Consider the following 122,369-nt stretch of genomic DNA (forward strand, 5'->3'; position numbering starts at 1 on the left):
AAAACATGTCTGATAATGATTCAAATATTCATATTTATTTTAAGATGACGAATAAAGTATGATATCACATTAGAAAAGGACAAACATCATAAAATATTATAATGATCGAACATGAAGAGGATTGTTACACGTTTGTACCCGTATTACATGACAGTTATGTCAACGACGATTTTCAAAATAAACAATTTGAAGCAACTGAATGCATTAACTTTTCAACACGGTAAATAACATTAGTTAATTCTTTAGAAATTTTGTGTGTCTAAGCGTTTTTAAGGAGTTACCATCATCAGGAACGCTTAAATTCCAAAATTATAAAATTCAAAAGCATTTACACATCCCTGCTTTGAAATTTTTGAATTTTGAGTCCAGTAGTCCGCACTGGTGTTGACATGATACATCATTGTAATGGTAATTTTATGTAAATTTTTCTGTTTAAAAATTTTTGTATCATTAGGTTTTTCTACTCCAGGCATACATGGCCTTAACCGTATTTGGCAAAACTTTTCTGGAATTTTTTGTTTGCAATGCTCAACGTGTTTGATATGACATTTTTTTATCCGCGCGCCACTGATGAATCTTATGTGGACGAAACGCTTGTCTGGCGAAACAAAATATAAGTATGGTGTCTATGATTATTTTGTTTCATCATTAATTGTTATAAATAACTGTCTTTCAAGCAATACACAAATGCTCTTATTAATCCGACATCAAAGATTGACAGAGGGTCAGCAATATGAATTCATTGAATTTAAATGTTTATCCGTAAAATATATGCTTACATAAAAATATATGGAATATTTTTCATTATGAATTCCAAGCTGGCAGACTTTTTGTTTTTTATCTATTTCTTTTTCTTTGACTAATTATTGTCTGCACTTTCTTTAATCCATCACATGCATTTGTACGAAGCAGCTGGCCAAAACCTTGCGTTGAGTGTTTTGAAAACTATATGACCTGCTAGCCCCATGTCTGAAGTAGTGCTTTAAGGTCATTACAACATTCGCATATAATGGTTTTCAATATATATTACAGCAGATCAAAAGGCGATTGGGATAAAGTAATAAATTAAATGTCTTCAAATTTTATTTATTTGTTTTTAAAGTCATGTTTTAACGAAACTCTTTCTGGTTTTTTGTTTGTTTGTTACACATTATATTGAGGCTAACATGAAAATATAGATACTTTAAACGGAAATTTGCAGTGATGGTAACATTATTGAAAACGAAGGATCATGGCCTTTATATCAGATTTAATCTTTCATCTCAAGTTGTCTCTGCTTTGTAATCTTGTTAGTTTCAGCGTTTCAATGTTTGCGTAAGGTTTTGGAATCCCAAATAGTTTAACCCCAAAAATAACTGAAGAAACGTGTTTTTCCAAATGCACATATAGTGCATTACAATTGGAATTGTTAAATGTCATAGAGATTTCTACTTCATCATAATCAATGTTGGTGAACTGTTTAACAATAAACACATAGCTACCAAGGCCAAAATTTCTCCACGCCAGACGCACGTTTTGTCTACAGCAGACTCATCAGTGACGTTCGAATCAAAAACGTAAAAAGACCAAATAAAGTAAGAAGAGGACCCAATTTTCCGAGAGGACATCAAACCAGTAGATCAGTACTTTTCTGACTTGCAATATACTTAATTTACGTGAGAAGAAATTGATGATGTTTAACAAGGACGTATAACTAACATCTAATATACGTCCTTGTGTTTAATTAGTATTTTTTTCGTTTAATGCCCAATGTCTTTAAAGTGACATCGTGTATGTAGATCTGTCATTTCCGAAGATGTTATGTTAATATAAATGCGAAGATAAACTGTTCTGTTTTGAATTGACGAACATATTATTATCTTGGGACCTTTATAGCTTACTATTTAGTATGAGATTTGCCTAGAACTAAATTGAAAAGGATAAATTACTTCTAGTGTTACACGATATCACTACTTTTTATCCGTATAGAAAATGGTTGATATATAATTGTTTCATTTGCTGCACTAGATTAGATCTAAAATTCGTATATTCCTCTAAAATTACATAAATAAGAAATTGTAATAGTAAAACCCCGTTTTTCATTAAGCTGAATTATAATTTAACGCCTTCTTACTTTGAAAAAAAACAACATAAGGGTACATGTGCATACCGTTACAATAGAATAGGCCACGTCAGTTGTATGTTGAACGACGTAAGAGATCAAAACATGAATGTGAGTGTTGCTATAAAATTCAACAAAAAATGCAAAAAGTAGTCGACTCTTGTTCACTTTTGATCGTAAAAGCATTCGACATTTAAGAATGTTTTGCTTCATCAGTCTAAATGACGGCTTTCTCGACGATTCTCATAGAACCGCTTCGAGCGCATACAGTTATAATTGATTCATATTAGATTCGATATAGCTGATTCATGTCATGCTCTTTGTTCATTTAAACATCAGAGGCTTTATTTTTATCAATATTTTACACTTCCCTAAAGCTCGCTAGCTATAATGACACTGCAAACAATAATGCCTTACTATGTTAACTGCAAGCATTGTGCATCATGACATGAACGAATTATTTCTTTATCAATATCAAATATGGGTGCACTAATAAGTTAAATTAAAAAAAAGCTTCTTGTGACACTTCAATACTTCGTGTGTCTAAACCTTTAAACTCTTTTCCCCCGGCCGAGAAAAAGTCGTGAATAAATTGACCAAATTAAAGTAAGAAACTACAAAAGATCACCAAATTTACCAATATTTACATATTTTGAAAATTTTGCGATAGGACAATTCATATTTATTGTAACGGTAAAAGGTGTTTTTAAACAGACGTTTTTTATTGTGCTTTTTGCCTAACGTTTAGTGCCAAAAATAGTATGAATACCGATAAAAATGTAACTACATGAAATACATGTAAAAAGGTTCTACAAAGTGTTTGGATCAGGATGACGACATGAAATTTGGGACTATCATTTGAAATAGAAGGTACTCCTAAATTAGGTGATTATCTTTATCATCCCCATTCCAATCGCACTTGGCTGCTTAATTATATACCCCGGACATCCAAACGGACATCCCACAACATGCATGGTTTTGACTGCTGGACTGGTAAAGTTCATGTGTTTATATTCCTATACACAGTTAACCCTTGCAGTTAAAACGTTTTGAAGAAAAATACTGTATTATAAATATTATTCATTCCGTAAATGTTATTTACCTCAGTGGCACAATAAATGACAGCTTGACCCTGACCAATGTTACCAACTAAACTGCCCATGTTTATTATACTTCCTTCAATTAATCGTAAATGAGGGAGCGCATACGGAAATGAGTTATGTACACAACTGTTGTTGAATAGTGTCAATTGCTAAAAATAAATATACATGCACATGTAATACGAAAAACAAAATGGAATTCCCATAGGAAAAAGAAAACAGCTAACAGCATTCAGGTCAATAAGTTTTCTAAAATCTTCTGCCGGAATCTCGTCAATAGAGGGAGCATTAGGAGCATCACAAATGGAAAAATCAAATAATCTATAGTTTCATTGATTAGAGAAAACGTAATGGTTTCACATTATCTAATGATAATAGGATAATAGGATGTCTTAAGACAACTGTGCGGACACCATCACGAATTGGTTGACGGCCGTAAACACAATCCCTCCTCTCATTTCGAATGTGACACCCTCAACCACGCGACTTGTCACCGAACTTGTACTTACATAAGCAACACGATGGGTGCCACATTTAGCGCAAGATCTGGTAGCCTTTCGGGGCACCTGAGATCGTCCACGTTTTTTGGTGGGGTTCGTGTGACTCAGTCTTCAGTTTTCTATGTTGATTTTTGTAGAATGTATAGTCTGTCTTTTCTTCGTATTTCGTTTTTTTGTCATGGCATTATTAGTTTGACTTCAACTTATGAGTATAAATATCCCTTTGGTATCTTCCGATTGTCTTTTATAGTAGAAAGCAAAACTTTACGACAAAAGAGATGATTTCAGCTTCCCAATTGTGAACTTTCCGTTTCTATGTAGCAACATTCATTTCAACAGCGCATGCATACGGAGTATATATCTCCCAGTTGATAAGATATTCCAGGGCTTGTATTTCCTACCATGATTTCCTTGATAGAGGGTTGTTGCTCACAAGGAAGCTATTAAACCAAGAGTTCCAAGTGATGAAGTTGAAATCATCCCTTCGTAAATTTTACGGACGCCATCACGAGTTGCTTGACCGTTATGGTATGTCTGTTTCACAGATGACAACGGATATGTTTCAATTGTCGTAACTACAATGCCGTTCCCTTTTCCCCGAATTTGACCTGCCGAATTGGACTTGTCACCGGGTGTGTACTAACATGAGCTACACAATGGATGCCACTTGTGGAGCAGGATCTGCTAACCCTTCCGGAGCACCTGGGATCACCCCCAGGTTTTGGTGGGGTTCGTGTTGCTTAGTCTTTAGATTTCTATGTTGTGTTTTGTGTACTGTTGTTTGTCTGTTGGTTTTTTTTTTCTTTTTTAGCCATGGCGTTGTCAGTTTATTTTTTACTTATGAGTTCGAATGTCCCTTTGTTATCTTTCGTCTCTCTTTTATAGTAAAGATAATATGCAGTATTCAAACGTTTCTAAACGGGCACTAACACTTTGAAAAGGAAAAGGACATTCACTCCGGTTAAACGTTCTGCTCATCGATAAATCTGCCATGTGACGTGGTGTAAGGGCCACAATTTATTCCAATAGAAGGTTATCAAAGCTCTTTTTTTGTCACAAAGCATTTATATACATATAGTCTCCTACCAAAAGTATGTTTAATGGCGATCTGAAATCCAAGATGTTTGAAATAAGTTTAAAATATAATAAGTTTATGTAATAAACATGTATATGTTACAGGCATTTTCCTAATTCAGGCATTTTGTAAAATGCCTGAAAACTTAGGGCGTTGTCTAAAATGCCTGTAAGAATTTTCTCTATCCTACATACCTTCTTGTCAAGCGGCAGTCAAAATTCTTGCCCTTTATCTGATCAATCATTTGCAGAAAGTACCCTTTTTAGTCATTATCAATTTGTTCTCGTTGTAACTAAGCATGAAGAATTTGCTACTAAATGAAAACAAACAACAATTAGTCAATCAAACAACATCCTTCTTTTTCTCTGCTTCATATTTCACACTTTTGTTTTCAATATAGATTTTCTAAAAATTCGTTTGTAAATTTTGTTTAATTGTAAGTACAATTTGTCCTTCTGTCATTAAGACAAGAATATCGTAATATCGTAATATAACTATCTGAAATACAAAGTAAGTACAAACTTTTACTAAAAAGAATCTATCATAGACATATCAGCTTTCTCAGCTGGTATTTGAAAAATAAGCTTAATTTTACTGTACCATAAGGCATTTTCTTTGAAAGATGTTGTGTTTTGGTCATATCTCAATGATATTCTTTTTTTACAAATTACCTGAAACTGAACAGGCAATTTGTTGAATTTATTTTAAAATTCCATAATTTTACAAAATGCCTAGATATTCTTAGTCATTTTGTATAATAGCTTTTATCAATTGCTTGAAAATTCAGTCATTTTACAAAATGCCTGTAACATATACAGATAGACAAATTTGACCTAGAATAGGTTTCATTGACTGTATGAGGGGATCACTCTATAAAATTTATATATATATATATGTGTACGACTGAAATATATACGTAAACAAAACAAATTGAGTATAATCGTTTATGAAAGTGTGAAACAAATCAAACGGTAATAGGTCGATTTGGAACAATACAAGAAACCGTTCGTGCATGTTTATATCAGCGAGCAGTGGTGCGGAACTTAGATGCGGCAACAAAATCAGGAAACAGCAAAGCGTTTAAGCATGTCTTAACTTTTATATTTTGAAACTAGAGGCTCTAAAGAGCCTGTGTCACTTACCTTGGTCTATGTGCATATTCAACAAACACTGTAGACGAGAATAGAATTCAAGACAAAAATCTCTATTTTGTTGATCTCGTATTGCTGATCATTTAGTCTGTTTAGTTTTTCTCTATCTTCTTTAGTTTTTGCTCAAAACGCAAAAGAGGGTAAAATAAAATCCTCATTTAAGGACAATAACTCCTATAAAGAGTAACAGTCTACTAACTATATCGTCAAAATTTGACTTGTTAGTAGATTTTGCCTTGCTGATAATTTTTGTAATTTCAAGTGTCTATTTATCTATTATATTTTTTATCATATACGGCAGAACGCCAAAAAAATGGTCAAAATCGTCATTAAAGGGCAGTAACTCCAATAAGGAGTCGTCAGACGATTTTCTCCATGTTGTCTGAATTGTAGATTTTGTCTTGCTGATCAGTTTTGCTTCTTCAAGTTTCTATCTAGTATCTATTATAATTTTTATGTGATATAAGGCAGAAATGGGTGCTATAAACAGTTTCGTATAAAAAACTAGGGGTTATTCCCCGACTAAAAATTACCATGGAGGGAAACCCCTGTTCATTTACTCAATTGGTGAAAAAGTATCATGTTTTTTGTATTTGATTGTAAAAATTAGTTAATTAGCTTTCAATTAAAACAGGTTGAATAATTGAAATAATTTTAAAAATTATATTAACTTTACATGTTTTGAGGGGAGACAACACTGTAAACATCCTATTTTTTTGGCAGTGAAAATTGAAAACTTATTTGCAGCCACTGTAGCTCTTTTCGGAGCAGGAAACCGTACCCTGAAACAAGATTTTTTTGAAAGGCCAGGTAAAAACCTACAAATTTCATACAGTTTTGATTATTTAAAATGTGCATGGATCATGTCTTCGTGGGTGTGCACATGACCTGGTTTCAAGTTTTTTATGTTCAAATTAGACCTTTTTTCCCCCCATGTTCATTGGATGGAATATTTTTAATATATTAAAAGTACACATTATTTTTATTTCATTATAAACTAGAGAACATTCTGATTCCAGTGATATCTAGTTTTATACAAGTATCTTTATTAATCAGTCCACCACTAAGGGTCACTTATGCATGGTCCCTCAAAATGTGACGTCATAGAAAAAAAACTGTTGATTGCACCCAATGCAAAAAATTGGCAAAAATTATCATTAAAGGGCAATAACTCTAATAAGTCTACTGACGATTTCGACCATACCAACTTTATATTTCTAGAACTTGTCTTGCTGATCATTTTTGCTAATTCAGGTTTCTAACTATCTATTATAATTTTTAAGATATAAGGCAAAAACTGGTAAAAATCTTCATCAAAGTGCAATAACTCTAATAAGGAGTCGACTGATGATTTCGACCATTTGACTTGTTTGTAGAACTTGTCTTGCTGATCATTTTTGCAATTCTAAGTTTCTCTCTATCTATTACAGTTTTCAAGATAATAGGCAAAAATAAAAAAAAGGTAAAATTTGTCATTTAAGGGCAATAACTCCTATAAGGAGTCATCTGACAGTTTTGACGTATAGGGACAATTGAACATTCTGAACATTTCTGCTGTTGTCAGCTTTTCTCTATTTATAACGGTTTTCAAAATAATAGACAAAACTTGCATTTAACCACTATGTTCTATTTTTAGCCGTGTCGGCCATCTTGGTTGGCAGGCGGGGCCATCGGACACATTTTTAAACTAGATAACACCAATACTGATTGTGGCCAAGTTAAATTTGGCCCAGTAGTTTCAGAGGAGAAGATATTTGTAAAAGCAAGTTAACGGACGACGACGACGGACGACGACGACGGACGACGGACGCCAAGTGATAAGAAAAGCTCACTTGGCCCATTGGGCCAGGTGAGCAAATAATAAAACAAAAATGCAATCGCAAGAAAATGTGACCGAAGAAGGATCGAAGAAGCAACATTAAAATGTAATTGTAAGATGTGTGTCTATTCACATGCATTTGACATTCTGAATCTAGCTTGTGAAATAAAACACACAATAATTCTTCCAATGCTATCTACACTGTTGCAATTGTTATTAAAAGCCATTTGACTCATATATTCCATCTTCACTCTATATTTTACACTCCTACACTAAATTATTTCGTGCTATTGCCTTTGTTGCATGTTTTCATTTAGCTTTAAAATGAAATGCATTTTTTCATTTAGCTTAAAAATAAAATGCATGTTTTCATTTAGCTTAAAAATAATATGCATGTTTTCATTTAACTTAAAATAAAATGCATGTTTTCATTTAACTTAAAATAAAATGCGTTTTCATTTAGCTTAAGAATAAAATGCATCATTTCATTTAGCTTAAAAATAATAAGCAAACTTTTCTCATGTCTTTACTCTGTAGACCATTTATAATTGTATTCCTTTTTCTTTTGTCGTTTTTTTAGGGGGGTAGGGAGGGGTATATTCTTATGAAACTGGAAGTTTTGTTAGTCATTTAAAATTCATACAATCAACAATTGATGAACATTTCTAATATTGTCGTAACCAAAGATTTCATGATAATTTTGAAATTCATGAAGCATTTTAAAAATAAATTCTCCTTGCTTTACGTTCAGACTCTTTCCTAACGCTAAAATATGCGAGGCATCAAAAGTGCGGCCACCAATGGGTCTTCAACACAGCGGGAAAATCTCGCACCCGGAGGCGAGCTTCAACTTGCCCCTAAACAAAATGTTTACTAGTTCAATGAAAATTGACGTCACACTAAACTCCATAAAATATAATTGAACTAAAATTAAAAAAACATACAAGACTAACAAAGCCAGACGCTCCTGACTTGGGACAGGCGCAAAAATGCTCGGGGTTAAACATGTTTTGTGAGATCTCAACCCTCCCCATTACCTCTAGCCAATATAGAATAAACAAACACACAGTAATACACACAGTAAAACTCAGTTTAAAAGAAGTCACTCGGATGTCAGAATAGGTAACTAAAGAAACTAAGCAAAATGACAATGATACATAAATTAACAAGGGACTATCAGCAGTTACTCCCATGCCAGCTCCAGACCTCTGGTTAAACTGATTGACAGATTATGTCTTTTAGTTGAATTTATGCTTATGCATCTTAAAGATCCAGAATATTTGTACCTACCGAAATCGGCTGTTTTGTTAAATGTGTCTTTAATTAAAATATTTACAAATATCTCGTAGCTTCATACTATCAATTGAGTATAAACAAGTATATAAGGCGCAAAAAATCTTAAATTATACACCTACATTTAACTTTTAAAGGCCATAAAAAACAGTTTTAAACAATCTAAATATACAAAACTAGGTTTAATTTCAACTGGTTATCAACCTGTTTCGCTCTAAGCTCACCTGGATCGAGGGGGCGTGTGAGCCATTGACTTGGCGTCTGTAATTAAAACAAAATCTTCTCTGAAATTACTTGACCAAATGTTACCAAATGAATTTTCCTGAATGAATCTAGGAAAAACAATATTCATCAACATGACCACTGTTTGTTAAAATAAATTCGAGTTGTAGAACTGCAGTTTTTGGTTTATATCGCAAAAGTTCAAGCAGTTAGAGCAAAACTTATCGAGTGAAAAATATTCAACAGGCCAATGTCTATCTACCTTGCACTTTTTAGAAAATTCAGATCAGATACCGAAACTTGGTCCAGCAACAGTAATCAGCAATACAAGATTTTGACCCACACAGTTTCCATTCAACACAAATATTCTTGTTGCAAAGAAATCATTTTAAATGCAAAAATACCAGCTGCAACCTTTAGTTTGTTTATTTATATATGTATTTGAATATATGAAGGGTAGCAGGGTGTGAAATCCATGTCATCTGATTGATTGATTGATTATCTTTATTTCCTCTATATATATGAAGATTTTACAATTTATATTATACGAACAGCATCAAAAACATTACACAAACATATTTACATATTCTAAACAACATCTAAGTATACCACCAATCAAAAAAGGATATATATAGTTACATTATTATAGGAAATACAATAGGGGAAAAAGTCTATTCTTCACCAATTTTCATACAAGAACAACATTAGTTTAGATCAAATATGTGACTACAAAGATCATATTTGAATGATGCTATGCATAGATCTAGAAATAGACAGATACTTGTGACATTTAAACAAAAAATTACTCTCTGTATTCGAAGTTTTTTTTGCAGTTTTGTTTTGTTTAAACAAATTGAAACACCAAAATGAATATATTATTGTGGAATTTTTTAACTTAAAATGTTCGATACATTGGTAACACCGGTTACTAGAATAATAATCCTGTCAAGTATGAATTGGGTAAAATATTTCAGAAAAGAAGATGGGAATGTGAAAGTTTACGGGCGGTAGGTGCAACAGGATACCGACAGCTCACATGGCTCGTCAGGGTGGAAGCTAAAAAGTTGATTAAAGTCCATGAAAATTTGATTTTTTAAACCTTAAAGTTTATTCATTCCAACAAAGTTATTGAGATTTTGTTAACTTAAGGAATTTACCACTTACGGCAACAAGAAAACTTTTAGAATTTAATGCAAAGAAGGTTTAAAGTCTTTCGCCAAAAAATACTATCATTTTCTTCTTATCCTATGTTTACCTTCATGCAATCTCCATCCCTTTATGACCAATAAATTGAACTGTAAAATACTACTTGGTATTGTGAACGGACTGATCTAACATTCAAGTAAAAGTAACGTTTTCCGGATACCTTTTTACTTAATGCTAGCGCAGCCACGAAATACCAAATAAACCCAGGTTCTTTACATAAACAATGAAGACCAGTTCTGCCCTGGACACCTTGTCACACTAGGGGACAAGTGTCTACAACAACCGACATAACGGACAATTCTCTGGGAGGACAAAGCTAATACTTGACCGGATAATGATTTGGGCAAGTATAAGCCAGCATTCTAGGAAAAGAAGTCTTAAAGAAATAATACCTCAATAATCATATTTATTTCATACCAAAATACACAATAAATATTCTAATATTATGGCAGTTAGTTGTACAACAATACAGAAGTTAAATAAAGTGGGGGAAATGTCTTACTTTAAGTAGAGATTTTAAACTGTATCATTTAAACCATTTTATACCCAAGTCCTAAATTTTAAACCCAAAATGAAGCCAAAACATTTAAGAGACGAATTGGTCCAGAACAGTAATAGTAAACAGCATGGCTGTAATGAATACTGATAGTTACCTTCGAGGAAAGTATGAATTCTGGACACTGTATAAAATGTGAATTCAGTATATAATTAATAACTAAATGACTTAACAAATGGTACTTTCTTGAAATAAGATTTGCAATTTAACCAACACAATCTTACCTTTAACTATTAATAACCGGTTTAGAAAAGGAGTAAAGTTATTGTGTACATAAACACAGGTGAAAGTTTTCATGTAAACAATAGTAATTATATAAAATGTAAATATGCTTAAACTTAAAAGGGAGCTAATAAATAACTCTTAATTCCAATATTGCCACATTCCTCCCCACTTAAAGATCAAATGTCATCATTTTATCTAACAAAAATATATGAAGCAATCTGTAAACGTAATAGTACATGTATATAAAAAAATATATCAAAATGTTCAATAAATATGTATACAAAAGTTCAATAAATATGTATCAAAATATTAAAAAAAATATGCATCAAAATATCCATCAATATATAAACGGAATATAAACAAAAATTGTTCACCTAATGTCAATGTTTTTTCGCTTTTATTATTGTCCTTGTCAGAGTATTCTTCGCAAAATTAAACTTCAAATGTTCGTCCCTCGAATTATAGTATTTGTCCTCTAATTTTGGTTTTTTCCCCTTCTCAACATATTGTTTACGGGTTTCTTGAGCCTCTTCCTTGGCTTTTCGCTTCCTTTCCTCAACTTTCTCCCTCAATTGTTTTGCTTCTTCCCTTTCCTTTACGTCTCCCACTCGATAAGGCAAAACATCCTTCGGGTCAATGAAATTTTTATTGGCAACTTCTATACATCTATATCTATCTTCAGAGCATTTATGGTCCTTAACGAGATGTTTCTTCAGTACCTGTAATTTCCTTCTTGACAAATCACATATCTGGCAGGTATATAAGGTCAACTTTTCTTTATGTACACCTCCAAAGTGTGACTTGTACTCGTTAAATGAGCGGAAGAATTGGTTTTTTCCACATTCTTCTATGTTACAATATGCTCCCACAGCTGGCCATAAATCTCTCAAGTGATCATTTTGAAAACTTTTATACTCATTATCACATACATGTAATTGTAACTCCATTCTGAAAATACATAATTAATAAACATATAAATTTGTCTATTATCAATAAATCTTTTCACAGTAATATATATATCAATCTGCAAAAATCTACAGTAAAGAAAAAATATTCATTATTCCTGTATATATTATATACAAACACAAATATTATGTATATATGCATACCTTCTAACAATACCATTTATGATGCCGTGTGGGCCCTTTCACAACATCACAAACAGTAATGTAGACAAGTACTAAAAGTAAATGAGCGAAACAATAAAACAAAATTATAGAGTAAATATTTGTCTTGGTTTAATAACACGACCAAAGCGAGTTGTCACTGGTGGAGTTAACGTTTGTACATTTTCGTGTGGTGTAACGATATGCTCTTTTCTTTATGAGATCTAAAGTTTTGTCTCTTCCAAAATGAGCTGAATATTTTGTACAATGTAACTGTTGAAAAATGAAATTTCGTATCTGTTCCGGTGCTACAAATTGATAAACCAGCCCCTGATTTTCTTTTTCAAAAAATTTACATAACAGGTTATTCTGAATGATCAAGGATTCCCATAACCCATAAAGAATTTTTGTTTCTTTTGATTTGTTTTGAATTTCGGACTTTTTGGGTTTTTCGTCAGATTGTAACAAATTGTTCAATATAAAACTTATATTTTGGTCATTCTCTTGCATTTCTCTTAATTGCGAATTCGACCAATAACTGAGCCAGTTTGATGTTATGTCAAAACTAAGTTCTTCTGTATTGACATTGACCGGTCTGATAGCTAAATGGGTCGCAAGACAACCTCTGACGCTATCAGTGTCGCCGTCAGTTTCCGTATCATTGATAACTGATTGAATACTTAAGCAGGAGGCATGGCCATCCTTGACGGTATTCAGGTCATCAATACAATCCGTAGTTTTGACATTTTCAAAATATTCTATATCTGTTTTCATTTCGGTACATTCTGGACAATTGATTCGTTTACATTTCCGTTTTGGTGTGCGCGATAAACCATCTGCGTTTGTATGCAATGAACCCTTGCGGTGTTGAATTTCCATGTCGTATGTGTCTATGATAGAAATCCATCTCGCGATCATACCTTCCGGGTTTTTGAAATTTTTTAGCCATTTGAGCGACGCATGATCTGTACGTAAAGTAAATTTCTGGCCATATAAATAATGTCTGAATTGGCACAAGAAAATAATGACCGCTAGCAGTTCACGTTTTGTGGTACAATACTGTTTTTGCGCTCTGTTTAAAGTTCGACTGGAATATGCAATGACATGTTCCTCACCATTCTGGATTTGCGAAAGAACAGCTCCGACTCCTGTTTGACTAGCATCTGTATCTAGTATGTAAGCGCCATCTTCACTTGGAAATGATAATGTCGGTGCAGTTGTTAAGCATTCTTTTAACGTCTCAAACGCGATTTTACATTTATCATCCCAAATAAATGATTTATTCTTTTGAGTTAACTGTGTCAGAGGATGAGCGATAGTTGCAAAATCTGGTATGAAACGGCGGTAATAACCCGCGAAGCCTAAAAAACTTCGTAACTCTTTGACATTTGATGGTGTATGCCAATTCTGAACCGATTGAATTTTTTCTGAATCGCATTTAATGCCTTCTGCAGAGACAATGTGTCCCAAAAATTTGACTTCTGTTTGAAAAAACGAGCATTTACTCGGTTTCAGTTTAAGATTTGCTTCTCTAAAACACTGAAATACGGTTTTCAAATTATCAAAAGCTGTTTCAAAGTCTTTTCCATAAATTATGACGTCATCCAGATAGCAAAGACAACGATGCCATTGTAAACCACCCAAAACCTGATTCATGAGCCGGCTAAATGTCGCGGGAGAGTTGCATAAACCCATCGGCATTACAAGAAACTGATATAAGCCTTTATGTGTCGAAAAGGCAGTTTTGTATTTGTCTTCTTCGGCAACCTCTACCTGAAAATATCCACTGGCTAAATCAACGCATGAAAACCACTTTCCGCCGCTCAAGGTATCAAGAGTGTCATCAATACGCGGTAAAGGGTAGGCGTCTTTTACTGTTCTTTCATTTAATTTTCTAAAGTCCACACAGAATCGAATAGACCCATCCCTTTTCTTTACAAGGCACACTGGTGCTGCCCATGGACTACAACTGGGTTCAATTAAATTTTTGTCAATCATTTTTTTCAATTCTTCTTCAAGAACATCCCTCTGTTTCAAAGCTACTCTTCGTGGAGATATCTTTACAGGTTTTGCATCACCAGTATCTATGTAGTGTTTTACTCTATCAGTTCGCCCAAGAGAACCATCAGGACCAACGAATATATCTTTATACTCGTGTATAAGTGAAGACAGTTTTTGCTTCTCTTCATCTTTTAAGTCTGATGATACTTTATCTAACATAGATTTTAAATGCTCGGGCATGTCAACATCTTTTACAGTATTAACTTGTTCTGATATGTCATTATATTTTGAATCTGTTTGTGACTCAACATTATCCTCATCAAAAACTTGTTCAATTGTCATCAAGTGTGCAATCTGTTCACCTTGTTTAAGTTTAACGGATTTTGAATTCAAGTTCATGATAGCTAGGTAAATTGTATTTTCTGTATCAACTAGGCTTTTTGCCACTAAAAGACCTTTACTTTTCACCCATTCTAATGGTTCAATAATGCCAATACCATCTACAAATGAATCTCTTTTAGAAGCTTCAATAATCATTTCACTATTTGCAGGAATTGAAACTTGCCTAGCTATCTGAATTCTTGAACACTGGGAACTATTTTCTTTAAAAAGAGGAATACTCTGACCATTGATACTTAAGCATTGGCTTTTAATTTGAATATCAATTTCATTTTGTTCAAAGAAATTCATTCCTAAGATCCCAGATGACCCTTTTATATCAGCTACAATAACTTCTTGTTTAACTAATAAAGGACCTATTGCTATATTCAAAATACATTTGCCTTTAACACTTAAAGCATTGCCATTGGCAGTTGTTAAAATACTATCTAGGCTAATCAACTGGGAACTCAGTTTTAATTTCTCAAAAGTATCAAAAGAAATCAGAGAAACTGGTGATCCAGTATCAACAAGAAATTTAACATCAATTTCATCAATTTTACAAAAAGCAAAAAGACAATTTTGATCCACTAAATTTATTTGAACTCTCTTAATTGGATCTGATATCAAACTTTCAATTTTGGTTTGTGGCCTTTCTAAATTTTTAACAGCTGAGGTATTGGCCTCTAAATCAGCTTTTAATCGTTTCCCTGATTGTTCAATGGACAATAGTACTGAATGTGTCCTATCTCATTACATTTATAGCAGACTCTGTCAGTCGTGCTGTTTTGATTCCTATAATACCTTCCTCTGCCCCTATTATTAAACCTAGGAGGCCTATTTTGATAATATCCGTTCCTATTTTCGGTTTCTGTATTAACATGTTTAAGTTGACTTAATTTTTCATCAATTAGTTTAGCAACTTGATCAAGAGTTAATAACTCTGTACTTTCCTTTTTATTATACTTAATTGCTTGAATGGGGACTTCATTGCTAGTTAGCATTGGCTTTCTCATATTATTTTGAGGATTGATAAATGCTTCATATTCAATTGCGTATGAAATTGCAGAATCCAACGTGTTTGCACGTTGAAACTGGACATGCTTTTGTAAATCCAAGTTATTTAATCCTCTAATGAATTTATTTATAAGAACTTTTTCCATCATTTCAGAATCTTGTTTTTCATTTGGAAAAGCCAAGTAACCTAACCTTCTTAAAGCTTGACCATACTCAGAAACAGTTTCGTCTTTAGAATGTCTTCTTGCTTCAAATTCGCAAACATATGCGGCTTCTCTTTCTCTAGGATTAAATCTATTATTTAAACTTTCTTTAATTTTATTATAATTTCCAAGGTCTTGTTTACTTAAAGTACTCAAAATTTTCTGAGCAGGACCTCTTAGACTCATAACAATTTGTTTAGCTCTTTCTAAATCATTCCATTCATTCCATTCTGCAACTTGTTCAAAATGAACCAAATAGTCTTGCCAGTCAATAGTTTTGCCATCAAATGATTGAGGCTCTTTTTCTCTTCTTACTATACGTTTTTCATGTAAGGTAACAGGTTTTGGCCAGTTATCAAGAGAAGATGTGTGCTTAACCCCTTCATGCCTATTTAAATCATAACTGGGGTATTTGTCAGTTGAATACCTATTTAAGGATTGATAGTCCTCTGAAAATGTATCCTTATCAACATATCTCTTGTTTGGGGGATAATCTGATCCTTTTGGAGTAAATTTTCTATCTACTTTATAATCTGGATGTTTCAATATAGATTTATCCCTTACAGAATCATCATAGGTTTCAGATAAAGTAACAAATGATTTTAATGGAGTACTGAAATTGAAATCTTTTTCATGTCTATACTTAACTTTATCTTTATCTGAAAATCTATCAGAATGCTCAATTTTTGCTTTATCATGCTGGCTTATACCGCTTGCATAATCTATTGAATATGCCATTTTACAAAATAACAGAAATGTTAAGGGCAATTTGTATGGTCATGGCACCAAAATGTGAACGGACTGATCTAACATTCAAGTAAAAGTAACGTTTTCCGGATACCTTTTTACTTAATGCTAGCGCAGCCACGAAATACCAAATAAACCCAGGTTCTTTACATAAACAATGAAGACCAGTTCTGCCCTGGACACCTTGTCACACTAGGGGACAAGTGTCTACAACAACCGACATAACGGACAATTCTCTGGGAGGACAAAGCTAATACTTGACCGGATAATGATTTGGGCAAGTATAAGCCAGCATTCTAGGAAAAGAAGTCTTAAAGAAATAATACCTCAATAATCATATTTATTTCATACCAAAATACACAATAAATATTCTAATATTATGGCAGTTAGTTGTACAACAATACAGAAGTTAAATAAAGTGGGGGAAATGTCTTACTTTAAGTAGAGATTTTAAACTGTATCATTTAAACCATTTTATACCCAAGTCCTAAATTTTAAACCCAAAATGAAGCCAAAACATTTAAGAGACGAATTGGTCCAGAACAGTAATAGTAAACAGCATGGCTGTAATGAATACTGATAGTTACCTTCGAGGAAAGTATGAATTCTGGACACTGTATAAAATGTGAATTCAGTATATAATTAATAACTAAATGACTTAACAAATGGTACTTTCTTGAAATAAGATTTGCAATTTAACCAACACAATCTTACCTTTAACTATTAATAACCGGTTTAGAAAAGGAGTAAAGTTATTGTGTACATAAACACAGGTGAAAGTTTTCATGTAAACAATAGTAATTATATAAAATGTAAATATGCTTAAACTTAAAAGGGAGCTAATAAATAACTCTTAATTCCAATATTGCCACAGTATCTTCCACATGACTTTATAATGTCTGATGTATACATATTTATGACAATAACTGATTTTGATCTCAGAGAACATGGTTTATCTATTAGCTGAAATTGCGGCTTTGAACTAGCTTTCAGTAGCTGATGGTACTCGTGTTTCAATAATATGTGTCTCTATGTTATTATTTTGTGTGCAAAGTGTTGTGTTGTTACACCACTGTACAATCTCATTAAAATCCGATGTTCTGATACGCTACCCTCCACTAATCTCATTAAAATCCGATGTTCTAATACGCTACCCTCCACTATTAGTGGATAGTGGAGGGGTAGCGTATCAGAAAATTAGTGGAGGGTAGCGTATCAGAACATCGGATTTTAATGAGATTGACCACTGTACCAATGAAGGGGGAAAGGAGGGGGGATTGGGTGGGTGGAGGCGGGGAGGTGGTGTGGAGCGCAAACACACATGTTAAGCCCTGTCACGAGTGCCCAAAACCAGTGGTTGTCGCTGGTTGCTACCTGTCATATTTGTTTTTTTGTTCAAATTTGTTTTTTAAATCAGGCCGAAGGTCTTCATTTTCTAATCGTTTAAATTTTTATAGCTAGTATTCGTTATGGTTTTTGCTCGTTGCTGAAGGTCATACTTGAATTGCAATAAATGTTCACATCTTGTTCCATTCTAGTAAGTTTTTATCAGTCATGTATGAAAAACAAGTTTAGGTCGGGTTTTTTTTATCCAGTCGAAATGTATTGGAGACAATGTATATAATATTGTCGTTATAAATGTCGCTTTACCTTTAGCACCTTTAGAACTGTTTTAGTTGGCATATTATTTTGAGAATCATCAATTTAAGTGCATTTAATATCTTATATAAGACTGTTCTAATTAGATATATTTTCATCTGATATTGGACGGAAGATGTTGCCCTTTTATGTTATATAAGTAACGATTATTTGAAAACGCTTATATAACAGTCAAATGGATGCACAAAAGTACAAATAGGAGTCACAAATCCGATTGAATACAATTCTCTGCCTAATTTTATTGATTCTGTAACCTTTGTTTCAAATAGGACACACTTTTTACCAAAATAAAAGATTAAAACATCTCAACTGTTTCCTTCCGTTTTTTATTCGAGAAAACATCAAAAATCATCATTTTGTGAAAAACCTGTGCAATTTATTAAAAATTTTCGTCAGTGTTTACATATTTTCAATGATCACCAGCACCAGTCAGGGCCAAATCACCAGCACAGAACGTTCTCTGAGTCTCGCAGGACAACCTTACCCACCGTGGTTTAATCAATAGCAATTATTATTTTCAATATTTATTCTAGCTGAATATAAATGATATTCTGTATTGATTTCGAGAGGAAAGTAAATTGAAAAAAAATAGTGCTATGGTTCCAATAATGTTTACTTAAGTATACAATGCAGACTGGTTATAGAGTTTTTTTTCTCTCCATTAAATAGTAAATGTAACACATAGTTCAACTGTTGTACTGCTTCTTCTTAATTATTAAAGTTACCAACTTAATTTATAGGGATGACTTTTACCATTTTAGTGTATTTCGCTACCTACACAGGTATAGTACATTTTTATAAATTAAATACAGTCGAGAATTTAAATTACTTGTGAAAGTATATTATGTAGAAAATAAGAAAAGATACCAACGAAGGGACAAAAAAAAATTTGTATATATGAAAAAAAAACGGAAATTCCCATGCCCAAAATAAAAATACAAATAGATACAGTGCACAAAACATTACACAAAACAACACGAACTCTACCTAAACCCAGAATGAACGATATAGTTAAAACAGTGCTTCTCTTTAAATTGTTTGAATATGTAAGTAACGTGTTCATAGTGAAGAAATTTTAAAACTGTTGTGAAATATCACCGACTGCCATTTTTGCATGAATACTTTTAAAGATGAACATGTCCAGACATACACCGACCTCAAAACTGTTTACATTCAAATCGTTTCTAACCAGTTAAATTATTTTTGTTGAACCACATGCTCAGTGATTTCTTATGCCTCTTTTTTTTCCCTTCTGAATCGTACAATTTTAGTATTGTTTATAGTGTAACACGCACACATATATTATGTGTACTATCCAAAATATTAAAAAACCTAGAAATGAACGTGGCGACTAGAGAATGTGTCGACAACTGTGTCAGAGACAATATAACTATCGAGACTGTAATGGTGATAGTGGCTTGATGACGAAACGTCCACCAACAGTTGAATCGACCCACTGGTTATAAATTATCACTTTATTTGTCATTTTAGTTTTGAATTATCTTTTAGCATTTAATATATTTGTTGAATATTTGGTTGATGTATAAAAGTAAGGTATGAAAATAAAATATTGTTACAAATATATCTTTTTTTAACCAAATATAAACTACATGGAGCAAACCGTGTCATGAACGTTATTTGACACAACACGAAATGCCTGAAAGAAGATCCAATCAAGTCGAGCGAGAACCTTAAAGGCGCATTAGCTGTCAGATTCATGTTTTTCGATTTGACTCAAATACTCATATTTGATTAATAATATACTAAAACGTATATCCAAATTACAAAAAGTGTAAAACAATCAATTAAGAGTGCATAAACTCGATAATATTTCGTGTGTATTTTTGTCTAGACGTCATCTAATTAACCATCGAAATGCTCTCCGAAGACTGCCGACGGTCACTTAACCCGATATAAACATAAATATAAATAGATAGCGACCACGTGCAATTGGATTTTTCTTAGTCTGTTAGATTTCATGTTGTAGGTTAAAAGAATATTTATTATCGTTTTTACCTGTATAAGAATGATTTTTTTGTGGATCGAATCAGTCAACCAAATGGTTCATCTTTGTTTCACTTTCAATGTTGACATTATTTTCCTTTTAATAGCTGAATACATGCGTAACCCATCTCCAGCGAAGGGGTTAAATTGAAGATCACACGAATACAGATTCAATGAGGTCGAATGATTCACTTGCAAGTGAATAATTCATCAGAAATGTTTCGTAGGTTGTTTTGACAAAAATGAACCAAACTGGCTGCTAGAAAGGAATTGTTGTTTCACTATTTCACTTTTATTAATGATTGAACAAAAAACAATCATATTTTATTTTGTATTATATCTCGTAGCTAATGCTTTTAACAAAATCTAAACCTTCACGGTACAAAACTCAACACAGCAATGACAATCATAAACTCCTGAAAATAACGTAAAAAATCCCAATACTGTCATTTCGTGAATTTTCTGTTTTGTTTTTAAAATCGACTATTTCTAATACAGGATTTCCGTGAATTTACATTGTAGTCAATGGTGTCTTTAATTATTGTATAGTTAACTTCTAACGCCTTTAGTGTTTACATTTTTGCACATCAAATGTTTTTAATGTTAAAAGTGCTTTATGTGGTTGACATCAAAAGAAATAATATAAACAATCATGGGCCAAATGATGGAAACGCGGTCCTGGGTCATTTCACTTATATGTGACAAACTGTTACGTATGTAGTTTATGAATGATACTTGAATCAATAATTAACAGGAACATTTTGTTAACAGCATTTGTTCGAAGTAGTACATATCAACTAATTAAGACTGGTGGCGAAACCTGGGATCCATCACGACAACTCTGTATAGATATTGGAATGGACCTGGCGATGATCAAGGACAATGCTGAATTAGATGTGGTGAAAACTAACATTGCTAGTGTTGGTGGGTAGGTAGTAAAATCTTACAATGTTAGTATTAATAGGTAAGTGATATTGCTAGTATTGGTGGGTAAGTGATATTGCTAGTAGATAAGTGGTGAAAACTTACATGTCTAGTATTGATTGGTAAGTGATATTGCTAGTATTGAGGGATTAGTGGATAGTATTATTATTACCGTTAAAACAAAAACAATTATATTTCTACGTTAATTATTTCCTACCGTTTTAGTAAGGTTTTATAAGTAATTGGGTTTTTTTTGTATTGTAATATAATATATACATAAAAAGGCAAGTAAGATAAATTAATTAAATATTTAAATTTCAAACGGTCGTGAATAAAAATAATTGTGTGCTTTCAATTCACAAAGATTTTAAAATCCTTGCAGCTCACAAAAAACATGTAATAATAATTTAAAATAATCATATCAACAAAATTTAATTAAGTACTATCATAATGTTATTTTTTTTGGTACTGTTTAAGTATGGATTTTTAAGTCTTTGCTTATATTTTGTATAGTAATCTATTCATGTAGTGGAATGGTAGAATTTAAAATTAGATTTATTTGATAAATAAAATGTCCGTCCGTAAGTACTTGACGTTTATGTTTATTGATACTACATGTATAAATATTCAAAGTTTTCGAAAAAAAATACTAAAAGGAACGTAATATGTTTTTTATAAAATGTCAATTCTATTTTTGTTTGTTTGTTTTAATAGTTGAACCTTATGACATTTACATATATGTGTACTATGGTACGGTTTTATAATTGTATTCACTGTGTTGCCCAGCTATCCTACACGTCTTGATTCATTCACAATATAGATCTCATTTCAAATGCACACTATCGGTTTGCGTTCTAAAAAAATCCAATAATACTAATTTCACTCGTGAATGTGCATTTTTGTTTTTCTTATCTAAATTTAGGACATGGCTGTAAGAGATTGACATTTGACTTTCATGCACGGTCATCATTACTTACGGTATCCTGACCTCTAGCTGTTTCTCTTTTGTTTCTTATTTGAGTCACTGTCCTATAATAAACTTTGACCTTTTCGAAAAGCAAAGGATTGTCTACCTAAGGAATAAATTCCTTAACTTTGTAATTTATTTGGCCTTTTAACTTTTTTCATTCGAGTGTCACTGATGTTTTTTTGTATATTGGCGTCTGGTGAACATCATTTTAATTCTGGTATCTTTTTATATCTACATACCTTTTTATATAAATTGGTTATTTTGAGGGTATATGTACAGGTATTCATAAAATTTCTGAATTAAGATATTCTTCTGCAAAACCAAGTTTCCCTGTAGAATATTTGAATTGATTTAAGTAAAATCAGGAAATCCTTAAAATTATAAGATGTCCCAATCAGTTGCATGCCACAGGTTTCATTGCACATGGAAAATAAACTTTAGATTTATCTAAGCAATTAAATCTACCATGAGTACAGACAGCTTCAATATCGAGTTGAGAACATGAAGGTCCATGCAGGAAATAAAATATAAAGATATGTTAGATAAAATAAATACATGCAGAATTCCAGATTATAAAGCAAAATGAGTGCATAAATCTATATTGCGATTGGTTTGTTCAATTTGCATGAGTCATTCGGTTTGGAGAATTTGGAATTTGCAAAAGGGTTATTGGGAAAATTAATGTACATTCCAAAGTACTAAATAAAATAGTCTAGCTTTAAAATGTAAAAATATTTGAAGAGTAGGTGTAAATGCACACTTTCAACTGACTTCTTCTAAACAAAGTAAATTATTTCAATTCAAAAGCAAACACAAATTCAGCAACAATCTTTTGGTGACCCAGCAGTCAGCAGTCTTAGGTTCATGTATTGCTTTTCTTTTTCTTTTTTTTAAAGAAAGCAACTTCTTTTTTCTTCCTCCACTTTTATTTCTTGCGAGAAGATTGTTATTTCGCAAGATGTCACTTAGATATTTGGTATATATGATATCGAACAGTTAATACGCTTTTCAAGCTGACACCGTTTAACTAAACACTTTCTTTGTATGAGTTACGTCATCTATTCTGCTTAGTACCGAACGTGACCTATTCCCGAATATGACTGTTCTGTCGAGTGTGAATTCGCATTGCTATACGATGTGTCTTGGTATTTATATATCCAACATTCATGTATTTAGTTATGATGTTTCGTTTGTAAGTCCGGTTGGATATTTTGTTATGTCTTATGTTCGCTGTCGGAGACGACGTGGTTCAGTATTTATATATCCCGCTTTCGGACATTTTCATTTTACTTTCTTATACGTGTGGGTCCGGTTGGTCATTCTGTGCTGAGTTGTTGTCTGTTTATTTCGTTTGTGGTTTGAATTCTGTATTTTCGGTACATTTCACATATGTCTTATTTGTCGGTATAGTCGAGTTAATCGTGGTTCGTCTACAGGGTTTTTGTTTTATGTTGTTTGTTTTCATGTGTGTTTACTGTTTGGTCTTACATGATCTTGTCTTATATTACAGTTATTTTATTTTCATTTTTTTTCTATATTTATGTAAAGTTAAGATAAAAAATTCAGCTACTTCATTTATAGGATTTTAAGTTTAATGCAACTATATGCAGAGGATTTTTTTTGTTTTTACACAGTTTTCATTTAGAAGAAAAACCGACATGGTTAGAAAATACAAATAATAACACCATTAAAACACAATTCCATTTTAATATTCTTGTCATGGTAAGAAAATACATAAAATAACACCATTACAAACTCAATTCCAATTCAATATTCTTGTATGTGTCTGTAAATAAAACAAGTCTACTTTATTTTTAGAAATTTACCTGTGATAATATAAACGTCACAAAAAATACGTCACTTTTTCTGACGTAAATTCATTCATGTGACGCGCAGTTTATATTTCGTTTGTGGTGTTCTGGTGTGTTGTCATAAATTCATGGGAGGTGTCCGTTGTTATTCTGCGGTTTACATGTTGTAATGCACATATTTATTCATGTATTTCTCTGTGCTGAGTGTTCTTGCGTTTATTTGTACTGTATTCCTGTCACGTAGTATTGTCTTTTCAGCGGGATTTTTAATATTGACATATAAGCGGGAGGTTTGGCTAACCATAAAACCAGGTTCAAGCCACAATTTTTTCCTTAAATGTCCTGTACCTAAGTCAGGAATATGGCAGTTGTTATCTACAGTCCGTTTCTATGTGTGTTTACGTTTGTTTTTGTTGTAGTTCAGTGTTTCTGTTTTTCCGTTGTTTCCTCTTATAGTTGATGTGTTTCCTTCGGTTTTAGTTTGTTACCCGGATTTGGTTTTGCTTAATCAAGCTTAATCAAATTATGACGATTGAACAGCGGTATACTACTGTTGACTTTATTTATCTCCCCAAACACAGTTTTTCTTGAGATCGCTACTCCTTCGCAACCGTAAAAGAAACCGACAAATTTATTTTTCCAAATTGCTTGTTATATTCTCAGGTTGTCAAAAAAAAAATTGACTGAAGCGATTAGGAGACTCCATATGAAAGTTATTTCCCCTTATGTATTTGATACAACTGAAATGTATTTTAAACTGGTAAACCATAAGGAATAGACACCTAGGTTCTTTTGATTTGAGGCCCAGAGTCCACCAAAACGAAAATGAGGTCAAGATCAAAGGTCAAAGTCATGTTCTGGATTTTGATTTTTGCTTATTATAGCATCAAGATATGTCGCAACACATATACTTTGGTTGAAAGGGTACGTTGACATTAAATAAGATTTTTCTACCCTCTTATATTTAAAATTAGCTGTTTGGTGAAGTAACTAATTTTACATATATAGGAGAGATCTATACGGTCTTTTGGTATGAGGTCCTTGCTTTATGACCTTGAAATTTAGTTCAAGGTTAAAGGTAAATTTGACGCTCTAGATTTTGACCTTAGTTATACATTCATATTTATACAAATCAAATCAAATCAAATATATCTTATTGCTGATCAAAGCGCCCACAAGGAGCAGAACAATCAATATTAATTACATACAAATGATTACAAGTGATTCAATATGATGAAGACACAATGTTATAAAAAAATATGCATGATAAAGCTATGGGGTCTTTTGCATTAGGTTGGTAGATATATGAGCTTGAAAAGGTTAGCCGAAAGTGACCTTTTGTAAACCGGAAGGAGCCATTTCCTGCACTGATTTCATTTAAAAGTACCTAGAACCATATATTTTTGGAATCAGTGTGAAGTAACCTATCAAATGGTACCGAAACTGATTTTTTTAAATCGGAAGTTGCAATTTATCTTCCCTATTTCAAGCAAAAATATATAGAAACCATATATTTTTGGAATTAGTGTAAGTAAAGCTATCATATGAGACCGTAAGTCACATTTTCTAAACCGGAAGAGGCAAATTATCTAGTAAGTAAGTAAGTAAGTAAGTAAATTTTATTTAGAGTCGGCAATATATACATAATAACAGAGAAAACATGAGCTCTCGTGAGCTCTTTAACCGACTATCACATTAAAAAACATGCAGCATCATGCAAATACTACCAAAAAATCTCCCTTATTTCAGACAAAATTATATAGAAACCATATATTTTTTGAATCAGTATGAAGAAACATATGATTGGACGCCAATAATAACTTCGAGTTAACCGGAAGTAGCTTAATCATTAATCATTTAGTAATTTAACGTGGAAAGCCGTTCAATTGTTCTCTGAACAATTTTCTTATTATTGTTTGTCTTTTCTTTTTTTTTGCCATGGTGTTGTCTATTTTTATTGTACTGATGATTTACGATTGCCTCCGTGGTATCTTCCAACTCTTTTATTCCATGTGATATCGCCGTTACAAAATCTGTAATTTATTATCAGGCCCGGCGAAGAAATGTGGATCGGTATGGTTTGGGACACAGCAAACCAGGTTCATAAATGGCTGGATGGTGAAGTAGTATCTTGGGCTCCATGGTCAGGTGAAGCGCAAGAGCCTAACTGTATGAGTCCGTCAGCATGGGATTGCCTATATAAAGACGAAAACTACGTCCGTATGACAACTTCATATGAGTTTCGGTCTCATGTAAAGTCAAGGTTATATGATGTACTTTGTGAAGGTAATCAAAATTGTCAAAAGTCTGGATAAAATCACTCGTATTTTGTTCATTGTTGAAGGCCGCTCTGTGACATACACAGTTACTAAAATACGATTTTGGAAAAAGTGAGGGTTATTATACAACTGTCTTCCAATTTTACGCACTAAGTATTGGCTCAAAATACCATTTGATTACATTGAATTATTTCGGTATAAATAATAAGAAGTTTCGAATACATGTGAATGAGACAAGCCAACAACACAACGACACAAAAAACTTAGGTAAACAAAGTCTTCAACAATAGACAAATATCTATACAATATGTCAAGCTCTTAATCTCCATGAGTCTATATATGGCACGCATGTTAAAATCAAAAAGAAAACTTTCAGATTATGCAAAGTCATCGGCTTAAGCTGCATGAATGAAGACCGTTGTAAGCATTTTAATGCATGCATTTTATGAGAGAAAAATTAAATTATGGGATCTTATGAAGGAAGAAACGTTGCTTTTTCGATTTTTCATTGTTATTAATTTGATAAAAAATTGGAACCTTTACCCAATTTCTAACAGTGTCCATCATCAATAGTACACCAATGTGAACATCCACAACAATAATTATCGTATAATTGTCGTATAATAAGCTATAAAGGTATTCAGTGGGACAAAATATAAAACAAGTAAATAAAGAAAACCATCGATATGAATTATACTTAACTACTGTACAAAAAACAAATATAACAGTTAGTAACCAAAGACCACAATAACAGTTATAGAGACAAATTCATCGAAAAATGCGATTAGGATTGACATATGATAATTATATAGATAAAAGAAAATATGGTATGAGTGCCAATAAGACAACTCTAGATCGCCATCCATGTCACAATTTGTAAAAGCCTTTAATGGTTAAAGTACGGTCTTCAATATGGAGCCTAAGCTCACACCGAACTAGAAAGCTATAAAGGACTATTTGTAAAAGCCTTTAATGGTTAAAGTACGGTCTTCAACATGGAGCCTTAGCTCACACCGAACAAGCAAGCTATAAAGGACTCCAAAAATGACTAGTGAAAACCCGTTCAAACGGGAAAACCAAACCAATGTTTGCGAGCACTCAACCATAACCCCAACTAGGGACATTGGTGTTACAACACAACAGAACTTGAGAAGAACTAACTAAGAAGTCTTTTTTAAAGTGGATTTACTCGTTAGATCGTTACTAAGCACAAATAATACGTAACAAAGATAACAAAATACCAGTCTGAGGGTGCTTGCCTTTACCAGAGACATATAAAATAATGTATTATATGTTTTTGCCTTTACTTGCAGCCTTCTTTCAATCGTTTTCAGCTAAAATGTGTATAAGTAAACATGACATTGTAAAATGCCAAAGAATAAGAATCGGCATTGTTATAAAACAAATACGTTCATACATGAACAGTAATTCATATTTTGTTATCAATAAACTATTTGAAATAAAATCGATGTTACTATTGCCGATAAAGACAATGTTCATAGAACCTAATAACTAAAATACGGTGCTTAATTGTCTTTGATAAATTTTATGCATGAATGTATTTAAATGAATAATCAGAGTATATTGACCGTATTTTAACTAACGAGCTCTATTGATAATATCATCATAAAATTGCTATTATAAAAAATATTTGTTACGGGATTTCTATAGCCAAATTTCCAACTAAATCTGTGCGTATATGAAGGAATTTAGTAGAAGTTTTAAGTATTTTGTTGTAAATTAACTCATCATAGATACCAGGATTAAATTTAATATTAACGCCAGACGCGCGTTTCGTCTACAACAGACTCATCAGTGACGCTCGAATCCAAAAAAGTTAAAAAGGCCAAATAAAGTACGTAACTAAATCCTTTATATATCAGATATACACAGAAAACATTTTATCAGATTTATAGATAAGGTTTGTTCAACTATCAAACACCAGTATGTGCAAACACCAGCATAACGAACGAGTTGGGAAATATACACACTCAAAGAAATGGCACAAGAAATTACAGCATTTGTATATGTATTTTACAGGTCCTGCAGTGACTACCACAGCGCATATTGTTCAGGTATTTACATAATTTATGTGTATTGTATAATTAAAGTTACGTATTGTATTAGGAACATACGTATTGAAATAAGAGCATGCATAATAAAGAGGGCCTAATAAAGATACTGTTCCTCAGTAAAAAATATTATGATCTTAAATTTGATGGAAAAAATATTCTGGTCAAGCAGATGACAAATAAAAATATTCTAAATGTAGTTTTCCCCATACCTTATAGTCACTGTCTTAAATTTTGAGAAAAAAAATCTTGATTGGTTGCGTCGAAAAACTAAATAAATTTGTTTGCGCTGTGCGCGAAAACAATTTTTACCCAGAAAAAAAACCTTTTAAAGTTCGAGATTGCCATGGCTCCCTTACTTATCATGAAATTTATATTTATATTTGAAGGAATCTGACAGCAAACTATCCTTGATTGTCATCATTGGGTTGTCTGCTGGTTTCGGAGGCTTTTTCATGTTGTGTTGCATGTGCTGCTTTTTGTGGAAGTTTCTATGCGGAAGTAAAGATGACAACAAGATCGAGCACACACCGGAAGTAAATGAGGTTACTGTGGATACAACTGAGCAAATGAAACTTGACAATCCATGGATGAAACAGGAGGAAATAAGCTTCTGTTTACGTCAGAATTACGTCTTTGATTTGCCTAATGAGATTGTTGGTAAAAGACACAAATACATCAAATAAAAATGATAGAAATATTTTATTAATATATAAAATAAATCTTAGAAATCTGTTCTTAGACTAGATTGATATGGATAGCTGTTTAGTGTGGCAGATTTAAATCATATTTTATAGCTAGTCCGATATGAACATGAACCCTTCTTAGTACTGAACCAACTTCTTCTTTTTGGTGAAAAGTCCAGTGGAAAATTATAAATAGACAGGAATTTTCACCGCATGAACTGGTGAAAATCGCCATATAATTTGTTTTCACCACCGCTGCTGGTAGAAGATGATTATGCCAGGGAATGTGATTATGTTATTGAATGTCATTTGCCTTGAAGGACGTGATTGTCTAGGTTTAGCGCTATAAAACCAGGTTCAATCCCCCATTTTCTACATTAGAAAATGCCTTTACCAAGTCAGGAATAAGACAGTTGTTGTCCATTCGTTTGATGTGTTTTATCATTTGATTAGGGACTTTCCGTTTTGAATTTTCCTCGAAGTTCAGTATTTTTGTGTGTTTACTTTTTTTTAGCATACTTCAAATAAAAAAATGTATTTTGAAGAATTATGTAATAGTGTTACAGCTAAGGTTGAAACTCCCTAAGACAAAGTTGAACTTCGACGGTTTTGACTGATCAAATTATGTCATTTTGGTTGTGTGCGCTCCGACGTTTTATATTTTTGTTTTTTTCAAACTTTCGGTCTCGGGGGTACCTATTCTAAAACACGTGTTTTACGCATGGCAAACATATTATACGTTCTAATTATCTTTAAAAAGGTTTAAGTGTTATTTTTGAATATTATACAAAAATGATCGATAAAATCGCATCAGTTTTGTCATCAAGTTAGGATCTAATAAGATATAGTATTTTGATAGGTGTCAGGGAATTATAAACCACTTCTTCTTAGGTAGTCGTACTTTACATTGATTTATTTTCAACAATAGAGAACTCAATTGAATGGGCTTTGCTCATGGTTGAAGACCGTACGATGACCTATAGTTGTTAATATCTGTGTCATTTGGTCTCTTGTGAAGATTTGTCTAATTGGCATTCATACCGGATCTTTTTTATATCAACCGTCGAAAATTTTAAACGACCAAAGTGTCGATTTAAACCTTAAATTTAACAATATTATTTTACAATATTCTGATTTAAAGTCTATTTTACTTCAGAACATTTAAAAACGACGAGGCGGTGTCGAGACCTTTTAATTTTTTTTAACTGTCATTGACAGGCACAAAAAAAAAACACATCACAACCACGAGCGTTTTTTAAAGTTGTTTGTGTATTTGCTTGTATTCTCTTCGTGTCTGGACTCTTTATATGAGTACAAAACAAAGCCAACTTACTTAAACACCTCATACCGAATAGTAAGATATAAAAATACTAACATAACAAAATATTTAACCATTCACACAAGAAAAGCAACGGCCTGATTTGTGACAAAACAATCAACATATATATATATATCAGACAGCAAGCATGCATCAACTTCACTGACTTAGAGACAGGCTCCTGTCTTATAAATGGAACATACGCAACGTGGCGGGGGATAAATAATATATGTGTGTCAGAGCGCTCACCCCTCCCCTTTAACCCGGGAGAGTGCCTGTGATGTAAACATCAATAACAATAAAAAGAAGAACAGACTGTAAAGATGAAAAGTTAAAAATGAATTGACTTATCAGATTTGCTGTTCAAAAAGAAATAACATAAATTATCGGTCGTCCAACTGTCTATATCAATCTGCTCAGCTCTTAATAAAACTCCATATCACGGCTTTGTGACGTCAAATAAGTTGACCTGGCCTTAATAACTTTGACCCGGACATATCAACGACGTCATAATGTTTGAACCGACGTTGATAAGTTTGACCCGAACTTATCAAGTCAACTTCCGGTTGCTGGTGAAACTAAGACAATACTTCCAAAAGACGCAAATACAGCCCGATAAATCGATTATCAGGTTATCGGCATAATAATATTGTAAAATATCAGCTGCTCGACATAATATGAAGGCTTTTTGATCTCGTTCGCTGCGCTTACTCGACAAAAAGCTTCACATTATGTCTCGCAGCTGATATTTTACGATATCAACATGCAGACAACCTGATAATCGGTACGCAAAGCATCACAAACCTCACAAGATGTATGCTCCATATGATGGGACGATGGATAGTTGCTAATATTAAGTTCGCAAAAGGAAAGCTGAAATCCTCTCTAGTGTCGTACGTTTTTGTTCTCAACCAACCTTCATTTTGATGTCATTTTCTAGATCTGAGGCAAACTTAATTAAATCTGTGATATCCTTTATTTCAAGTTGATTCGATGTTAAATGCGTTGAACATAGTCATACATCAGTTTGCTGTTCAGTGTGCAGTAGGTAATAGTTTAGTCTAAATTTTGTCTACATTTATTTTTATATGGTTTAATGTTAACTGTAATGCTCAGGCGACATCCAGTACATTGTAATATTCTATTAAGTTCATTGTGTTAATTTAACTCTTTTGTTTTGCATTTTCATTTTAAAAGCTGTTTTGCATGTATTGAAAGTATATTTGCGATGATGTTTTTGCTTAATTCCAACTTGAGGAAGTTTAAATAAGGTGTAAGTTACCTAAGAGAGAAAGATAGAGAGAAAGATGGTAAAAAATATGATTAACAGAGGAAACTGTTATAAAAGTACAAAATAGAGAATGATATATAGACTTAGAAATGAAGACCACCTCCAAAATCCGGTTAGTAACAGTATTAAAATCTGAACATTTTATAAACGGCCCATTATAAGCATACAACCAAGAGAAAAGACGGATTCGCTCAATCTTAAAGTTACATATTCCTTCACAGAAAATACCCAAATACAGATATAAAGAGAGATAACTCTAACTTGGTTTAATATCTTCAAAATGTAGTTATTGTACATACTGTTAAATTAAAATAAAACTTGAGCATCCATGCAATAACACTATCTGACATAAACTCCAAGGGTGACACGGGAATAGAAGTATGGTCACTATTGGTCTTCCTCCGACCGGTAGTAAACCCTTACTTCCTTTGTTTTCTTATGGAAAATTGTCCATTGACAACAAACATACCACAGCATCTACTTTATATAAGTATTGTATAAATTACAACGTATTTTGGTGATCTTGCAAAATGATCGTTATCCCGAAAATCGTAAACATATTTTCATATCTTAAAAGGGGACAAGAAGGGCTCCATTAACAGGCCAATAAATAAGATTACAGTTAATTTAAAAAATAAATAAAAAAGGGGTATTTTTTCTCTCATAATAACAGTAAACAGATTCACAACAATGTCAATTTCAAGAAAGCAGACAACAGTTAATTAGTCACTAACAGTACAGCATCAATGATCTTGAATATATGCCACTTTTAACTAAAATATAAAGGCACAGAACCAGGACATAGGAGCACAGAACCAGGACCGTTTTTCTAGTATCACCAGCACAGCGTCAGGACAATTCCGTTTAACGAACTTGCACGACTTTTGCAATATAATATTGTTGTAAATATATACTTTGCATGGTACTTATGACGCATCAGAGAAAAATTAAGCAACAAAACAGTCGTTTTATTGCCGTTCTGATACAATGTAAACAAACCCACCAGCACAGAATCAGGACCCACCAGCACCTGACAGGACCAAATCACCAGCACAGAACGTTCTCTCGCAGGACAACCATACCCACCGTGAGATTTGACTTTTTAATTCAGTGTTTAAGTGAATTTTCAAGAACACACCAATACAATAGCATTTGATTGGTTTTATCAGAGACATATCATACAAAGTATCATATATGTCTCGAATATTACCATTCTGTACTAGTATAGAAAGTCCCTGTTCGGGTTCATTTATTTTAAATTGTACCCGGCGTTTTAAAATATTCTTTTGTGACCCCCTAAGCCTGAATAATGTATAAACAGTTTATATATAGGTATAAATCACACGCATTTGTCTCTGAAAAAAACCTATATACCTTTTAAAATATATTACTGATTAATGTAACACTATATTTAAGTATAGAGATTTAGAGATAACGATTTAGATAAATTAATTAAAACTTTAGAAGAAGAAAGTAAAATTTTGATAAACTGGTTCTCAATAAATAAAATGAAAGCAAATCCAGAAAAATTTCAGGCAATAGCTGTAGGTAAAAAAACTAAAGACAAAAACCTAAAATTTAAATTAGAAGGTAATGAAATAGAGTGTGAAGATAACGTTAAACTGCTAGGTGTAACAATAGATTTTAAACTAAATTTCAATGAACATGTCTCTATAATATGTAAAAAAGCATCCAAACAATTAAATGTATTAAAAAGAATAGGTAAACACCTGACTAAACTCGGAAAATTAACAATTTATTATTCTTTCATAATGTCCAACTTTAATTACTGCCCACTAGTTTGGCACTTTTGTGGGGAGGTAAATACAAAAAAGATAGAGAAAATCCAAGAGAGAGCACTAAGGTTTATCTACGAAGACCATTCAGCAAGTTATGAAGATCTACTCTGCAAATCAAAATTACCATCTTTAAAAGTAAGAAGAATGCGATCTTTGGCGATTGAAGTTTTCAAAATTATAAATAAAGATTGTCCTGTTTATCTCCATGATTTGATTCACTTAAAGGAAAACACTTACTCTTTCAGATACCAGAATACAGCAGATCTACCACATGTAAGAACAACTGCATATGGCCTACAATCTTTCAGGTATGCAGGTGCTAGGCTTTGGAATGAGCTGCCATATGAGCTTCGTAAGCAATCATCTTTAAATCAATTCAAGAACTTGATAAATTCTTGGTCTGGCAGCTCATGCCAATGCTTTGCCTGCAAAACCAGTTAATCTCTGCTTATTATTTTTTTGTTTTGTTGCTTTATTTTCAGCATGGCAAATTTATTCTAATATCTTTACTATAGTGCTTCTGCTGCTTTTGTGCTAATTTTAGAAACTTAATGTGCTTTTATTCTTTTTATGTGCAAACCATTTCATTTGTGCTTTTGTGTTTTTATCTCATAATTGCATGTACCAGTATGTGTTAAACTTGTAAGATGCTTAAAGAACTTTTGTGCTGCATGTTTATATACTGATTGAACTCTTGCTTTATATGTTTAATGTTGTGTGCATGACTCGATATGTATGTTTTGTTTTATTTGTTGTTATGTCGGTTTTAAAAGCTCTTCAGAGCTTATGTTTGTAATTGCTTGCTTATACCGACTCTAAATAAAGCTTTATGTCTTATATGTCTTATGTCTAGAGATTTTTTTCAGAGACAAGTGCTTGTGGACTTTATATAATATATATAGAGAGAGAGAGCAGAATGAACTTCTGATAAAAAACGGTTTTAATCTTAATAATGTTTTAAATAATTCTTTATTACTTTAACACTCTGAAATACAGTTTTCTTATCTTTAGTCATCCTATCTATATTTGTTACGCGATACAATTTTCCTTTTGCATCCTCACTATTTTTATCTCATAAAAGTAAGTGGGAGGTCACCGGAACAGCCAAAAGGTATTTTCCCAACTTTTCAAACATGGCGGCTGATCTACTTCGGGAGCGACTCCCTGCACACCTGAGCATAGGTGTCACAAGAGACGGAAGAGTTTTCTTTGTTGAGTAAGTTTTCTGTAAAGAAGGTCCATGTTAATCGTTTCAATCTGACATTTTATTCAATATTGGCGTCACTTGATCGTTTACACTACCTTCCTTAAAGTTTTCACACCTGTTTGTTTTGTTTATGTTGACAGTGACCGAATTCAGACCACATCATGGCTTCATCCGAGAACGGGACAGCCAGTCAAAACGGGTCATAGACAAATTGAAGGTAAATATGCAAATAAAATAAACAAAATTTAATACCTAACATGCACATTTTTGTAGAGAAATGGCGGGAGATTCCCATTAGTAATGATTCACATGTATACATTGTATATACATGTAATAGTCATCGTTTGGACGTTCACTCATCAACTTGTCAAACCAAGAATGTGCATGCTTGCACATCTTAAAACATGACACATTACCATATATAATGATATAGGTAGTCTAGCCTTCAATGATTATTATAATGGTTGATTTTAATGCTCTAAAAAATACCATTCATAAATCAAATGTATTGAAAAATATATTCGGTTCTACCATGTAGTTGCTTTAAAAGTAAAGAGTTCTCTTTCATTGACTAGAAAATAGAACTATTTGGATATCATGATCAGCAGGTACCACAGTTTGTGAAGAAATAACATTCTGGTTATTTAAAGGATCTAGTGATTCCCAATTTTGTTAATTGAAGTAAAAGTAATTTAAAAAAAGGGACCGTCCCCTCCAATCAAGACAACTTTTATAATTAGGAGTGGGACTTCAGAAAATCTATGCTCTAACCATATTTATATGTAGCTCTATTTTGTTTATACAATCCAGGATGAACTAACAATATTTTGATTGTAGTCTAATTTTAATAATAATCTATGTAAAAATATGTTATATTTTGAAAATATTTTTATTTTGAATATTACTCAGCTTTGAATTCATTCCAAATGCAACAAGTGTCTAAGATATAGCAATTTTGAAAAAATCTGATCCCTAACCCCCCTTCCCCCTCTCAAAACAAATAACTGTATACATTATGACTCATTGATTGATAAATTGTTGTCAAAGTAAAATTACTGTAAGTCATCAATTTTAGTTTACTTAACATTTTTTTAACACCCAAATCTTCCTACAAAATAAGATTGTGTTATTTCCTAGTTGATCTGTATTTAGACATCAATCTATTGTCATGATTCTGCCTCAGCAAAATGATAGGTTTTAACTATGAGCCACTACCCCTGTCTTCATCATTCTTCATTTTCATAATTCAATTATACATGTACAAGTATATATGATTTTATCAGAATGACATAGAATAACAAAACACTATCCAACCCATAAAAAAGGAAATACCAAATCTGTAATAAGGAGATACAAACTAAAATGTCTGTTCAAAAAATTTAAGATTTGAATTCTTACTTTATTAGCCAAAGACCAATTAACCATAAGAAGATAGAGGCAAATTCCTTTATTAATACTACATTTTTGTACATGTACATGTATTTAAAATTCCTCAATCTGGACTTGAATTGATGCACCTTGAAGGCTCCAGAGGTCATACTGACTTGTAATGATTTCATATTATTATAGGTGATGTGCTTAGAATGTAAATATGCCATTTAAATATGTTAGAAATAAAATATTTTAAATTGTAAATATTTTTTATTAGGTTATTTAACAAATAACAACACAAATACCAGCTGTACATACCATTTAGGTAATTTGACCTACAATATGACAAATTAAGCCTTTTATCAAGAAAATTATACCCAGGTGATTGATTGTGGTGATACATCATATTTTTTGCAATCATTACCTTCCAGATCAATTAGATTTTATTAATCTATAAGGTATTTCTTTTTACTGAAAGTATATATACGTCCTTTGAGCTTTATGGACCAGCAATAGGTTGTAATTTAGGTTGGATTGGTCGATCCGACATATCTGCTTGATCAGGATTCGTTACTATCCGAGCTCCCCTACCACCACGCCCTCGTGTTCTAGTATGATGGCATGACTGTATTGTTTCGCAGTGAGAACGTGATGATCCTAGAAAGATCTTGATAAGTGTAGTGAGGTCGCAGAATAAGCGCAGTGAGAATGTGGTATAATCGTAGCGGGATCGTTGTAGTAACTAATGAGGACGCAGTAGCATCGTGAAAGCAACGAACATTTTACATTTTCATACCGCGACCTCACCACGTTCTGAATTTATTTTAGATCGTGGTGTGATCGTGGTCTAGTGGGACTGGGGCTTTAGCTGTATCAGATATTTTGTCAGTAGGGTTCTGATCTGAGACACTAAGGAATTTTGAGTGTGAGTCCAAGGAATTGTCAACTTTTGCCTGGCTAGTCCAATAGTGAAATGAAACAAATAAGATTGCTACATAATTTGATTATCAAAAGCAAACCATTAAAGGTCAAAGTTTGGCGCTCTGACAACACAGAGTCTTGGCTCAAGAAACTCCAAGCTGTAAAGGGCCCAAAAATGACTTAGTGTCAGTTAGTTTAAATTTTGTAGATTGTGACTATACATGTATCTATATTTGCCACATTGAAACTAAATTAAACTGATATTGATGCTTTAATTGAAGATGTGCAGATAAAGTACATACATGTAGATGCACATTAAAAACAAACTTTATTAGTTTCTAGACTGACATCAGCTTAATTTTCAATGAAGGCTAGCGCTATATACAATGATATACATGATTGTATATATAATATATCTAAATAATAAGTATGAACACAGATTGATTCATATATAATTGGATTACAATAAAAGAGGATTGAATTTATGTATATATGACCTATTTTGACATTTCAAGTGTTTTTATAACAGTTTATGGATTTGCCCTACCCTGATCAGAATTTAATCCTTAGATAAAAATTTATTGTGATTACAGTTAAAATAGCCTTTATAACTTTCTAAAAATCAATAGATATATCTATGTAGGAATGTTGTTAGGAAATTTGATTTTTGAGTGTAAAGAATACACAAAATGCATTCAAAACACTAGTGTTACTGGCTTTGTAGCTACATGTGTATGTTCAGGCCTCATTTCACCTTAGGGAACAGAAACAAAATAGCACAGTAAGGCGAAGGCTCTAAAGATCCTATTTACATGTATGTTCATGATTAAGAAATATATTATGATATATACTCAGATATTTATGCCCCTGCCACTAATGCTCCGTATCAAGATATTGAAAAATATAATGCCTACCCATGTTAAAATGAGCATACAGCATGGCATGAAAGAATTATTACCTGCTCTCGTCTCAAAGCCATGCCATCCGGCATGAGTATTAGGGAGAGACTGTCATAAAGATGATTGACGGAGGGAAGGAGGATTATTTGGTTTATCAAAGGGTTTTGTTTTTATTTTGCCCTAGTCTTGCAAAACTCTCTTGGTACAATGTATCTTTTTATGCATTGAATTTACCCTAGTCTTGCAAAACTCTCTTGGTACAATGTATCTTTTTATGCATTGAATTTGTCCAAGTCTACAATTGGTATATATTCATGACAGCTTAAGTCCATATTTTTATAAAGCCATTTAACAATTTTTGTCACATCAAAATTAAATCATACATTTGAATGTACAGGTTACTGATGTTTAAATTGTATTTGTGAAGAATTTAGACACAAAAACTTTAATATTTAAAAAATGTTGAACTTAGTAGGTCTCCATAAAAATAACTGTAATAATTTTTGTCAATTAACCATTGAATAGGAGAGTAAACCAATATTACTGACTATTGTACAAGTCTCTCCTTTTCAGAAGAAAAGTTTTGTTAGTAATTTTAAACAAGTATCAGTATATTTGAGTAGTTGATTACTTAGGACCATTCAGAAGTAAATTTACAGGGTGATAATTGATTAAGAATGTTGATGATTATCTGAACATTTTTACAAGCCTAATGTACATTATGAAAGTGTAGATCTCTGATCTTGATCTTCCATCAGATAAAAATAACTTTGTTAAACCTATAATGCTAGTAGATAATTTTTTTGGATTTTTACAGTTACATGTACAAGCAACAATGATAGATTTTAGCTGCCAATGTATGTGGACATACATTGGCAGCTAATGTATGTCCACATACATACATAATAATTTCTATTGCAGTATAAAAAAAAATCTTCATCCCTGAAATACTATTCTGATTACATTTGTGGTTTGAATTTAGAAAAATATTAATGTGAAATAGCAATACTATAGTATTCTGATTACATGTGGTTTAACTTTAGAAAAATATATGTTGTGAAATTGCAAAATGTTTCAGTTAAGTTAGGTTGAACTGTACATGTAGTCACTGTCTGATCTCATGGAACTATAATTAAATTATAAATTTGGTTAACCTACAGCCCAGACACATGAAAGTAAACCAAGTAATTTGCTACATTATACTAGTAATTAATATCAGCATGGCATACATATTAAATGCCTTAAATTACATAATAATTTAGTTTTCTCTTTAGAATTTCTATTGCAGTATAATGTGGTCTATATGTATAAAATAAAACAAGACATCACAGTAAGTGGCAGATCAGATCCAGGCCTTTCAAAAAGGGGGATGTCAAAACAAAAAGTAGTAGGCAATATTGGAAGCAAAAATAAACCACTCTTTTTGGCTTTAAAGAGGCCTGGTCTGTTGGTACATCAAAAAACATTTTTCAAAACCAGACAAAGCATGTTTATTATGTTTATTATAGGATTGAAATATAAAACTCCTAAATGTAATCGTTATTAATTTGTAACATTAGTAGTCAGTAGAAATCGATTTCTAAATAACATGCCAAATAATTAAATGCATTAATATATATCACAACTAATGAAATTCAGTTCTCATTGAAAAGCCCATTTCATTTCATCTCTTTTAAATGATTTTTTTTTAACACATAAATAAAAGGAAATGTTGATATATATACTTGTCTAGAAGATATGGTATAGCAGGTTATTTTCTTGCGGTGTAAATTTGTGCGGAAGGAACAAAATCACCAAAATAAATTCCGCCAATTTAAAAGTATGCATGCAATGGTATAGATTAAATCATTGAATAAATAATAGCTGCCAAAATATTCAATGAAAATCGCCAAATTTAACACTCACGAAAAATGACCTATGGTATGAGGTAATTTAAAACATCAATAAGACAGAAACCAAACAATAAAATAGGTGTACATCAATGAAACAGCAACCAAACAAGAAAATATGAGGTGTACATCAATGAGACAGCAACCAAACAGGAAAATATGAGGGTGTACACCAATGAGACAGCAACTAAACAAGAAAATATGAGGTGTACATCAATGAGACGGCAACCAAACAGGAAAATATGAGGTGAATACCAATGAGACAGCAACCAAACAAGAAAATATGAGGTGTACACCAATGAGACAGCAACTAAACAAGAAAATATGAGGTGTACACCAATGAGACAGCAACCAAACAAGAAAATATGAGGTGTACACCAATGAGACAGCAACCAAACAAGATATGAGGTGTACACCAATGAGACAGCAACTAAACAAGAAAATATGAGGTGTACATCAATGAGACGGCAACCAAACAAGAAAATATGAGGTGTACACCAATGAGACAGCAACCAAACAAGAAGATATGAGGTGTACACCAATGAGACAGCAACCAAATATCAGCTAAATCACCACTTACTAAGTTAGTCTAGTTGGATTTTTTTTAACAGAAAATATGAAAGACCTACCATCAATACTGAAATCCTTGTTTATAAGACAAACATACATGTAGTGAAAAATACACTCAGAGATAAGACCAAAGACATAAGAACCATAATCAAAATTCTTCACTTGGAAGTTGAATTAGACAGAAATCACTAAATAGTTTTTATTGCTAGCAGGTTTTGACTCTAACCATCTGAAATCATACATAAATTATTATTGTCGGTAAATCTTCAGGAAGTTTTTGGTTGTTTCCATGCATTAAGTACTTGTAAATTTGATATATATGACGTTCTTTGTCAACTTTACCTTAAAGTAAATTCTTCCTATGAGTTGTTTTTTATCATCATTAGATAATGCAGGTCACCACCACTTGTTGATGCACAGATTATGTAGATACATGTACAAATATAAAGATAGTCTTTAAAGTGTTATTACCACCTGTGTTTCCTTCCATAGGGCAGAGGGTTCAGTTTGAAGGAAATAAGAAATTTATTAAAAAAATTTTTTAGGCTTCATTGTATTTATTTAGTTGCTGATTATACTCTTATTACAATGTATATAATTATTTCACTAGACCCTTGATTTGCACAAACTTGGTTGTTATACCTCAAACCTGATATCAAGAGTGCTACCCTGGACTGTCCATCCTTTAGTTAGTCTTTCCTTCCCATTTTGGATTCCGCACCTTAACTTAAGTTTGCCTCATGCAAATTTTATGAAAATCTTACACAATGTTGAGAATCAAACTGGCAGACATAGTTTGAATTTGGGCAGTGATCAGAGTCACTCATTGTTCTTGTTATGCTAACTTGAAAAACTTGCAAATGTTCTGGTTTGACACACTTGACTTTAACATAAATTTATTCGTCAAAATTTTGTAAAACTCATACACATTGTGAAGAACTAAAACGCGCAGACAGAGTCCCAAATTAGGCGGTAAGTCACTAACTGTTCTAGGGATATGCCCCTTTATAACTTTGTAAATTTATTGCCTCATGCAAATTTGATTATTTACACAATGCTAAGAATCACAACACACAGACTGAGTACAAATTTTGGCAGTGTTTCTTTTACCGTTATAGAGTTGTGCCCCTTGACTTGGAAAATATCAAATTTTTCAGTTGCTGCAATCTAACTTACTCTTTTCTCATCCAAATTTTATAAAAAATCATACACAATGCTAATTAAGAACTACAATACGGAAAACAGAGTTTAAATTTGGGCAGTGCTTGAATCTTTTCTGTTTTAGAAATATGTCCCCTTTTAACTTTGAAAATTGCAAAGCTTGAGCAGGACATTTGTGTTACTCAGACAAATTTGAAAGTCTTCTTGGAATAGATTTAGATTAGTCAACTCTTGTCACCCTACTGTAAATCTTATTTTGTAATATCATAAGTTAGCACATTAATTCTTGTATTTGGAAGAGTTGTTCTGAGTTTCCAAAGTAAAAAGCTCCATTTGAAATGAATGTTATATACATGTATTGTACATATGCATCTAATAAATTTTGTCAATAGAATAAGATTTGTGTAGTTTTTTTTAAATACAGAAGAATAAAAAGTGTGCTTACATTGTATACATGTATAAAGAAATAAGATAAACATTGAAAGTATTTTACAGTGTTTTTCTTACATATTTCTAAACATATGTTTTAAAGGGTAAGGGGAATGACTTAATGAGTGGTGTTCTTAAAGATTTTAAGCTTGGTTGTACATGTACAATTGAATTTCACTGAAAGATAGTGAGAAAATCTATTACTAAAATAATGGTGGATAAAAATTAATGTGGTGTGGTCCTTCATAAAAAGACATGTTACAAAAACACTAATTTGAGAAAAAAAATATTCCAGTAAAAAAATAAACTTATACATGTATTGTCATACAGAATCTGGTTGTAAGGGGGATAACTCTTATTCAACTTTGAACTATGGAGGATTAAATGCATTTGTGTACATGCATGCATAATGCACAAATGAATATTGAACTGGAAATAAAATCCAAAATGAAAATACAATACTAAAAGTCTGCATGTACAACTGTTGCATAAGTACATGTAGTTGGAATAACTACAGTATGTATAATGAGTAATACAGTTAATAAATATTTTTGTTTTATATAGGTGCTCAAGGCTGGGAGCAGGCAGTTACCCCAGAAGGTGCTATATATTATATTGAGTGAGTATTACAGTGAATAATGGATTTTCAAATATTTTATTTATAATGGAACTGTCTCATTGTATACAATATTTACAGGTGGGTAGTTTTAATGAAAATGAAGTTGAGTATACTCTTATATAATTTTGAATTTCAGTGCCGAGTATTAAATGCCAATTAAATTTCAAAGGATTTTGATCAAACGTTATTTTAAGAAGTAAACTTCTCTCTGTTTAGAAAATCAGTTTACCTGCTTGTCATTTAAGAACTTAAGATATCTGTTGACCAACTTGGTGCAAGTTAAGGTGTTGGTTGTCTGAAGAATAATAATGACAAACGTTGACGATTTAGTGTTTTTATGTGTCATTATAAAAAAGGCCAAATTTAAGGGATCTCCATGATTGTTTATGATTGAATACCGCCATCTTTAACATATATGGGTGATCCCTGATAAGTAAAACTGTAGTAGGGAGTTATTCGTGATTTAGAAAGTTCTGTTTTTTAATGGTTTCAATTCTATAACTGATTTTGAATGTTCTTCTTTCATTTATTATCCATCAAGTTTATCACATGTGTAAATGTAAATTTATGTAAATTAAAAATATAAAGTAAGCTTTTTATTCATCTTCATGAATTAATCATAGTGAAAGCAATGCATGTTTCTGTTAGGTATCCTCTTTTGATTTGACAGCTTGAAGTTGTCTCTACCAATAAGCAAAATTTATTAAAGTCAAGTCTTCAAAAATAAAATTCAACATAGAATTAGAGCCCTGTGCATAAGGTTTAGATTTGTGATTCATACTTTGTTTACTTCTTTTTCAAAGACCTTTGCAGTTTGAATTAAATTTTAGGTACAAGTAAAAGGTTTTGCAGTAGAAAATAAACAAAAAGTACCAAAAAATTGTAACAAATTAGTAACATTGTTTGTACATATAACAATTAAGATATATTAAGATATATATATATGTGGACCTCCCCAAACGAAAGCTTATTTTTATAAGCTAGAGTTAGAGGAGTGGATAAGGTCTCTGCGCAATGCTAGGCGGTGTTGTCGTAGAAGTTAGAAACAAAAAGTACAGGTTCCTCTGGGAGGAATTCACGAATCAAATCTACTCTAACTTCATTAGGCCATAAAAAAGAATAGGTCTGTTTGCCCAAACCCTACCTACCCAGAAAAAAGCTGCCTACTCAAATTCTTTTATTGTCCTGATTTGAAGAAGTTTTTTTTTTATCAGATAGGCATGAAGACTAATGAACATCTGATACTTCAATTTCTTTAAAAAAAGAAAAAAAAAAGAAAATGCCTACTTACCTACCCACTATCTCAACCTTTGGGTAGGGTTTGGGCAAACCAAAATATTTTTAATTGTGGCCTTAGGTTGATTTTCTAGGCACTTTATATATGTGAATATATATACATTATGTACACAGCCATGTATCACCATCATTGATGGCGATCCGATGGATACATCTGTTGTAGGGTTGTCACTGACTCAGACGTACTTATATATATATTATATATATTAAAATTTAAAATTCGCAGACTACATTTTACATCAAATAATAACAGTTCATTAAAATATTGTCATATTATATATATTATATGTATAATATATAGCTGTGAAATGTCTGGTATTATTGTAAGTTTAAAACAAGCTAAGCTAAGATCAAAAATGTTTGTTGACATTGAAACTGAGAGGAACTATAAATTATACTTTGTTTTAAAAAAGAACCAAACAAATTTTGTTCTTAAACAAATCAAACATCAGGAAGATTTATTACAATCACTTTTAAAGATAATAAATTAGATAAAACTATTCCTTCCTCTTGAGTTTATGGTAATTATTTTCAATCATTGTCAATTGTCCCTTAGAAAGGCCTTCCTGTTATAATGACAATTGTATTAAAATCAACAGGTCCAATTATTTGGCCAATGAATTGATACACAATGCTTGGGTCTATCATCTTCATTCAAAATTTTATTTTTAAGATCAATTCTTTCATGTCTTTATACTTATAATTTTTCTCTCCAGTACAAGAATAAAAGTTTGTAATTAGAGTTATTGCCCTTTGTACAGTGGTTGTATGATTTGTATCTCCACTTTTTTTAAAAATCCTAAATTATTATGTAATTGAAGGGCAAATAGATTATTTAAATTTGAAGATAAGTTGTGCACCGATGTTTACCAACTTGAGAAAAAGTTATTTATTACTGAACCAGCTATGAAGTGAAAAGGAAATAAAATATCTGGTTTCCTTTACAAATATGAAAAAAGATATGTTAATTAGCTTGATTGACGTGAGAAACTTATTTACATAACAATAAAAACAAACGTAAAAATATAATACCATATTTAAAGTTTAGATGATCACTAAGTTATTATCTCTCATGGAATTATGTTAACAATTGTTTATTGTGAATGTGTATCTGCTAGTTAAATAGCTTAACCCAGGTGTATGACAGTTCTTGGGGCTGTAAACGGGATAACTGTGAAATGTTATAATCGAATGAAGACAGTTACTGTGACATCTTTTGTGGGAAGTTTAGTTTGTTACTGGTTTGGTGAGTTATAAAAAGTTAAGATTCAGACTTTGATTATTACGGCTCTGTTTGAATGATGAATGAGGTTTTGTTAAGCGAAGATTTCAATTTAAATTTGTTTGGATAAAATTGATTTATTTCATTTTGAACCCATTTTGTACCAAATTTAGAATGACGAATTGGGAGTTTTAGATTAGTGGAGAGTTTGTCAATGAACAGTTGACTTTATTGCATGCTTGGAAATATAAAATTGGATATCTATCGTGACCTCGCGACTTTTTGAAAAATATTTACTGGATGGTAAGTTCATTTTACCCAATTTGAACCTGTAAACTTATCTATTTACATAAAAAACATTTAAATAGTTAATGATAATAAATATCTTAAAACTTCAAAGAAAAATTTAAAGCATTTAAATGCACATTAAAATGGGGACTTTTTAAAAGTTCAAACCTTGACATAAACTGATAAATATTTTAAAGTGGAAATTTTAAGATGTGATACATATTATTTGTGTGAAGAAGTGATGATCTATTCTTAATATTTTTATGTATGGTCCATTTGAAATGACTTCTGTTGCTTAAATTGAAATACAAAATTTTAAATATTTTTTAAGTTGCTTGAAAGCAAATTGATCTTGAATTTATAAGACATTTTATGTATTATGATAATAGCTGTCTACGGATGAACATTGAAATTAGGTAAAATATTAGAAATTTTCATAGCTTTCATTCTTATGAGAGAAAAAAATATATATAATTTATGAATAGTTTCAGTGTTTCCCTCTAGAATTTCTATTGGGATGATGAGAATAGAATGAAGAACTGTTGTAAGATTAAAAGAGTATAAATGAAATTATTTCATCAATGCATATATATGCAATTGCTTATTTAACAACTCCCTGGTATACAAGTTTTTTAAAAATTTTGCTTTTTAAAAGTCATATGGTCAATATGTTTTATTTATCTTTACCCAAATGAAGGTTGAAATGTAATTTTTTATAATATATGCTTGGATTAAAACAATTGTTTACCTGTAGGACAATCAAGAAAAAAATGTCTTTCATTCACTGTTTACAGGTTGATACATATCTTTATTAGGTTGTACTACATTGTTCTTACAAGGATTTTGAATGTCATTGATTAAATTGATATAAATCCAAAATACCTGTCCTCCCACACCTGTAAATACTTTGAATCATAAATGAATAAGTAGTAATGGCTGATTTACAAAGGTATAGTACACATAAAATTAAGTAAAGATGAAAGTTGGATTTAACTTCCATTTTACAAATGGCAGTAATTTAACAGGAACATATTGTTTGATTATATATGTGAAATATATATTAGGTGTGGGGGGATTCAGAACTGCAAAGTTTGTAGTTAAAGAAAGGATAATCACCAGTAAATAGTGACAGTAATAGTTCTTATGTTTGTTACAAAGCTTCTTGTTTCAATTGTCATTTTCCAGTCATCTCACTCATTTGGAGGCAACATAGGAGGCATAGTGCATTGTTCTCTCCCCTTGCTTCAGAGCAAAAAAAAAAGTCTCAAATGTTTTTCTAGATGACCGTCTTTTTTGGCATATATATGGGCCATCTTTGCTCTCAGAAATGTAGCAACGTTATGCTATTTGAGATATTTCATATATTGTTAGCTGTAGTTTCTACAAATAGTTATGATAACAGTGATATTGTTTGGCTCAAAAAACAGCCGAAATTCGGCCTTTTCCCCTAGAGAAAATTCCCAATTACTGAAAAAAATGGCTTAAAATTCCTCCCAAAAAGTTTAACATTTTCCCCAAACAGTGATGGCATTGGTAGTAATGTTTGTAAATATCGTATTCATGTTATCATTTTGATATTAGAAAGCACTTTTGAGATCCGGTTTTCTGATCAGAATCATCATGGTGTTTGTAACACATGTAGTTTTCAATGCATTGTAAGTACCATCATTGCTTCTGTTTCTTTCCCCTCTCCGAAAGTATCTTTCAGGTTGAAAATGTCTGACAACCAAAATATACATGAAAAAACAGTGCAAAAAGACAGCAAAGGTCAGGAAAAAATCGGAGATGTGTTCAGAATGAAATATACAAATTTCCCAATTTCAATAAAAAATATGCATTTTTCCCAATAAAAAACGGTAGAGGTAGTTTTGAAAAAAGACAACAATATCACTGGATAAAGTCTTCTGTGCAATATATAGGGAAGTAAAATCGCTCCAGCATGTTCCTTAATGAACCAGCTTAATGTACATTTTTTAGGACCAGATATTCTTTCTTGGAAGTGAATTGTTTTATCAGAACAGATTAAGTGCATATATTATTTGAAAGTACAAATGTATGAGCAATAAATTAAAATCAGATTTCCTAAAATCTAAGCCTATATTTGTACCTGCTGAGTTTTAATCACTTGAAAGTAATAAATGTTCTAAATGTCCTGACATTTTGTATGTGTATATAGAAAGAGGCTAGTGTCAGTTACTCAGGACATGTAAAAAAAGAGACAGACTTACATGCAAATTTTAAATTTTCCCGTAATATACCACCTGTTTACCTCAAAATTAGCAAGAACTTCATATTAATCTTACATTAATGTCAGTAAATGGCAAAGATAAATTAATGAAATAAACCTTAATAGTTTCATTCATAAAATTTGAATATGAGAGTAATTTAATTCTAAACACACAAAAAATTGAATGTTGTGTCATGATTTTAGTTTATGTGTCTAGCTTTAGAACACTTGTCAACATTGAAGATTTGATTTATTGTTGTTCAATGATAATGTCCTTAAAACATCAAAATTTTAGATAAATTTCAATGTTTCCTTTGTCAACATTACTTTTCTAAACATTTACATTTTAAATGTTGATCTTTTTAGAGTCCAAACCTAAAAACCCAAACATGTACATGTAAAACCTGTAAAGACACTCAGAAACTTATTGGTCAATATTTGCTTGCTCAAGTTGATCTTTCTTCTTATCAGGAAATTAACTGCTAAAAGAAGATCAAGGGATTAACTGTTCAAACAGGGTAAACAATCATTTACATAAGGGGTACTGAATGAGCTTCATTCACATTTTATATTTTAAGTGGATTATAAACTATAACAGTGTACTTTTTGTGAAAAATCAGTGCTACCAGTTGCCTTAGACCCGTATGCAGGGTTATGATAATCATAATTGATTGTTATATTGCTATATATCAACATGTTTGATGAACAAAATAAGATCAACATGAACCTTTTTATAGGCAAATAATTGAAACAATAAAGGAGTAGGGGCAATAAGGAGGCCCTTATTTGGCCCAAAAATTACTGCAAATTTAAAAGTTATAATACATATTTTTTGATTACTGTACAATATCTATGGTACAAGGTATTCAGAAAAACAAAACAATTTTGGACATTGAACAGGTTACCATGGCAACAAATGACTTAATTTGCATATTTTGTAAAATTTCGTGATTTTCTTTGTTTTTCATCAAATTTTTAAGTATATTTTAGATTGAAAAAGTATGTGCGCACCCAAGAAACAACTTTATATTTAGTGAGATTTTGTCAATAGTTATAATAAAGCTTCTGTTAAATTATTTTTTTATTTCTTGGCTGCGCACGATGTTTCCACAACAGAATTAAAGATAGAAAACTGCATAAATTCTGTATTTTTCATCATTTTTGTGAAAACAGTACATATTATGACGTAATTGTGACATCATCACATAACAATCTTAATGTTTTTCATTGATATTTCTTGACCCTATGGATTTCTAAACATTATGTGCCAACTTGAGAAAGTTATCAAACATTTTATTTTCTTGGGCCAAAACCAGGCCTTAATGCCCCATCTCCTTATCTTACTGTTTTCTCAATTTACTAAAACAATATGCTGGTTTACTTCCCCCTTTACTGTAAGTGTCAACTAGTTAACTTAATCATCCACCACCCCAGACAGTCTGTGACCTTTCAATTTCATAAGGTAACAAATTGATGGTTGTGAAATAATAGTCAAGTAGATTAAGTCAAAGGGTAATAATGATTTCATTTGGGGTATATTATTTGGGTCCACACAGCAGTTGAATAATCTTTTATCATTTGATCAGCTTGATTATATGTTATATGGTGCAAAACACAATATGCTTAAATTATAAGCCAACAGCCAAGACAAGACTGCAACAGTAAGTCAAGTTGCATTAGCTAGGTCATATCAGATTCCCCCAAATAACATTTTATATAAAAATAAGCACACAGTGATATTGTTGTCTTTTTTCAAAACTACCTCTACCGTTTTTTATTGGGAAAAATGTATATTTTTCATTGAAATTGGGAAATTTGTATATTTTATTCTAAACACATCTCTGATTTTTTGGTGACCTTTGCTGTCTTTTTTGCACTGTTTTTTCATGTATAATTTGGTTGTCAGACATTATCAACCTGAAAAGTACTTTTTGGAGAGGGGAAAGAAACAGAAGCAATGATGGTACTTACTGCATTGAAAACTACATCTGTTACAAACACCATGATGATTTTGATCAGAAAACCGGATCTCAAAAGTGCTTTCTAATATCAAAATAATAACATGAATACGATATTTACAAACATTACTACCAATGCCATCACTGTTTGGGGAAAATGTAAAACTTTTTGGGAGGAATTTTAAGCCATTTTTTTTAGTAATTGGGAATTTTCTCTAGGGGAAAAGGCCGAATTTCGGCTGTAATTTGAGGCAAACAATATCACTGGCACAATACAATGTATGCAAGGATATAGACATTTCACTAGACAGTCTTTACCCAAAAGAGTTGTGGTGAAATTTTGACATTTTTAAACAGCCATAATAAATTTTTATTTTGAATTGATAGTGATTGGTGTGGTTATATGCATTGATATTTAGCATTATGAAATAATTAATTATTGAGAAATACAAATATACCTTTATGAAGGGTACTTTAGTTGTCGGTAGAAAAAACCTCAATTGAAATGTTTTTTATTTTCATTTCGGGACTCATATTACCCGACTATACTGTATGTTTTATTTCTCTTTGTTGAAGGCTGTAAGGGTTGGTAATAACTACTAGCATCCACTTCTTTTGAACTTTGTGGGTACTTATGTCTCATTGGCAATCTTAGCACATCTCCTTATTTTTATATCATTTATAAATAGCATTCTGAAACCCAATTATATTTGTTACAATGGTTTGACAACATAACTTGGGGGTAGATCAATAGAAGTTTACAGTTTATAGAATGTTAATACAAGTTTTGTTAAACTAACTTATTGATCACGTCATTAAGCAATAATGATGCCTCATTAAATTTAATATCTTTCCTCATCTGACCCTAAGCAGAGTAGCTGCAAAATGATTTAATTGTTTCTTGATTGTTTTCATGATTTTGTTGGTCAATTGAAATGTATTAAACCACAAATATTTAATATTCCTGCAATCAGTCAACCATTGTACAAATAACACTTCAACATGCAATACCATATACAAATACAGTCTCAAGTTATCTTGCTTCTCTGTGATATACTGAAATGTACACTGGCATCCACCAGAGATGTGCACTTCTTTGTGGAGCAATTAATTTGTAATGTTTAAATTGCTTATCCATGGAACAGTTGAATAATTTGGTTCATTTCATGGTCCAAGTCCAAATCACAAAATTCTTGAAATCTTTTTTCTCTGATGGTCCTTGAAGAAAATCCTGCTGTTTCTCACTACTATTTTTATTGCAAAAACCAAAATTTTGTGTGAGTCCTTTGCCATTTTTTTTTTCTCAGTAAAATCCTTCAGATCACCTCTTTTCCGGAAGTCTGAAGTCATGTCTATTTCTTTGAAAATCAAAGATAAAAAATAAAAGAAAAAGTAACTAATTAGAATAAAGAATAATAACTATACTTTTATTATAACAATATACATGTTTGTACATTGTTGCTTCGAAAAAACAAATTCCTGGTATGCTGAAATGTTAAACATTTGACCAATTAGTCAGTTGAATTACTATGATGCTACTGTTATTTGGTATTGAACATTTGTCTGAATGGTGACAATTACAATCATGTTACAAGTTATATTTATCCTGAGTATGAAAACCACACATACATGTAATAAAATTCCAGAACACTTTATTTGAGGAGCTACATGTAAGGAAGTCTTTCCTTGGGGCATTTTTGTTGACAAATAGTGTCCAGGTCAGAACATGATGTCCTTTTCTGTATACAGAGAAAACAACAATGATTTAATGGACAATTAGTTACCTGCTATCAGGGTGATAATAGTGCTATTGCAGGGCGATAATTGATTTATCAGACTACTAATGGATGGTGTGATAAGGTGTCTAGTCAGTGTTTGAATACATGAAGCATGTAATTGAAATGGCAATAGTAGAATATGTCGACTAATTTGATTGCCTGTAAAAGAGATACATGTAGTGAATGATTTATAAACTTAATTATAAAGGGCAATATGCACAAGTAAGTTAATTAGGATTTATGAGTTGTACCTGAACAGGTATATATTTGAAAAGTTTGGATAAGTCAGTGCACATGGTAAGTTAATAACTTATTTCTGGAAGTACTTTGAATTTTTATTGACTTGTTAAGGATAAAACAGTCAGGTTTTTGAAGATTCTGGAAAGTGCAGTTAAGGGCATACGATACAGTTTTGAACCTGTATTTACAAGTTGATGAAAATTTGCATATAGGCTATTTTTTACCTGATTAAATCAAATATGTCATAAAAAATATACCTTCATGTGCTACTTTTTGAGTAAAATGAGGTCGAAATTTTGTATATTTGCTCAAAATTCAGATTTGTGTCCGTATTTTCTTTTTCGAAAGAACGACGTAACTTTTTTGCTTTAAAAGATAAACACAAATTATTTTTGGTTAAATAATCGGTAATTTCTGTATTTTATAAGTATCATTGAAAATTATGTAATTTTTATTCCGAAATAACTCTATATTTATCAAATGTTCATGAATAGAGGAAAAAACGTCATTTTTTGCTGCATGTTTATCAAAATTAAAAAAATTGCGCTATTTACAGTTTTATAAAATTTGGGTCACATAATCTCCTTGCAAAATGAAACAAATTGCTGTTTTAAAAAATAGGGGTCCATGCACTCGTTTTCAAATTAAATCAGTTTGAATGATAAAAATCAGTCGAAAAATGCACCTTTTCCCGATATGTCATAGTTTGACGTCGCGAAAATAACATTTTACGTTAGCAACGTCATTACCATCCCTGTAACTGTATCGTATGCCCTTAAGCTGGAATGCTATTCAGGATATTTTCACTGCCTAATGTTAAATGAATTGATGAATAGGACTAATGTTTTGTTATTTTTTTCAACTACGAAAATCCAGATGTTGAACATGTTGGGTGTCTGAATTCAAGAAAAGATAGATTAACAATCTCAATCTAATCCTAATTGTATGACTGCCAAATACAGGATATAGAAATAGACATAAGACAACAGATGTCAGTAAGATACATTTAATTGTCCTTGCAATGGTGTCCAGTGGCAAATATTACACTAAAAGATAACATGGAAATAACATAATTTGTATTAAACCTGGAAAAGTAGCAAATTCGTTTGTAAGTCTTTGCCTTGACTTGGTCTTGAATGGTACACAAAACCTTGGGTATCAATTGAGACACTTATCAAAAGACTTGAAAAAATGGTACATTGGAAGATGTCATGAAATAGCCATTATAAATCTTTTTATACAGGTTTCTGTAACTTGGTACACACAATTGTATAGTCAGAGTTAAGTAACAGAGAATTGTATGATAGAAATGTTTTAATAGTTAAAACATTTTTGGATCATTAGCAAGAAATAGGACAAATAATAACTTTTATAAAGTATGAACTCTTGAGTTGACAAAATGCTGGTAATTTGAAAAATGTGATTAAATAATTATTCAAGTATTTAAATTGACAATTTGTGGTATTATTTCATTTGAAATAAACCAATTGGTCTACTAATAAACAAATTATTGCTGAACTGGATTTCTCAGGACAAAAGTACAACATGGATTTTTATCTTGTCTTTATTGTTGTATGGTTGAATAGGAAGAATGATTTTCTGATTAAATTCCTGTGGGTTTTGTTCTTGTATTTAACGGGTTACAATATGTATGGTTGTAAGAGTACTTGTAGTAACATTATGTTGTTCCATGTCCTAGTAAAACAACAATGATAAATAATTGTTTAAAGAAAGGTTTTCTTATAGACTATTTGTATGTGGCTATATATATAATATAAAAAAGAATATATAAAAACGAAGATGTGGTATGATTGCCAATGAGACAACTATCCACAAAAGACCAAAATGACACAGACATTCACAACTATAGGTCACCATACGCTAAGTTCATTAGATAAGTGGCATTGAACAAATGTTAGCTGTTTTATAGGTTACTAATACAATCATGCTTAAGAATCTTTGACATATGAAATTGCATAGTATGTCAACATGAAGTGTTCATAGCTTTGCATGAAGGGTGGTCAATATAATATTATGCAGATGGATCTATGAACATAAAAATCTTAAGTGATATAAGTCAATGTGTCTATAATGCAATTTGTCAACGTCTAGAAAGCTGTGATTGTGAACCAATTTAACAGATATTATCAATGATCTACTATTCACACCAAATTCACTCAATGACAGAAGAAAATTTCTAAGATACAAAAGATAATCCACTAAGGAGGTGATTTACATACAAATTTAAAGGTGATAGGGATCTTGAATTATAGTATGAGTTTTGCTCATTGTTTAAGGGCATACCGTGACCTGTTATTGTTCACGTCCTAAACAGTATCTCTTTGTCAATCATACCCCATCTCCTTAGCTTTTGTTCATTACAATTAGTGTTGGTACTTTCTGGGAATATATTATACCTTGAGTTGTAGAGATGAAGGTATTGTAAAAGTTCTCTTTCCGAAAGGTTAAGTTATAAGTAACCATGACTCGATAGACCATTATAGAATATCTGCCTCAAAATGACCTTAGATATGACCATCATATGTCATTGAGACAAGCTGACCTTTCCTTTTGAGGTTTCACCATGACCTATTAATGAAAATGAATTAACATGTCATGGAGATCCCATTAAAAAATACATGGAACCCAGGGTTGCACTTATAAATCTCAAATATGGGTGGGTGTCAAATATTTTGTTAAGTAATCAAGTTGAATTATTGAAATAGCCTTTAAAGGTTGTTACCTGTTTTTAAAAGTGTCTTTTCTTGCCACAATGCATGTTTTAATGAAGCATTGCTCAGAGCTATTGGGTGCCACTAAGTGGAATAGGAATGTAAACTCTTCAAGGAGTCATAAGTTATAACTCCTGTTTTATATGCAGTTTCTCTTGCTCAATTTTTTTTTTTATGTACATACATATAAATCTTTACTTAAATAATTTTAGTGTGTGGTATATCTTTCAGGTTGATGAAATACATAAACTATACCATTATATACCTGTCTGACCTTTAAGATTAAATATAAATGAAAACACACCTAGAAAACAATTACATGTAAAACATAATGTTGAAATGTGTTTTGACAGACATAATATATGTCTGACAATTGAAAGAAAGAAAAGGTATATCAATTTACTTAATATAGACTGAAATAGACTGTAAAAGTCACTCACATGTCTAAAATGGCATTTACTTTTTTTTGTCTCTAATCCAAATAAACAATGTGTGACATAGGTATAAACTTTGAAGAAACAAGTACAATTTAATTCAGTAGTATGGGAATGGGTTAACGGTCTTTCCTTACAAACATTGTGTTAAGTATGGATTATAAGGTTAACGGATTAAATTAATAGAATTATAATTATTTTACGAAATTGTTTTCCTAAGGTATTTACATTGTTGAAATAACTATCTAGAATTCTTCAAAGGTGTCCGATAATTTTTTGGTTTAACAGGTAAGGCATGTAAATATTTAGAAATTTTTCATCTATTTTATCAAAATACTAAATGGTAATCAGAAATAAACTGCTAATAGAAGGTATATAATTAAGATACCGTTGTCAGAACTTACATGACATATTATTATTTGAATTAGAACACATAGCAGTTTGCATCAAATAATGGCAAAAGGCTTTTAACTTTAACAGCGACTGTATTTTTTTTGTTTTTTTTAGGTAAGATATTTTCCAACATGTACACTACATATAAATATTTTATTGATATTTATAATTTTAATAGATTTTAATTTCAAACATTATGTATAATATCATTTTTTTTTTTTTTTTTAAATTTCAGTCATAATACTCAAATAACAACATTTGAACATCCTGTTACTCGTAAACCTTCCAACCATGCTTCAAATAAAACAAGGTAAGTTTTGTAAAGCATAGAAAAACAAAGGATATAGGTATTCATCCATGACACAAAATCGGTATGCATGCACAACAAAAACTCAAAAAGCAAAGGAGTAGCACTTCTATTGCTGTTCTTCATCTCAAAGTCACAGTGAGGCCTTCAACACTAAGCAAATAAAAAAAATCGCCTAACTGCAAGTTTAAGAAAGCCCCTAGCACTGGTTGAGCGGAATTATTTGCAAAATAATTTTAGGTAGACTTTTTAAGATGTATGTAACACCACCAAATTGGGTGTTGATATTAAGTTAAAGTCTCAGGGGTTGAAGTCATAAAACTTTGCTCAGTGCTCGGAGCACAAAAATCATGCTCGAAACATGAAATCCAGCAATTTGATTGGTTGATTTTCGAGTCTGAGTACAAAAATCATGCTCGAAAGTTTTATGACCGCGAGGCCAGGTAACCATTATACCAACTTGCTGGTTCTCTTGTCAAAAATGTGTGCTAACAGAGATATAAAAGCTAGGACAGTCAGACAGTAAGTCAGTCATTATATTATGATAACATTTGTTGCATTAAAAGTGATAATTAATATCCACAAACATAGCTGAATTGCAGTATCATCATGGATCTATCCAAAATGGTCCTTTTCTTGAACATACGTAAAACTAAATCAGGGGGGATCCAGCCATTTTAAAAAGGGGGTTCCAACTATATGTCCCCATTCAAATGCATTGATCGCCCTAAAAAAAGGGGTTCCAACCCACGGACCCCCCCCTGGATCCGCCAATGTTAATCTGCATGTTAAAAGATCTCTTAAATTTTGAGTCTGAATATCTTGTTTTGATTGATATTCTGACAATAAATTGTCTCATTCCGATTAGACCTTATACTAGCCTTTATCTATTCATTCATTTAAAAGTACATTGCATTTCATTACCATAATTATACATTCACAATTGAAATTCTGTATGACAACATAGGTATCCATTACTCTGAAGAAACTAACAATTGATGTTAAGTTTCAAAGCTTTAAACTTCTCAAGATATAGTTTTAAGTTCACACTTTATTGATTTAAATGCATGGGGTATCATTGAAAGAATCCAGTATCTCTGGGAAACTTTCTCAAATAATCAAAAAGGGGTGTCACTAACCAGGTATTGGATTGCCAACGTTTTGTATTGTATGTTCATGTTCAATTATCATGTTTTAGAAAATACCATAAAATGGCAACAAATAAAAACTTAACAAATGTGTATCAGTGGGAAATCACGGTTTAATGATTGATCTTTTATTAACAGTAAATAGCTGATAAAATGTGAACAAATAAAATGAAGGGGGACATTACCACCAGATAACAATGTATACCTATGTGTTCGATTTATTGAGGTTTATTCCTGTCCTGAAATGAAATAATTTTAAATTCAGACATGACTTTGTTTATATTATGAAGTTGTGTTATATTTTTAGCTTCATTGTTGTGATTTTATAATGTTTTGGAAAGTAATTATGATAGTGTGGTAAGAAAGGTCTAATATGGGATTTGATCACTTATTTGGAAGTTGCCTGTTGTGGTAAGCAAAACCATTCATAACATATATATATTTATAGTTCATGTACAAAACATGTATGACAGCGTGGACTGGGTTATTCGGTGCTATTGACATTTCTATGTTTTCATTAGCATTTATAAGTGATCAGGAAAAACTGAACACTTTTTTCCCTAACTATCATTTATCAAGTCTTTTCTTTTAAAAAGATGATTAACGAGTTATTTTGATTTTAATTGTTGACTAATTAAGTATCTTAGAAAGGGTTGTTTCCCAAACTTGCTTAATCGATCATTTACACAGCATATTCAGAAATAAATGCAAATGCAAATGCAAAATAATTTGAAGATATGGGGACAGTCTACCCTCTTACTCACTACTATATACGGTATTCAAGTAAACAGTAAACACAGATGCGGAATTTAACATTTGTTGATTTTAGGATTGAATTGGTTTATATCAACATTGTGTTGACCTGTCCTTATCAGTGGAGTCATTATTCATAAACATCTCCAGATATACACAAGTACATACAGATGTTATAAAAAACTTTATTGCACCAATTTGACAGATGCATAAACAAGTATTTGACATAGAAATGGTGACATACTGTTGTATTACATCAGTCAGACTGTTATAGTGATGTTTTATCTACAGATTTTATCACTAATAGTGTCTGTCATGGTACTGATCAATCAATGTATAGGTAATCCCATTCACAACCTGTCAAAATTATTATACACTTGATTAGGTTAAACTTCTCAAATAAATTCAAAAGTGTGTGTTTACTTTAGTTTAAATACACAAACTGTATCGATCTGTGGTGAATTTTAAAAATTCTAGCGTCTCTTAAACCGAAGACACAAAAGAAAGATGTAAATTTTAAATATAGAAGAAAAGTATAAAAAATTGCATGCACATTAGATAAATTTCCAAATGTATAAAGTCAATACTGAAATTATTATATGGGTCATTTTCAAAAAATGTCGAATTTTGAAATTGAAAAATTTATTAAAAGTTACTTATTCAAACAACCCGCTACATAAGCAAATCAAAACAAACAGTACTTTAAGAACAACATTTTAAAAGATGCAATCTTAATGATGTCATACAAGAACATCTTGAAACATTTTTTGATTGGTGGTACAATATTTTGTCTATCCTGTTACCATTTTCAAAAGAAATTTTGGGTTATTAAGAAAAGGTTTAGATAAAATGTTAAGCTTGTTTTACGTTACCAATTAGATGGTTTTCAAGAGAATAAACTTCTATATATATTCATTCTGTAAAATAATAGATTATCTGCCAATTTTCTAGGTTGTACGGAAAAATGGCTCTTAAAATTGGTTTTCAAAGGTTGTAAAAATTACCACCAGTAATGCAAGTCTAAGATAGCAGTTTATATTGTTCGGCCTTTTTTCACCCTTTCAAATGAACCCAACATCAAGTAAATCCCTCATAAGTTAATTTACTTTTCTCTTTATTTCGTTGGTAACAGGAACGTACGTTTCTGATATATTACTATATAAAAGTCTATCCTGTTACCTTTTTGTCTATCCTGTTACCGATATCAGTATTGCACCTGCAAATGCTTAATTGGGAAGATTAAGACGTTATAACCTTAAGATGGGTTCAAACAATGAAATATTTCATTTGTTTCCCACCTACATGTTAAGATAAAAAAAATTAACGACGTTTTTGTCTACAATTGTCTATCCTGTTACTGTAACCATAGCAACCATAGTAACAGTATAGACATAACAGGATAGACAAATTTCTTCGTTTTTGATTGCTGTTGTGAAATAACTACTCCTTTGGTGAAGTGATTATGGTTTTCTATTGTGAATTTGGTTTCCAACACGTTATTGCACTTTTTACAACCATACTGTTAGTGTAATTAATCAAAATGGTTGGTAACAGCATAGACATAAAAAAAAGTACGCTCTATTTTTTTCACTAAATGTCTTGAAATTTCTTTTCTCTACACTGTCGTTCAAGAAACGAGGCGTTTTAATGTAAAGATTACTTTGCATTTTCGAAATCAACACTGACTGATTCAATATTCATAGGGAGAATAATTTAACGACTGATTTTAGTAGCGGTAACAAGATAGACATGAACCTCCTGTACGCTGATTGAATTTAGTTTGTAGATAATCTGTTACATACAATGATAAAGAAGCTACGATTTTTCGTTAGAATTATAATTAACGTTCTTAAAAAGTCCCTTTTGCAGATATCAAGGCGATCAGAAAGTCGGAAAAAAATCATTTGAAATGTGTTTTTCTGACAATGTACGCACACAAATACCCCCCAAATCGGACTTAAATGCAGTTTAATCTTATCAAAATAGATGTAAGGTGTGTTTATTATTAGTGTTCTGAATCACAAATCCGACAAGCTTTCATTTAAACCATTACAACTGAAATTTCCATTAGAAATAAAAAATTAAGCATGGGTGTACTGAAAATTGGACATTTTTTGAAAATGACCCATATATATATAATAATTCTTTATTTGCAAAACAGACAAAAACCAATTTTGGTTATGGCAAATACATTGACAAAACAAAACATGATCAAACATAATGTAAACTCGACAATATTATAAGAGATATGATAAAAATTTGCAATGCTTTTTATTGCAATAAGAATTTGCATTCTGATATCCAATACATATATATCTTCATCATCATCTGCATGCAGAATTTCTCTAACAAATGAGATGAGATTGCTGATAAATATTTAAACCTTAAAAGTCGTAAAGCAGTCTTAAATTTGCCGACTGTAATCTTATACTTTGCAAATCATTTTCTCCCTGTGTTGAAGACCCATTGGTGGCCATCACCTTTGACTGTTTTCTGTTCGTTGGTTGGATTGTCTTTTACTGTGACTTTCCCCAAGTCCATCTCTTAATTTCAAATTATTCCCAAAAAGCTTTATGCATACCGCCACATTTGTTAAAATTAAAGCAAATTCAAATTTTAGCTGGTATAAGTAAGAATATTGTTTTGTTTGATGGTACTTACTATAAGGGTGTAGAACGACCTTGAATACACATGAAGGTCTGGCGCAGTGATTTTGTTTGAAAGGAATTTTTATAAAATATATATACATAGATAACAAAAGTATTAATATTTACATTATAAACACATTAAAATAAGATATTGTTTTAAATTCAAATAGAAAAAATGTTTGTGCAATTTACTAGCAATTCCTCTTTTCAGAATGTAAGTTATGTCATTAGTTGGAATTTCCATGGTTTAGGATGATTTTGACCAATCACAAAGTTTTGATTTACACTACTGAATATATTACCCAGTGTACAATAAATTCCAAAAAGGCAAATTATGAAAAACTAATATGTATATATTTTTTTCTATTCCAGTTCATCTTCCTCACCCCCACGAACACCAACCAGTCCCACCACACAAGAGGTATGTATAAAGGCTTGGTCGGATAGATTCAGGATCGTTTGATTTTAAGAGACCTCAGAAAAGAATCAATTCTATTTATATAAATTACTATAACTGAACATTATGTGTAAATCATTTGAAATTTGACTCGGAATCAATTTAGAAGTTTGGAACATATCCTGTTTTATTGTATGAATATTGATCAGAGTAATGTTTCAAGGAATCATTAAACATTTATATATATCAACTGACCATATATACATTATCCTTAATGGAGATCATATTAATGTTGGATTCCCTTGTTTACCTGTGAAATGAAAAATAATTTAAGGGTTACATATTTATGATAGATAGATATCTTGTTAACTGACGGTTGACGGCCATGTGTACCCCGGGGATATGATTTTTAACTGTCTGTGACCATGTCATTCAGATTGGTATTTTTTCTAGGTTAGATGTTTTATAAGTTAATAATCTGTCATTGAATGTAGAAATGACTGAAGGAAAAGATTGAAAGGGTTATTTTTTCCTGTTTTCGAAGATTCTAGTTATCAATCTTATTTGAAAAAAGGACTAAAGTGCCAAAATTTGTGTTAAATTGTTTGGAGCTGGAAGCATATTGTGTACATTTTTTTCATTGAAGTTTGTGATATTCTAAATTTTAATGGAAATTACTACAAACTCTGTTGATGTGAAATTTTAGTAATGCTTATTTTTAAAACTGATATTTGGATTTCGTTTTGCAGTCAAACAGAAAAGTAGCAGCAACACCAACAAAAGTCAAGTGAGTAAACAGTTCCTTTATGTATGATTTGTGCAAATCCTGTATATATCTTCTTTTTTCTTTCTAGAAAAGGGGTTTCTTAAAGTTCCAATGGAATGCAAGTTTGTTAATATTGAAGCTATATTTAGGCAGCAATGTTTGCTGAAGTCTCAATCTGATCACAAACTCCTAATGATTAAGGAGATATAAATCCAGGAAACAAACAATATTTTACTGTTATACTTGGAATAGGATTTTTAGAATGTATTGCAAATATGTACTTAAATAAAAATGCAGAGTGGATTGAAAATTAAACAAAACAAAAAAGCTGAATTAATTGAGAGCAATTAATCAATTATTTGGAATACCACCTTCATCTTTTTGTAAATATTTGGAGTTTTACAATGCAGAAAAACATCATAGGTATAAAACAGCTTATAAATATTTTCATGGCACTATTCTCATTAAACAGAAAATTTATTATAAACTTATCTCTATTTTCAATTAACCAGAAAGCAAGTAAAGTGTTTTGTAAGCAAACACCCTTGTACATAATGTACTATTGTTTGATAACAGAGGTTAAAACACAAGATAATGGTTAATATCAAAGAAAGTCTTTCTTTTGTTAAATATATTTGATATTCATAGCCTCCTATACTGAACAGGTAAAGTGAGGCATTGCACGACTCACATTCAACAAGATCTATTGCTTGTAATATTTGAGCTGTGTTGGATATCGGTCTTATACAAATCAACATCAATACATCTGTATATAAACCTATTTTTTTTTTTTTTTTTAAATAAACGGAAAGTCTGGGACTGTTTGCAAGTGGAATTGTTATTTGAATGCTACAAAACATACCAAACTTCATCTTTTATTTCATTGTATTTCATATATTAAGTTAGTACCCAACACTTTAACTAAAATTAATTTGGCTCGTTTAACTATAAAATTTTGACAAAGTATTTACTTTGACCCTCTGACATAAATATAAAAATTTAATTTTTTTTTGAACTAACCATTTTATCAGAAAAATTACTCTGGTTATATTGCAGTTTGACAAACACTTATTTTGATCATTGAGAAGCCTAATATTCTAACAACACAACGTAATTAAAATGTTTAGCTGATTTTACAGAGTTATCTCCCTGTAGTGTTAACCACCTTAATGTTCCAAATCAGATCAGAGTATAATAAATATACATAATTACCTACACTTGCATCAAGCCAATGTCTATCAGACGCAGCTTATTTGTTACATGAGAAACAAGTTTTGTTGGAAACAAGTTGCATGAGAAACAATGTGTTACATAAGAAACAGGTTACATGTGTAACAGTGTCTTACATGAGAAACAGGGTGTTACATGAGAAACAATGACTTTGGGCTGATTGCAGAAACCAGTCTGACTGATCTTTGCATAAAATTCAACTTGGCTTTAGACACTGGGTATATGTAGCAGTATTGTCTTATTTTAAATCCAGTCAAGTATTTTTTTACCATAATTATTTTCCTTGAACACTTTTGTAAATCGTGCTTTGCAATAAATTTTGAAATTTTGATTTTCATTGCTTTTAAACCATCATTTTTTAAAGCAATTGCTTTTATGCCGTCGCGTATGGCCATCTTTGTGACCCAGATCAGAGACTCCGCCCAGATCAAGCCATAGTATTTTGTTAAACAGGCTCCTGGTCAGTCATTCTTTAACACCTATGTATGTTTTCTAATGCAATACATAGCTTGAAACTTTAAAAAAAAGTTAGTGGATTTAAGAAGTTTCAGAATATGTTCTTGTAGATGTATTTTTGTATTTAAAGGGTCAACCGTTTGACTATCAAATAACATAGAAGTCCGAGTGAAAAAAAGTACATTTTTATAAATGCGATTCCGTTTTCCGCCGTTCGTACGATGTTTCAACAAAATATGGATTCATTTCAGTTGTTGATTTAGTATTGAAAATTTAACTGAATTATCTCCTAATAAATACGGTTTTTTATGTTTAATTTGTGTTTCTTTAAGAGGTCAGGTGCTCTTGTTCATTCATAAAATTATCGTTCATTCATACATTTATCGTAAAATCAAAATCACTACACAGGTTAATGCGTAGTGTCAAATTATTACCTGTAATCTAAAAATAGACAAACTTTATTTGCGCAAATAATTTAGCGGAACTTGTTGAAAACACATAACAATAAGTTCGTTTTCCTTTTCTGTCAAAACTCCGTAATATTTATCGATCACCTTACTAATGAAATGGACCCGTCCAAACGTAGTAGATGCCAAGTCGGTCCAGATAAAGAGATATTTACAATTTGGAATTTTCTAGTTTATTAATACATAGATTGAAAAAAAGGACGTCTTTTTAAATATCATGATCAAAACTGGGTTTGCATAACAAATGTCAGATGAAACCATTATCCTCGTCTTTTCAGTGAACAAGTCTACTACGTTTGTTGACACTCGACGGTCCACCGTGTTAGCAATTTTATTTCACATGTTTTCGAAATATTGAAGATCATTTTTCGCAATGTTTCCTGAAAATTGATAAATATCAAAGCAACGTAGAGCCGTTTGTTCTTGTTCGTATAATAAAATTGAGAATGGAAATGGGGAATTTGTCAAAGAGACAACAACCCGACCATAGAAAAACACAACAGCAGAATTAAGGTCACCAACAGGTCTTCAATGCAGCGAAAAATTCCCGCACCAGGAGGTGTCCTTCAGCTGGCCCCTATACAATATATATACTAGTTCAGTGATAACGATTTAATGTCATGTTTGTCTGTGATGACCCCCCTTTTCGGGATTGCATGAGAATTGTAGTTATCTCGTACTGACCCACATGCACTTGTTTCTATCCATAGGAAGGTCGACTATCCATATAAAACTATTTATATGGATAATCGACCTTCCTATGGACAGAAACAAGTGCCTGTGCTCGTACCGCATCAGAAGGACACATATCGACTGAGCAATAATGTTTGGAACTTAGTTTTAAAAATGATGACAAAGTAACATTATGAAAATATTTTTATTAAGCTGAAATATACATTTATTCTTTACATGTTTATGTCTTGTAAGATATTTTATTTCTTTCCCGTTTTTTAACATTTGCGTCTGGAAAGTTGAAATGTTTTAACTTAATCATTTGTGTTAATGGTTAAATATAAATTAATAATGAAAATTGTTAAAATTAAATCAATAAAGGAAATTATTGCCAAGGAAGTTACAAACACTACCAGGGGATAATCCATGATGATTTCTTTTTGAGTTATATGTTTCAGCACATGTATATTTGACCCCAACTTTAGCCTGGTAAACGTGTTGTCTCCTTGTGAAATATAAAACATATTAAAAATGACTTTCTGCTAAAGTCTTTTATTTATATAAAGTTAAAACCTTCTTACCTTTAACTAGACAACACTCATGTCAGGTTTAATTCTTGTATATATGTGGATGAAAAATAAAAGTCCCCAAACATTAACATGGCAGCAATTGCTTTTACAGCCTTTAAGGCTTTGATTATTTGACCTTCCAACTGATATGATTTGAGTGCCATTAATGGGTCTTATGCAGTAAAAACTCTTGTTCTCCTCATATGGATTTAGGAGCTGTATGGATATTTTGTTGTATTTCATATGAATTGTCAACTAGTGCAATGTATTTAATTAACAGGAACTGTAAAATTGAATTACATTTGTAAATGCCAAACACATGAATATAAAGATCAATATTCGTAAGGTATATAAACAAGTTGTTACACCTGTTTTCACCTTGGTTTGTTTACATTGTACATACTCAACATTAAATTCCCTTGACAAGTTCAATGCACTTAGGCATAACTGAAATTCGTTCATTCTTTGATAAAACCAGAAATGGCTACAGCAAACACAAAATCAATCAAATGTAGGAACAGTTGTTTGACATGTATTGTTATGATAAATAATGAACGGTGCCAACTTTCTACAGCTGAGTTTACTAAAAATTGTAATCACTGAAAAACCAATCAAGAAATACTGCTACAATTTGTTTTATGCATTATCTTCCAAATTACTTGCATGACGCAACTCAATGTTCACAAGGTTGTAATGTTAAACCGCAGAGGGAGAATCTGAAATTCAATTTCCTTGGAATTGCGAAACTGATTACGGCTCAAATTTTGATGGAAAATGAATTGCTTTAAAATCAGGTAGGCAGCTAAATTTGTGGCTTTATTTTGTGTAATAATTTCTGCTTATCTTTTTAAAATTTAATCAACACTTTCATTCTGATGTTTGTAATAAGATTTAATTTTCTTTTAAGTGCACATAAAAGAATCTAATTTCATATCTTTAAATTGATTTCTTTAAATAATATTTCATGTTTAAGTTCTATAAGTTATTGAAATGAGATAAAATGAAAACTGCAAATATCATTCTTAAGTTTGTACTGTTAATAATTTGAATGCATTATATTGAAAACACTAGACAGGCTGCATAATATTTTAAAGAATTTCATCTCTAATATATATGTCTTGAACCATTTTTTTGCAAATATAGTTTAAGATTATTGAAAACATTTTGATGAATTTTAGAAGATATAAATTCTATTTTCTTCATTCTTATAGTTTATGAATAAAAACCATAAATTATGGATTTTGTTTTTTTCAAACATATTCTGAAATTAAGTGAATCTGAGAACCCTATAGTGTGAGGTTTATTCAATTTCCTTTGCGTTTTTATGGAATATTACTAGATGAGATTTAAATGTAAGTTATAACTGTTAAAACACACATCTATCTTGTTGCATAACATCTGCATTGATTTGTAAATTTACAGATGTTAATATCTGCAATCCTCATCACCTTGAAATCAGTAAGATGAGAAATTATGTCCTCTGCCCAGTATATCATAAAGCTGCTCTTCACTAATGTTCTGTTGTAAACTATTGATACTAATTGATGCTACACTGTAGTTTCTTTAACCATATTTATTCCCATTGAATATACATTTGTAATTGTATGTTATTGATGTACCCATTTCGGTTCTTCACAAAATTTTCAAAATGCACCATGGAAATTAACATAGCACAAGTTTCTAATAAATATAGCACTATGGCTTCTATACGTTATATTATGAAAATCATCCAAGGTAGCACCAGGGTAAAAAGGTGCTGTAAGGCTGTGGGGAGAACACTGCTCATCTTATTTCCATGATCTATAATACTGCAGTTGCTAATATTGAGCTGATACATACTATACATCACAGTTCAAAGTATCTATAGTGGGTATAGGTTTTAACTTGTCAGTCAATCAGTCAGTTACTCTGTCAGTCATATTTATTTCCAAGTACTAAGTCCATTACTTCGTATTAATTGCAATCTAAAAAAATACTTGGATATACCTTAAGGTCCCTATTGATTTTCAGCTTTCATGGTCATAGGGACTGGTTATTTGAGCTTCATGCTCTCTAAAGGTTCTTTTATTATGCCCCACCTACAATAGTAGAGGGGCATTATGTTTTCTGGTCTGTGCCTCCGTTCGTCCGTCCTTAGTACACTTGTTCCCCATGATATGATCTTTCTAATTTTAATGCCAAATTATAGTTTTGACCCCAATTTCATGGTCCACTGAACATAGAAAATGATAGTGCGAAGTTCAGGTTAAAGTTTTTGGTCAAGGTAGTTTTTGATGAAGTTAAAGTTACATCAACTTGAAACTTAGTACACATGTTCCCTATGATATGATCTTTCTAATTTTAATTCCAAATTAAAGTTTTGACCCCAATTTCACGGTCCACTGAACATAGAAAATGATAGTGCGAGTGGGGCATTCGTGTACTATGGACACATTCTTGTTAGATCTGCTTCTCTCTTTCTTTGTTTCTTAAATAACAGATTATTTTTATACCCCACGCAACGAAGTTGCGGAGGGTATAATGTTTTTGACCCGTCAGTCCGTCCGTCCGTCAGTCCGTCAGTCCTGTTTCTTGTCATCGCAACTCCTCTCAAACCACACAACAGAATTTCACGAAACCTTTTCAGATAATAAGGACATACTATGTAGTTGTGCATATTGATGGGAAGTTGCGATTCAATTTTTTTTCTAGGAGTTACGCCCCTTTGAACTTATTTACTTTATGTACTACTGCAACAGTTTGTCATCGCAACTCCTCTCAAACTACACAATAGAATTTCACGAAATCTTTTTATATGAAAAGGACATATCATGTAGTTGTGCATATCAAAGGGAAATTACGATTCAATTTTATTTCTAGGAGTTACGCCCCTTTGAACTTATTTGCTTCAATGTACTACTGAAACAGTTTGTCATCGCAACTCCTCTGAAACTACACAACAGAATTTCATGAAACCTTTTCAGATAATAAGGACATACTATGTAGTTGTGCATATCGACGGGAAATTACGATTCAATTTTATTTCTAGGAGTTACGCCCCTTTGAACTTATTTGCTTCAATGTACTTCTGCAACAGTTGTCATCTCAACTCCTCTGAAAACACACAACAGAATTTCATGAAATTTTGTAGATAATAAGGACATACTATGTAGATGTGTATATTGACAGGAAATTATTATTCAAATTTTTTCTTATACAATTTTTTTTTCTTATACTTATTTAATTTCTCCAATGACAATGTGGGGACGTGGGGTATGTGAGCGTGCTCACTAAGGTTCTTTAATTGCCTATGTAATTAATTTTTTTTTAGGTAAAAGTGTGTTAAAAAATTAGTTGTACGGTACATCTTCTCAGTTAACTATTAAATCAAATTTATAGAAAATAAAGACATCAACACCCAGGTACTACTGCTAGATAATATTTATATAACGTCTATTTGTTCCACCCTAACTTTACATGTTACCACACTACCACAGGGTGTTGGTTCACTAAACTCATTACAATTTATCAAATTTATTTAGTTCTATATTTAGAATCTTTAAAAATGCTTTTTAAGATAACCTTGAAAGCATAAACTAAACAAACTATTGCACATTGACAGTTTTAAGATCCCAACAACCAATTACAGCTATACCCTATCTAATCAATTGTTTACATTTCAGGTCATTAAAAGCACCTCCAGCCAAAAGAGAAGAAACAAACATGGTGGCCATGAAAGGGTGGCTTTATAGACAGGTGAGTTTCACTTTTATTATGGCATATTTATGGGTATTGTGTTTCTGGTCTCAGCATCTGTTGTCTGTGCCTTCGTTTGTCTGTTCATCTCCTGTCCAACCCGCTTCAGGTTAAATTTTTTGGTCAAGGTAGTTATTGATGAAGTTGAAGTCCAACCAACGTGAAACTTAGTACACATGTTCCCTATTATATGATCTTAATTTTAATGCCAAATTAGAGATTTTGATCCTAATTTTACAGTCCTCTGAACATAGAAAATTAGTACTCTGGATTAGTTTTGAACAAACAATGGTCTGTTTTAATATTGTTTAATTGAGTAAATCTTTTCTAAGAGATACTGTGGATTCAGTATTATTTATGAGATACTAAATTTTGCGGCTTTTATGCTCTTATTATGCTTTATGCTTTTATGCCCATATTTTCTTTAGACTTGAATGCAGATTTCTGCGAAATCCTGAAATCAGTTACAATAGCCAGGAAAATTGAATTGTTAAACCTCCAAAATTGGTACACTGTACCCGCAAATATATATGGATTTTCATTAACTTAAAAATTAATTAAATTATTTAATGGAGTTTGAAAAGAAATCATAGACATGACACTAACATAGTTTTATATCAGGCAAAAGTGTAATTAAACTAATGAATAATTACCCTTTATATTTGACACACATGACCTACTGAAATGATCATGATGAATATTTTAAGGTCCAGTGAATAATATTTTTTTCGTGTTCTGGAAAGAAAAATATTTTAAGTTGGGGACACTGAACCAGATTTTAAACATAGTTTTAATTTGTAATCAACAATTACAGAAAGGTCTCACACCAAACATTACATTGCACAACTACACTCTGACACTTTTGAAAAATCTTTGAGACACTTAAAGTCATATGAATCTTCAAATTAAAATAAATGTTGCATATGTTTTTTTTATAACAAAATAGATAATTGTCATTATTAAACTTATGTACATACACTTTTTTATGAAAAAAATTCTTTATTTGTCCAAGTTAATAAGAAGTTTACTTTTTTTTTAATTGCTTGCTTCCAGCTGGAAGCAATTCCCCAACATATTTTCTGTATTCAAAGTGACCTTAGCGTGACCCTTCTTGTAAAAATCTGGTGATCGCAATACACATGGATCCATCACTAAAATAAACTATTATCTGATTGTACATGTTATACACGTGCTCAATATCCATGCTTCTTTGTTGATTGTTAACTATAAGGTGACAATCGGTAAACTATGGTTTCAAAACACGACAATAAATGAGCTGCCTTTTACACTTCATAACAGACTGAGAGTAAAAAAAAAGTGACGATTATATGATATTTTTGGGTAGAAAATGAGAAAATCGTGCACAGAAGACTAAGTTTATGATCTATGCATGCATTGGTTCAAGAATTGTATAGACATTATTTTTCACCACTCACTCATTTCATATTACTTCAAGAATCTTTAAAAAACTTGATACTCAATCGAAAAAAAACAGCAGTCCAATGTCAGTGCAAAGATAAACTCAAAAAACACAAAAACAAAATAAGCAGATTCAGACTCATCAGTGTCCTCACATAAATGTATATCAATCACTGATTTTATCATGAAAGATTGATTGGTTGATTGTTGATGTTTTATCACTTTCAACACTCATAGCTATATTATCTTGGCCACTTTTTATTGGTGGAGGAAACCAGACTAACTAGAGCATTATTTTTTAGCTTTTCCTATATATTATGCATATATCCTTGTTTTGAAAAGTAAAATATATACTCTTGATATTATCAAAGAGAATGCCCTCAATTAACAAGACCCACCTGTGAGTCCTTAAGTCTTGCACAAACGCATTACATAATCTGAATTAATGTATGGTAATTTACTATATGTAATTTACTTGATGGATAAAAGGAAATATCTTTCAATACAATATACTACAGATGCATGCTTTGTTCTGTTTTAGGAAAGTGGTTTTAAATCATGGAAGAAAAGATGGTGTGTTTTAGCCGATTTTGGGTTGTTTTTCTATAAAGGTAAATGTTTCATGTGTATGAATATTTTATCTCAATGACTGAACTAATGCTAAGAAAAACAGAAGATCAAAACAAATTTCTATATATAGCTACACTTTTAATAGTATTAGCAAGGAGTTAAAATTGCCTTTTCAGATTGTTACAAATTTTTAAAGATTTTTCATTCATAAATTAAAAAAAATCATAATTGTATTTGCTGTTTAAATGATTTAACATATTAACTTTAATTTTTTCAGATGATGAAGAAAAAAACCAGATCGGCTCTATATTACTTCCTAGTTATAAAATAGGTCAATGTCTGCCGGGAGAATCTAGTAAAAAGTATGCCTTCAAAGCAGAACATAGTAACATGAAAACGTACATGTTTGCGTCAGATAACCAAGAGAATATGGATATGTGGATAAACCTTCTCAAATCAGCCGCCATGTTAAGAGGTCCTATGTAAGTTTAATATTTTTGTTTTTCAGAATCTAGTGTTCTTGAAATCTTTTTCCCCTGGTGGTCCTCACTATTATTTCTAATGCAAAATACTAAAACTGTGCCAGTCCTTTGCATATTTTGGTGGTCAAATCCTAGGACCACCACTTTTCGAGAACTGTGGAATTTAAAGCATTCTGGACCTGAAAAAATCTGACAAAAAAAATCCATAAACCTTCTTTTGCCACACAGGAACAAATTAAGTTGAATAATTCTATTTAGAAGTCATTGGATTAAAAATTAAAAATACATAAAACATTTCTTATCAAAATAACAATATGGAGATGTGGAATGTTTTCCAATGAGACAACTATCCACCAGAGACAAAGGGATGTGGATGTGGATGTAATCAACTATAGGACACTGTACAGCTTTCAGCAATGAGAAAAAAATATACTCATAGTAAGATCTAAAACTTGCCAAAATGTGAACAAAAAAATCAAATACTGAAACCAATAGCCAAATTTCTGACAAAACAAATAGACATGGTTTATAAATGTAAATACTTATATAATAATACTTAAAAATAGACACATACATGTTTCAGCAGTTAAAGTTTAAAGACTTGTATTTTATATCTGCTGTTTATGCACACTTTGAAATATCGCGTATTTCTTTTTGATTTTCAGAATAGAAAAAGAACCTAACAATAATAGTCCTCAAAAGCTAGTCCCTAAGTCTGCTTTTATGGAATGGGATGAGGATGAAGGGTCTCCTATGAATAAAAAATTTTGGACAGAAGGACCTGATGTTGGGTCCCCACATGAAAGGAGACAGAGACCTCCAGAAAATAGGTCTCCAGATTATAATAGAAGTCCTCAAGGTCATAAAGGCCCACATTCCAACAATAGACAGCATGAACCAAGAACACCTGATAATCCTCACTCCAGAGATGATAAAAGATCGCCTGGTAGTCCATCCTCAAGGCCTAAAATTCCTATTGACAAAAATATGCCTAAAGGAATAACATATGACCCTTTCCATGGTTATCGTAATGATCCAAGGAATAACAAAGTTCAGGAGCAAGAAAAAGCAAGTCCTAGAGAAAGGTACAATGAGAGACACAGAGACCCAAAACAAAAGGGTCACAGGCATCAAGAAAACGACTCTAAACAAAGATACCCAAGTGATGATAGCCGTCAGAATGATCCTAGGCCACGATATTCTAGTAATGATAGCCAACAAAATGATCCTAGGCATCAATATCCAGATGATAGAAGGCAAAACGATCCTAGGCAACAATATCCTAATGACCCTAGGCAACAATATCCTAATGACCCTAGGCAACAATATCCTGATGATCCTAGGCAACAATATCCCAATGATGATAGACAAAATGATCCTAGGAACCGATACCCAAGTGATGACAGTCCACATGGACCAAAATCTAATCATAAAAACAGTCCTTATTTTAATTCTCGATCAGGAATTCCAATGGATGCGTTTAACAAATATGCATCAGAAAGAGCTCCTCGAGATTCAAGGTCACAATATCCTGAAGAAGCAGATAGGTACAGGTCACGTTCTGCAGAAAAGCATCAACCAACTATGGATTCAAGTTATCCAGAAGAAAATTCTCGGTATGGACCAAGAGATTCAAGGTCTGGTTATTCAGAGGAATCTGAACAGCAACGAAGGTCCCGTAAACGTGATCCTACAGATGGACTTCCTGCCATACCAAAAGAACAAATGCACAATGCTTCTAGACGACATAGGGACTCTGATAGAAGATATGAAAGACAAAGACCAAAAAGTGAATATATAGAAAGACCTCATCAGCATAATGGACATCCACAATTGGATAATCCTATGTTAAATGATGGGAGACAACCCCCACATGAATTTCTAAATGCTGCATATGGTCGGCAACAAGAACAAATGCAAAAATCTCATGTGAGTCAACAGGACTTGTCACCAGGTCGGTATTCTGATGATTCTCCGGAGAAACAAGCACCGAGAAGTCCAGGGTATGATGATGATAGTGGTATGTATGATCCCTTCCAAACTCAGAGAATTTACGATCCTTTTCATGGATATAGACACAAGCCTTCTCCAGAGACCAAGGGCAAGGAACCAGAGGTGGAATACAGTAAAATTATCAAAGTACGGAGAGGACAGGATGTGGAACAACATCCTCCAGAGGATTATCCTTACATGCAGATGAATTCTTCTAAGTAAATTAATACACTGTTTTCTAACTCAATATTTTTTTTTATACAATGTATCTAAGGAATTGAAAAATAAGAAGATGTGGTTTATTTGCCAATGAGACAACTCTTCACAAGAGACCAAATGACTTAGAAATTATAGAAACTATAGGTCTGACACTGCATGGCATTCAACAATGAGGAAATCTATATAGCATAGTATTTACAGCTATGAAAGGCCAATAGTTGACAAATGTAAAACAATTCAAACATGAAAACTTAATATCCGGGTTATGCATAAAACAATAAGGCAAAAACTAATGTGATATTCAACAACAATCACAGAACTACAGGCTGCTGACTTGAAACTGGGTCAAGTATACAGAAATTGGGTTGTAACATTTTTCTCAGGGTTGGCAAAGTATTACCCGCCCGGGAAAACCCAGGCGGGAATTCCCGGGTTTTCCCGGGCTGGGCAATACTCTCAGAAATGGGTAATACTGGGTAATACTGGGCAATAAGACTTTAAGCTTATTTTAACACAAAATAGTAAAGTCTTGTTGTAGTTTCATAGTATTATAGCTAAAAATATACATTTTATATAGATAACCATTGAGAGTCATGTTTCTAGAAGATTGAAAATTCAATTTCATTCTTTTCTTCACTACTTCTATGTAGGCAGAATACAAAATTTGAATATTTTCGGATTATTAATACCTTGTTAATTTCCATGTATTGTTTCAACTATCCAAACTTTTTAAAAAAATGCATTTTATAGCAGTGTTTATGTGAATTGTAAATTTAAATGTCTATGCAATCATATTGCTAAATAAACACCCTACAGGGTCAAGTCATTAACCCTTATAGAAATGAAAAGGCTGAATATTGTTATATAAACATATCAATGTCCTAATCTGAATAATTACTTATTAATTAGTGATGTACATATAAATTATGCAAAAGTAATTTTTCTTACATTTTCTTGTTAATTCTTAATGTAAGATAAATACATTTGAAAAATGAATTCTTTGAATTTATGTTAACAGTTTGACCAATCTAGACGAAAGGGTGATTTAATAGACTTTCAGAAGAGAATTATTGATAAAGGCCTTCTCCATTAATATTTGTGTAATGTGTGACTACATGTTTACTTGTTAAATAGTTGCAAGAATAGTACTTTTTTCAAATGTATATACACTTGTATTATCACTCTCAAACAAGTAAACTAATTTATAAATCAAAATGTGTTTATAAATATCTTAAATGTATTGCAACTGAGTTTGATCACTGAATCCTCTTTAAAATTCAGGCCAGTATTTTATATTACCCAGTATTGCCCAGTATTACCCATTAAAACCCAGTAAAACCCGGGTTTTCCCAGTATTTCCCACTGGGCTGGGCAATACTCATAAAACCCGGGTTTTTGCCAACCCTGATTTTTCTAAATATTATCTTCTCTATTGCATTTCAGGGGCCTTGGTGGCCGAGTGGTCTAAGTAGTTACTACTGTAATCACTAGCCAGTCAACACTAAGATTGTGAGTTCGAACCCCGCTCGTGCAGGTGCACTCGACTCCAATCTTAATTGACTAGGATTGTTAGTTTTCCTATTGAATGTCGGTGGTTTTCTCCGGGAACTCCGGCTTCCTCCTCCAATAAAAACTGGCCGCCACGAAATAGACTAAATGCGGTGCTTAAAAGTGGTGTTAAAACACCAAAAATCAAAAAAAAAACCATCTCTATTGCATTTCAAAATTAAGTATGTAAATAAGCAAAATACCAATGTATTTTGTCTTTTATATATTTTATCAAGTCTTACTTGGATAAAATTTATGTCAAAAGGTTTAAATAAGTCAGATTTGTTTGGAACTGATATTTCAGCCAACTGATATTATGTTTTAAATATATATGGTTACTGTTGTCAACTTTATTACTGATCTCGGGCCTATGTTTTGTTGTATTTTGTTTTTTGACGAGTTTTTATCATTTACAGGTGTTTTAAAATTTTTTAACAAAGCACTCTCGCCAAAGATAAACAGATCTCTATATTTTTTTGTTTTATTTATAGAAGTGGGAAACACCCTGATGACTACATTACACATGATAGGTTACAACAGTCAATGCAACAGGAAAGGAAAGATTTAAGAAGTAGTGTGCGTGAAGGAGATAATTTCGGACAATACTCTCCACAAGCTGAATCTCGGCATAGAGAAAAACAAAATCCTAATAGACTGGAAGATCCTTATGCTCAGTCAAAGTATGATAGATCACAACCTCAGGAAACAGAACAAAAATTTGTGTATTCTTCTCAGGACAATTTTAATGAGGAAGATCCATATCATGTTCGTCATAATCGTGATCATTTACCCACGCATGAACAATATCATCCAGGTTATAGAGAACCTGAAGACGGATATAGTACATTGACAAAATATAAAGATAAAACAAACGGACCACAACCTCAAGAACCATCACGGTCCACAGAACAGGTTCAACTTTCTCATTATGACACAAATCCTGACCTTTCTCATCATACATATGAAAATATTCACAATACACAAAGACATACGATGGAGGACACACCAAACCGACCTCCACTACCGACAGCTGTGCGACAACAAATTGTTGAAGAAATTGCACAAGCCAAAACTCCACACACTTCTCAGGAAATATTAGATGCTGAAAGAAACTTAGAAGTGAGAATGCAGCAGCCAGCTTTCTTTAATTATCCTACTCCAACCTTGCCACCAACTCATTCACATCAGGTAGGTTATATGGAAAGTATAGGAGTTATATCAAAATATTATAGGGAGGTAGATGTCATTGTTTTACCGGTTACTTATAAAGCCTAAGACACTACCATTCATAACATGTAATATAAAGTCAATTTGATAAAATCAGAATCATGCATTCCTAATACAGAACATAAAGTTGTATCATTTTACTACACAATTACAGGTGATAGCATTACAGGTGATGGAGAATTAAAGTCACCAACATATTTGTATGGATAAGAAAAGAATTTGAATTATTTACATTCACTGTGTATCATGTGTATAAGAGGAATTTCACGATGTTACTTAACATTTATTTTCCAAAATTATTGAAAGACTACTCCAGGCTTCACGGTCATAAAACTTTCGAGCTTGATTTTTGTACTCAGACTCGAAAATCAACCAATCACAGGGACTAAACTTAACTGTTTTTGTCTAGGGGCCAGCTGGGCCCCTAAGATATTTTTTCAGGGGCCCAGTTGAAATTTTAGGAGCCCAACCAATCTTCATACAAAAAGACTAAATGAAAATAAAACTGAAAATAACTTTTTATATACTTACTAACAGTGTTCCAGCTTGAATCTCAGGGCAGAAGGGTGCTAGTGCTCCTAAGTAAGGAGTTTTATAAATAAAACAGGTGAGATGGGAGAGGATTAAATAATTTTGATGCAACAATACATTGCATATATTGCAGAAGCTTAGAACTGTTACTTTTGTTCTCCATAATTGTTAAAATTAAAAGCATTTTATAAGTGCCCCCATGTAAGGAGGATCATAAATACAAGAAGTAAAACATGAAGTACAGTCTTGTTTACGTTCAAATACAAATTTCTCTGATTCTTCTTTAAATGTATGTTCATGGTATGAAACAAAACAGTTTTTTTAATAAAGCTTGTAATATTTAAGTTATTGCCACCAGAAATGTATTATAAGATTTGACAATATTTATTTTAGGTTATTTCCTGCCAAAATTATCTTCCTTCAATTTTTTTCAACTTCCTGTTGACCTGACAATATGGCTGTTTTTTTTTTTGTTTTTTTTTTAATAAATACTATCTCAATCCAAGCCATCCTCTAATAGTGTTGATCAAAATATATTTTGCAATAAGTTTAAATTGAAGATTGGATATCAAACTTAATATTGGGATATTTATTTACGAGACTGCGTTTCATTTTTACATGAAGTATTTTTTGTAAATAGCGATTCAGGGACAAATTACCGTCTAACACAGGCTTGTAATGACTCCGAGGACAATTAGAAAACATCCCTTTCGCGATGCTTATTGAAAAGTTTAGAAGTAAACACTATTCAATAATGAAATAATCGTAGAAAATTTAGCAGAGTTAAGAAAACATGCTGATTGAAGGAGGTATATGACATATCGACACTTCGGATTGAAAACATAGCTGTTCGACTGGGGTTAGGTTATTAGAAAGAACCTACTGGTTTTCGGAAATATTCTATATTACTATATCGCTTTGAAAAGACAAAATATGTTTCCTTTTGGGAACAGTCTTCGTTAATATCGCGGGGGAAAGGGTACAAATGGGGTTTACTTCAATTTTTTTACAGTCGCCAGCTGGGCGATCAGGATGACTAAATATATTCACCCAGCCGAAAATCTGGTCGCCATGGGCGACTGGGTGAGCGTTAAGTTTAGTCCCTGCAATCAAATTGCTGGATTTAATGTTTCGAGCATGATTTTTGTGCTCCGAGCACTGAGCAAAGTTTTATGCCTTCAAGGCCAGGACTTATGGTTCCAATACTTGTAAGAACTTGAATCCTCTGATAATAAAAACTCACAGTAAGTGCCTTTCTTGCTAATTAGCAAACATAAAAAAAATGTAATTAACCACTGAACACCACAGATAACATTTTAAATTTTAGTTAATGATTGAAAATTGAAATAACTGAAAAACTTTCTAACATATTTACTTACTATTCAAGAACCCAGCTATAGACCCAAGATATGGTAAGCCATCAGATTCCATGGGAAAACAGTATCCTCCCCATAGAGATAATTACCATGACAGCCAGTCTTATGACCAGGGAAGGTCAAGGTATACTGAAGGTTTACCTACAAGAGGTCAAGTAGAGGAAGACTTGAGGATGTTGGTTCGACCAGAATTAAATGCTGATCCTCACTCCAGATATAATGGTAAAAATACTTTACACAATTATAGATGATTATGATTTATATTTCAAATTATTAACTTGTTCAAAATTAATGAAAACTTTAAAATTTGATTTTTTTTAAATGCAAGTTTTAAGTTTTGGCTACATACATCTTTTTAGTCCTCATTCACGCTTAAAGCTTTTTTTGCACAGATTTTTAATAGTCTCAAGCTAGATGTTCATACCTGAAAGCTTTGATTGAAGTGTTCTGATTTGGATTTAATTAAATTAACCTATTAATGCTGCATAAAATGTCGGAACTTTAAAAAATAAAGATATTACACTTTTGTAATGCTGGTTTTCAAAACACGTATGTTTGGTTTTTGCTTTGTTACTATTAATTATTATACCCCCGCTTTAAAAAAGGGGGGTATACTGTTTTACCTCTGTCTGTCTTTTCAGTCAGTCAGTCCGTCCGTCCCATGAATATTTTTCGTCGCATTTTTCTCAGGAACTACAATACAAGGATTTCTGAAATTTGGTTTCAGGATTTATATAAGTCAGCTATACCGTGTGATGCGTTTTCAGATTCATCACTCGACAACTTCCTGTTTACCGAACACTTGCATATTTTTACACTATTGATATTATCCACTTGCGGCGGGGGTATCATCAGTGAGCAGTAGCTCGCAGTTTCACTTGTTTCTTATTTTTCAATAATGTATAACATGAAATTAGTTCTGTTATTTAACAATTCAGTACTTTGTGGTTAACATATTAATTTAACTTGGTAGCACTTGCAAATCACTACCCAATTAATCTTTGCACTTGAAACAGAACATATTTAAATGATGTTCGTTCTTTAATGATTATTTGTGAAATCATTCATTTAGAATGTGAAATGTATAAAAATGTTTGTGCTAGTGTGTTTTTTTGGTGTGTGTGTGTGTGTTATGGATAACTAGGAAAGCTTGTATTTTTATACTGCTTTTGTGGTAGATTTGCTTTCCTATATGTTCTGACATTATAAGAAGTTGAAGTATATGATGATACTTTCTAATCAGAGTTTTTTAAAAATTGAATTATTATTTATACACCTTATCCCTATTTGTCCGCCATTACTGAACATAAAAAAAGTTCCCTTTAAAATTTGGACATTATAATAGAAAATATCTGACGCCACAATGGAAAACTGATTGTTGTATGACGTCAAAAGTTAAAGCGGGACAGATTTCCAAATAGTGATAATGTGTATGCTCTTTGTCATAACATGTATATTAGGGATTACAAATTTACCACATTTCAGTAATTTAGTTTTGCTTTTATGGATTGTTTTTTCTTAAATTCTGTTTGTTTCATGTTACAATTTCATTATAAAATTAATTAATTACCTTATTATAATCCCCTGAAGACAGAAAAAAATGGGGGATATTTAGAAATCACCATGTCCAGCCATCCACCTGTCTGTCTTTGTACTTAAAAGCAGATGTGAAATAGAATCTTGGTCTGATTTGTTTAAGGGGAGATAATTTGACATGTTTAAGGGGAGATAATTAATGAATTCACTTAATTTCAGTACACTCATAGTATTGGGATGTGATTCACAGTATCAAGATCAGGATGGTTGGGTGATATTCTCAGCCTAATGTATATAGAATTACACAGAAAGAAAACACATGAAACTGTTTTTTTCCCAATGATTTATTTCAAATTTTCTGTCTTTGACTTATGCTTAAATTTCAGTGTCTTTGTTTTTGTTTTCTCAAATCAAAAACAAAATTAATGAATTCGTTTATTTTTACTTTGCGATTTTTATTAAGGGAAAATGAAAATGAAATTGTAACTTAAAACTGAAAACTGTTGTATAGTTTTGGTAGCTGAAATTGAATAGCTTTGTTAGGCTGAGCAAAAATATGTGTTTCTGGTTATTACATTTCTATATTTATAATAATTTTTGACTATACAAATACTGTTTAAATAAATATATCTTTTATATTTCATAGGGGTTAATGTTTTAGTTAGATTATTTACTACGATCAGCGTGTAACTACCATCTGTAAAAAGATTATAATACTGTAAATTCAGAAATTATTTCCAGGTTTTTATTAGTGGGAATAATGCGACTGAATGAGTATCGCAATAATAAGAACTTGCATTATGATATCTAATACATATATCTGTATGCAGATTTTCCTTTAGGAGTAAAACATATAAATAGTATGAATAATTATAAGTGCCTATTTAACCAGAAACACATATATTAGGCAAAGTTGCACTCTCTGTTTGAATATGCATTGTAACATTTTTGTCTTGTTTTTCTGTGTAGATTTACCATAACACAAATCTGTAGTGTTAAGTGCACAGGCATTGCTTGCATTAATTTTATTTACCTGTGTTTTATAGAAAAAAACAACTTCTAGTTTCAATTTTTTTTAATATAAAATAAGACTTTTAGTTAATATCATTGTACACTACCTTGTGAACAATTTTTGTTTGTTTCAAAATTAAAGTAAAAGATTTAGTCATTTAGTATATCAGTATAACATTTTATAAAGTTCTTTTATCTTAACTTATAAAAGTTTAAAATTTACTAATATTCTTAAAGTTTCTTTTTGTATTTATCACTGATATGAGGCTTAAATTTACAAATATGGAGTAACATTTCTGTATTAATCTTTGAGACTATTTCGAGGATTAGTTTTTTGTTTTAAATATTAGAGAATGTTTTCGGTATATTTTCAAATATAGATGTTTTAGAATTTTATTGCAGTAGTTCTAGCTCTCGAAGATATTTTTTTTTTGTCAACAAAAGAAATTTCTTTTTTTGTTATCAACGAAAAAAACAAAAATGAAAAACATAAAAATAATTCTGGAATCATATTCAATATTTATAAAAAATGTTTTCTCTGTTTTTGTAAAAATGAAAAAACTTGTCAGGATAAGTCAATGGCCATGCAGACTCATGGAGGTATGCATTATACCTATAAAATCCATCTGTCCATTGTTACTCAACTGTCCACTAGATAATAGCACAATATACACAAATTGCATGCAAGCATATGTAATGTTTTCTTCTAGGTGGACACCCTAATGGGAGAGGGACAGCACAAAATCCTGACTTAGATCCTGACCTCACCAACACACAAAGCACTAACAATACTAAAAAAACTGAAAACTCATCCAATTTTGATGACATTCAATCTACAGATTCAGGAATTCTGCATCCACATGAAAGTGATCTACTCAGAAGGAGGCTATCACAGCAGAAGTCACCACCTGAGCTTGACAAAATGTCACATGACAGGGATCCAGGAGGAGATAATCCAAATGATATGTCGAATGAGTTATCTGTCCTTAGTCCTGTGAAAGGTTCACCATATGTTAATGTTGACTCAATTGTAAGGTCTGATGAGAGAGAAATGGACCAACCTTCAGCATTTAGGCCTCTGTCAAGAAATATAAATGCCTCTCCTAGATATCGACATGACTCTAGGTCAGAAGGTCATGAAAGGTCAAGGACTTCACAGAGTGAGAGTTTACAAGATTTGGATGAAACAGATATTAAGAAAAGAGGTTCAGTGGCTAGCTCTCAAGTATCAGAGCAGAGTCATAGAAGTATCAACAAGTTAACAGGTATCTTCAACACATAGAAAGGAAAACAAAGATATTTAAGAAAATTGAAGTGTTAATTCTTGAAAATAGATTTACAGCATGCCTTGAAAAAGCTTCAACATTTCTAAAATTGATATTGATTTCTAACCTTTTTCAGAAAAACATCAGCATGCTTAGAGCAAACTTTTCGCTTTTTAAAAGAAAAACAAATGAAACCCTATATATATTCCTATATTTTTTTTTCTTCAAAAGATATTAAATTATAATGAACCACACAAGCATTAAGGGAATGAATTGATATATATCACTAGCATGTTTATATACAGTGTATTAGGTTTGATTTTTGTAACTTTTGTTGTTATCTTAGTGTTATTTTGATATTTATTTTATTGAGGATGTTAGTATTTCCCTAGTATGTAGTTGAAACACAGTATGTGGGAGTAGATTGTAGAATTGACCATCATTGAATGGAACTGATTTTTTTTTAACTCCACATGTTAGTATGTTTTGTTTCATGTGCAAAGTTGAAAAACAATTAAAAAATCTGGTCAATACATATATGTCCTTTAATATGTTTAAGAGTCTAACATTTTTACGTAATGTAAATAAGATGATTTGAAGTCTCGGTCAATATTTACCTCCGTTTTAGGTAAAACATCAACCAATTACTTAAATGTTTAACCACACCTCATGATCTGATGGAATTTATGAAGTAATATAATTACAATCGAATGTTTATATTGAATGTAAACAATCCCGTGTATTCCTTGTTTTTTGGTCATTATCTTTTAACAAAAAAACATTCCATCAGTAATTCTTACAGAATACAAAGCATAATTTAAAAGTCAGCTGAAAATTTTGAAGTTGTAGTTACAAAAGAGCATTTAATTGTTATATTGAAATTTTGAAATAAAGTTACAATAAACGTATCAGAATGCCCGACTTAGGTGGATGGAACTTTAGGGGGGCTCTTGTTGTGAATTAAACACTTTGAATAACTTTTAGGTTTAATAAAACAAACTAATAAAATAACTTTTGGATTTAAACACGTTAATTGATTAAATGATGGCTTGAAAACCCTTCTAATAAAACAAGAACAACTTCATGGAATAGAATTGTAAAAAGACTGATTTATTTATGATTTTTTTTTTTCTGTCTAGGTGGTCCATTACGACCAGGTGGAAAGCAACCTCCCAAATCTCTACCTCTGATACAAACTGTCAAGGAATATCCCGACATGCCAGATTCTGATATCATAGTAAGTATATGTAAAACTGTGGAATCATTATTATTATTCGATGGATACAAAAAACTAAAAATCACAAAAATACTGAACTCCAAGGAAAATTCAAACCTGAAAGTCCCTAATCAAATGGCAAAATCAAAAGCTCAAACACATCAAAGGAATAGATAACAACTGTCATATTCCTGATTTGGATGAATTCCATGGGTACAGCTGAACCACAAATTAAAATGCTCAGCAAATCAAAAATTTTCTATAGGCTTGGTTGCAGACTTTAGTACAACCAGATAATCAAATATCCACAAATTCAAGTTTTTCAAAATCTATAAAAATCTATATCCACGAAAATTAAAATAATCCACAGTATATGTGTTAAACTTAAATTAAGGAATATTATCGCCTTGATAATGAGATGGTGTTCTGAAATTTATTAATTATCATATATTTTTTAATAGGATAGCAAAAGATTATTACAGATTTCTTTAAAAAAAATTAAATGCTTCAAAATTAGAATATAAGATTGATGCTTTTCTAACATAAACTCAAATAATTGATATCATCAGACAATCATTAACAGTTAGGTCGCACAACTATTAAGGTGGAACATAATGCAACAGGGAGATAACATTTTAATCAAGTTCTATTATTAGGAAAATATCAAGCTTCTCAATGATTAAAAATAGAATTCTTCAAACTACTATACACATGTACATCCAATTATTTTTTTCTGATAAAGTGTTTGGTTCAATTATAATTAAATTTTTACAATTTTGTCAAAGGATCAAATTAAAGGAGGAAATTAAAAGTCAAATTAATTTTAGTCAAGGTGTTTTGTACAACCTTTATTGTCTTATATTTTTCAGATGCAACAATTATACAAATTTATGTCAGTAATAATATAGCCTTATAATGTATTAATTTGTTTGCAGGAAACCAGGGAGATTCCTGACTTGCATGCCAAATATCCTGCCTTAAGTGGAACCAGACTTAGAATGAGTATATCTGCTGCGGATTTAGTTGGAAAAACAGTAAGTTATCAGATTGGCTCTGATATGTGTAGGGCCTTGGTGTCTGAGTGGTTGAGGTAGTCTAGAATCCCACATGGGGCAGGTGCACTCTTGTACAATCTGAATTGACTAGGAATGTCAGTTTTCCTACCTAAAATATTATGCGAAACAGCAAAAAATGCCTACACAAACTCATTTCATGACTGTGAAGTTAATATTTATGTATGAACATAGGGCTTGACTCTTATCCATTTATATAAATAGCCACACTATGCCCTTTAAAAAATGTTAAATGTGGGTTTCTGTTGCAATAGCTTGTTTTAAAATGAACTATTTGCTATTGAAGCTAAATTTCTCCTCTATTTTAAAGAAGTTATAGAAAGGTTTATATCTGTTGTCTTTCTATTTTAGCATGATGAATTAGTGCTATTGTTGATACAGCTGAGGAGAGAATTCACAGCGCTGGAGAAAGTCAGGAATTATTATAGGGAACAGGTACAAAAGAAAAGATCAGCAGAGATTGCATATAGAAAAATGTAAGTTATATTGGTAGATTTGTAAGAGACAATATAGAAATGAAAATCTGGTATTAATTAATACCGTGGATTCATTTATTTTCGTGGGTACCAGTTTTTGTGGATTAAGGAAATCTTGTATGTTCGTGAATATTTAATTTCATAGTTTTGCCATAGTGTGTATACAAGCCTATAGGAAATTTGTAATTCGTTGAATATTTGATTTCGTAGATCATCTGTAACTGCGAAATACATGAAAATTGGTATCCAACAAATAATAATGAATCCACAGTATTCACCAGTGTCCATATGACGTGAACATAAGGTCACATTACAGTCGTCAATAGTGAGCAAAACGTGTACCATGAAGTAAGACATAAATGATCCCATGTTAAACAATTCAAACAAAAAATCTGTCTAATTTTAAATTACTACAAATCAATAACAGTAAAAAGAGGACAGGATGCAAACCTCATTCATGCCAAATTCTAATGTATATTGTATAGCTATTAGAATAATGTTAGGCCGTTTTTATTTAATAAGTTGGTTTACGGACATCAGCCCAAAAAACTTCGGGTAGGAGGAGGGGAAAAAAATAAATTTAAACTAGATCTTTCCAGTTTTTGTTTTTTTACTTGGTTTACGGATATCAGCCACAAAAAAATAGGGTAGGAGGAAAAAAAAAAAAATAATTTAAACTTGATTGAAAAGACTTATTTATAGTTCTGTAAAACTTGAAAAGCCTTTTGATAATACCTTTTATTCAGCATCTTTTGTAGGTTTTGTGAAATTAATAAATGCGACAACAAAAACACATCACATAGAACAAGTCAATATTAAAAGACAAAGGCAAATCTAAGAGCATATTGCATGTCAACACCTATAAGGACAGAGCATATCAGACAGTATTTAAAAGTATAAACAGAAATTTACTGTCAGGAGCCTGTAATTCAGTGGTTTAATATTGTTTGTTGGTGTGTTACATATTTGTTATTTGTTTTTAGTACATTTTTTTACATTTAATTAGGCTGTTTGTTTTCTCACTTAAATTGTTTTACATTTGTCATTTTGGGGCCTTTTATTGCTTATGCGGTATGGGCTTTGCTCATTGAAGAAGGCTGTACAGTGATCTATAGTTATTAATTTCTGTGTCATTTGGTCTCTTTATGAAAAATCATCTCATTGGCAAACACACCACATCTTTTTGGAAAGATTAGAACTTGTTCTAAATCTTTACTTAGGCACCAACCTCCCTAACAACAGGACAGGTTAGCTACTGTTACTAAATGTATTCACACTGAAATATAGTTCCCTATGGTTCTGATATATGTGCACATAATACACATATAAACTGAAAAAAACTGGGTATATTATTGGAGCAGTTCATTAATGAATGTATGTCATTAATGTGTGTTGATGTGCAGGCTTTTAAAAAAACATTTTGATTAGGTAACTGGGTATTGATTCAACTAGTATGATTGACAACTGTCATTATCACCAAACAATCAGAGACAAGGTGAACCTTTAATTACAATGCCCCACCTCCTAAACTGCCAATCAAATTGACCACATTACCTATCAACCTCAGTCTTACATAATTATACAGACCACTCAATATAATTCTTAATACACAAGTATTTGACCTCATAATTGAATACACAATTGAGTATATTAGATATTTGATATTTATAAGGATGATAGATTTATTTATTGCCAATTACTTTTGATCTACATTACATAAAGTGATTCTGTAAATTATATCTAAAAGATAAATGATTAATGGATTAACAAGATCTTAAAAAAATGAAATATGAATATAAATATGAATAAATAAAAGGTATTCAAGTAAGGCCTATAATTTACTTGATAAATTTCCAATAATCATCTGTAATTAATCAACAATTAAATTAGTACACCTTTTTTTTTTATCATGAATTGGCTTGAAACAGTTTAAAAATTTTAAAACTTTTAATTATAACAAACCATTGTTTATTATTTTATCTCCCATCAATCATTATGTCTATTTTAGTCATTTGAATTTTTATTAGAAGTGAATACATATGTTTGCAATCAAGAAAGAATCCACATTTCAATAAGATATGTTTTTTAATTGGTTACGTTGAAAAAGTACATTTTCAATGCCCTGTGTTGAAAAATACTTTAAATTTTCAGCAATAGTGCTTTATAAATGTTCATTTTTCCCCACCATACCTTAATATGAAATTATTCAAACTACTATTCTAATCTTTCCATGAGTGATTTCCATCACTTTGATTTATATGTATCAACCCTATAAACATACATCTGACAGACAAAGATTTGTATTAAGTGAAATATGCAATTGATGAAAGCAGTATACATGTTTTTAATTATTAAAAACAAATGTAAATTGTTATTTTTTTCTTTTTTGCCCGACTTTGAGGGCATTTCTGGTATTTGGAATGTTTCCTTGGTCCAAACATGATTGGCATATGGGACGAACAATTCAATACTGGGTCCTCAGTTGTCTAATCAGATCATTTATTACCACCTCCATGTCTCCACAGAAAAAACATATGTCTGGTTCCATTGTCATTTATTTTGCCGTGGTCACTACTGCCGGCCCTTATTTCTTCAATCACAACATTAAAGTTTTTCTAATTGTTCATTAATGACTTGACCTATGGTTTCATGACGAAGGCATTTCACAAATTTTTTGTCTGATAATATTGAATTGTTTAGGACGTCCACATCCAGATGGATGTACACTGGTTCATTCATAGTAAACAAACCATGCCCTGATATCGTCTGGTTCCTAAACGGAAGTCAGGGTTTAAGGATGCGCAAACACGTGAACAGCTAACCAGTCACGTTTCTGGTGCACTGGTTCACGATTTTTTAATGCAGTAATAGGAACCAGAATTACGAAACGTAAACACAAAAATACCGTTTAAAATTTTCTTAGTAAATCGATAAATATGAGGTCGGCGGAAATAATTTTTAAGGGCAAATTTGCGTTTATTTTTATTTGAATTAGCGAAAATTCGGGTCGGCGGATCCGTAAACCAACTTATTTAATAAAAACGGCCTTATATTAAAAAAAAAATTGTTTTTTAAATTATTGGATATCTTATAGCACCAAACACTGAATATTTTAAGTTCCATGAAAATTTTTCTCTTTTGAGAGATTTTCTTTATTTTTTAATTTTACTTATTTTCACAGGCAACAAGATTCACACCAGCCAATAGATCCCAGACTGGAGGGTCAACATAATGAATATGTGGAAATGAAATATCAGGGCGAGGAGTGTGATAAAAAGTTAGAGGTCTACAGACCTATTGTTAACCTTGTACATAATATGGTTAACATGGGTAGTCTTTATGGAGGAGATAATTTGATGTTAGCCTCACAATATAGAAAGGTAGGTTTATGGAATATTTTTATGATTAAAAGGGATGTGGTGTATATCTATACTATTAAACGAGAAGACCTCATTTTTGGTGTCGCTTCTCTTCTTTCCAGAATAAATTAATCAACACGCCTCTGTGTCCTATAGGTACAGTGCATAGTCGCATTTGTCATCCATTCATATGATTATTCAGATTGAGTTATTTTAGGAGAAAAACAAGAAAAAATGCATCCGGATATTGTCCCGTCATTGTACAAAATTTTAAGTCAGATTAGGCTTCCGGTTTGCGTTTTTCTGTATACTTTGAACATACATATACTACGAATAAAGTGTATTTTCAGAATTTTATCTGCTATCATTTTCAAGTTTACTATCAACGGCAGTCACAGAGTTTATTAAATAGAGAGGGTCTGTATACTATATCAATGATCATCATGGATCGATTAGTAAACTTAGAATTGAAAGTAAATACGCTTTATTTATATAGTAATGAATGTTCATAATATACAGATAAGCGCTAAAATTATTCATGTGAACTTTTGATACTTTTTCTGAAATTCTCCAGTCATTAAATCTTTTACAAAATTCATTGATTACATGAAAAAAAGAAGATGTGGTATGATTGCCATGTTAAGACAACTCTCCACAAGACACCAAAATGACACAGATATTAACAACTATAGGTCACCGTACGGCCTTCAACAAAGAGCAAAGCCCATACCGCATACTCAGCATCTGGTGCAAGAAAATTGGGACCGTTAATTTAATTACTACCACTGGGTCGATGCCTCTGCTGGTGGACTATTAGTCCCCGGGGGTATCACCAGCCCAGTAGCCAGTACTTCGGTACTGGCATGAAGTACGGATTTTTTTTGTTATTAAAATTTGCTGTTACAAAATATTAGAAATTATTATAAATTAAGGAATGTATCTCCCTCATGCAAAGCTCTGATTCCTTTCACGGATTTGGTTATACTTTTTGGACCTTTTGGATTATAGCTCTTCATCTTTTATATAAACTTTGGATTTCAAATATTTTGGCCACGAGCATCACTGAAGAGACATGTATTGTCGAAATGCGCATTTGGTGCAAGAAAATTGGGACCGTTAATTTAATTCAAAAGGCCCGAAATGACAATGTAAAACAATGCAAACGAGAAAACTAGCGGCCTTATTTATGTACAAAAAATGAACGAAAAACAAATATGTAACACTTAAACAAACGACAACCACTGAATTACAGGCTCCTTACTTAAAAAAATATTTATAACATATGTACTAAAGGTATGTTCATATGGAAATTGATAGAAAACCAAAAATTGGGAACTTTGGAAATAAAGGTGGAGGGTAAAAAAAAATTTTCCTGTCCCCAATAACCTATGACTTATGATACTTTTGCTGAAATTCTCCAGTCATTCTGTATTTTACAAAATTCTTCCAACAACACTTTGCATACTTTAAACTACGCTCTGAATGCCCGCGATTTCGCGGGTGTGTTCTAGTGTCAATGAAACAGCAATCCAATGACACAGAAAATAAAGGACACTCATAGGGAAGCAAAGTTTGTGTTATTCTCATACCCCATTTATATATGCCTCTCCTATGGATAATTATTGTAGCAATATTTATGAGGTTGATTTGATAAGGGGTTTAATCCCAAACTGGCCTACACCAAAGAATAAACAGTTGGTATTTGCTGCTTCTACACTAAGCACTGGGATATTTGGAGTAAGAACAAAGTCTTATAAAAGGGCTTAGAATCATGTAAATCAGAGCAATCTGTCTAGGTCATAGCCAGAAATTAGTAGTGGTTTTGGTAATTAATATTCATAATATGTAAATGAGAATTGTACCACGTGATAGTACTTTGAACTGGACTGGCTTGATAGGCTTGATATCATTAAAATCTTTAAAACATGGATATTATAAGTTGCCCGTCACAGAGTCCTTATTTACAATCACTTTGATATTTCCGTAAAGTTGTCAGGCGGTCAAAATCAAAACAATGAACGCGAATTTAGTGAATTTTTCGTGATTTCATGAGTTTATTCTTTTTGAAATAGTGACATTTTAATTTGATGTGGGAACCTAGAGTTCAACGACTACACATACAAGGTTTGGACTTGCTTATTCTTTGGAAATTCAAGTTTCATATTTCAACCCGGCAACCTGTTTTTGTAATGACCTTGTAAGCCAATTTTCAACACGAAGTTTGCAAATTTGACAATTCAGCCATTTTAGCCTGTATTTTACACTGCAATGTTAAAAGCCTCTGGCTTCGATTTTTAAAATAGCTCAGGAACCTGTATTTTTGCAACAACAGTCATTATGTTTCGTTTAAATGGTGTATATTGTTGTGTATATTCATTTTCTGCCCCGGCAACCTGTCTATCACTTAAATTAGAATTAAAACAGACCTTTTTTCAAAATTCCCTATCATTTTAATGTTATTTCCGTGACCCGTATCCGATTTCTTTAGTATAATATTCAAATAAGCAAAGTGGCGTTGATTTCTGGATATTGTAAGGTGACATGTCATTTTGAGAATTTTTACCTTTTAAATCTGACAAATAGAAAAAAACCACTTCAGCTTATAACCTCGTACAAAGCAGGTTCCATATTCATATCACATCAATTTTTTCTTGTCCAGATGTATATGTAATGTTTGCCACTATACATAGAACCAATCTATCATCAAAATTATGATTGCCGTATGATTTTAATACTGTAAATTCAGAAATTATTGCAAGGTTTTTTTGTGACTGAGTGAGTATAGCAATAATAAGAACATTCTTATATCTGGTACATATGTCTGTATGCAGATTCTCCTGACATCACAATAATTCATCTTACATTTTTGTTCTTTTTTCAAAAATCGCAATAATAAATGCACGCAATAAATTCTCAATTTACAGTAGTACGTGTATTTCATGAAATGATGTTATTACAGGTTGCACTTTGTAAATATAGCTGTTTCTCAAACCACGCCTCTTTTGGGGAGATTTAGAATATTCATAGAAAATTAATTTTGTTTACATACTGGTTCCCAGTTATCCTCTCTGTGTTCCATTTCATAGAGACATAACTCGGGAATCTTACCAGTAAATATACATGTGCATATTGTTTACATTGAAATCTGTGGTAACCCTTCATTCGAGGTAGGGGAAGTTAAGAAAATTATTGTTAGTTTAAACTCTGAAAAGTTCAGGGCATATAAACGTTGAAAATATGCCGCACAGCCCTATATTTTATGACCTTTGAAAAAAATTGTAGTGCATATGAACTTTCAATTCTAGGATAAGATTTTTTTTAAAACTTCATAGTAAAAGTGGTACAGTTTTAGCCGTAAAAGGAGTTCCTATGGAAAATTGCATTGTCAATATTTACAGAAATGCAACCTACAATCATTTGTAAACTTGATTTTTCCTTTACAGCATTTATTATCACCTGAACAAATGTCACCTCCAAAGAAAATGATTGAGTTTTCTAGAAAACATCAAGAGGATACAATTGTACATAATATGAAAGAAGAAGTAGACCATTTGAAACGGGACCAAGTTGATTTGGAGGTATGGTTGTTAATTTGTATTGATTGGGGTTCCTGATTGTATTTTAGTTAATTCGTCAATGTCAAATAGTCAAATAGACAAAAGTATTGATATATTAAAGGTAAAAACAGATTGTATTGGTGATGCAAATCTTGAAAGTAAGGTGGAAATTTAAAGTTGAACTTATTCAGCATTTACTGAAGTATGTGATTAATGCAATTACTTTTTTTCAAATATAAATTTTTTGTCTAAGATGATTTAAGGGGGTTCGCGGGTCTAAATCATTTATATAGGATTTCTCTATATTTTTCTATAAATGAACTTTATCTTATAGTTAATAATAGAAATCGCTAAAATTTTACAATAATTTAGTTTAAGTACAGCTTATATGGAAATTATATTAAAAAAGATAGGTCACCGATGAGTTGAAAAAGATATTTCAATTTTAGAGCCAAAAAATGGCATTTTTTCGCCAAAGGGAGATAATTTGGAACTTTTTCAATGATGTATACATTTTGACAGTCATCTGGGGCCAACACGAATTGATTGTTTTCAATGATTTTTGTACCATATGATAAAGTAACAACTACAAAAGGAAAAAAATAAAATTTGTAATGAAAAACAAATATTTGATTTTTTTCTGAAACTTTTATACCCTCGAGCCTCCTTAAATATGAATCAGATTTGGAAAAAGGATCAGTGTAGGTCTTCACAGACAAAATATGAAACAAGCAGCAAGATGTGTTTAAAGTTGATGAAGGGAAATACATCATCTGTATCTATTACTCTTGGTTACACTGCATGTCTGATTTTGATATTGGTCATCAATTGAAAACTTGAAAGTTTCTTCTAAATAAATCTTAATACTTATATTTTGTTTTTAGGAGAAACTAGAAAGATTGTATGAACTTGACAGACTTCTCCAGGAACAATCATATAAAGTCACAGCATTCCAAGAGGATAAGGTTAGTATGACTGTTGTCTTTTCTGAAATTTGTTTTATTCATATGGTATAATGTCATAAGTTAAAGCAGACCTCTTAACCTCAACTTTGGAGCATGCTTTATGATAAATAGTGCCCACTAAATGCAACATTTTTTCATAAAAAATTCATGAGAAAATGTGGAATTTTTCATTACTGTTGCACTAACTTGATATTCATTTGAATTGATATTGAAAAATACATTTATGTACCTTGAAATTAGAATAAAAATAAAAAAAAGATTTTATGAAATTATGTATTATTTTTTTTACCAAATTCATGAAGACAATATATATATATATATGTAACATTTGTCATGAATATGAAAATTTTCAGAAGTAAAAATTAAAAAAAAACCAGCAATTAGGAAATAACATATTCTTCAATGTATCTTGAGATATATATAAAAGAGAACTTGTGTTTTGCAGGATCTACTAGAGAAGGCATTACAAGGCTTGTTAAGACAACAGGATATGGTCCAAGATAGCTCTCATGAATTACATCATCTTATCAAACAACAAAGAACAGTAGAGAAAGAATTATCTAGAGTTTTATATCATTTAGCTCAGGCTTCTAAGGTATTGAATTATATTTTATACAAATTAAAAGAGGAAAAAAACAGAATTACCATTACATTTGCAAAAATTAGTTTGTAATTCTTTTTACATGGTCTCATAAATTAAGACATCTAATTTTGAAAAAATAACAATATCTACATTCAACAAGTTCAAGGCAAACATTGCATTTATGTTAGCCATATATTTCAAATGACTGGTAGTTCAATTGATTGGTTGATTGTTGGTGTTATTATACCAGTTTTTATTGGTGGAGGAAACCAGAGGGCTCAGAGAAAACCACGATCTTTGGTAGGATACTGACTATCCTAGTAATTAAGATTGAGGTACAGTGCACCTGCACAAGCAGGCTTCAAACTCACAACCTCAGTGTTCCGATAATTTAATTATACAGCACAGAGTATAAATGGAGACTATTGGTAAAGAAGCACATTTTCTTTCAATCCTTAAAATTTGATGATTTCTATTTTAGGAATTAGAAGAAACGACAGCTGAAAATAACAAGGTGGAACATGAAGTTGCTTTACTGAGGTCAAAAGTTCATGGGGAATTGGCAAGGAGTAAGAGTGCTCCTTCTCTGGTAAGTTTTATCAAATTCAGCTTTGATTTGAACAAGCAGATATTAGTGTATTACTGTAAACCAACTAATTTTCACATAAACTTTATTTTGGTTAAGCGCTTTACAGCCCCACTTGTTGATATTTAATTTCGTAGTTTTCAAATCAACTTGATTTAGTTTTAAATAGGGAAAGATCAAAGTATTGCCTTTTTACAAAGATTTATAATTGTGTTATTTTTATAATCGCAAAAAAAGTTAGTTTACAGTATATAATACATCACTATTGATGGCTTTGAAATTTTAAATTTATATTTCATTTATTAATTTACAGAGATTGAATAGCATACAACTTTTATTTTTTTAATTTTTCTAAAGGTAAATGAAAATATGAGAAAAAAGATGACAATGGAGAAAGATTTGGCAAAAGTAAAGAACATTATGGCTGGTTTATCAGAAGAAGGTCAGAGGTTATCTGAGGCTATAAATACTCTTAAAAGATCCTCATCTGGTGGTGCTCTTAATCTGGTCAATGGTGAGCTAGACAAGCCTAGAAAGAGAGAGAAGTCTGGAACTTACATGGAAACTGACCTTGACACTACAGAATCTAAAGACTTGTCACAGGTCAAGGCCATTCTGTCTCAAAGGTCACTGACCTCTGTTCCTGATGATATGAATATTAATGTTGAAACAGCTATTTCTCCAAAGGCTGTTGATTTTATTGAGTCACAGGTAACAATATCAGTAATATGTTAAATTTAGTTTTTTTTGTGTAACATTTGGATAAAGGCTGTTTAAATTATAAATATTTCAGTACTCAGAATAATAATTAAAAAAATAAACGTTTATATTTTGTCACTTTGAGTTTTCAAAGGTTACAATAACTGATAGTTGTTTGAATTTGATAGCTAAATGCATATTTAATACTCTTAAAAGTATAACATTTGACATTAATAAGCTTCATTACTCACTAAATAAGAGATTCATAATTCATTTGTGTTTATGTCTCTCTTTTTTGGTTAATCCAGAGTCAATTATTAAGAACAGGACATTTGAAAAAAGGATTTCTGGATTAATATGATCATTTCTTTTTTCACCAGGCTTCTGCACCATTGGAGTCAATGGGATTTAACCAGGAAGAAGGCCCATGGGATATCAGTGATGCTGATGAAAATACGAAACGATTTTATGGTAATTTCTTTGTTTAACAAGTAATTGTTGGCATGGGTTATCTAATGAATTTTTGAAGAATGATTTTAATTTGGTATTTTATAAATAAAATTCATGATTAACTTATGTCAAGTTGAATTACTCTAATACCACCTAGTTGATCATCAATACTGACAGATATTTTAAATTGGTGCTATATGATCAAAATTTCACTCACTTACGAAAAGATGCGAAAATCACGCCTCTGAGTTAAATTGATATGATTGGAACAAATAATACTTTGGTCATAAAAAATTGAAGTTTGTTTCTTTATAACTTTCAAACTTACTGATAAATAGAATCTTAATACAATTGATTTAAGAAGAATTCATGCAAATACTGTCAGATTGAAGAAGGTCAAAATGTATTTTATGACTTTAGTGAATAAATTTGTTATGAAGCAATATTAAATTGAAAATATTGCCTATAAGCAAATTTTGAAATAATCACAGAACATATAATTTTATTTAAATGATAGCTGTTCCATTTTCACTTTTAGAGATAAAAGACAACATTTTACTTGAAATTATAATAGATTTTGGTACAAATTGAAAACGATTTCTGTAAAAGATAATAACATGTTTTATATAGAAGTAAAGATAATATTTTAAGTTGTCTTGTAATTGTCTCTAAGTTAATAATGGAATAGCTACCATACAATTCATTTCATTCACTCATATGTTTTGGTAGTGGGACATACCATTTTTAACAAAGCTTAAATGTGATAATTTGCAAATATCTGATAGATTGTGTTCAGTATAATTAAATATTGTACTTTTCAGTTTTATATGAACCATTGCTGATTGCTTTGGTTTTAAGAGATATTCATCACATTTATTCGCACTCATTTTTTTTAAGAAATGTATTGAAATGCTGTATGATTCCAGTTAATAATATACTTACAAATAGGAGCTCTACGATTTATTATTGTATATTTGTAATGGAATAATATACTTATCTCGATAATTATAAGCCATACCCAAGAAGAAATTAGGTGAAACGAATTCATTATTGTGAAAATTGCAGCGTAATAAGTATTGGAAAAATAAAAATAACTTTTTAATAAATTTTGGGAACATTTTTTTTTTTTATATTGTAAATTTCATTTAAAAAAAGAATATGAAAAATGTTGCATTTTTTTCATTGAAGTTTATGCATTCATGTCTATCATAAATGTACCAAAAACATGAAAATTATATGATTATCATGATGTTGCATTATCAATTATGGTTTAAGATAAGATACAAGATTTAAAGTGGAAAATTATTTCAGACAACAATTGAAATGATTGAGGTATGATATTGGTTTGTCTGTAACTCCTGTTCGCTATAGTAGCTTAGATCTGTTAGATGTTCAGTCTGTGTGATAGCCTGCTTTGAGAGGACATAAAATCATAACACACCCCAAAATCATTCTTCAAACAAAATCTTCCATAGAGACCACCATTTTAAACCATTTTTAGGCACATAGGTTCGAAAAGTCCTCTTCAACACAGGTTTGTTTGCTTGAGGTGTACGGAAGGCCCTGTCCAATTGACATTTTATTTTGCTTTGAAAATAGGTATTCTCCCTAAAGAAAGACCAAAAACATTGACAGTACGGGATGTCAAACGTCAAAGTGAACAAAGACGAGAAAGGGAAAAAATCAGAAAAGAAATTGATGACTTGGATTCTGAAGGTATATGGATGTTGTGTGTGATTGACATTGTTGTTAGAGCTATTTTCATAATGCATGTAAGTTTACGGTCTGGTTGGATGTCTTGCTTTGTTTGTATAAATGTTTGTTCAAGCATTATAATTAAGATTGACATCTGGCATCAATAAATATGTGGAGATTCAGCTTGTATAATGTTATTGGAATGTTTGAGAAAACATTTAACAAACAAAGTAAGCAAGCTAACCAAACCCTTAACCTACATGCATTATGAATATAGCTCTAAAGAGTGCTCAGCATGTCTTGCTTAAAATTGAGTGTATTCCTTCACCAAGTTATATAAATTGTGTGTACAGAAATTTTGATGGAGAAATTCCTTTAGTTAGGTTGTACCATATATTCTAAGGTCAAATTCTAGGGTCAAATACACAATCTATCAGGTTATTCAAAAGATCCTTAATATTTCCTGATTAATAAATCATCATCATGCATTGTTTTTTTATGTATAATATTTTTTATGTTAATAATTTATTACATACCTAATTTGCACAATGTGGAGGGTTTTTAGTTGGCGCATGTATGTTCAGTTGTCTAATTGCATGTCACAGTTATATATAGAAGGCATGAAGACTATAAATCATATTAGTTTATGTATAACACTGTTTTGTGTAATTATATGTGTAATACTGTCTAGTTTAAGTTAACATATACATAGAATTTAACATGTTTTATACATGACACATCAAATGACCACTTAGACATCTCAAATGCACACATACTAGTCCTTTGTAATCAGTAGTATCTGTCATATTTAGGACTTACTTTGAGATAGCAGGACTCAAAACAGGTTGTTCAAAACTTATAGCATTTGGTTATGTTAAGTTTACAAATCCTAGACTAATCAGTAAACTTGTCAAGCTCTGCATTTACAATTTGTAGAATTTTCCACTGGATTTTCTGTTAACATTTATCATATTCCTTAATGCGGGGTTCACACATTGCCGATTATTGCTCCCGTTTGAGATCAGACAGCGATACGACACGAAAAGTGAAAAAGTCGGATTAGTATCCTCAATTACCTGGAATGTCCTATTATTGTCTGAACGCAGTCGTTTTAGTTCGTAACAGATTCCTACTGGTCGGGAAGGGTCCGAATAGTTCGGCAAAGCACCCCGACAGTTAGGTGCGTCCCGTAACATTCGGGGAAACTCAGCCGATTTTTTCTAGTCGGATTACAATCGTGCCTATGTTGTGACAGATTCTGCTGTATCGGATCGAATTCCTAACAATATTCTGTGTATTCGGGACGGTGTCCTGTGGAACGGGAATGATCTGGAGAAGTCCCGACAATAACAGAATACAATACGACTGAGACCAGACAAAGCCGTTTGCAATGCGATAGAGCGGACCGTGATAGGATTACGTTCCGACAGTACCCGATCATCCCGATTATGCCGACAGTTTTCGAACGGATAACTTCCGTCAGCGTCGGTTCACTGTCTTGTCACTATCTGATCTCTGTCGGATTACATTCGGTAGAATCGGGACGCAGTCGTGACAGACTCGGTCGAATTTCACCTGGCGAAAGATACAAATCGAATTTCCATCCACGATTCACACGATCTTGATCAGACTTTTGACAAATTTTAATCGGGAATGGTCCTGTCAAGGACGGCAGTAAAAATCGTGAATGTATGACCCCAGCTTAAGGCAATGCAGAAAACACCATAAGTTTTTCAGGACAGGACATAACAAAACTGTTTTTGAATCAAATCAAAGTTACTTTTATTGAACTTATCATGTGAAAAACTATGACAGCACTGGTATATTTGGGTGCCCAACCCTAGTGTGGGGGCATTGGTTCAAGCCCAGGCATGGGTCAATGTTAAGACTTTTAATGAGTTAGAGCAAATATTGGCCATCATTATAATGTGTCCAGGTAGTCTTTGACCGTATGAACTACATTTGTGTACCACCTTCAAAATCAAGCGTGGCCTGTCAGTCGAGCTAGTTCACAGCAGGGTTCACATTTACAGTGTATTTGCATGTTCTCATCCATACTGTGCAATTAATTTACCACTGGACATCATTATTATCATCATGTAAAAAATGCATGGCCATGCATGCAGTTGACTACAGCATTCTGTGTGCCTCCCCACCTGCGTTGTGTACCAATCATTTATTGTATTCATGGTCTGAATCAAAATCATGCTTACTTAAGGTATGAATGCACACCGCTTAGAAGCACAGGTTGCATGTTGGAAAGTTGGAGAATAGGAAGCAATAATTTGTATCAATTTAATGAATACTGTGGATTAATTTCTTTTGCCTAAATCTGCATACACACTTATTCTATACTTGGTTGAATATTCAAATTGGTGGTTTACATGTACTCAAGAAATTCAAGAAAATTGGTTTCACCATGAAAATTTAATAATGAATCCAGTGTAAATTGAAAAACTTAATTATGAATTTAATATGACCTTTGTCTAAATTAACTAGTTATCTTTTTTCTGTAAATACTTGTTGAAATTGTTTTTGTAACCAAATGTATTGATAGATAACTATGCACTACCAAAGGCATTATTTTCATCTGTTAGCTCACTATTTTCAGTATAAGATTTTAAAAGTTTATCTAAAAGGAGTTTATTGATGTCTGTCATTAACTGCTTAGAAATAACCAGGTTTGATTTATTTTCAGATCCTAGTTGGACCAGTTCTACAGTGAGTCCAAAACAGGTAGCTAACAGCATAATTTCTTAAATTGAAAACTTTTCTAATGGCATTTTCACATACTATTAGCATCTTCATTGATAATGATATAGCAATGTTTATCAATGATTGTTTTGAAAATCTCTAAATTTATTGTGTTGTTGCTTAAAATAAGTGTGAATTTATTTAGATAAATATATTCTGTCTTTACAAGGTGCATAAGAAATTTACTTATTTCCATGTAGAAGTTTCTTTTTACATTCAAGGTTTTCAATATTTAAATAGCTTTAATTATTCATATCATATCACATTTTTATTTTCAGGAGTATCAACCAATATATGAAAATCTTCCCCCAGCCAACAATGCCCCTAAGGCATGGTCTTCTGTTAATCTTGGTGGAAGTAGTAGCAATAACTCATCTACCACAGGTTCACGTAGACATTCAAATTTACATCTCATAGCTCCTAGACCATTTGTCAGAACATACCCTTCACCGACTGCTGAATCAGCAGAAATACTGCCATCAAAATCATTCAATTTTTCTAGTGGACTATCATTCAATGACAGTGGTGTTGTCAAGGCAACAAGAGTCATCGTGCAACCAGATGACGATTCTCAAACTGCCACGTCGCCACTGAGTCCTTCAAGGTCGCAGCCCATTGTTAAAGGATGGTCCCCGGTAAAGACTAATTTATTCAATGTGAAACGGACTCCTAAAGGGAGGTATATGACAATTTCAAGTAGTGAGCCAGTGAAGATGGAAACGTCACTCTTACAGCCAGCATCGTTACATTCGGTAGCAGGGGACCTCATGACCAATAATAATGTAAGTACGGGAAAATCTTATCTGAAATGATCGTAGCTTTTTGTGGTAGTATTGGAAGTCAAATAAACTTGATCTTTGTGTTATGATACAAGGTAATTTCAGGTAGGTTTATGAAGAAGAATAAAACAGATTAAAAAATCATGCTTTAGAATGATAAAAAAAGGTTATTTTGAAAGTAGACTATAAAATGAAATTTTGTATTTTCTTAATTGGCAAAATATTCTAAAAGTTATTGAATCATTCTTAAATTAAAAAAAATGAGATATGAGAACATCTAGAAAGCTTTAAGAAAAATGTGGTGCTTCTCGATATTTTAAAATCTGACTACTATTTCAATTTAAGATGTATATACATTTCTATGTAAATGGCTATGTGTAAGTATGTGTGAAGTTTGTGTTAGATTAGCAAATAACATGAAACATGTATCTATAAACATTTTATCTGTTATATATGGTTTGAAGATGTTGTTTTTGCTCTTTCCTTTACATTATTAAATACTTTAAAATGTCTTATTTGAAACACTGAAGTCATCATATTTACACACCATTTAAAAGTACCATTTAAGGTTCATTGTGAGAGAAACAGACTGTAAACAGTTAGCATATCAAATCTTGACTTGTGGTCTCATAGTTGAATTGAATCATGTTCTGTTGTGTGTAATGACTTGACATAGGATTTAATACACCATTTGAAATTGCTAAATGGAATATCTCTTAATAAATTACTCACTTTGACAAAAGGAGTAGGTTCAGTAGGACTTCTTTGAGGCCCCAAAATATAGTAGTTTTACAAAATTGTTAAAATGTAAACTTTTAGTTATTTATTGGAAAGAAGAATGCTTCTGCTACATAAATATGGGCATTTTTTGACAATACAATGGACATATATTGGGTACTAGCATCATTAAGTCATGCTAAATTATTGATGAATATATAACATATATAAAGGTTGAGGATGAACACTGATGCGGCCACTTTCATTTTTGACAAAAACCATCTGAAAAGTGACATATTTTGGCATATTTGACCGAATTTTCATATTTTAGCTATAATCCAAGCGTTTTTAATGAGTAAATCAGTTAAAATCTTTCACATAAACTAATTGAAACAACTGAAATAGACACTTAAGTGTTTAAAAGGTGTCTAAAATCTTTCGTCAGATGAACTTACCGGACCTACTCCTTTGTTCAATCTTTCAGTAGTATCAACATTAAGCGTTAAATCCAATGCCTTAAAACACACTCTGCTCAAGTTAGTTTTGTCCTTATTTATTCTATTTTGGAAGTCCAAATTTCATGTTAATGATTCTGGTGAACCCCAATTGCACAATCTTGCATATTTGATTAGAAGTTAAGGTTATTGTTGTCCAGAATATGCATGAAATATTTGCCACTGAACAATAACAACAAAAAATCAACCCATAGAAAACCACTTGAGAAAAATTGCAAACACTTGTCTTAACTCAGTTATCAGGGAATGAACTTTCAATGCTATATTTAAATGTGGTGTAGTTGACAATCATCATTTCCATCCTTAGAGTGTCTCCAGTCATATTTTTGTTTATTTTTGTTTGTAGAGTATCATAACATGTAAGTCATGAAAGTTCTCCTGTGTATACTCAGAATAAACCAATAATCTCCATACAAATCGTTTGTCATTGTCGTATCAACAACACTAAATCTGTATGCACATGTTGTAAACACATTCTCACCCAAAAAAAGAATGTATTTGGAAGCATCCATGTGTTTCTTGCATGCAGAATTACAAGTTTTTGTAAGCCATGAACAGCTTTAAACAGGAAACTCAACTATTATATCATATATTAAAAGGACAATATTAAATTTAATCATAAGATATATACATGTATACACATTGTATGTATATATGAAACAGTTACAGTATAACAAGTACATATATCCAAGACATTATTTTCAAAATTAAGTTTTCATCATGTTTTTATAACTAATTTACTGTTTAGTAAATTTATTCTGAAGATCATTGAAATATTGAACATAAATTTCCATTTATTGTTCCTTTAAATTCTTAAAATAAAGGAAGCATGGAGGTAAAAGGTTCAGTTCCATCATAAAAATTTGTTTATATTCATTATTCCATACAAAAAAAATGTTTAATGACAAAACATACTACAATGTTTTATTTTAATATCAGATAGGAATATATATTAGACTTAAGAACTTTTATTTAAAAAAAAAAAGTCTCTGTATCACAGACAGGAAGTTGTTGTATATCATTGAATAATAAATGAATTAATGTTTTTTTTTAATATTTAACAGTTAGATATGGTCCCTGATATAGTGAAGAGTTCTACCACAAAAGTAGATCAGATGGATGATACGTCTTTCGAACGAGAAGTTGTAAGTTACTTTTATTTTAATTCAGTTTTCTGTATAGTAATACACAAAATAATCACTTAAACAAACATGTTATACATAAATAAGGCTGTTAGTTTCCTGGTTTGAATTGTTTTACATTGTCATTCTGGGGTCTTTTATAGCTGACTATGCAGTATGGGCTTTGCTCATTGTTGAAGGCCATACAGTGACCTATAGTTGTTAATTTCAGTGTCATTTTAATCTCTTGAGGAGAGTTGTCTTATTGGCCATCATACCACATCTTCTTTTTATATATATATATATATATATATATATATATAAAGACTCTATTATAAAAGTTAAACTGCATTTAACTTAGTACTGTTTTGCAAAGATAAACACAACATTTAATAGCTTTTGTTAGTACAACGCGAGCACATGAAGAGAATTTTTTGTGTTAGTATTTTAAAACATTTTGGATAATCCTATATTTGACAAACACCAGTAATGTGAATTGCAGATTTATTGTTTAGCTGAATCAGTTTCTGTTGATTAATCAGAAGAAAAAATCATCAATTCTTGATTTTTTGATTTTGACAAATATCCATCCTGAGATTTGTATTTTGCTGAAAACTTCAATTTGCAGTTTATTTTTATACCCATGACATGTACAAAAATTAGCAGAAAGTTTATTTTCTATTCATAAGTAGAGGAATATACATTTGATAATTTGTTAAACATCATTATTGAATAGTGTCTTTTTCATAATTACAGTTAGCTTTCCCCAACAAAGTTTTGATCCCAGAAAGATATATGCCTGAATCTGATGAGGAATCATTCACAGAAGAAGAAAAGTATAGACGGCAAGAAAAATCTGATAGGTTGAAAAAGATTCTTACACAGCAAAGGTGAATAAATATAAGTTAGATTATAAGGAAATTGATTACTTATCTATGTAAACAAATGTGATTTAAATACTGTAAATGCAGAAATTTTCGTTGAGGATTTTATTTCGTTTATTAATTTGAAAAGAATATATCCACGAAATTAAAAAAACAACATGAAAACTTAACCTCCATATGATATCACTGTCATTTAATGGAAACCACAAAATTAAATCCTTATCAAATCTTATAAAGAGACAAAACCACAAAATTTTAACTCCACAAAAATTAATGTTTCTACTGTAACTAGACCAATTTTTCTCGTTTTGTCATATAATTCTCTAAGGTGGGCGCAGGGTTTCAACTCAAAACCTTATTGATACAGTATATACACTACTTCCACCACTTAACACAGACACACACCCCTTTCAACACATAAAATGATATAAATGAAATAGGATAAACATGAGACACTATCTCATACATGGGGACAAATTGAACAAACAATAATAAGGCTACTGTATAGTTGACAACAGAGATATGATTACTTTTCCTCAAACAGTTAGCCCAAGAAGACCTAATGCATTTTCATATACATTTCCTATGTCACAATGCTTATGATATTAAGTCACAGTATTTGATTGATCAATGCCATTATTTACACAGATTGAGCTGAGACACTGACTGAGGTCAATTTTATAACTGACTTAGTACCAGCACACTGATAAGTAGGAAACCTGGTATCAGAAACAATACAGTTTCAAAAAGTTAAGACCGAGAGATTTCATGTTGTTTTCTCTTGTCATTGAAACATTCTTGTCTCATGTGTAAAGCTTTCAATAGATTTTAAAATGCTTAACATTTGAGAGGAAAAGTTGGGTGACATTCATCTCATTAACATTACTGAATATCATGCTTTTTTCAAATGAAGCTTTTTTTACATGGCCTTTTAATGTCTTATTTCAGTATTCATTCATTATCTCAGCCTGATGTTAGTAATGTAGCCCAAGAAAAAGTCAGAAGAGCGCAGTTGTTGACCATGAACCAAGAGTTAGCCAGACAAGTTACCAAAAAGTCCAGAGAGGCTGCAGGTATGTCATACCAAGAGTTATCTCTCTTGAATGTCTTCTTGTATGTAGAATTAGACAAAAATATATATTTAGTAATTATATGTTGTTCTTTTCTGTCTGTTTCATGTGCATTGTGCTTTCAGTTGACTATGTTAATGTTAATAAGTATAGTTATCTTCTGATACAAGTTAGCGTATTAAATTTATTTTATCAAATAAATAATTTATATGAATTTTTTATCTATACATGTGAGGATGGATATTGGTCATGTTAAGTGTATTTAGTTAGATAAAAAATAGAAACATTTGAGAAATTGAAGAACACTTTCAAAATAGATACTTCTTGGATAAACTAAGTTGATTTGAAAATATTGGGTTTTTATAGACGACTGATAGGGGCTTTACAAAGGTAGGTCCTGAAGTTGTGTAACACAGGCACTTGTAGGGATTTGTGATTATTTTTACCTTACAAGGACTGTTGAATGCATTTATTCAGTGCTAATCTTTAAACTTTAATACATAATATTTTGTGATGTGTATTTGTGCTTTAATTATATAGAGTGGCCTCGTTAAGGTAGGTGCATTAATGCTGAGTCTGCACTTTTTCAGGTGCTTCTCTTCTTGTATGCTTGTTATTTATTGAATTGGAATGAATGTAGATATTATATATGTATAAACTTGATGCAAACAATTGACAATGGAAAGGGTTTTTATGTAGTTAGCTAGAGCTAGAATATTTACAAAAACAGTATTTTTTTTCAAAATGAACTTAGGGACGAAATCAAAAGATCAATGTAATATAAAAAAACTTAATTCGAATAGTTTGCAGGTGGGGGGTTGAACTGCAGCAAGATTTGGTTATCCAACATTGATTTTTACATATATCCATATGGGTCAATCAATTTTTCCCGAATTAAATTAAGAGGGAGGGGGTCAGTGAAAAAACTATGTGAATTAAGTCTTTTATCCTTCATTGAACTTTTGTTGTCGTCCCTTAGATCATGGCTGTTTGGCAGGTTAAGCTTTGTTTAGATGATGTGGGCTATTTCCTGTTTGATGAAAAAAATGGACTTTATGAGTGTTGTTTGCAATTGGTTTATAAATATAAATGTTATGGTTAATGCAATATGAATTTGGTACTAACAAAGTTTCTATACTGCCAGGATTTGTTGAAATAACTTTTTCAAGTAATAAAAACTTCTTTTAAAATAACAGGACAATCAAGACTAGTTAAAACTGGTTATATTCTTATAATATTATATGACACAAGTCCAGAATAAGCATTAAAAATGACCATTGAAGAATTAAAGTTTTTCAGATAAAAAAGTATCGAAGAACAAAAATGTCTATATTTTGTATGATTTAATACATTTAATTAACCAAGTTTCTTACTATGACTTACTGTGGACTTGTTGTATATTATCAATTTTGTAGAAATATTTTTATACTTGTATTTTGTTATTAAGCATGGCAACATAAACAATTTTACTAATTTTTTAACAATATACAATATTTGATTCAGAGAAAAAAAAATCATAATTGTAACTAAAATTTTGATTTTGTCCTGTTACTTTGGTACAACAGGCCACTTTCTATGCATTTAATTTGAAGAAAAATAAATATAAAACAAGTCTGAAAAATCTAAACTCTTTCAATTAATTATTTATGTTAAAAATTATCATAAAGATTAACAGATATACATTTTATAGTGTGAGAACACACTTATTTTATTTCAAATTTTATGCATGGAAATGGTCTTATAAGTTCTTGATATGGATCGAATGCTGCTGAAGGGATTGTTATAAAACATTCACATGATTTATGGAATGAGAACACTGCTGACACCTAGTGTGGGAAGGCCAGCACCATATAGTGTAGATTTTTAGAGACTAAATAATATTGCAGTATATACTGCTTTGAAAATAATTTAATCATCCATTTCTATAAATAAATAAATGCATATAATTATGTCAATCTAAGATGGTTCTTCTATAGTCATGATATTGGGTTTTTTTAAGCATTATTAAGGAAGGGGTACAGCAATTTCACAAAATACTGTCACATATCTGTTTTAAGAAATAACCCTGTCTTTTTATATCTGATAAATAGTTATGATCTTTCAAAATAGTGATTTCTCTATGGAAAGTTGTCACAAGAAGTAATTAATAACTACTTAAGGTGGTACCTAACACTTTCACTAAAATTAATTTGGCTCGTTTAATTTTGATAAAATTTTGACAAAGTATTTACTTTGACCCTTTAACAAAAATATAAAAATTTCAAAAATTTTGAACCAACTGTTTTGTCAGAAAAATTACACTGGTTATATAGCAGTTTGACAAACACTTATTTTGATCATTGAGAAGCTTAATATTCCCTTAACAATACAACGTAATTAAAACGTTTAGCTGATTTTACAGAGTTATCTCCCTGTAGTGTTAGGTACCACCTTAACTGTCAAATGGGCAGATTTATATAGTTGATGATTTTTCTAAAAAAGAAATAAAAAATTAGGAAATTAGAAGCACTTCACTTGGAAGACATTCAAAATCACATTGGGGAAATAACCAACAATTCAAATATCCATGATTGAAACAAAGCAAGTTTATCTAAAGTATTACGTTTGAAAGCCAAAGTCATCTTAAAAATATCTGTCTGCTTATTTAATATCTTAGCATTTGACTTGACATTTAGTCATACTTATTGCCATTTCAACATTTAGTGATCAACATTACTTTATTTTTCAGCTGCCAGGAGGAAAACATGGTCTGGAATTCCCGGACAGATAATTGTTCCTGACCCTGAAGATTCCATTGTCAAGGAAGCTGAACTTATCGATATAGAAAAATACCAACGACAAGAAAACTTATACATTTAAAAAAACTTTTAAAAAATCTAAGAGGCCAGTATTAAAAGATGTAAAACTTAACGAACTTTACTTTTTATACTTAGCTTTTAACAAATTTTACTAAATGAATAAACTGTATGTCCGAAACATAACACGATTAACAGTATTCAGATGTATCAGTTCATTATGTGTTAAATAATGATAATTGAAATTTTGCATAATACTTGCTTACACATATCATTATTATTCAAACATTTTCATTTTATTTATTGAACTAGCCTTTATAATTATCAACAAAATTCATTGACAAGACTGACTTATTGTGGTTTAAAAAAACGCTACCTCAACCATTACAAAAATTGAAGGGTAGATTACAGAATGATAAAACAAAAACTGGTTTCAAACTCATCTATGGCTATTTATTCAGTAAAGAGAATGTGTTCAAAGTTCATAACTCAGTTAAGATGGTAAACTGTAGTAAAACCCCATTTTAAAGACGAGTTATTAAATTCATTCCTGAATATTTGAATATTGTATTCTCATTATAAGAAAGGGCATGTTATTAATCAGACTTTTTAGAGGTAGTTCGTAAAATGTTGCTTTTTTACATTTTCACTGTTAATAGATGTCTTAGTAGCTATTTTCAAATTTAGTTTTTTTCCACTCCTAGTTATGCATAAAATGTGAACTTTTTGTGGTATTATATGCACTAGGCAATACTAGTTCTCAGAACTTTGATGGATTAAATTTATTTCATTAGTCAATTTTCGTATTTTGTAGAAAAATGAAGTATAGATTATATCTAAGTTTTGTGATTTTGCAATTAAAAAAAAAAGAAATAAGAAGAAAATCCTTATATTTCTCACTAGTTTTCAGGATTTAAAGAATAATTTAGTAATAAAGAAGTTATCTTTTATGTTCAAATATGAAAAAAAATATAAATGAGAGAATCAAAGAAATATTTTATACGTCCTATTCAGTATTGTGAACATAGGTTACCTCTTTATAGCTTTAACCTCTGGAGCAATAATTTTACATCAATGATATTAATAGACGAATAACTTTGTGATATTTTATATACAATGAACAATTATGCTGCTTAAACAAAACAATCTGTGATAGATGTTTTTTTTTGTTTTTTAAATGATTTAGGTTTTTTATAATTTGAATATGGTTGTGTACCACAATTTTTGTTTGAGTCTTTGCCTCCAGTAATAATTATTAAGAAGAAAAATAGATATTGTACAAGCTTTTTTATGCAGTGAAGTATTATGTGGTCGAAATTAGGCATACGAATATAAGTCTCATTACATTTGGTTTATTTTGACAGTTTAAGCCAGTCTTTTTATTCTTATTAAAAGCCTTGTTAAATTGTCTGAACAAATATAGAAAGTTTTTGATGTTTCTCGCATAATGAAAGGACAAATTAAGAAAGAGGCAAATTTTAGCTATCTGTCAAGCTAGGCAAGTTGCTTTATCAATGATATTATGTCATATTTATAGATGGTCTAGCAGAAGTTGAGGTGTAAGGTTAGTGATTGAAAAAATAACATTTTCTAAAATATATTTTATTGAATAAACTGTTTATATTCGCAAATTTATATATCTAAATATTATATATTTCTATGTTTCAAATTTATTAATTGTTATGTTTGTTATTATTTTTTTGTCCATAGATATGCAAGTTTTTATACTGTTTTGTTGAAAATAATTTTTTGATAATGTCGGATACAACAATTGTAATATATTTTTAAGTTATCTACTAAAATCTAGCATTAGTGCTGTTATAAAGTAGCTTGTTTGAAAGATCACTAACTTGAAAAAAATATATATAGATAAAGATTTTGCTGTTTAATTTATAATGAGTCAGTATAGAAAATTGGATAGGTTAAAATACCAGCATGAAATACATAAGTAATGTTACAATTTTGGTAAATTTTGATTTCATCACCCAAAATTTGGAAACAATATTGTAGAAGTTGAATGCAGGACATTGTCAACAGGTAAACACATTCATTAACATTTAAAATATTGAAAGCCTCACTGTGACCCTTACGAGAAGCACAGCAATAAAAGTGTTATTTATATGCAATGTGTTATATCGATATAAGTGAAATGAAAGGAGGTATTTTGTGTCATAAATAAATACACCATACCCCTTCTATTGTTTGTTTTTTTTAAGAAATTTTGGATACTCAGAAACTACATTCAACATCATTTGTCGTAAATTGTGTGCACAAGAACAATAGTTCCAAATCTTAGGTTATTTTATCTTCGTTATTGGCAATAAGTCACGCTTATAATGTTGTACTGTTAAAAAATAAACATATCTTTATCAAGTTTGTATTTGAATATAAATCATTTTGTATTGTTCAATTATTTTTTGTACATTCCTTTATTTTGTACAGTGTACAGAACATATTTGTATATTTATATTTGTTCATTTAAAGATAATTATATCAAACTATAAAATTAAATATTATTTATATATAATCTGTTTTGTCAATTTATTTGACTCAGTTTATAGTAATTAGCGATCTACTGATCTGGTCCCAGTAAATCGTAAGGTTAGAAGAGTAAGATATAACACAATCTGACTTTCTAAATCAACAAAAAAGGCTGCCACTAGAAAGCCAAGTTTCATGAAAGTTTGTCAAACTCATAAACAAACAAAATTATCATTTCAAAATAAGGGCTAAAATCTACAAGCTATTCATTCTTTCAAGAAGACCATTTTACTGCAGTGAAATGCATTTTTTTACTTAAACTTATATTCCTATACCAGTTTAAATTCCAAAAACGGTTTGAAGGTTTCTGGAAAGAGATGTGTAGTAAAACCTTAAAACCTTAAAACGATTGAATATTTCAATTTAGAGAAACACTTGCCAGAAGCAACTTTTTGGGCAATTTATGGCAATTGGAATGTCATAATCTGGTTCTGATAACATTGTATTTAAGCCTCTCTGGATGAAATCAAAGCCTCGTAGGTGATCTGTTGCTTAAACATTTTCTGTCTCTATCCAACATACCCCATTTGCTAGTGGATGTCACAATTTCTAGGCAATGACCCATGACCTTTCAGAACGAACATATGGTAATAACTCAATAACATATAAAAGGTACTTGGGCGTTATGCGCTCAGACATGTTGCCATCAACATAACTTTGCATTACTGATTCCACACATGTTTAACAAATTCTAATTATTCATTCCCAGGTTTCCCATTTGTGAAAAAATAAATATTTTGTTGAAAATTTTCGTGTGTGCTAAAATGTGTCAGACGTAGCTCAATGTTATATTTGTTATTCTCGTGGGATTTTGTCTGATGCTTGGTCGGTTTCTGTATGTGTTAGTTACATTGTAGTGTTGTGTCGTTGTTCTCTTATATTTATGCGTTTCCCTCAGTTTTAGTTTGTTAACCCGATTTTGTTTTTTGTCCATGGATTTATGAGTTTGAACAGCGGTATACTACTGTTGCCTTTATTTATCAATCAGTTTCATTGAACAGTATCCAAATTTACAAATGCAGTGATTGCACCTAATGAAGATCTGCATTGTTTAACTGATTTAAGTAAGTTTTCACAAAGTTTTCAATTTTGTTACTGCATAGTGCAAACTTTAGTTAGTTTGTGCCCTGTATTACCATCACCTCTCAATCGTAGATACTATAAAAAGAAAGATACACCCTACACATCTGCTTGTAAGAAGAAAAAATATGGCATTAGTGAAATAAAGATGAAACCATTCCTGTTTATGGGAATATTCCTAAGTTTCCCATGAACTATCGCATTTAGTAGTTATCAAAGGTACCAGGCTTATAAATCGATACGCCAGACATTAGACTCGTCAGTAACACTCAGTTGTAAAAAAAGTTACAAAGCCAAACAAGTATAAAGTTAAAGATCATCGAGGACCCAAAATTTTCAAAAAAAGTTGTGCCAAATACAGCTAAGGTAATCTTTGCCTAGGATAAGAAAATCCTTTGTATTTTGAATAATTGATACTTTTGCAAACTAATTTTTTTAACTTGGTCAAACCTATGCAATTGACCAGATTTTAATTTGAGAGTTTTTGTCAATGATTATGGCACTATAGGTTGTTACTCAAAAAGTAAAAATAACAAAACAACACCGTGAGACTCGGGTTCTGGGTCGATGCCACTGCTGGTGGAGATTTATTTCCCCGAGGGTATCACCAGCCCAGTAGTCAGCACTTTTTGTGCTGACATGAATTATCATTGATATGGTTATATTTATAAATTAACTGTTTACCAAATTTAAAACTTTTGAAATACTAAGGCTTTTCTACCTCAGGCATAAATTACCTTAGCTGGATTTGGCAAAACTTTTAGGAATTTTGGTCCTCAATGCTCTTCAACTTCGTACTTTATTTGGCCTTTTTAACTTTTTTGGATTCGAGCGTCACTGATGAGTCTTTTGTAGACGAGACGCGCGTCTGGCGTATATGAAAAGTTTAGTCCTGGTATCTGTGATGAGTTTATTTATATTCAGACACGGTATTGATCTTGTTCATTCTCATCCTGAATATGCATGAAACATTAGCGACTGGGTGTTAAACAGGAACCAATCAACCAATACTTCCTTCCTTTTTGGACGACATATTATTGCTAAAAAAAAGAAAGACAGACTAAACAGAGAAGTAATTACGTTTTTTTTTTTTATAATTCTGAGTAGCACACACAAGACTAGAGAAAATCATAGCATTCTGTCAAGAATTGTTCATCTCAAAATGTGTCATTCCAAGCTTTCTTTAGGCATTTTAATTATGATCCTGGAGTCTTTAATGAGTTTATACAAATGCATCCACAAATGTTCGTCATAGTCGCGATCCACTCTTCATTTACTTTCCTGACTAGCGACCTAAAATGGAAAATAAACTATTACTGACAAAAAACATTGGTTTTTTTTAACGGGAAATATCATTGTAATCTTTACACAAAGCTGTTAACCAAGACCCCTAGTACAACTTAATCTACTGAACAGGTTTTTATTGATATAAAATGAAAACATACGAGCATAAAGATAATGCTGACTTCCCAATCTTTAAAAGTTTGATGAACGCTGAGTTTATTTGAGTACCGAGTCAGTGTGCGACTTTATTGTCTTTTTCCAATAGAGGACACTATGGTATTTAACTTTATATTTTTTATGCAAAATCGTTAAGTCGTATAATTAACAAAACAACACATTTGATAAATCAGTTTTCGGCCATTTGAAAATAACCTATAATGTTAATGTTCATGTCCCCTCCCGTAAGTCAGCATGTGTGTATCATAATGTGGATTCATGTATTTTCGTGAATTGAGAAAGACTTACATTTTCGTGGATTTTTAATTTCGTGGTTTTGCCATAGTCTGTATACAAACAGATGAAATCATTGAACATTTAAATTCGTGGTTCACCTGTACTCACTAAATCCATGAACATTGGTATCCAACGAAAATAATGAATCCACAGTATCTGACTTTAAGACGCCCAGATAATCAACATATTATACAAGTCAATCCTTACCTGATGTACTTTCACATTGATAACTTAGAGACAGATACTTGTCAACATCCGTACATGGATCTCCAAATATTTTTGTTGAGGCGAAAACAGTACATTTCTGTCTCCAGTAACAGTGAGAACCTAGCTCCTGTATCGTCCACGCCGTGTAACAAAGTTGATCAGAATGTCTTCCTCGACAATGTGTGGAACCCTGTCGTCCAAAATTAGCTTCAATAATTCTAATGATATATCCAATAGGGCATCTAATAGTCAAAAACTGATTCTCACAAATATAAGCATGGTAAGTCTCTGAAAAGTTTGAATTTCACATTGACTGTTAAAGTATGTTGACTGTTAAAGTATGTAAACAATCACGACTGTCAAAGTATGTAAACAATCACGACTGTTAAAGTATGTAAACAATCACTTAAAATTTGTCAAAGGAATTTTCGGTAACATAAAATGTCTATTCGTACGCATGAAATCTACCGGGTGCTTTTATCGTTTTAACATATATTGCAATTGTATGTTACTGAAAATTTATGGCAGCAAGCTAAATGTTATTGATACCCTTCTAGGTTTGATACCTTTTATCACAACTCATTACATTAGAAAAACTGCTAATTTAACGTTTATACCAACATTTTCCTTTTAAATTATGCTTCAAGTACCTTAAATAGTGTTTTATATTTCTCTTATATTCAGTGACGAATCCTTTCAAAACTGAATTTTCTTCCCGAGCATCCATTTCCAGATGTAATGAGCTCTTAATCGTGAAACTTTGGTTTTCTGAGTAATGCTTCAATAAATTTTGTATGCCTTTTTGTCGCCTCTCTTTGGTGTTTGTCTTTTTCGTTGAGTGCTAATATATCGCACTTTTAGTATCTCCCTCCCTATATTGCTGCTTTGAAAACAGTTAAGATGCTCTACATTTCGTTATTTATATTGAACTTATAGTAACGTTCAATGCATATGGTATGAAATATGGTGTTCATATCAAACAACAGATGCTGTAGTTCGAATACTTACGGTCTGATTGACCTCTTTCATGCAAGCCATTCCCTGTAATCGATGATTTTTCTTTGATTCCAAAATTTGTCAAAACCTGTAATAATCTTTTGTAGTTGTGCGAGTCTGCACTTGATAACAAACATAACAGGATTATTATCGGCAGTTTCATTGCTATGTTCATCAGCATAGAACCTGAAATAAAAGCTGGAAAGTATTATGCAATGTTGTTGGATCTTGTTACATCTTGTAAAAACTTCGCCAATCATTTGTCGCCTCTTCTTTCTCTCAGTGTGTATCTTTTTCAGATTTTTTTATGAAACTGTATAATAATGTATGATTGAAAAAAAAGTCATCATAGATACAAGGATTGAAATTTTGTGCTACGTCAGACGTGCGTTTCGTCCACAAAAGACGCACCAGTGACGCTCGAATAAAAAAATTAAAAAGACTTAAAAAAAGAACGCAGCCAAAAAACATGGAAGATCAAACATTCCTTTTGCCAAATACAGCTAAGGTAATCTATTCCTGAGGTAGAAAAACCTTAGAATTCAAAAAAATCAAAGTTTTGTGAACAATTATTTTTTTAATTATGACCATATCAATGATAATTCATGTCAACACAAAAGTGCTGACTACAGTAATTGCATTGACTCAATGGTTGCAAATAAAGTTGAAGTTATCCCGTTATATGCATGTATTTATTATAAAGGAAAGTTTTAAATATACAACTTACCTGATCAAATGACGGATGATCTTGTGAGTCCAACCCGAATTTAAAATAACAATAAGTAAATCTCTCATTCGTTAATTCTTTTATCCTTTTATACGATTACAACAATCCCACAAATATACATAATAAATTAAAATCGGTCATTCAATATAAAGTAGGGAAACGCATCGGACTTATTAATTCTTCATGATTTATAATAAATAATAAAGAACGTCACCAGGAACGCACAAAGCTAAATGTTTGAAAGCCAAGGGTGCACGAAAACTACAAAGATGAAGAGCTATAAGACTAAAAAGAACCTGTTTTAATTCCAACATTAGCTAAGGTCAACTTTACCTGAGGAAGTTGAAACCTTATTTCTCAATAATTTATATATCTACAAACAGAAAATGTAAGAAAGGTTTGTTATAAATCATATCAGTATTATAGTATAGACTACTGAGCTGATGATACTATCGTGGACTGATAGTCCACCAGTAGCAGAATCGACATAGCGTTGCAAATAATGAAAACAAAACAATTTTCTGGATTCCATTCAACAAATCATTCAAAGCCAATGATATATAAGATCAAAACAGTCGAAGAGCTATATGATAGAAATAGACTGTATGTAATAGTAAACCTTATCCAAGGTCAACTTTTGCCGGAGGGAGTTGAAACCTTAGTTTTTGTCGAGCCTGCAACTTTTGTTGCAGAAAGCTCGACATAGGGATAGTGATCCGGCGGCGGCGGCGGCGGCGTCGTTAGCTAACTTCTTAAAAGCTATATATTTTAGAAGGTGGAAGACCTGGATGCTTCATACTTTGCATATAGTTGCCTCATGTTAAGAACTTTCCGTCAGTCACATGTCCAATGTCCTTGACCTCAATTTCATGGTTCAGTGACTACTTGAAAGAAAGTTAAGATTTTTTGTAATGTTAAATTAACTCTTATAATAAGTAATAGGATTACTATATTTGGTATGTGCGTACCTTGTAAGGTCCTCATGCCTGTCAGACAGTTTTCACTTGACCTCGACCTAATTTCATGGAACAGTGAACAAGGTAAAGTTTTGGTTGTAAAGTCCATATCTCAGATACTATAAGCAATAGGTCTAGTACATTCGGTGTATGGAAGGACTGTAAAGTGTACATGTCTAGCTTACAGGTGTCATCTGACCTTGACCTCATTTTCATGGTTCAGTGGTCAAAGTTAAGTTTTTGAGTTTTGGTCTATTTTTCGAATACTATATGAAATAGGTCAACTATTTTTGGTGTATGGAAATATTTTATGATCTTTATGTCAGTTGCACAAGTTTTATTTGACCTTGACCTCATTTTCACGGTTCATTGCTAAGTGTTAAGTATTTGTGTTTTGGTCTGGGTTTTTTAATTTATAAACAATAGGTATGAAATGCTGGTAATGTGTACATGTCTAGCTGACAGGTGTCATCTGACCTTGACCTCATTTTCATGGTTCATTGATCAATGTTTAATTTGTCGGTTAATGTTGAGTTTATGTGACAGTTGTAATAAATCTTTATGTTTAGGACTAGCAACATAATATCAATGACTCGTAAAGAAGGCGAGACATTTCAGCGTGTGCACTCTTGTTTTTAACAATATAGATGCCTACTATATAAAGAATAGTGAATTACAAATGGTTTACATGGATCGTTAGCCAATAGTTACAAATACTGTTGAGTTGCAACAGTGATTCAATTTTGGTCCTAGGGTTGTAATATTACGTTGTTAACCTCAAATGAGATCATCATCCAATCCGTGATGATGTCCTAAAGTGATAATGATGTGATGCACAACTAAGGTTTGCAATCGTACGTGTAGGAAATATAAATGTGTAAATCCATCCCTTTTTAATCTCAATCTGTATTTTTTCAACTAATATTTAGTGCTTTTATGATTTAATGCTTGATGAATCATAAATAATGTTATGAATTCCCTTTTGTTGGAGACTTATAATATGTCTCTAGAAAATCTACTCTAAATATGAATAGTGCCCAAAATTTTGAAAATTGTATTTACCGTTTTCACTTTCTCTTTTGACACTTACATTAGATACTTTAAATTTTGTGACATGTAACCCGTCCTTTTTGGCGGCATCACATAGATGGCACACACCAGGTTAATGTTATGATGCCATGTTTCCTGTTCATAAGGAAACTAAAACTGACAGCAAATTAGAGCAACAGTAGTTTAACGATGTTCAAATCTCGTAAATCGATCCAGAGACAATGTAGGTATCAAACAAAAACTCAATGGAATCGCATAGAAACTTCAGAAGCAGTGCGTTTGGGTGCGTCGACAGAATAAGTGTTGCTTTGTATGCATGCAGTACCTGCTATGCGCATTCACACTAAATAATAATGTTACATTCGGGAAAACGACAAAATCGATAAAAATTAACGATCAGACAACTATATACTGGTATCTTAAAAAAATCAGAATCCAAATCGGATTGACTTTGTTGAACACACATCATTACAATGTTTGCTTACATAATGTTAGGGACAAATAGGTTTCATGTTCCTTGGTGAATCTCAGTAGATGTCAAACATTATGTGAGTGATGGCGAACAAAAGATTAATGATAAACAAGTTTGGGCGATTAATTTTAGGTTAGAGATCAACAGGATGTTTTGTATCTAGGGAACTAGAGTGGTTGTCAAACATAATCTTAATGATGAAAAAGTTTCATGTTTCTCTTGGAACTTTTGCGGATATTAAACATAATCATCATAATTTTAATGATCAAAAGCTTTCATCATCCTGCGAACCTTCGTGGATGTCAAACATAATGTCAATGATGAAATGGTGTTATGGTCCCTGGGAACATTCATGGATGTCAAACATAATTTTCATGATAAAAAGGCGTTCTTTCCTTTGTTAATTTCAGTTGATGTCACTCATTCTGTTTATGCAAAACATGTTCTCTTTTCTTTGTGGAACTTTGTAGGATATAAAGCATAAGGTTCATGATAAACACTTTTCATGTTTCTTTGTGAACTTGAAAGGATAGATAATACTGGGTAAATGATGAACAGTGTTTCTATATCTTGGAAACTGGAGTAGATAGTTAATACTAAAGTAATAATAAACAGTTTGATTGACTGCTCCTTGGACAAATAGGCGGATGGATACAACATTATGTTATAACTTTCTTGTTTCTTGGCGATTTCAAACTAACTTTAAATTTATGTTAATGATGAATAAGTTTCTTATTTTGGGGGACCTTAACTAGATCGAGAACATTTGATTTTGTTAGTGATTAACATATTCCCTGTTCCTTGGTTAGCATGAGAGTGGATTGGTAATAATATGTTAGAGGGTTAGTGATAACCAGATTTTTATATGTGTATTGAACTTGAATGGATGGCTACTATGATGTAAATAATAAACTTGTTTCGTGTTTTTGGAGAAATATTTATAGATAAATATATTCTGTTAATGATATTAAATTTCTTGTTCCTTGGTGATATCAAGTTGATTGGAAACATTATATTGATGATGATCAAACAAATGGATAACAATTGTCATAATCCAGTTCTGACTTGGTACAGACATTTTCCTTTGTATATGATGTAGAAAATGGTGGATTAAACCTGGTTTATAGCTAACTGAACCTCTCATTTGTATGACATTCACATAAAATTCCACTATATTGACAATGATGTTTGAAAAAAACCCAGCTATAATAGGTAAAAATATCAAAAATGAGGTTACCGCAGACAAAATTGTGTTATAAAAATGAAAGACAATAATACAAAAATTAACCATAGTACAATGTCACAACCATAACTAATGAGTTATAGGAGTAAATACTATGTCAAAGATTAGTAACGTTGACAGCACTCGGAGATCAAATTGAATATCAATTCAAATCAATTCAAATCGTATGTTTTTTTTAAAGAATATCCATGGCATTATAATTATAATGATTAAATTACTAAGCAGTTAACATACACTATATTGTTCTTCTCGTATTAGGCACAACTTTTCGTAAGTTTCGTTTCAAATTTTGTCTACTCCATTCATTGTATAAAATTACAAATTTTAATCTACCATAAAAGAAACCACATAAAGTTTAGTTCACTAGATGTCTTCTTGGTATTGCTCAAGTTAACATAGTTAGATAATAGAAAACGTAAGAAGAGACACAGAAGAGGCAGCAAGCGTATCAATATCGGAGCTTGTATAGTTTTTAAGTTGTTAAAATCAAATTATCTTATTAAAACATATTTTGTTCGAAATATGAAGCAATTCCTTATTTATATTTTCATTTCCACCCGAGTACTTATTTCATCTCGATACTTAAGATACATGTATGGTCATGTTTATTTTACAAATAATCAAAATGTCCGTTTTAAGATCCGTTTAAACTGATAAAATACAAAACTATCAACCAAGTATATATACCTAGTTAGTTAAAGATAGTACATGATATTTAATTTGATTGAAATATTTCCTATTTAGGTTTGTAAACTGATGAAAGATATTTTCAACTGAATTGATTTGCCTGATCATAATCAAAGGCCTTAATGACAATACACCATATATTTAGATGATTCTGCTTTGTGTCAAACCTTCACGGTTATACACTTAAATATACCCACCCTTTTAAAACTGTATCTGATAGCCTCCACCAATGCTTGTAACAATTACTTGGGTCAATGCATTGATTTTAGAATATGCAAGAGATGTATGTGAATTAGGATTTGATCTATTCCATTACCTACATCGTCTTGTCGCTTATAGGTAAGGCTTATTTACGTATATTAAAACGAAACTTTTAATTTGTTACCTAGCCGGAAATTAAGAGATCTCATAAATACATTAAAAACAATATTAAGATGAAAAGAATTTAATTTATTTTTAGTCAGCTGAGCATGTAACAACTTCTTAATAAACACACTTTCGTTTCGCGAAATTTATAGTTCGAATTCTATTTCAAAGGAAACTTTATTAACTTAAGGTAATCTCCACAGATAAGTTTTGCATTTTGACCCCTTTTGATTTTTCAATAATGAGAGCTAGTATGCAATAAAATTATTTTTTTGATAGATTATGATTAATATAGCCTTCATAGTGGGTAAATATGAACATGAAAATTTTGTCATATATATACATGTATATATATTGTTAGTTTTTTTTGTAAGACAGTTAGTATATACCAGACAATGGTCCAGAAATTATTGTGTCGCACGAACTTTGTAATTCAATTTTACGTAAAGATGAGGCGACTTTTTATTTGATCATTTGGTAGACTAATGTCAATAGATTCAGATAAGGTATAACTCAGGAATTGAATTTCTAGTTGAAATACAATTTAAGGGGATATGTGACATATATATGTGATAGTTAGTGCCCCGTTCTTAATTTTTTATGACAAATAAATGCAGTATGTTGCCAAGGATACTTAACAAAGGAATAACATTTTTAACTTATGAAAATCAAATCTATGGAAGATACTGATGACAAACAAATTCACATGTATGACACAAACATAGGGCTTATTTAGTTTCCTAACGGTAGAATGAAACTCGTCCTCTGCAAAAAATTTATCCTAGAAATAACAGAACTTTATTTTAAAAACAAGTAGCTTCCTCTATATATATATATATATATATATATATATATATATATATATATATATATATATATATGTCAATATAATGAAATGTTATGCCACTGTCAAGGGAGAGGTTTAGCTAGCTATAAAACCAGGTTTCGTCCACCATTTTTTCTTCTTAAAAAATGCTGTACCAAGTCAGGAATATGACCGTTGTAATCCATTCGTTTGACATGTTAGAGCTTTTGATTTTACCATTTGGTTAGAGACTTTCCGTTTTAAATTTCCCTCGGAAATTGTGATTTTACTTTTTTTAAAGCAAAATTAGATGCCTATATTTAACTATTTACACAATGTCACTGATATTTTATTTCAGTATACAGATTTCCAAATATGTCAGAAGAGACTGAGAAATTTGATCAATGCATTATTCATGGGAAGGAACTTGACTATTATTGTCCGAGACATGACGAAGTCATCTGCGAAGCTTGCATTGAAAGCAAACATGAAGGATGTCGTAACTTAATTGACGTTGATCAAATATCAAAAGACGCTGATCTTAGTGAATTATCAGACATAAAGCAAGCCGCTGCAGACATGGAGGAAAATATTGAAAGTTTTCTAAAGGATCAAAGAGAAAACAGAACACAACTAGATGAACAGAAAAACAATATTGCATCAGACATTAAACATTTTAGGGATAAGATCAATGACCATCTTGATCGATTGCAACAAGATCTCATGGATGATCTATCAGAAACACATACCAAACTTGCCGCTCAAATCGAGGAAACCATTAAAGATCTTGAGAATAAGAAATCAAAGCTTGCGTCATTGATAATGAATTTTGACTATATTACCGAGGAAGACAAATCTCCGACAAATTTCATTATAGCAAAAAAGGTTAAGAAAGAATTGACGCGTTTAACGAAACCCATAACTGTTCTTCTTCATAGCTTAAGACATTCAAGTTTGGAATTTGACGCCAGTACTGAAGCAGAATTAATGGTATTAGAAATTGAATCGTTTGGCGCAATTGCAATATCCGAAAAATCATCCTCATTACAGTTATCTAGTAAAAATGAAGATTTGAAATTAAACCTCAATCCTGCAAGAAATATTGCTGAAATGAAACTGAAAGTTAAAACTGATATAAGGATAAAGAATAAAGCCCAGTTGTCGGTACAGAAGTGTATTATACTACCAAGCAATCAATTCCTTTTCGTCGATGAGAAAAACGAAAGACTCGTAATTCACGACCAAGATGGGTCACATCACCACGATATTAGTGTTTCCAGTAAACCATTTGATGTTGTTGTAATAGATCCCCGCCGCGTGGCAGTGACATATGGTAGGGGCAGACAACTCGAAATTTTAGACATTACGAAACATAAATGTGATAGAATAATTAAAACCGGAAATGATTGTTGGGGAATTTCCCATCGAGATGGGAATCTCTTCGTCGTTGTATACAGAAAAGGAATCGAAGTTATAAGTATTGCTGGACAGTTGATAGCCGTCATTCCAATTAATGTGGATCATGTCTTTTATATTTCGCTTCACGCCGATAAAATTTATTATACGGACTGGGCAGAAAACACCGTAAACTGCTGTGACTTTAATGGCGACGAATTATGGTGCTACGGGTATGACAATGTCGTTTCAGAACAGGGAATAGCGACTGATGCCGAAGGTAATGTTTTTGTTGTCGGTTATAGAACAAATAACGTGATGGTGACTTCGCCCGATGGCCGACGTTATAAAGTATTGTTGAGTGGAGAATCAGATGGCCTAAATTGGCCAACAGGACTATTCTACGATGCACAAGGAGATCGCTTATTAATTTGCAATGAAACAGATGGGTATGCTGCATTGTACGACATAGAGTAATATAGTGTATACATTGTTGGATATCAGACTATATAAATATTCAGATTCATGCTGTAAAAACTGCACATTAAAAACAATAACAAAATATAAGAACTATTAATGTCGACAGGAATTGTAATAACATCAAGGAGTGAAAGAACATGAGAGATCAATCAGGAAATTAAAAAGCAAAAATTTAGAACTTAATACTTCTCAAATTGTAACTTACTCCATGAGGTATAACGGTTTTTTTTTTGTTTTTTTTTTATTAAAGTCATATGAAACCTCAAATTAAAAAAAAATATGCATATGTTTTTTAAAACTAAATGGATAGTTTTAATTATACTACAACTTCTGTACATATACTTTTTTCTGAGGAAAATTCTTTAATTTGTCCACATTTAGAAGAAGTTTACTTATTTTTAATTGCTTGCTGCCAGGAAGCAATTCGCCGACATATTTTCCGTATGCATAGTGACCTAAGCGTGACTCTCCTCGTAAAAATCCGGTGATAGCAATACGCATGAATCTGTCATTAAAATAAACAATTACCTGATTGTATATGTTAAACACGTGCTAAATACCCATGCGTTTTGTTGATTATTTAGTATTAGGTGACAATCGGTAAACTTCGTCTTCAAAACACGGCATTTAATGAGTAGCCATATTTGTTAAATCATAACAGACAGATAGAAAAAAAAATGACGATTATACGATATATTTGCGTTATGATATATACATGCATTGGTTAAATAGTTATGAGAAGTACCAGGATTATAATTTTATACGCCAGACGCGCGTTTCGTCTACATAAGACTCATCAGTGACGCTCAAATCAAAATAGTTAAAAAAAAAAAAAAAAAAAGAAAAAAAAGCCAAACAAATA

General features: G+C 31.5%; 2 protein-coding genes and 2 long non-coding RNA genes across 16 annotated transcripts in view; 3 read left to right on the top strand and 1 right to left on the bottom strand.

Moving 5' to 3' along the window:
- Window positions 1-25, top strand: part of LOC143083090 (L-fucose dehydrogenase-like) — a 12,731-nt gene extending 12,706 nt beyond the window's left edge. For all 3 annotated transcript variants that reach the window (XM_076259300.1, XM_076259302.1, XM_076259301.1), the window contains one exon: window positions 1-25. This exon is cut by the window's left edge and continues 298 nt beyond it. The gene's annotated coding sequence lies outside the window, so the exon portion shown is untranslated.
- A 21,127-nt stretch (window positions 26-21,152) lies between these two features.
- LOC143081713 (uncharacterized) lies at window positions 21,153-29,493 on the top strand. The gene is made up of 4 exons (XR_012980047.1): window positions 21,153-21,291; window positions 26,119-26,354; window positions 28,388-28,422; window positions 28,809-29,493. It is a non-coding gene; the product is annotated as an uncharacterized LOC143081713 (long non-coding RNA).
- Window positions 29,494-34,623: 5,130 nt separating this feature from the next.
- LOC143083100 (uncharacterized) lies at window positions 34,624-109,292 on the top strand. Of its 11 annotated transcripts, none has more exons than XM_076259324.1 (31): window positions 34,624-34,729; window positions 34,861-34,937; window positions 42,525-42,579; window positions 55,383-55,457; window positions 60,376-60,424; window positions 61,150-61,187; window positions 68,223-68,295; window positions 70,256-70,325; window positions 70,562-70,766; window positions 71,432-72,976; window positions 75,017-75,713; window positions 77,671-77,881; window positions 80,917-81,471; window positions 82,611-82,708; window positions 83,623-83,721; window positions 84,112-84,236; window positions 87,418-87,616; window positions 91,039-91,173; window positions 92,037-92,117; window positions 92,563-92,712; window positions 93,182-93,289; window positions 93,644-93,997; window positions 94,366-94,456; window positions 96,035-96,151; window positions 98,829-98,866; window positions 99,163-99,666; window positions 101,960-102,040; window positions 102,773-102,906; window positions 103,849-103,973; window positions 104,337-104,360; window positions 106,699-106,880. In XM_076259324.1, exons 1-30 carry the CDS (start codon window positions 34,647-34,649, stop codon window positions 104,342-104,344), a joined length of 6,180 nt encoding a protein of 2,059 aa, XP_076115439.1. In that variant the 5' UTR covers window positions 34,624-34,646; the 3' UTR covers window positions 104,345-104,360; window positions 106,699-106,880. The 11 variants fall into 11 exon arrangements, with proteins under 11 accessions (XP_076115439.1, XP_076115437.1, XP_076115436.1 ...); XM_076259322.1 differs by lacking the exon at window positions 104,337-104,360 and adding an exon at window positions 104,511-104,525; XM_076259321.1 differs by lacking the exon at window positions 104,337-104,360 and having other exon boundaries at window positions 106,699-109,292.
- Window positions 109,293-111,477: 2,185 nt separating this feature from the next.
- Window positions 111,478-114,081, bottom strand: LOC143081714 (uncharacterized). Its single transcript, XR_012980048.1, has 4 exons — window positions 114,054-114,081; window positions 113,339-113,512; window positions 112,331-112,618; window positions 111,478-111,679 (listed from the first exon to the last, which is right to left on the bottom strand). It is a non-coding gene; the product is annotated as an uncharacterized LOC143081714 (long non-coding RNA).
- Between the last annotated feature and the right edge of the window lie 8,288 nt (window positions 114,082-122,369).

The sequence above is a fragment of the Mytilus galloprovincialis genome, chromosome 7, assembly GCF_965363235.1.
Source record: "Mytilus galloprovincialis chromosome 7, xbMytGall1.hap1.1, whole genome shotgun sequence".
Lineage (NCBI taxonomy): Eukaryota > Metazoa > Mollusca > Bivalvia > Mytilida > Mytilidae > Mytilus > Mytilus galloprovincialis.

Excerpts from the sequence above, each read along its gene's own strand:
- LOC143083100 (XM_076259321.1), top strand. The coding sequence starts at position 34,647 with ATGGCGGCTGATCTACTTCGGGAGCGACTCCCTGCACACCTGAGCATA. Across the intron at positions 68,296-70,255 it reads AAGGGTGGCTTTATAGACAG|GAAAGTGGTTTTAAATCATG; the intron begins GTGAGTTTCACT and ends GTTCTGTTTTAG. Across the intron at positions 98,867-99,162 it reads CTACAGTGAGTCCAAAACAG|GAGTATCAACCAATATATGA; the intron begins GTAGCTAACAGC and ends TTTTATTTTCAG.